The sequence below is a fragment of the Hemiscyllium ocellatum genome, unplaced genomic scaffold, assembly GCF_020745735.1.
Source record: "Hemiscyllium ocellatum isolate sHemOce1 unplaced genomic scaffold, sHemOce1.pat.X.cur. scaffold_736_pat_ctg1, whole genome shotgun sequence".
Classification (NCBI taxonomy): Eukaryota; Metazoa; Chordata; class Chondrichthyes; order Orectolobiformes; family Hemiscylliidae; genus Hemiscyllium; species Hemiscyllium ocellatum.
In genome coordinates, this window is record NW_026869206.1 from 86,716 (window position 1) to 230,894 (window position 144,179).

At 48.1% G+C, this 144,179-nt stretch overlaps 1 protein-coding gene across 1 annotated transcript; it reads right to left on the reverse strand.

Moving 5' to 3' along the window:
- Nucleotides 1–17,950: 17,950 nt before the first annotated feature.
- On the reverse strand, nucleotides 17,951–114,210 carry LOC132814202 (calsequestrin-1-like). Its single transcript, XM_060823416.1, has 11 exons — nucleotides 113,723–114,210; nucleotides 100,225–100,309; nucleotides 99,171–99,271; nucleotides 95,272–95,383; nucleotides 63,273–63,346; nucleotides 33,010–33,140; nucleotides 31,839–31,884; nucleotides 30,232–30,286; nucleotides 23,145–23,245; nucleotides 22,166–22,240; nucleotides 17,951–18,395 (listed from the first exon to the last, which is right to left on the reverse strand). The coding sequence occupies exons 1-11, from the start codon at nucleotides 113,951–113,953 to the stop codon at nucleotides 18,162–18,164; spliced, it is 1,245 nt and encodes a 414-aa protein (XP_060679399.1). The 5' UTR covers nucleotides 113,954–114,210; the 3' UTR covers nucleotides 17,951–18,161.
- Between the last annotated feature and the right edge of the window lie 29,969 nt (nucleotides 114,211–144,179).

Consider the following 144,179-nt stretch of genomic DNA (forward strand, 5'->3'; position numbering starts at 1 on the left):
GAAAACCTTTGCTATAAATTCTGTGTTACGATCGAGCCCTCCACTATCACCTGATGAAGGAGCGTCGCTCCGAACGCTAGTGTGCTTCCAGTTAAACCTGTTGGACTATAACCTGGGGTTGTGGGATTTTTAACGATATTCCTGAGGGTTATTATCAGAAAGGTAGAATCCTAAGGTGGAAATGGAGACCACGGCAGGTTAGTGCAGCAGAGAAATGGACCGAAGTGCACCAGGTTGTGTTGCCGATAACATACAGATAGGAAATGTCAGGGGTAGCACATGAACTACCTGTAGGAGGTCACTCAGGGGCACAAAAGACTCAGGCTAAGGTACAAAAACATTTTTGTTGGCCTGGAATGGGGTTAACCTTTGCCGTACGTAAAATGGTACCACATAGAACATAGAAAAATACAGCGCAGTACAGGCCCTTTGGCCCTCGATCTGATCCAAGCCCACCTAACCTACACTAGCCCACTACCCTCCATATGCCTATCCAATGCCCGTTTAAATGCCCATAAAGAGGAAGAGTCCACCACTGCTACTGGCAGGGCATTCCATGAACTCACGACTCGCTGAGTAAAGAATCTACCCCGAACATCTGTCCTATACCTACCACCCCTTAATTTAAAGCTATGCCCCCTCGTAATATCTGACTCCATACGTGGAAAAAGGTTCTTACTGTCAACCCAACCTCTCACCCCTAATCATCTTGTACACCTCTATCAAGTCACCCCTAAACCTTCTTTTCTCCAATGAAAACAGCCCCAAGTGCCTCAGCCTTTTCTCATACGATCTTCCTACTATACCAGGCAACATCCTGGTAAACCTCCTCTGCACCCATTCCAGTGCCTCCACATCCTACCTATAGTATGGCGACCAAAACTGCACACAATACTCCAGATGTGGCCACACCAGAGTCTTATACAACTGCAACATGACCTCAGGACTCCGGAACTCAATTCCTCTACCAAGAAAAGCCAGTACGCCATATGCCTTCCTCACAGCACCATTTACCTGGGTGGCAACTTCCAGAGATCTGTGTACATGGACACCAAGATCCCTTTGCTCATCCACACTACCAAGTATCCGACCATTAGCCCAGTACTCCATCTTCTTGTTACTCTTACCAAAGTGAATCACTTCACACTTACCTACATTGAACTCCATTTGCCACCTTTCTACCCAGCTCTGCAGTTTATCTATATCCCGTTGTAACCTACCACATCCTTCCTCACTGTCCACAACTCCACCGACTTTCGTATCATTTGCAAACTTGCTCACCCAACCTTCTAGCCCCTCCTCCAGGTCATTTATAAAAATGACAAACAGCAATGGTCCCAAAACAGATCCTTGCGGAACACCACTAGTAACTGCACTCCAAGATGAACCTTTACCATCAACTACTACCCTCTGTCTTCTTCCAGCCAGCCAATTCCTAATCCAAACCTCCAACGCACCCTCAATGCCATACCTCTGTAGTTTTTGCAGTAGCCTACCATGGGGAACCTTATCAAACGCCTTACTAACATCCATATACACGGGCGGTATTAAAACCAGGATCTTTGTTGCCAATTCCCACATTGGAAGAACCCTTTATGTGGGTTATAATTGATTGTGTCGGCCATCTCCTGAGAACTAAAAATGGGAACCGTTACCTGTTAACCATCGTGGATGTGTGCACCAGATTTCCGGAGGAAATTCCATTCCGGAGTATCAAGGCAAAACGGGTAGTGTAGGAGTTAGTACCTTTCTTCACATGGTATGGGCTACCCAGAGAGGTTCAGTCAGACCAAGGCTCTAATTTTACTGCTCGGCTGTCTGTGGAAGTCATGGATAGCTTAGGCATACAGCACTATAAATCCAGTGCATATCATCCTGAATTCTAGGGAGCGTTGAAAAGGTGGCATCAGACCATGTTAAGAGCGTACTGTCTGCATTACCTGAATGATTAGCAAAAAAAGTATCCCATACGTATTGTTTGCCATGAGGGATGCCCCAAATGAATCTCATTTCACTCCCTTCGAGTTAAGGGCAGCACGGTGGCACAGTGGTTAGCACTGCTGCCTCACAGCACCAGGGACCCGGGTTCAGTTCCCGCCTCAGGTGACTGACTGTGCGGAGTTTGCACATTCTCCCCGTGTCTGCCTGGGTTTCCTCCGGGTGCTCCGGTTTCCTCCCACAGTCCAAAGATGTGTGGGGTCAGATGAATTGGCCATGCTAAATTTGCCCGTAGTGTTAGGTAAGGGGTATGGGTGGGTTGCGCTTCGGCGGGTCAGTGTGGACTTGTTGGGCCGAAGGGCCTGTTTCCACACTGTAAGTAATCTAATCTTAATATTCGGGCATGAAGTGAGAGGCCCTTTGAAATTTGACAGGACCAAATTCGGAGATGTCACACTTGGATTATGTGTCAGACGTGAGGGCGAGACTAAATCGAGTAGGTGAGTTAGCTAAACAGCACCTAAAGAGGGCACAGTGTAGAATGAAGCAGGTGGCAGATAAAAGCTCTGAGACTCTGACACTTTTCCAAGGGGATAACGTGTCAGTACTGTTACCAGTGATAGGAGATCCCTTCAAAGCCAGGGTTAGTGGTCCCTGTCAAATTGAGAGTCAGGTGAACTGTCTAATAAAGATGCCAGATAGGGGAAAAAAAAGGTAGCGGGTATGTCATGTGAACGTGCTGAAACCGTATTATACGAGAGAGAAAGAACTGACGAAACAGGTGTTAGTTACTGCCCCTTTCTTGATGAAGGGCTTTTGCCCGAAATGTCGATTTTCCAGCTCCTCCGATGTTGCCTGTGCTTTCCAGCACCACTCTGATCTTGACTCTAATCTCCAGCATCTGCTGTCCTCACTTTCGCTTAGTTACTGCCCTGTAGAGTGAGGACTCAAATCCCAATGATGTGGAATTTGCTTAAAACAGATTTAAAATGAAGGAGTCCTTGAGGAGTGGGATAGGTTGGGATGCTATCTGTCTCAGGAGCATAGAATGCGTTTGAAAGATTTGTTACTGCAGTACAAGGACATATGTAAGAATCAGACGGAGAGCACTAATGCTGTTCTACATAAAGCAGACGTAGGGAATGCTGTTCCAATAAAACAATACCCCTATCAGCTCAATCCTTTCAAAGCCAGGCAGGTCCAGATGGAGGTGAAGGCCATGCTCGATGAGAACATCATCGAACCAAGCCAGAGCGAGAGGGGTTCGCCAACTGTCCTAGAGCCCAAACATGACGGGACTCAACAATTCTGCATGGATTATTGGAAGGTCAACACCATTATAAAATCCTATCCAACTCCGAGATTAAAGGACTACATCAAGAAAGTCAGGCAAGCCAGTTACATCACCAAGTTGGTCTTAATGCGTGGTTACTGACAGGTACCTTTATCAGAGACGGCGAAAGAAATTTCTGCATTTGTAACCCCAAAATGGGCGATATCAGTTTAAAGTGATGCTCTTTGGAATGAAGAACGTACCCACCACATTCCAAAGACTCACGAACAGAGTTGTGGCTGGGTTAACAAACTCTGCAGTCTATTTGGATGATGTAGTGATCTCTAGTAAGTCCTGGAAAGACCACATGGTACAGTTGGCCGAGCTCTTTGAATGGTTAAGAGAAGCAAAGCTGGTGACAATCTTAAATAAAACTGAATTTGCAAAAGCAGAGGTGACGTTCTTAGGACATTACGTTGGTCATGGAAGGTTGACCCTACGGAATGCAAAGACAAAGACCATCGAGGAATTTCCACGACCACCCTCGAAGAAAGAGGTGCTCCGATTATTAGGATTCAGCGGATTGTGTTCCAAACTTTAGCAGCGTAGTGGCACTGTTAATTGATTTGCTGAGGAAGGACACAACATTTCGGTGGACAGAACCATGCCGGGGGGCATTCGACCATTTGGAATCAATATTAACCACCAAACCAATTTTAGCGACACCAAGTGTCTCAAAGCCTTTTAAAGTCTCCATCGATGCGAGTGACATCGGAGTTGGAGCTGTACTCCTACAGGAAGATGAGGAATGGGATTGAACTGTGAAACGGAAATCACTAAGAAGAAGAAAAGATGACAGAGGACCAGAAGATTTGACATTTTGAGAACTTAAATCTTTGGTAAATCTTAATCGTGGGGGGTAGTGGGGGTGGGGGGGAAGGAGGCAGTTTATTGGACTACTATTGTAGAAGGGAAAGGCAAAGGATAGGTTAGAGGAAGGAGTTGTAAATAGTTGTTAGCTAATTATTCTCTGTTATGCTTTAAGAAATAAAGTTGTTAATTTTTACATTAAATAGGTCCTGGCCTCTCGAATTTTCACAGATCACTGCACGGGATAAATCTTTTCTGCGTTGCTGGTTTACACTAAGCAGGAGGGTTTTACCCAGTGTCGTAGCAGCTGCCAGAGGGAAGTGATGGAGGCTCGTACAATAATAACATTTGAAAGGCATCTTGGAGGGATTATGGGCCAAGTGCTTGCAAATGGGTCTAGATTGGTTTGGGGATATCTCGTCGGCATGGACGCATTGGGCCGAAGGGTCTGTTCCTGTACCGTATTACTCGATGATAAAACCTACGGTTTGTGGCAGTCCCAGTTACTGATTTGCCTGCTCCCACCACTTCACAAAATTAGAAATGAAATGTTTGCGCCTGGCCAGTAGAAGACTGGAAGAAATAAAACGGGACTCCCCACTCAGCACGCGTTACATCCTGTCATCAACTGACATAACCCACTTCTTATCACCTTACGCTACTTTGAACTACATTCTGACACACTGAACACAGACCGGGTGACTGCTCTGTCTGTGCTAGAATGGCACCCAAACCCCCCTCCCACCCCCCCCCCCCCCCAGGTATTTGGCATCCCAACAGACCCACCTTTTGCCCCCATGCTAACATTTCCCTCCTGGGTCTACTTCAACGCTCCAATGGTGAACAACATCTCAGTTCCCACTTTGGCTTTTCACGGTCTCACGGACTCAATATTGAGCTCTAGAACTTCAGGGGATGACCTCTGACCTCTGACCTCCATTTTGATTCCAACCCCACTCCCACCTCCTCCCCATCCCCCAACCAGTGTCATATTTGCAAGCACTTGCTTTCATTTGTTCTTTATTATCTTATTTCCTTCTCATCACCCCCACCATTAACACCTACTTTCCATCTCTCTCACTCCTCCTGATCTCATTTATTCTTTATTATCTCCTTCTAATCATCCCCAAAATTAACACTTATTTTCCACGTCTGTCACTCCTTACTCTCAGTTATTCTCTATTATCTTATTTCCTTCTAATCACCCCCACCATTAACACCTACTTTCCATCTCTATCACTTCTCTTGCTCTCATTTATTCTTTATTATCTTATTTTCTTCTGTGGGAAAAGATTTGCTCACCCACGATAGACCCACAAAAGCAAAATTGGCCAAACTGTACCAGAACACCTAGAATCCCCGAGCAGCTCACAAACTGAATCAGACAACTCCCATGGACATGACAGAGCACCACAGATACCTCAAAGCCCCAAGGGCAGTTCCCCAACCCAGCAATACCAAAGCCACACAAAGAGCAGGTCCGACAGAGAAGGCACCCCAGCAAGGCCATGCTCCAGGAACAGGACAATGGAAACACCTCACCACACCCGAGGAGACATTAACACCTACCGGTGAAGAGGAATGCAACCATCGGTACTATCAGGACGTTGCGTTGTGTGAAGGAACAGGGCATTCGTCCGAGAAACTGTTTTCCAATTAGCATCCTTGCAACTAAATTACTCCATTTCCAGATACACTGTAGTTTCCTTAATCGTCAACTAACCTAGTCCCCCTGCCTGCATCCCTCCCAAACCCTTTCCTAATCATGTCCTTATCCAAATGTCTTTTAAACGTTGTAGCTGTACCCACACCCACCCCTTCCTCAGGAGGTCCACTCCACACGCACACCACCCTCTGTGTGAAAAAGTTGCCCAAGTCCTTTTTTTTTTAAAACCTCTCTCTGCTCATCTTACAAATGCGCCCCCTGGTCTTTAAATCCCCCCACCTTGGGGAAAAGACCCTTGCCATTCACCCTATCTATGCCTCTCATGATTTTCTAAACCTCTGTCAGGTCACCTGTCAATCTCCTAAGCTCCAGTGAAAAAAGTCCCAGCCTATCCAGTCTATTTTTATAACTCCCAAAGTTAAAAATCCCACAACACCAGGTTAGAGTCCAACAGGTTTAATTGGAAGCACACTCGCTTTCGGAGCGACGCTCCTTCATCAGGTGGTTGTGGAGGGCTCGATTGTAAGACACAGAATTTATAGCAAAAGTTTACAGTGTGATGTACCTGAAATTAGACAGTGAAAAATACCTTGATTGTTTGTTGATTCTTTCATCTGTTCGAATGCCATGATAGTTTCACTTCTCTCTTGTGTAAGTCACAAAACTTATTTTTAAAAGTTACATTCTCAGGTTAACTGTAACAATTGGTGTCAGCCCAGATAATGTTGAAGGTATTAGCCCCCTGTGTAAATATTATGTCACTGACAGAGAACATGCGATTTTTAACGTTGTACACCTCAGTCCAACACCGACAGCTCCAAATCATTTATAACCCAAGCCTTCCATCCCCAGCAACCTCCCGGTAAATCCCTTCTGAACCCTCTCCGGTTTAATAACCCCCTTCCTGTAACAGGGCGACCGGAACTGGGCACAGTGCTCCAGACAGGACCTCACCAATGTCCTGTACAACCCCAACATGGCGTCCCCAACTCCTGTACTCCAAGGACTGAGCAATGAAGGCGAGCGTGCTAAACGCCTTCTTAACCCCCCGCCGTCTACATGTGACACAGAGTTCACAGAATGATGTCCCTGAACCCCTAGGATAGAAATGAGGAGGATTTGTTTGAGGTTTGTCTGTCTTGGGAACTATGTGCCTCAGAAGGTGTTGGAGGCAGGAGTTATTTAAGATCAAGGTGGATGGATTCTTGGTACTGAAGGGAGGCACAGACACACACACTCACTCACTCCCACTCACACACAAGTGCTCTCGCTCATGCACACACGGACACACACATACAAACACTTACACTCTCACACACACGCTCTCTCAAACACACACATTCACACTCTCACATACACATATACACGTAAACATTCACACTCTCTCGTGCACACTCACACACACATTCACACTCTCTCTCATGGACAAATACACACACACACTCTTTCACATACACACACATTCTTTCTCTCTCTCAAACACACACTCATAGACACACACACACACACACACACACACACACACACACACTCTCATAATGACACACTCAATGACGGATACAGACTGCTCCCTGCTGTTCTACAACAGGCACCCTCCCCTAGCTCAACATACACACGCTCTCTCTCTCTCTCTCACACACACACACACCATGACACACCCTCTCACACTCACAGACACCCTCCCTGTCTCAATACTCTCACATGCACACACTCTGACACACACTCACATACGCATGCACACTCTCTCATAGACTCCCACACACGTATATATACACACACACTCATGCACATACACTCTCTCACGCACAGACTCTTACACACACTCTCTCTCACACACACTCACTCACGCAAGCACGCAGACTCACACTCACATGCTCTCTCTCTCTCACACTCACTCTCATTCACAGATTCTCACATGCAGTCACTCACACTCTCTCACAGACACACACACACAGACACACAGACACACACACACACGCGCACGCAAAGACACCATCTCGCACACTCATATACTCTGTCTCTCACACACACACACGGGCATGCACACACGCTCTCTCTCACACAAACACATACACTTGCACACACACACTCTCATAAACACTCACAGAGACACATACACACACACACAATGACACACTCTCAATGACAGATGTTCTACAACAGACACCCTCTCCTATCTCCTCCATACTCTCTCTCTCACACACACACACACGGGCACATACACACACTCTCACACATTCTCTCATGCACTTACACACACAGACACAGTTTCTCACACACACACTCACATGCTCTCTCTCTCACACATACACAGACACACACTCACTCGCACACACACTCAGACTCACACTCACACACACACACACACATGGGCGGACACACATACACGCACACACCCACTCATATACACTCTCTTTCTCTTCTCTCACACACTCACTCACACAAGCATGCACACTCTCACACACGCAGACACACACAAACTCTCACACACACCCACTCTCATAATGACACACTCTCAATGATGGATGCAGGAACTCCCTGCTGTTCTACAACAGACACCCTCCCCTATCTCAATACTCTCCCCCTCTCCCCCCCCCCCCACACACAGACTCTCACGTACACACACACACACACACGCACTCACATAAGCAAACACACATGCACACACTCTTAAACACACACATACACACACACACACACAGACTCTCACGTGCACACAGACACGCACTCACACACACGCTCTCTCTCACACACATTCAGACACACAACACATACACACGCACACACCGACACATACTCATACACACACAGACACAGACACACTCACACACATATACAAACAGACACACACACACACCCATGTACAAACACATACCTACATACACACATACACAGACATATACAGACACACAAGTACAGACACATACACACACGTACAAACACAATGTACAAACACACCCATACACAGATAAACACACACATACAGACACACCCCTTCATACAGACACATACACACACGCCTGTACAGACACACACACTCACACTCAAATGTGCACTGGCACACACTCTCATATACACTTGTGCGTGCGCGCGCACACACACACATACACGTACACTAACGTACACACACAGGCACGCATAACCATGCACAGACACAATCACGCACATAGACTCATACACAGACTCTGAGAATGCCATACATACATTGACACACACATACCAACACACACAGATACATACAAATAAACACTGATATAGACAGACACACTCAAGCGCATATGTGTACTGGCATGATCAAAGACAGCCACTCACACCCATTGTTACAGACACTAACACACACACACTGACACACCCACCCACAGACACACACATACACTGACACTAATACAGACACACACACACACACACACACACACACAAAGTGCACTGACATTCACTTGGACACACACACACAGGGCATTGCCAACATGAGTTTGTTAAAAGAATGTTAAAACTGTTAGACAGAGCTTCTTAAGGATGTCACTCAGAAAAAAAAAGGAAGCTAGGGAAGTGATTGCTGGGCCTCTTGCTGAGATATCTGTATCATCGATAATCACAGGTGAGGTGCCGGAAGACTGGAGGTTGGCAAACGTGGTGCCACTGTTTAAGAAGGGCAGTAAAGACAAGCCAGGGAACTATAGACCGGTGAGCCTGACCTCGGTGGTGGGCAAGTTGTTGGAGGGAATCCTGAGGGACAGGATGTACATGTATTTGGAAAGGCAAGGACTGATTCGGGATAGTCAACATGGCTTTGTGCGTGGGAAATCATGTCTCACAAACTTGATTGAGTTTTTTTGAAGAAGTAACAAAGAGGATTGATGAGGGCAGAACAGTAGATGTGATCTATATGGACTTCAGTAAGGCGTTTGACAAGGTTCCCCATGGGAGACTGGTTAGCAAGGTTAGATCTCATGGAATACAGGGAGAACTAGCCATTTGGATACAGAACTAGCTCAAAGATAGAAGACAGAGGGTGGTGTTGGAGGGTTGTTTTTCAGACTGGAGGCCTGTGATCAGTGGAGTGCCACAAGATCGGTGCTGGGTCCTCTACTTTTGTCATTTATATAAATGATTTGGATGTGAATATAGAAGGTATAGTTAATAAGTTTGCAGATGACACCAAAATTGGAGGTGTAGTGGACAGCGAAGAGGGTTACCTCAGATTACAACAGGATCTGGACCAGATGGGCCAATGGGCTGAGAAGTGGCAGATGGAGTTTAATTCAGATAAATGAGAGGTGCTGCATTTTGGGAAAGCATATCTTAGCAGGACTTATCCACTTAATGGTAAGGTCCTAGGGAGTGTTGCTGAACAAAGAGACCTTGGAGTGCAGGTTCATAGCTCCTTGAAAGTGGAGTCGCAGGTAGATAGGATAGTGAAGGCAGTGTTTGGTATGCTTTTCTTTATTGGTCAGAGTATTGAGTACAGGAGTTGGGAGGTCATGTTGCGGCTGTACAGGACATTGGTTAGGCCACTGTTGGAATATTGCGTGCAATTCTGGTCTCCTTCCTATCGGAAAGATGTTGTGAAACTTGAAAGGGTTCAGAAAAGATTTACAAGGATGTTGCCAGGGTTGGAGGATTTGAGCTATAGAGAGAGGCTGGACAGGCTGGGGCTGTTTTCCCTGGAGCGTCGGAGGCTGAGGGGTGATGTTATAGAGGTTTATAAAATCATGAGGGACATGGATAGGGTAAATAGACAAAGTCTTTTCCCTGGGGTGGGGGAGTCCAGAACTAGAGGGGCATAGGTTTAGGGTGAGAGGGGAAAGATATAAAAGAGACCTAAGGGGCAACTTTTTCCCCCAGAGGGTGGTACGTGTATGGAATGAGCTGCCAGAGGAAGTGGTGGAGGCTGGTACAATTATAGCATTTAAGAGGCATCTGGATGGGTATATGAATAGGAAGGGTTTGGGGGGATATGGGCCGGGTGCTGGCAGGTGGGACTAGATTGGGTTGGGATATCTGGCCGGCATGGACGGGTTGGGCCGAAGGGTCTGTTTCCGTGCTGTACATCTCGATGACTGTAATTGTTTCGAACTCAACATCAGTCCAATCTGGTCCCTTCTTCATGTTTCCGAGCTGCTGTCTACAGGCTTCTAGTACCATTTCACAGGATCTCAAAATAGTCTGCTTGACCTCTTCATCACGGTGGCACAGTGGGTTAGCACTGCTGCCTCACAGCATCAGAGACCCGGGTTCAATACCCGCCTTAGGCCACTGACTGTTTGTGTGGAGTTTGTACATTCTCCCAGTGTCTGCGTGGGTTTCCTCCGGGTACTCTGGTTTCCTCCCAGAGTCCGGAAAATTTGCAGGTTAGGGTGGATTAGCCCTGCTAAATTACCCATAGTGTTCAGGGATGTGTAGGTTAGGGTGGATTGGCCGTGCTAAATTAACCATAGTGCTCAGGGATGTGTAGGTTCGGGTGGATTGGCCGTGCTAAATTACCCATAGTGTTCAGGGATGTGTAGGTTAGGGTGGATTGGCCATGCTAAATTACCCATAGTGCTCAGGGATGTGCAGGTTAGGGTGGATTGGCCATGCTAAATTACCCATAGTGCCCAGGGGTATGCAGGTTAGGGTGGACTGGCCATGCTAAATTACCCATAATGTTCAGGATGTGCAGGTTAGGATGGATTGGCCATGCTAAATTACCCATGGTGTTCAGGGATATGCAGGTTAGGGTGGAGTGGCCATGCTAAATTACCCATAGTGTTCAGGGTTGTGCATGTTAGTGTGGATTGGCCATGCTAAATTACCCCATAGTGCCCAGGGATGTGTAGGTTAGAATGGATTGGCCATGCTAAATTACCCTATGGTGTTCAGGGATGTGCAGGTTAGGGTGGATTGGCCATGCTAAATTACCCATAGTGTTCAGGGATATGCAGGTTCGGGTGGATTGGCCATGCTAAATTACCCATAGTGCTCAGGGATGTGCAGGTTAGGGTGGATTGGCCGTGCTAAATTACCCATAGTGCTCAGGGATGTGTAGGTTAGGGTGGATTGGCCGTGCTAAATTACCCATCGTGTTCAGGGATGTGCAGGTTAGGGTGGATTGGCCATGCTAAATTACCCATAGTGCTCAGGGATGTGTAGGTTCGGGTGGATTGGCCGCGCTAAATTACCCATCGTGTTCAGGGATGTGCAGGTTAGGGTGGATTGGTCGTGCTAAATTACCCATAGTGTTGAGGGATGTGCAGGTTAGGGTGGATTGGCCATGCTAAATTACCCATAGTGCCCAGGGATGTGTAGGTTAGGGTGGATTGGCCGTGCTAAATTACCCATAGTGCTCAGGGATGTGCAGGTTAGGGTGGATTGGCCATACTAAATTACCCATAGTGCTCAGGGATGTGCAGGTTAGGGTGGATTGGCCACACTAAATTACCCATAGTGCTCAGGGATGTGCAGGTTAGGGTGGATTGGCCATACTAAATTACCCATAGTGCTCAGGGATGTGCAGGTTAGGGTGGACTGGCCGTGATAAATTACCCATAGTGCTCAGGGATGTGCAGGTTAGGGTGGATTGGCCATACTAAATTACCCATAGTGCTCAGGGATGTGCAGGTTAGGGTGGATTGGCCATACTAAATTACCCATAGTGTTCAGGGATGTGCAGGTTAGGGTGGATTGGCCATACTAAATTACCCCATAGTGGTCAGGGATGTGTAGGTTAGGGTGGATTGGCCGTGCTAAATTACCCATAGTGCTCAGGGATGTGTAGGTTCGGGTGGATTGGCCATGCTAAATTACCCTTCGTGTTCAGGGATGTGCAGGTTAGGGTGGATTGGCCATACTAAATTACCCATAGTGCTCAGGGATGTGCAGGTTAGGGTGGATTGGCCATACTAAATTACCCATAGTGCTCAGGGATGTGCAGGTTAGGGCGGATTGGCCATACTAAATTACCCATAGTGCTCAAGGATGTGCAGGTTAGGGTGGATTGGCCGTGCTAAATTACCCATAGTGTTCAGGGATGTGTAGGTTCGGGTGGATTGGCCGTGCTAAATTACCCATAGTGTTCAGGGATGTGCAGGTTAGGGTGGATTGGCCATGCTAAATTACCCATAGTGCCCAGGGATGTGTAGGTTAGGGTGGATTGGCCATGCTAAATTACCCATAGTGCCCAGGGATGTGTAGGTTAGGGTGGATTGGCTGTGCTAAATTACCCATATTGCTCAGGGATGTGTAGGTTAGGGTGGACTGGCCATGCTAAATTACCCAAAGTGCTCAGGGATGTGCAGGTTAGGGTGGATTGGCCATGCTAAATTACCCATAGTGCTCAGGGATGTGCAGGTTAGGGTGGATTGGCCGTGATAAATTACCCATAGTGCTCAGGGATGTGCAGGTCAGTGTGGATTGGCCATGCTAAATTACCCATAGTGCTCAGGGATGTGCAGGTTAGGGTGGATTGGCCATGCTAAATTACCCATAGTGCCCAGGGATGTGTAGGTTAGGGTGGATTGGCCGTGATAAATTACCCATAGTGTTCAGGGATGTGTAGGTTAGGGTGGATTGGCCATGCTAAATTACCCATAGTGCTCAGGGATGTGTAGGTTAGGGTGGATTGGCCATGCTAAATTACCCATAGTGTTCAGGGATGTGTAGGTTAGGGTGGATTGGCCATGCTAAATTACCCATAGTGTTCAGGGATGTGTAGGTTAGGGTGGATTGGCCATGCTAAATTACCCATAGTGCTCAGGGCTGTGCAGGTTAGGGTGGATTGGCCATGCTAAATTACCCATAGTGCTCAGGGATGTGCAGGTTAGGGTGGATTGGCCATGCTAAATTACCCATAGTGTTCAGGGATGTGCAGGTTAGGGTGGATTGGCCATGCTAAATTACCCATAGTGTTCAGGGATGTGCAGGTTAGGGTGGATTGGCCGTGATAAATTACCCATAGTGTTAGGTGTAGGAGAATGGGTCAGTGTGCCTTGCCCTTCAGAGTGGTCTCTGTTGACCTGTTGGGCCAAAGAGCCTGTTTCTTCACTGTACGTAATCCAACAACTGTGTGACCCTTTGTCTGCCGACTGACTTAGTCTGAAGTGGACTAGCATTACCAAGGGGTGTGGGGGAGATGATCTAGAATTGGGCTGAATGGCCTTCCCTTTGGTGGGGACAGCCACGTGGCTCGAAGCACAAAGATCACGTGGTGGGGGCAGAGGGCGGGAATCCACCGACATCCGGGAACCCACCAACATCCGGGAACCTACTGACATCCGGGCCTCGGGAAGCCGAGCACGGAGATGAAACCCGGATGGGAGGGAGAGAAAGAGAGCAGAAAAATGGGAGTCTTCCACCAGAAGACGCCCGCCCTGTCGCTCAGAGGATCCTTTCTCCTTCCACACCGTCAGACATAAGACGCTCCAACTCCACCCCCATCACCACCTCGGCAGAGACTCCGTCTCCCTTGTTGCGCGTCCTCCCTGTGTGCTGCCACCTCCGGCCGGAGGCCATGTTGTGCCCATGCGCCCCAACCCCTAATATCAGCTGTTAAAAATCCCACACCAGGTTATAGTCCAACAGGTTGAATTGGAAGCACTAGCTTTCGGAGCGCTGCCCCTTCATTAGGTGGGGCAGGATCATAAGACACAAAGTTTGTCGCAAAAGATCATGGTGTCATGCAACTGAAATGATGTACTGAACAAATTGATGCTCAGTCTTCCATCTTTTAGAATGGTATTGCAGGTTTCAGTTCATTAATATGTAAATCCCTGAACTACTTTTAAGTCACGTTCCCGAGGTGACCTAAGGTCTTATCTGAAAAGGTGACCTCTCAGCTCAGATGGTGCATTGAAGCTGTGAGCTCAGAGTCTGTCTGTCCCCCAGTCCTGAATCAGACCGGGTCTGTTTCCAAAGGGGGACCGATAAAATATTACGTGATTGGCTGCCTGCAGATTTCTGATGAAGGGCTTGTGCCCGAAATGTCGATCCTCCTGCTCCCTCAGATGCTGCCTGACCTGCTGTGCTTTTCCAGCGCCCACCCTCTTCGACTTTGACCCCCAGCATCTGCAGCCCTCACGTTCGCCTGCCTGCAGATGATGCGTTTTTCGAGCAAAATAAAATGTATCTGCAAATATAACTCTGCGAATGCAAATTCACCCCATCGACCTGTGTGTGTGTGTTGTGTGTGTGTGTGTGCGTGTGTGTGTGTGTGTGTGTGTGTGCGTGCGTGTGTGTGAGTGTGAGTATTAGTGTGAATGCACTTGAGAGAGTGTGTGCAAGCTTGGTAAAGTGTGTGGGTGAGTGTGATGGAGTGTGAGAGTTGGGTGTGAGTGTGGGAGTTGTACGTGTGTGTGTATAAGAGAGTGTGTGTATGCGAGAGGATCTGCGTGAGTGTGAGAGTATGTAGGTGTGTAAGTGTGTAAGATGGCAACTTTTTCCCCCAGAGGGTGGTACGTGTATGGAATGAGCTGCCAGAGGAAGTGGTGGAGGCTGGTACAATTACAGCATTTAAGAGGCATCTGGATGGGTATATGAATAGGAAGGGTTTGGGGGGATATGGGCCGGGTGCTGGCAGATGGGACTAAATTGATTTAGGATATCGGGTCAGCATGTAGGAGTTGGACCGAAGGGTCTATTTCCATACTGCACGGCTTTATGACTCTATGACTGTAAAAGCCTATTATCCAAATGGTGAGAGTTTGTATAGCTGTGTGATGCAGTGTGGTCTAGGCACATGGATCACAGGAGATTCCTGATAAAGGGTTATGCCTGAAACGTTGACTCTCCCGCCTCTCAGATGCTGCATGAGCGGCTATGCTTTTCCAGTGCCACACTTTGGCACACTGCACGGTGGCACCGTGGGTTAGCACTGCTGCCTCACCGCGCCAGAGACCCGGGTTCAAATCCCACCTCGGGCAACGTTTTCCCTGTGTCTGCCTGGGTTTCCTCCGGGTACTCCAGTTTCCTCCCACTGTCCAATAAAAAACATGTGCAGGTGAGCTGAATTGCCCGTAGTTTTAGGTGAAGGGGTAAATGTAGGGGAATGGGTCCGGCTGGGTTGCTCTTCGGAGGGTCGGTGTGGACTTGTTGGGCCGAAGGGCCTGGTTCCACTCTGACTCTCCAGCAGTTGCACCCTTACTGTCTCACAGAAGGTTAGTCTGCAGGTCATCAGAATGGTGCAGTGGAGATTATGTTCAGTTATACCAGGCATTAGTGAGACTACGTGTGGATAGAACATAGAACATTACAGTGCAGTACAGGCCCTTCAGCCCTCGATGTTGCACTGACCTGTGGAACTGATCTGAAGCCCATCTAACCCACACTATTCCATTTTCATCCATATGTCTATCCAATGACCATTTAAGTGCCCTTTAAAGTTGGCGAGTGTACTGCTGTTGCTGGCAGTGCATTCCATGCCCTTTCTAGTGTCTGAGTAAAGACACTACCTCTGACATCTGTCCTGTATCTATCACCCCTCAGTTTAAAGCAATGTCCCCTCGTGCTAGCCATCACCATCTGAGGAAAAAGGCTCTCCCTGTCCACCCGATCTAACCCTCTGATTATCTTCTATGTCTCTATTAAGTCACCTCTCGGACCTCCTCCTCTCTAACGGAAACAGTCCCAAGTCCCCCAGCCTTTCCTCACAAGACCGTCCCTCCACACCAGGCAGCATCCTGGGAAATGAACCCTCTGAACCCTTTCCACATCCTTCCTATAATACAGTGACCAGGACTGTACTCTGTACAGCTTCTCCTCCAACTGCGGCCGCACCAGAGTTTTGTCCAGCTGCGAAATGACCCCGTGGCTCCTAAACTCAATCCCTTTACCAATAGAAGCTAACACACCGTACACCTTCTCAACAACCCTGTCAACCTGGGCGGCAACTTTCAGGGATCTGTGTACATGGATACCGAGATCTCTCTGCTCAACTACACTGCCAAGAATCTTACCATTAGCCCAGCACTCTTTACTCCTGTTGTATAATACTGTACAGTGTACAGTAACTGCACTTACAATTAATACATTGGAAGCTGTGCAAACAAAATTCATACCAGGATCGAGTGGATTGTCGTATTGTCTATTGCCTATATTGTCTATAGGCTAGGGACGTATTGTCTGGAGTTCAGAAGGTATGGAGGACACAGGGGACTTCACAGGGTGTGGATGTGATGGAGCTGAGGGTCTGAATTTAAGAACGGGGAGGGGGTGGATCACATTTAAAAACAGAGATGAGAAACCATTTTTCTTTCTTTGAGGGTTGAGAGTCTTTGGGATTCCCTTCCTAACAAGGCAGGATCTTCCCATATTTTGAAGGCAGAGCCAGACAGATTCTCCATTAGGGCGCGGGGGAGTGAAAGATTATCGGGAAGGTGCAGGAATGCAGGGGTTGAGGTTTGAGCTCTCGGGAGAGCCTGGGGTTTCAGCGTCGGAGGCTGAGGGGTGACCTTATAGAGGTTTATAAAATCATGAGGGGCATGGATAGGGTCTTTTCCCTGGGGTAGGGGAGTGGGGGGAATTCAAGACGAGGTAGCACATTTTTAAGGTGAGAGGAGAGATTCTTTTTTCCACAGAGGGTGCGGAATGAACTTCCTGGTGGGTGTGGACATTTGGGGAACGACGTGAACAGGGAAGGGTTTGGGAGGGATGTGGGCCAGGAGCAGGCAGGCGGTTTGGGATCATGGTCGGCATGGACTCGTTGGGCCGAAGGGTCTGTTTCTGCGCTGTCTGACTATGCGGTGTGCCTCATGCGTATTCACTACTTTCCCTCCTTTTCCATGAGCTTTCCTCACAAGTCTGTTGTGTGGCCCAGTGTCAATAAAGGGGTGTCGTGGGTGGCACAGTGGTTAGCACTGCTGCCTCACAGCGCCTGAGACCCGGGTTCAATTCCCGACTCAGGCGACTGACTGTGTGGAGTTTGCATGTTCTCCCCGTGTCTGCGTGGGTTTCCTCCGGGTGCTCCGGTTTCCTCCCACAGCCCAAAGATATGCGGGTCGGGTAAATTGGCCATGCTAAATTACCCGTAGTGTTAGGTAAGGGGTAAATGTAGGGGTATGGGTGGGTGGCGGGTCGGTGTGGACTTGTTGGGCCGAAGGGCCTGTTTCCACACTGTAAGTAATCTAATCTAATCTAACATTTGTGATTTCAGTGCCATTTCCAACAGGTCGGATCTATCTCTGGCTTGACACGGCAGTGCCTGCGAGACACAATAGGCAAGGCAGTTTGCATTTGGTTCACTTTTGTTCTCTGTATTTTTTTTTCCCCATTCCAGCAAGATTGTATATTGATTTTTTTTCAATAGAAAATGTTAAAGTTATATAGATTTACAGATAGAAAAAAAAGGAGACACTATAGATCGGAGCCAGGTTTTTGTTGTTGGCAATAAATAGGTTGACGATTGTTGGCATCGCGTTGAGGATTGGTGACGTGGGTGTTAAATTACTCGTCGTCGTCATCATCATCATCATCATCGTCATCATCGTCATCGTCGTCGTCGTCATCATCGTCATCATCGTCGTCATCATCGTCATCATCGTCGTCATCATCGTCATCATCATCATCATCATCATCTTCGGTGTTTACCTCACCAGAAAGAACATCCTCAATCCAATCCTCCAACTCATCAGGACTCGGCAAGTCATCTTCGTCCATGTCGAGCCAGACACTGTCTGCCTGCGGGGCGAAGACAAGGGGATCGTCATCCCAAAAACAAACGAGGAATTCAATGTCTAATATCTCTGAATCTTCAAGCCTGAATTTAATTCCTCAGCCCTCAGTAGAAACATCCAATTTTGAATTCAAGTCCTAATTCCAGATTCTAAATTCTCAATCCTGAAGTCGATTCCTCATTCCTCTTTAAATCTTCAAACCTGAATTAAATTCTTCATCCTTGAGTTGAAATTTTCAACCTGATTTCAAATCCTAATTTCAGATTCTAAATCTTCAATCTCAAATTCCTTTCTGAATCTCACGTGCATGTCTTAAATTCTGAATTCAGTTTCTTATCATTCAGTCTACTCACTTCTTGGTCAACTCTTAAGCTTTCAATGTAAATCTTCAATTTCAGTGTGAATTTCTCACCACTGATTCTAAATTTGTAAACCTGAGCTCAATTTCAAAGTTCAGATGCTCAGTCTTCAATTCTGAATTCCGTTCCTAATTTCTAACTCCAAGTCTTCAATTTGGAATATAATTCCTGTTCCAGATTCTAAATCCTTAAACCTGAATTCAGTCTCTAATCCAGAATTCAATATGATTTCTGATCGCTGAAATTAGCTTAATCCTGGAATCAATCTCTGATCCTAGATCCATCCTGATTTCAATGATAAGATTAGATTCTAAATCACTCTTCAATTCCTTCTTGTGTCTCTGACTTCAACACAATCATGAATTCACCCTCTAATCCTGCATTATTTCAGATGAATTGAATTGAATATCAATCCTTGATTCTAAACCTCCAAACATAAATTCAATCGCTAATTCTAGATTCTGACTTTGCTCCTGACCTTGCCAATTCTTAATGAAGTCTCGATCAAATCTCTAACCCCTGATTTCCAGACCAAAACTGAATTCAACACTGAGTGCCTGATTTCAAATTAAACTGAATCCGGGCTCTAATCACTGAATCGAGATCAGTCGTGCTTGCATTTGCAAAGGAGTTGATTTTTTTCGGCATTCTGTGTAAACATTGACGTTCAAAAGCAGATGGGTGGCGGAACTTAATCTCGCAGGGAGATAGTCAGAGGGGTCTGTTAGCTGTTTTTCACTGGGTCATTCAGAATAGTTCAAAGGTCAGCAAAAATTAATCCTGGGATGATGTTTCGTTGGTAAAATACAGGATTGGTCAGTATTTGTTCGGAATGCTGATTTTTAGCTATTCTGCAGGAACTCAGAAGAAATACTGGAGACGGTGTTGGCAGAAACTATGAGGAGCCTTGAGAACCCCTTGGACCACTGTCACTTCAGTGTAGTTGAGAGAGTGGGTCTGTTGAAAAGCCCGTAAGCTGCTGCACACTTGGAGCACTGTGTCCAATTCTGGTCACCCTGTTACTGGAAGGGATGTTATTAAATTGAAGAGGGTGCAGAAAAAGATTTACCAGGATGTTACCGAGACTGAAGGGTTTGAGCTATAAGGAGAGGTGGGGCGGGCTGAGACGTCTTTTCCCTGGAGCACGGGAGGTTGAGGTGTGACGTTATAGAGGTTTCTAAAATCACGAGGGGCATTAAGTGAATAGCCGAGAGTTGTTTTACCCGGGGTGGGGGAGTTCGAAACTGGAAGGTGAGAGGGGAAAGATTTAAAAGGGACCTGGGAGTCAATGATTTCACGCAGAGGGTGATGTGTATATGGAATGAGCTGCCAGAAGAAGTGTTAAATGCAGGATATGGTTACAATATTTAGAAGGCATCTGGATGGGGGTATGAATAGGATAGGTTTAGAGGGACACGAGGCAAATGCTGGCAAATGAGACTAGATTAGTTAGGAGCCTGGTCAGCAAGGATTGGTTGGACTGAAGGGTTTGTTTCCATGCTGTACGACTCTATCTGCTTGCTACAACTGAACACGATTGGACCTCAGAAAAGCCCAGGGAATAGCTCCAGCCCGGTGAAGCTAGCTGTCGGTGAAAAGCTGGAGTGATGATGATGAATCAGAGCTGGAGTGTAGTGTTAGAGTCACCAGGAGTGGAAACAGGAGGGCGATCATCCACGCAGATCAGCAAATGTGATCCCACATTCGAGTATGAATGAGTCTCGATGATCAGCGGTGTGATTGACTTCTGGGGGGAGTTACTGAGAAAGTTGTGGGGATCTATCTTGCTCGCATTTGTTATGTGATGTGTGGTCCAGGGTTTCCAACACTGTGATTTGGCCACCTTTACTACATGCTAGTTCTGAGTGTTCGAATTAGTTTGTAGATGTATTGTAAGTTGTATCACCCTTTCCCAACATTGTAAAGTACATTAATATTACTTGTTGTTCTGAACTCATGAACTGTGTGGCTTTATTTTCCTAACTGGTCCTACAGGATCTCATCTTTTGTCTATCAAATAAAAATAAAGGTTACTGATTCATAACCAGATCGTACCTTACAGTTGGTAGTCAGATCTGGCATTGTCGATTAGTCCCGAATTCAGTCCTTAATTCTTCATTCAAGATCAAATCTGTTTCAAATTTTTAATTCTTGAATTCAATCCAATTCTGTCTCTAATCCTTAAATCCCAATTACTTCCACAATTAAATTGCTAATCAAAGATAGCAGATCAACCTTGAATTCAATCTCTAAGCCCTGCAACCAGATTAAGAGTAAATTGAAATTGCAAATTCCTGAATCTGGATAATTCCTGATTTTAATCTCCAATTCCTGAATCGAGATCAAACCTGAATTCAATCTCTAATCCTTGATTCCATATCAATCCTGAATTCAATTTCAAATTCTTAATTCCAGATCATTCCTGAATTCAATGTTTGATACCTAAATATAATCTCTGGTCTCTGAATCATGATCAATTCTGAATTTAATCTCTTATCCCTGAATATAAATCATTCCTGAAAACAATTACTAATCCTTGAACCCAATTAGTCTGAATTCAACCTGAACCCTGATTCCAAAACAATTCTGAATTTGATTTTTAAAACCTTTAATCAACATCTGAACATCCAAGCCATGTATCTAGATCAATCATGAATTTCTGAATTGAAATTTGTCATGAATTCAATCTCAAATTTCTGAATTGACATCTGTCAGGAATTCAATCTCAAATTTCTGAATTGACATCGGTCATGAATTCAACCTCAAATTTCTGAATTGAACTCTGTTATGAATTCAATCTCAAATTTCTGAATTGACATCTGTCATGAATTCGATCTCAAATTTCTGAATTGAAATGTCATGAATTCAATCTCAAATTTCTGAATTGACATCTGTCAGGAATTCAATCTCAAATTTCTGAATTGAAATCTGTCATGAATTCGATCTCAAATTTCTGAATTGACATCTGTCATGAATTCAATCTCAAATTTTTGAATTGACATCTGTCATGAATTCAACCTCAAATTTCTGAATTGAACTCTGTTATGAATTCAATCTCAAATTTCTGAATTGACATTTGTCATGAATTCGATCTCAAATTTCTGAATTGAAATGTCATGAATTCAATCTCAAATTTCTGAATTGACATCTGTCAGGAATTCAATCTCAAATTTCTGAATTGAAATCTGTCATGAATTCGATCTCAAATTTCTGAATTGACATCTGTCATGAATTCAATCTCAAATTTCTGAATTGACATTTGTCATGAATTCGATCTCAAATTTCTGAATTGAAATCTGTCATGAATTCAATCTCGAATTCCTGAATCCCAATCAAGCTTGAAGTTAATCTTTAATCCCTGAATCCACTTTAGCTCTGATTTCAACCTCCAGTCTCCAAACTGGGAAATACTTACATCTGTGACATTGACCACCCCAATCTGGGGCTCAGAGAGATCGATATCAAATGTCTTCTCCCAGTAAGGGTTCAACTGAAAAAGAAGAAATGGAAGCTGTTCAGTCCACAGATCTGATCGTTGCTTGCTTTGTGGAATTCTGATCACAAGCTTGTGACTGTGGGGTGGAGAGGGGGTATGGGAGGAAGAGGAGGATACAGACTCCAGAGACACTGAGCTGTCCGAAACCCCGAGTCACCACACTTCTTCAGTGGGACAGTCCGGGAGTGTATCGCTGGATGTAACCAAAACTCTTCCCTCCCCAGCATGGAACAGTTCAGGGTCTACCCTAAGTGGGGAAGCCATGGGTTATTCCATTGCAAGTACATCACTCCCTCTCGTTGGGTGGGACATTCCAGGGCCAGACCACAAAACATACAGAACAACGGACACTGAATCTGTGAATGACAGAATCTAGGGTTATTTTATTTGACAATGTATTCACCTGCCAGCCCTCCACAAGTGGGATAGTCCCATGGGGCAAGGGTACGATGCCATTCGGGAATGGAAGAGTCCAGTGTTATATCACTGGACAGCTGAGGCCTACGGACCACAGGCACCCAATCGCACCCCGCCCCCCCATCCTTACCTGGACGCTTCAGGTAAGGGGGACACCGACTGGCAGTACAGAGATACACCTCGGCCTGACATCCTGGCACATCTTCTTGGCTTGACAACGCACGATGGCGTGGCATGGGGAAGACCAATGAGGAGACCGGGGGGGTGGGGGGGGGGAGGTTGGTGGAGGGGTGAGGAAGGGGGCAAGGGGAGGATGGGGAATTGGCCAACAAGAGGTGGTGGGGTGGGGGAGGGGGGAATTGGGGGATGAAGGGGTGGTTGGAGCTGAGTCACAAAGTATGGCCTGTGTACGGGGCGGTAATGGGGTGGGGGAGTAGGGGAGGGGAACGTGCATGGTTTGGGGGGGAGGGGGGCTTGTTACCAGTGGGAAGTCCTCCGGATCGATCCAGATGATGCTCAGGTCTGGGTTGTCGGTATTGTCCTCAGCCACCTCCTTCACGACCTCGAGGAACTCGTAGCCATCTGGGGACGGGGCGGGAGGCCAAAGCAAGGCAGAGAGAGAGAGAGTTGGCATTAGATGATATTGGCAGGTGCGCTGGAGCACAGAAATACAGGAGGACAGTGTCGCCATCTAAGGCAAGGCAGTACCGAGGTACAACCGAGATAAATAAAGGCAAAAAACTGGAAGAAAGACCTAGGGGTGGGTGGGGTGAGGAAACACCTCCCCACTCCAACAGACACCCCTGCTCTATCCATCCAAACCACACTCCCCATCTCGTTCCCAATGACCCAGACCCAAAACACAACTCATCAGCCTGGTCTCCCACAGTTAGACCACACTCGGAGCACCGTGCACAGTTCTGGTCTCCGTATCCCTCAGTTAGACCACACTCGGAGCACCGTGCACAGTTCTGGTCTCTGTATCCCTCAGTTAGACCACACTCGGAGCACCGTGCACAGTTCTGGTCTCTGTATCCCTCAGTTAGACCACACTTGGAGCACCGTGCACAGTTCTGGTCTCTGTATCCCTCAGTTAGACCACACTCGGAGCACCGTGCACAGTTCTGGTCTCTGTATCCCTCAGTTAGACCACACTTGGAGCACCGTGCACAGTTCTGGTCCGCGTATTCCTCAGTTAGACCACACTCGGAGCACCGTGCACAGTTCTGGTCTCTGTATCCCTCAGTTAGACCACACTCGGAGCACCGTGCACAGTTCTGGTCTCTGTATCCCTCAGTTAGACCACACTCGGAGCACCATGCACAGTTCTGGTCTCTGTATCCCTCAGTTAGACCACACTCGGAGCACCGTGCACAGTTCTGGTCTCTGTATCCCTCAGTTAGACCACACTTGGAACACCGTGCACAGTTCTGGTCTCTGTATCCCTCAGTTAGACCACACTCGGAGCACCGTGCACAGTTCTGGTCTCTGTATCCCTCAGTTAGACCACACTTGGAGCACCGTGCACAGTTCTGGTCTCCGTATCCCTCAGTTAGACCACACTTGGAGCACCGTGCACAATCCCATCGGGTTCAGGAGGAGGAGGTTGGGATGTAGACTGCTAAAAGGGCCAACATCAGACATGGGTTGTGTGAGGGAAGCCCGCAGCAGTTTGGGAGCTGGCCGGGGAGGTGTCTGTGAAATGGGATCCCTTGCTGTCGATTGGAACACAAGGAACTGATTGGCTGCTTTGAGCACCCACCCCCACCCAGTGCTCACGTTCATATCGACCTGACATGTAGAATCCATAAGGCCCTGATTCTCAAAGCGCCCTCCGTGTGACTCTCGGGTAAACCCAAGCAGCAGGTGGCTGGGTGTCTCTCCCGGAGGGTCAGAGCCTGCAGAGACTCTGTCCGGTCGCTGAGAGTTGACCTCTTCCCGCTCCCTCCCCTCTCTACAACACGCCACTGCAATGTGGTTTGGAGTGGGCCTGCTTTTCAATATGGCCGCTCCCTCGCCCTTCTCAGCTCCAGGGAACGTCAATCAACGTCGCACAGTCTCCCCAGCTCGGAGCATCCCGCCATTCCAGGGATTGGCAGGGACAGCCTCTGCTGAGTTGAAGCCATATGTCGGCCAATCAGATCGTCAGGACTGCTCCGCCCTGAGGAGGCAGAACAGGACGGCGTCGGCCATGACGCTGAATTAAACTAATCTCTTCTGACCGCCCCCTAGTCCCTATCCCTCCAATCCTTGCATGTTCATGAGCTGATCTAAAAGCCCCTTTAACACCGCTGTCATATCTGTCCCCAGCAACCCCCACACCCCCTTAGCAACGCGTTCCACCCTCCTCCCACTCTCTGTGTAAAACAACTTGCCCCTCACTCTCGAACATTCCATGGCTAATCCGATGATCCTCAACCCCACTTTCCTGCCTTTTCCCTGCGATTCCCCTTCCTGACTAAAAATCCCTCTCGGTCTTGACTGACCCAGCCTCGACTGCCCTCTGCGGGAAAGAATTCCCCCAGACTCCCTTTCCCCTCGGAGAGAGGAGGAATCCCTCCCCACCTCTGTCGCCGATGGGCCACCCCATGAGATGATTCCCCTCTGGGCCCTAGACTCCCCTCCCCCAAACACACCAGGGGGAAACAGCCTCACCCCACCTCCCCCCTTGTCCAGTCCCCCGCTCGCACATTTCAAGAAGGTCGTCTCCCATTCTCCTCAACTCCAGGGAGTACGGGCCCAACCTACTCCCCTCCATCGGGCAGTCCCTCCATCCCCCTGGGATTGGTCTTCTCCAATCTCCCTCCAATACATCCAGGCCTAACAGATTCATGGAGTCAGTCAGCACAGAAACAGACCCTTCGGCCTAACTAATCCACGCCGACCAGAATCCCCAAGCTCACCTAGCCCCACCTGGCCCATATCCCTCCCCAACTCTTTCCTGTTCATCTCCTTATCCAAATGTCTTTTAGACACTGTCACTGTGCCCACATCCTTTGTACAGTCATTCCACACACACACACACACCACCCTCTGTGCCCCCTCGCGTCTTTTATAAAGCTCTCTCCTCTCACCTTAAGAATGTGCTACCTCATCTTGAATTCCCCCCCAGCCCAGGGGAAAAGACTTTGCCTATTTACCCTATCCATGCCCCTCATGATTTTATAAACCTCCATAAGGTCACCCCTCAGCCTCCGACGCTCCAGGGAAAACAAAGTCTCAGCTTAACCGGCCTCCCCTTAAAACTCTCCACACCTAGCAACCTCCCGGTAAATCCCTTCTGAACCCCTCTCCGGTTTAATAATCACCTTCCTGTAACAGGGCGCCCGGAACTGGACACAGTGCTCCAGACGGGACCTCACCAATGTCCTGTACAACCCCAACATGGCGTCCCCAACTCCTGCACTCCAAGGACTGAGCAATGCAGGCACGCCTTCTTAACCGCCCTGTCATGTCTACATTCCTGAAGAAGGGCTCATGCCCGAAACTTCGATTCTCCTGCTCCTTGGATGCTGCCTGACCTGCTGCGATTTTCCAGCAACACATTTTCAGCTCTAATACATGTGACACAAACTTCAAAGAATTATGTCCCTGAACCCCTTGGTCTCCTTTCTTTTTAACTTAACTTTTCACAGGATGGGGTCTTCTCTGGCTAGACTCAGCCATTATTGCCCGTCCCTAATTACCCAGAGGGCAGTTGCTATGGGTCTGGAGTCACGTGTAGGCCCAGACCAGGTGAGGTTGGCAGTTTCCTTCCCTGGGGGTTTTTTCAGTGCGCTAAATAATAATTTCATTATCACTATTTGGAGATGCCAGTGTTGGAGTGGGGTGTACAAAGTTAAAAATCCCACAACACCAGGGTTATAGTCCAATGGGTTTAATTGGAAGCACTAGCTATCGGAGCGCTGCCCCTTCATCAGGTGATTGTGGGATTTTTAACCTCATTATCACTGTTACTCAGATTGACGTCTGATTCGGGAACGAAGGGTTGAATTCTCGATCCTCCCTGGGGCTTTCGACCCCAGCTCCTACAGAATCGTAAGCTGGGCATCTCGCTCAGTGACAGGACGAGGAGGTTAAGGGGAGGCGGTATTATCGCTGTCCCAGAGACGCAGGTGGGGGACCCGGGTTTGAATCCCACCGAGGCAGGTGGCGGCATTTGGATTCAGGAAATGTCTGGAACGAAGGATCGAGGGATGACCGTGAATCCATGCTCAGGGAAAACCCATCCGGTGCATGACTGGTCCCTGAGGGAAGGACTCTGCCATCCCCTGTAGACAGACAGGCAAGCACGCCCAGGCAGCGTCAAGGAGGTGGAGAGGTCGATGTTTCGGGCGTGACCCTTCTTGAGGTTAGATTAGATCCCCTACAGTGTGGAAACAGGCCCTTCGGCTCAACAAGTCCACACCGACCCGCCGAAGCATAACACACCCATACCCCTACAATTACCCCTTATCTAACACTATGGGGTAATTTAGCATGGTCAATCCACCCTAACCTGCACATCCCTGGGCACTATGGGTAATTTAGCATGGCCAATCCACCCTAACCTGCACATCCCTGGGCACTATGGGTAATTTAGCATGGTCAATCCACCCTAACCTACACATCCCTGGGCACTATGGGTAATTTAGCATGGCCAATCCACCCTAACCTGCACATCCCTGGGCACTATGGGTAATTTAGCATGGCCAATCCACCCTAACCTACACATCCCTGAGCACTATGGGTAATTTAGCATGGCCAATCCACCCTAACCTACACATCCCTGAGCACTATGGGTAATTTAGCATGGCCAATCCACCCTAACCTGCACATCTGGGCACGATGGGTAATTTAGCACGGCCAATCCACCCTAACCTACACATCCCTGAGCACTATGGGAAATTTAGCATGGCCAATCCACCCTAACCTACATATCCCTGAGCACGATGGGTAATTTAGCATGGCCAATCCACCCTAACCTACACATCCCTGAACACCATGAGTAATTTAGCACGGCCAATCCACCCTAACCTGCACAACCCTGGGCACTATGGGTAATTTAGCATGGTCAATCCACCCTAACCTACACATCCCTGGGCACTATGGGTAATTTAGCATGGCCAATCCACCCTAACCTGCACATCCCTGGGCACTATGGGTAATTTAGCATGGCCAATCCACCCTAACCTACACATCCCTGAGCACTATGGGTAATTTAGCATGGCCAATCCACCCTAACCTACACATCCCTGAGCACTATGGGTAATTTAGCATGGCCAATCCACCCTAACCTGCACATCTGGGCACTATGGGTAATTTAGCACGGCCAATCCACCCTAACCTACACATCCCTGAGCACGATGGGTAATTTAGCATGGCCAATCCACCCTAACCTACACATCCCTGAACACCATGAGTAATTTAGCACAGCCAATCCACCCTAACCTGCACAACCCTGGGCACTATGGGTAATTTAGCATGGCCAATCGACCCTAACCAGCACATCCCTGGGCACTATGGGTAATTTAGCATGGCCAATCCACCCTAACCTGCACATCCCTGAGCACTATGGGTAATTTAGCATGGCCAATCCACCCTAACCTGCACATCCCTGAGCACTATGGGTAATTTAGCATGGCCAATCCACCCTAACCTGCACATCTGGGCACTATGGGTAATTTAGCATGGCCAATCCACCCTAACCTACACATCCCTGAGCACTATGGGTAATTTAGCATGGCCAATCCACCCTAACCTACACATCCCTGAGCACTATGGGTAATTTAGCATGGCCAACCCACCCTAACCTGCACATCCCTGAACACCAAGAGTAATTTAGCATGGCCAATCCACCCTAACCTGCACAACCCTGGGCACTATGGGTAATTTAGCATGGCCAATTCACCCTAACCTGCACATCCCTGGGCACTATGGGTAATTTAGCATGGCCAATCCACCCTAACCTGCACATCCCTGAGCACTATGGGTAATTTAGCATGGCCAATCTACCCTAACCTGCACATTCCTGAGCACTATGGGTAATTTAGCATGGCCAATCCACCCTAACCTACACATCCCGGAGCACTATGTGTAATTTAGCATGGCCAATCCACCCTAACCTGCACATCCCTGAGCACTATGGGTAATTTAGCATGGCCAATTCACCCTAACCTGCACATCCCTGGGCACTATGGGTAATTTAGCATGGCCAATCCACCCTAACCTACACATCCCTGAGCACTATGGGTAATTTAGCATGGCCAATCCACCCTAACCTGCACATCCCTGAGCACTATGGGTAATTTAGCATGGCCAATCCACCCTAACCTACACATCCCTGAGCACTATGGGTAATTTAGCATGGCCAATCCACCCTAACCTACACATCCCTGAGCACTATGGGTAATTTAGCATGGCCAACCCACCCTAACCTGCACATCCCTGAACACCATGAGTAATTCAGCATGGCCAATCCACCCTAACCTACACATCCCTGAGCACTATGGGCAATTTAGCATGGCCAATTCACCTGACCTGCACATCTTTGGACTGTGGGAGGAAACCGGAGCACCCGGAGGAAACCCACACAGACACGGGGAGAACGTGCAAACTCCACCCAATCAGTTGCCTGAGGTGGGAATTGAACCCGGGTCTCTGGCGCTGGGAGGCAGCAGTGCTAACCCACTGTGCCACCACGCCACCCACAGGTGAGGGGGAGCTGCAGATAAAGGGTGGTGGCGAAGTGAAAGCAGGTTGAGGGTATGGCCTGGGGTTGGTCAATGGAGCTGGTTGGTGACAGGGATGGTGGGGGGGTGGGGGAGAGGGGGTGGAGGGGCACGGGAAGGGGAATGGCAAAGGGAGGTTAGCTGAAAGCGGAGAACCCGGTGTTGAGTCCTCTGGGCAGCTCAGGCCGAAGGTGAGGCCTTTGTTCCTCCAGTGTGTGGTTCGGGTCCATTGTGGTCACGTGGGAAAGGGAGAGGGGAAGGGGGATTGAAATGGGCGGAGAACGGGAGGTTCAGTCAGCCCCTCCCACCCCGTGCGGACCTGGGGGTGATGCTCACCGACACGTTCCCGAATTTACCCTCGCTCTCCCCCAACGTGGAGAATGGTCACCTTGCCGTCTCCACCTCCTGACGCTGCCTGGCCTGCTGTGTTCTTCCAGCCCCCTCTGGTCTGCACGGGCTGTTTTGTTTTTGGTTTCCTCTTGGCCGATTTAAACAAAAAAGAACTGACCCCTCCCCGCCAAACCCCGCGAGAGGGCGAATCTGAGCATTCAATCCCCCAGGGCATAGGGTACGCCCGGACGCTGAGTAAAGTTACAGAGGAGCTCGCTGGTTAATGAGTGATGGGTGTTAGGATCGGCCGCAATGGCAGGGCAACGTCGAGGGGCCGAATGGCTTCCTCCTGCTTTGGGATCTGGCGCTCCCACCACTCCTGAACGTGGCCCACCCCAGCGCAGTCCGGGCTGAGGATTGCGCCGGCAACATAGTGGAATAGCTGTGATTCGAACGCACCCCCCCTGCCTCACCACCGTACGGCCCACCCCTCGGTGTCCGCACACTCCCAGTCTCTGGGAAACTCACCTGCATCATCTTCCTCTGCAAAGACCACAATGTGTATCCCGTTTATATCGTCCTCCTGGAGAGAGAGAGAGAGAGAGAGAGAGAGAGAGAGAGACACGGGGAGAGAAGGAGAGAGAGGAGAGGGGGAGAGGGGGAGAGAGGGAAAGAGGGAGATGTGGGGAGAGAGAGAGGGGGAGGGGGGAAGAGACAGGAGGAGAGAGAGAAAAATGGGGGAGAGAGGGGGTAGGGGGGAGAGAGAGAGTGTGGGAGAAGGGGAGAGACAGGAGGAGAGAGAGAGAGAGAAAAACGGGGGAGAGAGGGAGAGAGAGAGGAGGGGGAGAGGGGGAAAGAGGGAGAGAGGGAGCGATGGGGAGAGAGAGAGGGGGGGAGGGGGGAAGAGACAGGAGGAGAGAGAGAAAAATGGGGGAGAGAGGGGGTAGGGGGGAGAGAGAGAGTGTGGGAGAAGGGGAGAGACAGGAGGAGAGAGAGAGAGAGAAAAACGGGGGAGAGAGGGAGAGAGAGAGGAGGGGGAGAGGGGGAAAGAGGGAGAGAGGGAGCGATGGGGAGAGAGAGAGGGGGGGGAGGGGGGAAGAGACAGGAGGAGAGAGAGAAAAATGGGGGAGAGAGGGGGTAGGGGGAGAGAGAGAGTGTGGGAGGGGGGGAGAGACAGGAGGAGAGAAAGAGAGAAAAACAGGGGAGAGAGGGAGAGAGAGAGAAGGGGGGAGAGGGGGAAAGAGGGAGAGAGGGAGCGATGGGGAGAGAGAGGGGGAGAGGGGGGTGGGAAGAGACAGGAGGAGAGAGAGAGAGAAACGGGGGGGGGGAAGGGAGAGGGAGAGAGGGGGAGAGGTGGGAGAGAGAGCGGGAGAGAGGGGGGAAAAGGAGGAGAGAGAGAGAGAAAAACAAGGGAGAGAGGGAGAGAGGTGGAGGGGAGAGAGAGAGACAGGGTGAGACGAGGAGAGAGTGAGAGAGGGGGAGAGAGAGAGAGGTGGGGGAGAGCGGGGTTGGGGAGTGGGGAGAGAGAAAGAGAGAGACAGGGAAAGCAAGGTTGGGAGAAAGAAGGAGAGAGAGAGAGACAGCGAGTGAGAGCAAGACAGAAAGAGAGAGACAGGGAGACAGAGAGAGGGGGACAGACAGAGAATCAAACAGATGGAGAGAGAGAGAGAGAGAGAGTGACAGAGAAAGAGAGAGTGACAGAGAAAGAGAGAGACAAAGGAAGACACAGAAAGAGAGAAACAGGGAGAGATGGAGAGACAGAGAGAGAAAGAGAGAGACAGAATGAAAAGAAATGTCAGTGAGATTTCAGTGAGGTTAGTAGAATAATTGCAGTATGCTGTCTCCCTGTATTGACCCGCGGAGAGTTCCTGACACTGACCCGGCTCCCTCAGAGCCTGCTCTCAGAGTGAACAGTACCTCTGACCAGCCGGTCTACATCTGTCAGCCAGGGCTCCCTGATTGGACCGGGATAACAGCCCCACTCAGGGGACTCCTGTACCCGGAGGTGCCCCTGGCTGACCTCGCGGCAATCGCGAGAGTTAGACAAAGGGTCAACTAGCCCGCAGGTCATGGACAGTGAAGGCAGAGCAAAGGGACAAGCAGAAAGGTGAGGGGCAGGAGATGCTGACACTTACCCAGGTTTCATACATGCTGTCAGGCTTCAACTTCCTGAGAGTGGCTCTGAAATGATACACAACATCAGCTCAAACACAGTCAGATGCACAGCACAGCTCCCACACCACGTTCCCCCATCAAACACTCCCAGGACAGGGACAGCACGGGGTTAGATACAGAGTAAAGCTCCCTCTACACTGTCCCCATCAAACACTCCCAGGACAGGGACAGGATGGGGTTAGATACAGAGTAAAGCTCCCTCTACACTGTCCCCCATCAAACACTCCCAGGACAGGGACAGAACGGGGTTAGATACAGAGTAAAGCGCCCTCTACACTGTCCCCATCAAACACTCCCAGGACTGGGACAGCACGGGGTTAGATACAGAGTAAAGCTCCCTCTACACTGTCCCCCATCAAACACTCCCAGGACAGGGACAGCACAGGGTTAGATACAGAGTAAAGCTCCCTCTACACTGTCCCCCATCAAACACTCCCAGGACAGGGACAGCACGGGTTAGATACAGAGTAAAGCTCCCTCTACACTGTCCCCCATCAAACACTCCCAGGACAGGGACAGCACGGGGTTAGATACAGAGTAAAGCTCCCTCTACACTGTCCCCATCAAACACTCCCAGGACAGGGACAGGATGGGGTTAGATACAGAGTAAAGCTCCCTCTACACTGTCCCCCATCAAACACTCCCAGGACAGGGACAGCACGGGGTTAGATACAGAGTAAAGCTCCCTCTACACTGTCCCCATCAAACACTCCCAGGACAGGGACAGAACGGGGTTAGATACAGAGTAAAGCGCCCTCTACACTGTCCCCATCAAACACTCCCAGGACTGGGACAGCACGGGGTTAGATACAGAGTAAAGCTCCCTCTACACTGTCCCCCATCAAACACTCCCAGGACAGGGACAGCACGGGGTTAGATACAGAGTAAAGCTCCCTCTACACTGTCCCCCATCAAACACTCCCAGGACAGGGACAGCACGGGTTAGATACAGAGTAAAGCTCCCTCTACACTGTCCCCCATCAAACACTCCCAGGACAGGGACAGCACGGGGTTAGATACAGAGTAAAGCTCCCTCTACACTGTCCCCCATCAAACACTCCCAGGACAGGGACAGCACGGGGTGAGGTACAGCGTAAAGCTCCCTCTCTCTCTTCTAGCTGGTTTATTTACCTTTTATGTTTGTTCACATAATCTACAATTTCTTTCTCTGTTTGTGTTTTTCCTGGTAATGTGTCAGATTCATCCATAAATGGCTCGTAGAAATCAATTTGGTTCAATTTGAGATCGAGATCATTTGCGACCTGTGGAACAGAGAGATCCAGGTAAATCACAGGGCGATGCTGGCTCACAGAAAGGGTGGACAGTGATGATTGGCTCAGTCCCTTAAAAGGAGAAAGTGAGGACTGCAGATGCTGGAGATCAGAGCTGAAAATGTGTTGCTGGAAAAGCGCAGCAGGTCAGGCACCATCCAAAGAGCAGGAGAGTCAACGTTTTGGGCATAAGCCCTTCTTCAGCCCTTGCTCATTCCTGAGGAAGGGCTCATGCCCGAAACGTCGACTCTCCTGCTCCTTGGATGCTGCCTGACCTGCTGCGCTTTTCCAGCAACACATTTTCAGCTCAGTCCATTAAAACCTTGTTTAACTTTCACAACGGAAACTGGCCAAAACTTCATTCTGCCATTATACCTCAGTTCAACGTTAGTATGTCATCATACGCATCACCGAAATCAAATCTCGATTCAACCAACAACCATTATTCATCTCTGAGTAAACCATGTCATCGTTCCATTCACTTTCATCACTCCCTCAATTCAATACCATCACCACACTCTCAATTCAACATTTCACTGCTCCCTCAATTCAATACAATCATCACTCCCTCAATTCAATACAATCATCGCTCCCTCAATTCAATACAATCACCGCTCCCTCAATTCAACATTTCACCGCTCCCTCAATTCAATACAATCACTGCTCTCTCAATTGAATACAATCATCGCTCCCGCAATTCAATACATTCACTGCGCTTTCAATTAAATATAAGCAAAACTCCCTCAATTCAATACAATTATGACTCCCTCAATTTCATACAATTACTGCTCCCTCAATTCAATACAATCATCGATCTCACAATTCAATGCATTCACCGCTCCCTCAATTCAATACAATCACCGCTCCCTCAATTTAGTACAATCACCACCCCCTCAATTCAATACAATCACCGCTCCCTCAATTCAATACAATCACCACTCTCCCAATTCAATACAATCACCGCTCCCTCAATTCACTACAATCACAGCTCCCTCAATTCAATACTGTCACCACTCACACAATTCAATACAAACACAGCTCCCTCAATTCCATACAATTACCGCTCCCTCAATTCAGTACAATCACTGCTCTCTCAATTCAATACAATCACCGCTCCCTCAATTCAATACAATCACCGCTCCCTCAATTCAATACAATCACCGCTCCCTCAATTCAATACAAACACAGCTCCCTCAATTCAATACAATCACCGCTCCCTCAATTCAATACAATCACCGCTCCCTCAATACAATACAATCACCGCCCCTTCAATTCAGTACAATCACCGCTCCCACAATTCAGTACAATCCCAAATCCCTCAATTCAATACAACCACCACTCCCTCAATTCAATATATTCACCACTCCCTCAATTCATGACAGTCACCACACACTCAATTCAATACAATCATCGCTCCCTTAATTCAACACAATCACTGCTCCCTCAATTCCATACAATCACTGCTCCCTCAACTTAATACAATTACTGCTCCCTCATTTTAAAACAATCACCACTCCCTCAATTCAATACAATCACCGCTCTCTCAATTCAATGCAATCACAGCTCCCTCAATTCAATACAATCACCGCTTCTTAAATTCCATAAAATCACTGCTCCCTCAATTCAATACAATCATCGCACTCTGAATTCCATACAATCACCACTCTCTCAATTCAATACAATCACCGCCCCCACAATTCAATAAAATCCCCAATCCGTCAATGCAACACAATCACCGTTCCCTCAATGCAACACAATCACCGTTCCCTCAATTCAATACAATCACCGCTCCCTCTATTTAATACAACCACCACTCCCTAAATTCAATACAATCACTGCTCCGTCAATTCCATACAATCACCACTCTCCCAATTCAATACAATCACCGCTCCCTCAATTTATTACAATCATTGCTCCCTCAATTCAATATAATCATCGCACCCTCAATTCAATACAATCACTGCGCTCTCAATTCAATAGAATCATCGCTCCCTTAATTCAATACAATCATTGCTCTCTCAATTCCATACAATCACCACTCAGTCAATTCCAAAGAATCACTGCTCTCTCAATGCAATACAATCATCGCTCCCTCTATTTAATACAACCACCGCTCACTCAATTCAATACGATCACCACACCCTCAATTCAATACAATCACTGCTCCCTCAATTCAATACGATCACCACACCCTCAATTCAATACAATCAACGCTCCCTCAATTCAATACAATCGCCGCTCCCTCAATTCCATACAATCACCACTCAGTCAATTCCATACAATCACTGCTCTCTCAATTCAATACAATCACTGCTCCCTCAATTCAATACAATCATCGCTCCCTCAATTCAATACAATCACCGCTCCCTTTATTTAATACAACCACCTCTCCCTCAATTTAATATGATCACCACATACAAATTCGATAAAATCACTGCTCCCCCAATTCAATACAATCACCACTCACTCAATTCCATAAATCACCACTCCTTCAATTCAATACAATCACTGCTCCCTCAATTCAATACAGTCACCGCTCCCTCCATTCCATAAAATCACTGCTCCCTCAATTCAATACAATCACCACTCACTCAATTCAATACAATCACTGCTCCCTCAATTCAATACAATCACCGCTCACTCAATTCCATACAACCACCTATCACTCAATTCAATACGATCACCACTCCCTCAATTCAGTACAATCACTGCTCCCTAAATTCAATACAATCATCGCTCCCTCAATTCAATACAATCATCGCTCTCCCAATTCAATACAACCACCGCTCCCTCAATTCAATACAATCACTTCTCCCTCAATTCAATACAATCACAGCTCCCTCTATTCTATACAATCATCACCTCTTCAATTCAATACAATCACCGCTCCCTCAATTCAGTACAATCACCGCTCCCTCAATTCCATACAATCACCGCCCCCTCAATTCAATACAATCCCCAATCCCTCAATTCAATACAACCACCACTCTCTCAGTTCAATATATTCACCGCTCCCTCAATTCATGACAGCCACCACACCCTCAATTCAATACAATCATCGCTCCCTTAATTCAACACAATCACTGCTCCCTCAATTCCATACAATCACTGCTCCCTCAACTTAATACAATCACTGCTCCCTCATTTTAAAACAATCACCACTCCGTCAATTCCACGCTATCACCACTCCCTCAATTTAATAAAATCCCCAATCCCTCAATTCAATACAATCACTGCTCCCTCAATTCAATACAATCACAGCTCCCTCAATTTAATACAATCACCGCTCCCTGAATTCAATACAATCACCGCTCCCTCAATTCAATACGATAAGCACTCCCTCAATTCAATACAATCACCACTCTCCCAATTCAATACAATCACCGCTCCCTTAATTCAATACAATCACCGCTCACTCAATTTAATACAATCATTGCCCCCTCAATTCCGTATAATCACTGCTCCCTCAATTCACTACAATCACTGCTCCCTCAATTCAATACAATCACGCTCCCTCAATTCAATACAATCATCCCTACCTCAATTCAATACAATCATCACTCCCTCAATTCAATAAAATCACCACTCCCTCAATTCAATACAATCACCGCTCCCTCAATTCAATACAATCACTGCTTCCTCAATTCAATACAGTCACCGCTCACCCAATTCAATACAATCACCACGCCCTAAATTCCATAAAATCACTGCTCCCTCAATTCAATACAATCACCACTCACTCAATTCAATACAACCATCGCTCTCTCAATTCCATACAATCACCACTCTCTCAATTCAATACAATCATCACTCTCTCAATTCAATACAATCACTACTCCCTCAATTCCATACAATCACCGCTCGCTCAATTCAATACAATCACCACTCAGTGAATTCCATATTATCACTGCTCTCGCAATTCCATACAATCATCGCTCCATCAGTTCAATACAATCAAGGCTCTCTCGATTCAATGCAACCATCGCTCCCTCAATTCAATATAATCAACAATCCCTCAATTCAATACAATCACCGCGCTCTCAATTGAATACAATCACCGCTCCCTCAATTCAATACATTCACTGCGATTTGAATTCAATATAATCAACACTCCCTCAATTCAATACAATTATCACTCCCTCAATTCCATACAATTACCGCTCCCTCAATTCAATACAATCACCGTGACCTCAATTCAATACATTCACCGCCTCCTCAATTCAGTACAATCACTGCTCTTTCAATTCAATACAATCACCGCCCCCTCAATTCAATACAATCACAGCTCTTTCAATTCAATACAATCATCGCTCCCTCAATTCAATACAATCACCGCCCCCTCAATTCAGTACAATCACAGCACCCTCAATTCAATACAATCACCGCCCCCTCAATTCAATATATTCACCGCTCCCTCAATTCATGGCAGTCACCACGCCCTCAATTCAATTCAATTATTGCTCCGTCAATTCCATACAATCACCACTGTCTCAATTCAATACAATCACTGCCCCCTAAATTCAATAAAATCCCCCATCCCTCAATTCAATACAACCACCACTCCCTCAATTCAATACAATCACCATTCCATCAATTCAATACAATCATTGCTCAGTCAATTCAATAAAATCATCGCTCCCTCAATTCAGTACAATCACCGCTCACTCAATTCAATACAATCACCGTTCCATCAATTCAATACAATCATTGCTCGGTCAATTCAATAAAATCATCGCTCCCTCAATTCAGTACAATCACCACTCACTCAATTCAATACAATCATCGCTCCCTCAATTCAATACAATCACTGCCCCATAATTTGCATACAATCACTGCTCTCTCAATTCAATACAATTATCGCTCCCTCAATTCAGTACAATAACAGATCCCTGAACTCAACACAATCACCGCTCCCTCAGTTCAATAAAATCACAGCTCTCTATTCAATTCAATACAAACATCGCTCCCTCAATTCAATACATTCACCGCGTTCTCAATTCAATATAATCGACACTCCCTCAATTCAATACAATTATCCCTCCCTCAATTCCATACAATCACCGGTCCCTCAATTCCATACAATCACCGTTCCCTCAAATCAATACAATCACCAATTGCTCAATTCAATACAATCACCTCTCCCTCAATTCAATACAATCACCACCCCTTCAATTCAATACAATCATTCCTCTCTCAATTCAATACAATCACTGTCCCCTCAATTCAATACAATCACCGCTCTCTCAATTCAATACAATCACAGCTCTCTATACAATTCAATACAATCATCGCTCCCTAAATTCAATACTTTCACCACCCACTCAATTCAATACAATCACTGCTCCCTCAATTCATTATAATCACTGCTCCCTGAATTCAATACAATCACCGCTCCCTCAATTCAATGCAATCACAGTCCTCTCAATTTAATACAATCACGGCTCCATCAATTCAATACAATCACAGATCCCTCAATTCAATACAATCACAGATCCCTCAATTCAATAAAATCACACCTCTCGATTCAATACCATACAATCATCACTCCCTCAATTCAATACAATCACGACTCTCTCAATTCCATACAATCACCATTGCCTCAATTCAATACAATCACCCCTTCCACAATTCCATAAAATCACCGCACCCGCAATTCAGTACAATCACTGCTCCCTCAAATGAATACATTCACCACCCCCTCAATTCAATACAATCACCACTCCCTCAATTCAATACAATCACCACTCCCTCAATTCAAAATAATCACCGCTCTCTCAACTCAATGCAATCACCGCTCTCTCAATTCAATACAATCGCAGCTCCCTCAATTCAGCACAATCACCGCGCTCTCAATTCAATGCAATCTTCGCTCCCTCAATTCAATACAATCACCGCTCCTTCAATTCAATACAATCATCGCTCCCTAAATTCAATACTTTCACCACCCACTCAATTCAATACAATCACAGCTCCCTCAATTCAATAAAATCACTGCTCCGTCAATTCAATACAATCATCGCTCCCTCAATTCAAAATAATCACCGCTCTCTCAACTCAATACAATCACTGCCCTCTCTCAATTCAAAATAATCACCGCTCCTTCAATTCAATACAATCATCGCTCTCTCAATTCAATACAATCGCAGCTCCCTCAATTCAACACAATCACCGCGCTCTCAATTCAATACATTCACTGCTCCCTCAATTTAATACAATCACGGCTCTGTATTCAATTCAATACAATCATCACTCCCTCAATTCAATACAATCACTGCCCCCTCAATTCAACACAATCACCGCGCTCTCAATTCAATGCAATCATCGCTCCCTCAATTCAATACAATAACCGCTCTCTCAATTCAATACAATCACCGCTCCCTCAAATCAAAACAATCACAAATCCCTCAAATCCATACAATCACCGGTCCTTCAATTCAATACAATCACTGCTGCCTGAATTCAATACATTCACACCTCCCTCAATTCAATACAATCACCCCCTTCTCAATTCAATACAATCACAGCTCCATCAATTCAATACAATCACCCCCTTCTCAATTCAATACAATCACGGATCCATCAATTCAATGCAATCACCGCTCCCTCAATTCAATACAATCACTGCTCCCTCAATTCAATACAATCACGGATCTCTCAATTCAATACAATCACTGCTCCCTTAATTCAATGCAATCACCGCGCTCTCAATTCAATACAATCACAGCTCCCTCAATTCAATACTATCAACCCCCCAATTCAATACAATCACAGCTCCCTAAATTCAATACAACCATCGCTCCCTAAATTCAATACAATCACAGCTCCTCAATTCAATACAATAATAGCTCTGTCAGTTCCATACAATCACCGGCCCCTCAATTCCATACAATCACCGCTCTCTCAATTCAATACAACCACCACTCTCTCAATTCAATACATTCACTGCTCCCTCAATTCAATACAATCACCGCTCTCTCAATTCAATACAATCACCACTCTCTCAATTCAATACATTCACTGCTCCCTCAATTTAATACAATCACGACTCTGTATTCAATTCAATACAATCATCACTCCCTCAATTCAATACAATCACTGCCCCCTCAATTCAACACAATCACCGTGCTCTCAATTCAATGCAATCATCGCTCCCTCAATTCAATACAATAACCACTCTCTCAATTCAATACAATCACCGCACCCTCAAATCAATACAATCACAAATCCCTCAATTCCATACAATCACCGGTCCTTCAATTCAATACAATCACTGCTGCCTGAATTCAATACATTCACACCTCCCTCAATTCAATACAACCACCGGTCCCTCAATTCATTACAATCACAGCTCCCTCAATTCAATACAATCACCACCCCCTCAATTTAATGCAATCACCATCCCCTCAATTCAATACAATCATCGCTCCCTAAATTCAATACTTTCACCACCCACTCAATTCAATACAATCACCGCTCCCTCAATTCAATGCAATCACCGTCCTCTCAATTTAATACAATCACGGCTCCATCAATTCAATACAATCACAGATCCCTCAATTCAATACAATCACAGATCCCTCAATTCAATACAATCACACCTCTCGATTCAATACCATACATTCATCACTCCCTCAATTCAATACAATCACGACTCTCTCAATTCCATACAATCACGGCTCTCTCAATTCCATACAATCACCATTGCCTCAATTCAATACAATCACCCCTCCCACAATTCCATAAAATCACCGCGCCCGCAATTCAGTACAATCACGGCTCCCTCAATTCAATACAACCACCGGTCCCTCAATTCAATACAATCACAGCTCCCTCAATTCAATTCAATTATTGCTCCGTCAATTCCATACAATCACCACTTCCTCAATTCAATACTATCACTGCCCCCTAAATTCAATAAAATCCCCCATTCCTCAATTCAATACAACCACCACTCCCTCAATTCAATACAATCACCGTTCCATCAATTCAATACAATCATTGCTCCATCAATTCAATACAATCACTGCCCCATAATTTGCATACAATCACTGCTCTCTCAATTCAATACAATTATCGCTCCCTCAATTCAATACAATCACCACCTCCTCAATTCAAGACAATCATCGCTCCCTCAATTTAATACAAACATTGCTCCCTCAATTCAATACAACCACCGGTCCCTCAATTCAATACAATCACAGCTCCCTCAATTCAATTCAATTATTGCTCCGTCAATTCCATACAATCACCACTTCCTCAATTCAATACAATCACTGCCCCATAAATTCAATACAATCATCGCTCCCTCAATTCAATACAATCACCGCTCCTTCAATACAATACAATCACAGCTCCCTCAATTCAATACAATCATCACTCCCTCAATTCAATACAATCACCAGCCCCTCAATTCAATACAATCACAGCTCCCTCAATTCAATACAATCACTGCTCCCTCAATTCAATACAATCACAGCTCCCTCAATTCAATAAAATCACCGCTCCCTCAATTCAATATAATCACCGCTCTCTCAACTCAATGCAATCACCGCTCTCTCAACTCAATGCAATCACCGCTCTCTCAATTCAATACAATCGCAGCTCCCTCAATTCAACACAATCACCGCGCTCTCAATTCAATGCAATCATCGCTCCCTCAATTCAATACAATCACCGCTCTCTCAATTCAATACATTCACTGCACCCTCAATTTAATACAATCACGGCTCTGTATTCAATTCAATACAATCATCACTCCCTCAATTCAATACAATCACTGGCCCCTCAATTCAACACAATTGCCAAGCTCTCAAGTCAATGCAATCTTTGCTCCCTGAATTCAATACAGTCACCGCTCCTTCAATTCAATACAATCATCACTCCCTCAATTCAATACAATCACAGCTCCCTCAATTCAATAAAATCACCACTCCCTCAATTCAATACAATCACCGCTCCCTCAATTCAAAATAATCACAGCTCCTTCAATTCAATACAATCATCGCTCTCTCAATTCAATACAATCATCGTTCTCTCAATTCAATACAATCGCAGCTCCCTCAATTCAACACAATCACCGCGCTCTCAATTCAATGCAATCATCGCTCCCTCAATTCAATACAATCACCACCCCCTGAATTCAATGCAATCACCATCCCCTCAATTCAATACAATCATTCCTCCCCAATTCAATACAATCACTGCTCCCTCAATTCAATACAATCATCGCTCTCTCAATTCAATACAATCACCGTCCTCTATTCAATTCAATACAACCATCGCTCCCTCAATTTAATACATTCACCGCTCCCGCAATTCAATAAAATCACCACTCCCTCCATTCAATATAATCACTGCTCCCTCAATTCAAAACAATTATCGCTCTCTCAATTCAATACAATCACTGTCCTCTCAATTCAATACAATCAACGCCCTATCAATTCAATACAATCATGGCCCCATCAATTCAATACAATCACCGCCCTCTCAATTCAATACAATCACGGCTCCCTCAATTCAATACAATCACAGCTCCCTCAATTCAAAATAATCACCGCTCCCACAATTCAAAACAATCACAGCTCCCTCAATTCAACACAATCACCGCCCTCTCAATTCAATGCAATCATTGCTCCCTCAATTCAATACAATCACCGCTCTCTCAATTCAATACATTCACTGCTTCCTCAATTTAATACAATCACAGCTCTGTATTCAATTCAATACAATCATCACTCCCTCAATTCAATACAATCACTGACCCCTGAATTCAACACAATCACCGCACTCTCAATTCAATGCAATCATCGCTCCCTCAATTCAATACAATAACCGCTCTCTCAATTCAATACAATCACCGCTCGCTCAAATCAATACAATCACAAATCCCTCAATTCCATACAATCACAGCTCCCTCAATTCAATACAATCACCACCCCCTCAATTCAATGCAATCACCATCCCCTCAATTCAATACAATCAATCCTCCTCCAATTCAATACAATCACAGCCCCCTCAATTCAATGCAATCACCATCCCCTCAATTCAATACAATCATTCCTCCCTCAATTCAGTACAATCACAGCCCCCTCAATTCAATACATTCACCGCTTCCGCAATTCAATAAAATCACCACTCCCTCAATTCAATACAATCATCGCTCTCTCAATTCAATACAATCACCGTCCTCTCAATTCAATACAATCACGGCCCCATCAATTCAATACAATCACCGCCCTCTCAATTCAATACAATCACGGCTCCATCAATTCAATACAATCACCGCCCTCTCAATTCAATACAATCACGGCTCTGTATTCAATTCAATACAATCATCACTCCCTCAATTCAATACAATCACTGCCCCCTCAATTCAACACAATCACCGCGCTCTCAATTCAATGCAATCATCGCTCCCTCAATTCAATACAATAACCGCTCTCTCAATTCAATACAATCACCGCTCGCTCAAATCAATACAATCACAAATCCCTCAATTCCATACAATCACAGCTCCCTCAATTCAATACAATCACCACCCCCTCAATTCAATGCAATCACCATCCCCTCAATTCAATACAATCAATCCTCCTCCAATTCAATACAATCACAGCCCCCTCAATTCAATGCAATCACCATCCCCTCAATTCAATACAATCATTCCTCCCTCAATTCAGTACAATCACAGCCCCCTCAATTCAATACATTCACCGCTTCCGCAATTCAATAAAATCACCACTCCCTCAATTCAATACAATCATCGCTCTCTCAATTCAATACAATCACCGTCCTCTCAATTCAATACAATCACGGCCCCATCAATTCAATACAATCACCGCCCTCTCAATTCAATACAATCACGGCTCCATCAATTCAATACAATCACCGCCCTCTCAATTCAATACAATCACTGTTCCCTCAATTCAATACAATCACGGCTCTGTATTCAATTCAATACAATCATCACTCCCTCAATTCAATACAATCACTGCCCCCTCAATTCAACACAATCACCGCGCTCTCAATTCAATGCAATCATCGCTCCCTCAATTCAATACAATAACCGTTCTCTCAATTCAATACAATCACCGCTCGCTCAAATCAATACAATCACAAATCCCTCAATTCCATACAATCACAGCTCCCTCAATTCAATACAATCACCATCCCCTCAATTCAATGCAATCACCATCCCCTCAATTCAATACAATCAATCCTCCTCCAATTCAATACAATCACAGCCCCCTCAATTCAATGCAATCACCATCCCCTCAATTCAATACAATCATTCCTCCCTCAATTCAGTACAATCACAGACCCCTCAATTCAATACAATCATCGCTCCCTCAATTCAATACATTCACCGCTTCCGCAATTCAATAAAATCACCACTCCCTCAATTCAATACAATCACCGCGCTCTCAATTCAATGCAATCATCGCTCCCTCAATTCAATAAAATCACCACTCTCTCAATTCAATACATTCACTGCACCCTCAATTTAATACAATCACGGCTCTGTATTCAATTCAATACAATCATCACTCCCTCAATTCAATACAATCACTGCCCCCTCAATTCAACACAATCACCGCGCTCTCAATTCAATGCAACCATCGCTCCCTCAATTCAATACAATCACCGCTCCCTCAAATCAATACAATCACAAATCCCTCAAATCCATACAATCACCGGTCCTTCAATTCAATACAATCACTGCTGCCTGAATTCAATACATTCACACCTCCCTCAATTCAATACAAACACCAATCCCTCAATTCAGTACAATCATCGCTCCCTCAATTCAATACAACCACCAGTCCCTCAATTCAATACAATCACAGCTCCATCAATTCAATACAATCACCATCCCCACAATTCAATGAAATCACCATCCCCTCAATTCAATACAATCATTCCTCTCTCAATTCAATACAATCACCGCCCTCTCAATTCAATACAATCACTGCTCCCTCAATTCAATACAATCACGGCTCTCTCAATTCAAAATAATCACCGCTCCCTCAATTCAATACAATCACAGCTCCCTCAATTCAACACAATCACCGCGCTCCCAATTCAATGCAATCATCGCTCCCTCAATTCAATACAATCACCGCTCTCTCAATTCAATACATTCACTGCTCCCTCAATTTAATACAATCACAGCTCTGTATTCAATTCAATACAATCATCACTCCCTCAATTCAATACAATCACTGCTGCCTGAATTCAACACAATCACCGAGCTCTCAATTCAATGCAATCATCTCTCACTCAAATCAATACAATCACAAATCCCTCAATTCCATACAATCACCGGTCCCTCAATTCAATACAATCACTGCTGCCTGAATTCAATACATTCACACCTCCCTCAATTCAATACAATCACCAATCCCTCAATTCAATACAATCACCGCTCCCTCAATTCAATACAACCACCGGTCCCTCAATTCAATACAATCACCGCTCCCTCAATTCAATACAATCACCGCTCCCTCAATTCAATACAATCACCACCCCCTGAATTCAATGCAATCACCATCCCCTCAATTCAATACAATCATTCCTCCCCAATTCAATACAATCACTGCTCCCTCAATTCAATACAATCATCGCTCTCTCAATTCAATACAATCACCGTCCTCTATTCAATTCAATACAACCATCGCTCCCTCAATTTAATACATTCACCGCTCCCGCAATTCAATAAAATCACCACTCCCTCCATTCAATATAATCACTGCTCCCTCAATTCAAAACAATTATCGCTCTCTCAATTCAATACAATCACTGTCCTCTCAATTCAATACAATCAACGCCCTATCAATTCAATACAATCATGGCCCCATCAATTCAATACAATCACCGCCCTCTCAATTCAAAATAATCACCGCTCCCACAATTCAAAACAATCACAGCTCCCTCAATTCAACACAATCACTGCGCTCTCAATTCAATGCAATCATTGCTCCCTCAATTGAATACAATCACCGCTCTCTCAATTCAATACATTCACTGCTCCCTCAATTTAATACAATCACAGCTCTGTATTCAATTCAATACAATCATCACTCCCTCAATTCAATACAATCACTGACCCCTCAATTCAACACAATCACCGCACTCTCAATTCAATGCAATCATCGCTCCCTCAATTCAATACAATAACCGCTCTCTCAATTCAATACAATCACCGCTCGCTCAAATCAATACAATCACAAATCCCTCAATTCCATACAATCACAGCTCCCTCAATTCAATACAATCACCACCCCCTCAATTCAATGCAATCACCATCCCCCAATTCAATACAATCAATCCTCCTCCAATTCAATACAATCACAGCCCCCTCAATTCAATGCAATCACCATCCCCTCAATTCAATACAATCATTCCTCCCTCAATTCAGTACAATCACAGCCCCCTCAATTCAATACATTCACCGCTTCCGCAATTCAATAAAATCACCACTCCCTCAATTCAATACAATCATCGCTCTCTCAATTCAATACAATCACCGTCCTCTCAATTCAATACAATCACGGCCCCATCAATTCAATACAATCACCGCCCTCTCAATTCAATACAATCACGGCTCCATCAATTCAATACAATCACCGCCCTCTCAATTCAATACAATCACTGTTCCCTCAATTCAATACAATCACGGCTCTGTATTCAATTCAATACAATCATCACTCCCTCAATTCAATACAATCACTGCCCCCTCAATTCAACACAATCACCGCGCTCTCAATTCAATGCAATCATCGCTCCCTCAATTCAATACAATAACCGTTCTCTCAATTCAATACAATCACCGCTCGCTCAAATCAATACAATCACAAATCCCTCAATTCCATACAATCACAGCTCCCTCAATTCAATACAATCACCACCCCCTCAATTCAATGCAATCACCATCCCCTCAATTCAATACAATCAATCCTCCTCCAATTCAATACAATCACAGCCCCCTCAATTCAATGCAATCACCATCCCCTCAATTCAATACAATCATTCCTCCCTCAATTCAGTACAATCACAGACCCCTCAATTCAATACAATCATCGCTCCCTCAATTCAATACATTCACCGCTTCCGCAATTCAATAAAATCACCACTCCCTCAATTCAATACAATCACCGCGCTCTCAATTCAATGCAATCATCGCTCCCTCAATTCAATAAAATCACCACTCTCTCAATTCAATACATTCACTGCACCCTCAATTTAATACAATCACGGCTCTGTATTCAATTCAATACAATCATCACTCCCTCAATTCAATACAATCACTGCCCCCTCAATTCAACACAATCACCGCGCTCTCAATTCAATGCAACCATCGCTCCCTCAATTCAATACAATAACCGCTCTCTCAATTCAATACAATCACCGCTCCCTCAAATCAATACAATCACAAATCCCTCAAATCCATACAATCACCGGTCCTTCAATTCAATACAATCACTGCTGCCTGAATTCAATACATTCACACCTCCCTCAATTCAATACAAACACCAATCCCTCAATTCAGTACAATCATCGCTCCCTCAATTCAATACAACCACCAGTCCCTCAATTCAATACAATCACAGCTCCATCAATTCAATACAATCACCATCCCCACAATTCAATGAAATCACCATCCCCTCAATTCAATACAATCATTCCTCTCTCAATTCAATACAATCACCGCCCTCTCAATTCAATACAATCACTGCTCCCTCAATTCAATACAATCACGGCTCTCTCAATTCAAAATAATCACCGCTCCCTCAATTCAATACAATCACAGCTCCCTCAATTCAACACAATCACCGCGCTCCCAATTCAATGCAATCATCGCTCCCTCAATTCAATACAATCACCGCTCTCTCAATTCAATACATTCACTGCTCCCTCAATTTAATACAATCACAGCTCTGTATTCAATTCAACACAATCATCACTCCCTCAATTCAATACAATCACTGCTGCCTGAATTCAACACAATCACCGAGCTCTCAATTCAATGCAATCATCTCTCACTCAAATCAATACAATCACAAATCCCTCAATTCCATACAATCACCGGTCCCTCAATTCAATACAATCACTGCTGCCTGAATTCAATACATTCACACCTCCCTCAATTCAATACAATCACCAATCCCTCAATTCAATACAATCACCGCTCCCTCAATTCAATACAACCACCGGTCCCTCAATTCAATACAATCACCGCTCCCTCAATTCAATACAATCACCGCTCCCTCAATTCAATACAATCACCACCCCCTGAATTCAATGCAATCACCATCCCCTCAATTCAATACAATCATTCCTCCCCAATTCAATACAATCACTGCTCCCTCAATTCAATACAATCATCGCTCTCTCAATTCAATACAATCACCGTCCTCTATTCAATTCAATACAACCATCGCTCCCTCAATTTAATACATTCACCGCTCCCGCAATTCAATAAAATCACCACTCCCTCCATTCAATATAATCACTGCTCCCTCAATTCAAAACAATTATCGCTCTCTCAATTCAATACAATCACTGTCCTCTCAATTCAATACAATCAACGCCCTATCAATTCAATACAATCATGGCCCCATCAATTCAATACAATCACCGCCCTCTCAATTCAATACAATCACGGCTCCCTCAATTCAATACAATCACAGCTCCCTCAATTCAAAATAATCACCGCTCCCACAATTCAAAACAATCACAGCTCCCTCAATTCAACACAATCACCGCCCTCTCAATTCAATGCAATCATTGCTCCCTCAATTCAATACAATCACCGCTCTCTCAATTCAATACATTCACTGCTTCCTCAATTTAATACAATCACAGCTCTGTATTCAATTCAATACAATCATCACTCCCTCAATTCAATACAATCACTGACCCCTGAATTCAACACAATCACCGCACTCTCAATTCAATGCAATCATCGCTCCCTCAATTCAATACAATCACCGCTCTCTCAATTCAATACATTCACTGCTCCCTCAATTTAATACAATCACAGCTCTGTATTCAATTCAATACAATCATCACTCCCTCAATTCAATACAATCACTGCTGCCTGAATTCAACACAATCACCGAGCTCTCAATTCAATGCAATCATCTCTCACTCAAATCAATACAATCACAAATCCCTCAATTCCATACAATCACCGGTCCCTCAATTCAATACAATCACTGCTGCCTGAATTCAATACATTCACACCTCCCTCAATTCAATACAATCACCAATCCCTCAATTCAATACAATCACCGCTCCCTCAATTCAATACAACCACCGGTCCCTCAATTCAATACAATCACCGCTCCCTCAATTCAATACAATCACCGCTCCCTCAATTCAATACAATCACCACCCCCTGAATTCAATGCAATCACCATCCCCTCAATTCAATACAATCATTCCTCCCCAATTCAATACAATCACTGCTCCCTCAATTCAATACAATCATCGCTCTCTCAATTCAATACAATCACCGTCCTCTATTCAATTCAATACAACCATCGCTCCCTCAATTTAATACATTCACCGCTCCCGCAATTCAATAAAATCACCACTCCCTCCATTCAATATAATCACTGCTCCCTCAATTCAAAACAATTATCGCTCTCTCAATTCAATACAATCACTGTCCTCTCAATTCAATACAATCAACGCCCTATCAATTCAATACAATCATGGCCCCATCAATTCAATACAATCACCGCCCTCTCAATTCAATACAATCACGGCTCCCTCAATTCAATACAATCACAGCTCCCTCAATTCAAAATAATCACCGCTCCCACAATTCAAAACAATCACAGCTCCCTCAATTCAACACAATCACCGCCCTCTCAATTCAATGCAATCATTGCTCCCTCAATTCAATACAATCACCGCTCTCTCAATTCAATACATTCACTGCTTCCTCAATTTAATACAATCACAGCTCTGTATTCAATTCAATACAATCATCACTCCCTCAATTCAATACAATCACTGACCCCTGAATTCAACACAATCACCGCACTCTCAATTCAATGCAATCATCGCTCCCTCAATTCAATACAATAACCGCTCTCTCAATTCAATACAATCACCGCTCGCTCAAATCAATACAATCACAAATCCCTCAATTCCATACAATCACAGCTCCCTCAATTCAATACAATCACCACCCCCTCAATTCAATGCAATCACCATCCCCTCAATTCAATACAATCAATCCTCCTCCAATTCAATACAATCACAGCCCCCTCAATTCAATGCAATCACCATCCCCTCAATTCAATACAATCATTCCTCCCTCAATTCAGTACAATCACAGCCCCCTCAATTCAATACATTCACCGCTTCCGCAATTCAATAAAATCACCACTCCCTCAATTCAATACAATCATCGCTCTCTCAATTCAATACAATCACCGTCCTCTCAATTCAATACAATCACGGCCCCATCAATTCAATACAATCACCGCCCTCTCAATTCAATACAATCACGGCTCCATCAATTCAATACAATCACCGCCCTCTCAATTCAATACAATCACGGCTCTGTATTCAATTCAATACAATCATCACTCCCTCAATTCAATACAATCACTGCCCCCTCAATTCAACACAATCACCGCGCTCTCAATTCAATGCAATCATCGCTCCCTCAATTCAATACAATAACCGCTCTCTCAATTCAATACAATCACCGCTCGCTCAAATCAATACAATCACAAATCCCTCAATTCCATACAATCACAGCTCCCTCAATTCAATACAATCACCACCCCCTCAATTCAATGCAATCACCATCCCCTCAATTCAATACAATCAATCCTCCTCCAATTCAATACAATCACAGCCCCCTCAATTCAATGCAATCACCATCCCCTCAATTCAATACAATCATTCCTCCCTCAATTCAGTACAATCACAGCCCCCTCAATTCAATACATTCACCGCTTCCGCAATTCAATAAAATCACCACTCCCTCAATTCAATACAATCATCGCTCTCTCAATTCAATACAATCACCGTCCTCTCAATTCAATACAATCACGGCCCCATCAATTCAATACAATCACCGCCCTCTCAATTCAATACAATCACGGCTCCATCAATTCAATACAATCACCGCCCTCTCAATTCAATACAATCACTGTTCCCTCAATTCAATACAATCACGGCTCTGTATTCAATTCAATACAATCATCACTCCCTCAATTCAATACAATCACTGCCCCCTCAATTCAACACAATCACCGCGCTCTCAATTCAATGCAATCATCGCTCCCTCAATTCAATACAATAACCGCTCTCTCAATTCAATACAATCACCGCTCGCTCAAATCAATACAATCACAAATCCCTCAATTCCATACAATCACAGCTCCCTCAATTCAATACAATCACCACCCCCTCAATTCAATGCAATCACCATCCCCTCAATTCAATACAATCAATCCTCCTCCAATTCAATACAATCACAGCCCCCTCAATTCAATGCAATCACCATCCCCTCAATTCAATACAATCATTCCTCCCTCAATTCAGTACAATCACAGACCCCTCAATTCAATACAATCATCGCTCCCTCAATTCAATACATTCACCGCTTCCGCAATTCAATAAAATCACCACTCCCTCAATTCAATACAATCACCGTGCTCTCAATTCAATGCAATCATCGCTCCCTCAATTCAATAAAATCACCACTCTCTCAATTCAATACATTCACTGCACCCTCAATTTAATACAATCACGGCTCTGTATTCAATTCAATACAATCATCACTCCCTCAATTCAATACAATCACTGCCCCCTCAATTCAACACAATCACCGCGCTCTCAATTCAATGCAACCATCGCTCCCTCAATTCAATACAATAACCGCTCTCTCAATTCAATACAATCACCGCTCCCTCAAATCAATACAATCACAAATCCCTCAAATCCATACAATCACCGGTCCTTCAATTCAATACAATCACTGCTGCCTGAATTCAATACATTCACACCTCCCTCAATTCAATACAAACACCAATCCCTCAATTCAATACAATCATCGCTCCCTCAATTCAATACAACCACCAGTCCCTCAATTCAATACAATCACAGCTCCATCAATTCAATACAATCACCATCCCCACAATTCAATGAAATCACCATCCCCTCAATTCAATACAATCATTCCTCTCTCAATTCAATACAATCACCGCCCTCTCAATTCAATACAATCACTGCTCCCTCAATTCAATACAATCACGGCTCTCTCAATTCAAAATAATCACCGCTCCCTCAATTCAATACAATCACAGCTCCCTCAATTCAACACAATCACCGCGCTCCCAATTCAATGCAATCATCGCTCCCTCAATTCAATACAATCACCGCTCTCTCAATTCAATACATTCACTGCTCCCTCAATTTAATACAATCACAGCTCTGTATTCAATTCAATACAATCATCACTCCCTCAATTCAATACAATCACTGCTGCCTGAATTCAACACAATCACCGAGCTCTCAATTCAATGCAATCATCTCTCACTCAAATCAATACAATCACAAATCCCTCAATTCCATACAATCACCGGTCCCTCAATTCAATACAATCACTGCTGCCTGAATTCAATACATTCACACCTCCCTCAATTCAATACAAACACCAATCCCTCAATTCAACACAATCATCGCTCCCTCAATTCAATACAACCACCAGTCCCTCAATTCAATACAATCACAGCTCCATCAATTCAATACAATCACCACCCCCACAATTCAATGAAATCACCATCCCCTCAATTCAATACAATCATTCCTCTCTCAATTCAATACAATCACCGCCCTCTCAATTCAATACAATCACTGCTCCCTCAATTCAATACAATCACGGCTCTCTCAATTCAAAATAATCACCGCTCCCTCAATTCAATACAATCACAGCTCCCTCAATTCAACACAATCACCGCGCTCCCAATTCAATGCAATCATCGCTCCCTCAATTCAATACAATCACCAATCCCTCAATTCAATACAATCACCGCTCCCTCAATTCAATACAACCACCGGTCCCTCAATTCAATACAATCACCGCTCCCTCAATTCAATACAATCACCGCTCCCTCAATTCAATACAATCACCACCCCCTGAATTCAATGCAATCACCATCCCCTCAATTCAATACAATCATTCCTCCCCAATTCAATACAATCACTGCTCCCTCAATTCAATACAATCATCGCTCTCTCAATTCAATACAATCACCGTCCTCTATTCAATTCAATACAACCATCGCTCCCTCAATTTAATACATTCACCGCTCCCGCAATTCAATAAAATCACCACTCCCTCCATTCAATATAATCACTGCTCCCTCAATTCAAAACAATTATCGCTCTCTCAATTCAATACAATCACTGTCCTCTCAATTCAATACAATCAACGCCCTATCAATTCAATACAATCATGGCCCCATCAATTCAATACAATCACCGCCCTCTCAATTCAATACAATCACGGCTCCCTCAATTCAATACAATCACAGCTCCCTCAATTCAAAACAATCACCGCTCCCTCAATTCAACACAATCACCGCGCTCTCAATTCAATGCAATCATTGCTCCCTCAATTCAATACAATCACCGCTCTCTCAATTCAATACATTCACTGCTCCCTCAATTTAATACAATCACAGCTCTGTATTCAATTCAATACAATCATCACTCCCTCAATTCAATACAATCACTGACCCCTCAATTCAACACAATCACCGCACTCTCAATTCAATGCAATCATCGCTCCCTCAATTCAATACAATAACCGCTCTCTCAATTCAATACAATCACCGCTCGCTCAAATCAATACAATCACAAATCCCTCAATTCCATACAATCACAGCTCCCTCAATTCAATACAATCACCACCCCCTCAATTCAATGCAATCACCATCCCCTCAATTCAATACAATCAATCCTCCTCCAATTCAATACAATCACAGCCCCCTCAATTCAATGCAATCACCATCCCCTCAATTCAATACAATCATTCCTCCCTCAATTCAGTACAATCACAGCCCCCTCAATTCAATACATTCACCGCTTCCGCAATTCAATAAAATCACCACTCCCTCAATTCAATACAATCATCGCTCTCTCAATTCAATACAATCACCGTCCTCTCAATTCAATACAATCACGGCCCCATCAATTCAATACAATCACCGCCCTCTCAATTCAATACAATCACGGCTCCATCAATTCAATACAATCACCGCCCTCTCAATTCAATACAATCACTGTTCCCTCAATTCAATACAATCATCACTCCCTCAATTCAATACAATCACTGCCCCCTCAATTCAACACAATCACCGCGCTCTCAATTCAATGCAATCATCGCTCCCTCAATTCAATACAATAACCGCTCTCTCAATTCAATACAATCACCGCTCGCTCAAATCAATACAATCACAAATCCCTCAATTCCATACAATCACAGCTCCCTCAATTCAATACAATCACCACCCCCTCAATTCAATGCAATCACCATCCCCTCAATTCAATACAATCAATCCTCCTCCAATTCAATACAATCACAGCCCCCTCAATTCAATGCAATCACCATCTCCTCAATTCAATACAATCATTCCTCCCTCAATTCAGTACAATCACAGCCCCCTCAATTCAATACAATCATCGCTCCCTCAATTCAATACATTCACCGCTTCCGCAATTCAATAAAATCACCACTCCCTCAATTCAATACAATCATCGCTCTCTCAATTCAATACAATCACCGTCCTCTCAATTCAATACAATCACGGCCCCATCAATTCAATACAATCACCGCCCTCTCAATTCAATATAATCACGGCCCCATCAATTCAATACAATCACCACCCTCTCAATTCAATACAATCACTGTTCCCTCAATTCAATACAATCACGGCTCTGTATTCAATTCAATACAATCATCACTCCCTCAATTCAATACAATCACTGCCCCCTCAATTCAACACAATCACCGCGCTCTCAATTCAATGAAATCATCGCTCCCTCAATTCAATACAATAACCGCTCTCTCAATTCAATACAATCACAAATCCCTCAATTCCATATAATCACCGGTCCCTCAATTCAATACAATCACTGCTCCCTCAAATAAATACAATCACAAATCCCTCAATTCCATACAATCACCGGTCCCTCAATTCAATAAATCTCCACTCCCTCAAATCAATACAATCACCAATTGCTCAATTCAATACAATCACCACTCCCGCAATTCAATACATTCACACCTCCCTCAATTCAATACAATCACCCCCTTCTCAATTCAATACAATCACGGCTCCATCAATTCAATACAATCACCCCCTTCTCAATTCAATACAATCACGGATCCATCAATTCAATGCAATCACCGCTCCCTCAATTCAATACAATCAATGCTCCCTCAATTCAATACAATCACGGCTCTCTCAATTCAATACAATCACTGCTCCCTTAATTCAATGCAATCACCGCTCTCTCAATTCAATACAATCACAGCTCCCTCAATTCAATACTATCAACCCCCCAATTCAATACAATCACAGCTCCCTAAATTCAATACAATCATCGCTCCCTAAATTCAATACAATCACAGCTCCTCAATTCAATACAATAATAGCTCTGTCAGTTCCATACAATCACCGGCCCCTCAATTCCATACAATCACCGCTCTCTCAATTCAATACAACCACCAGTCCCTCAATTCAATATAATCACAGCTCCCTCAATTCAATATAATCACTGCTCCCTCAATTCAATACAATCACCGCTCTCTCAATTCAATACAATCATCACTCCCTCAATTCAACATAATCACTGCTCCCTCAATTCAAAATGATCACCGCTCTCTCAACTCAATACAATCACTGCCCTCTCTCAATTTAAAATAATCACCACTCCATCAATTCAATACAATCTCCGCTCCCTCAATTCAAAAAATCACAGCTCCCTCAATTCAACACCATCACCGCGCTCTCAAATCTATGCAATCATCTCTCCCTCAATTCAATACAATAACCGCTATCTCAATTCAATACAATCACAAATCCCTCAATTCCATACAATCACCGGTCCCTCAATTCAATACAATCACCACTCCCTCAAATCAATACAATCACAAATCCCTCAATTCAATACAATCACCGCTCCCTCAAATCAATACAATCACCAATTGCTCAATTCCATATAATCACCATTGCCTCAATTCAATACAATCACCGCTCCCTGAATTCAATACATTCACACCTCCCTCAATTCAATACAATCACCAATCCCTCAATTCAATACAATCACCGCTCTCTCAATTCAATACAATCACACCTCTCTATTCAATACCATACAATCATCACTCCCACAATTCAATAGAATCACGACTCTCACAATTCCATACAATCACGGCTCTCTCAATTCCGTACAATCACCACTGTCTCAATTCAATACAATCACCCCTCCCACAATTCCATAAAATCACCGCTCCCTCAATTCAATACAATCATCGCTCCCTCAATTTAATACAATCACCGCTCCCTCAATTCAATACTATCACCGCGCTCTCAATTCAATACAATCACCGCTACCTCAAATCAATACAATCACCAATCGCTCAATTCCATACAATCACCGCGCTCTCAATTCAATACAATCACCGCTACCTCAAATCAATACAATCACCAATCGCTCAATTCCATACAATCACCGCTCCCTCAATTCAATACATTCACCCCTCCCTCAATTCACTACAATCACTGCTCCCTCAATTCAATACATTCACACCTCCCTCAATTCACTACAATCACTGCTCCCTCAATTCAATACAATCACGGCTCCTTCAATTCAATATAATCACTGCTCCCTCAAATGAATACATTCACCACCTCCTCAATTCAATACAATCACCGCTCCCTCAATTCGGTACAATCACAGCTCCCACAATTCAGTACAATCCCAAATCCCTCAATTCAATACAACCACCACTCCCTCAATTCAATACAATCACCGCTCCCTCAATTCAAAACAATCATCGCTCTCCCAATTCAATACAATCACAGCTCACTCAATTCAATACAATCACCACTCCCTCAATTCAATACAATCACTGCTCCCTCAATTCACTACAATCACTGCTCCCTCAATTCAATACAACCACCACTCCCGCAATTCAATATAATCACCGCTCCCTCAATTCCATACAATCATTGCTCTCCCAATTCCATACAATCACCGCCCCCTCAATTCAATAAAATCCCCAATCCCTCAATTCGATACAATCACACCTCTCTATTCAATACCATACAATCACGGCTCTCTCAATTCAATACAATCACCCCTCCCACAATTCCATAAAATCACCGCTCCCTCAATTTAATACAATCACAGCTCCCTCAATTCAATACAATCACCGCGCTCTCAATTCAATACATTCATACCTCCCTCAATTCAATACAATCACCGCTACCTGAAGTCAATACAATCACTGCTCCCTCAATTCAATACAATCACCCCCTTCTCAATTCAATACAATCACGGATCCATCAATTTAATGCAATCACCGCTCCCTCAATTCAATACAATCACTGCTCCCTCAATTCAATACAATCACGGCTCTCTCAATTCAATACAATCACTGCTCCCTTAATTCAATGCAATCACCGCGCTCTCAATTCAATACAATCACAGCTCCCTCAATTCAATACTATCAACCCCCCAATTCAATACAATCACAGCTCCCTAAATTCAATACAATCATCGCTCCCTAAATTCAATACAATCACAGCTCCTCAATTCAATACAATAATAGCTCTGTCAGTTCCATACAATCACCGGCCCCTCAATTCCATACAATCACCGCTCTCTCAATTCAATACAACCACCAGTCCCTCAATTCAATATAATCACAGCTCCCTCAATTCAATATAATCACTGCTCCCTCAATTCAATACAATCACCGCTCTCTCAATTCAATACAATCATCACTCCCTCAATTCAACATAATCACTGCTCCCTCAATTCAAAATGATCACCGCTCTCTCAACTCAATACAATCACTGCCCTCTCTCAATTTAAAATAATCACCACTCCATCAATTCAATACAATCTCCGCTCCCTCAATTCAAAAAATCACAGCTCCCTCAATTCAACACAATCACCGCGCTTTCAAATCTATGCAATCATCGCTTCCTCAATTCAATACAATAACCGCTATCTCAATTCAATACAATCACAAATCCCTCAATTCCATACAATCACCGGTCCCTCAATTCAATACAATCACCACTCCCTCAAATCAATACAATCACAAATCCCTCAATTCAATACAATCACCGCTCCCTCAAATCAATACAATCACCAATTGCTCAATTCCATATAATCACCATTGCCTCAATTCAATACAATCACCGCTCCCTGAATTCAATACATTCACACCTCCCTCAATTCAATACAATCACCAATCCCTCAATTCAATACAATCACCGCTCTCTCAATTCAATACAATCACACCTCTCTATTCAATACCATACAATCATCACTCCCACAATTCAATAGAATCACGACTCTCACAATTCCATACAATCACGGCTCTCTCAATTCCGTACAATCACCACTGTCTCAATTCAATACAATCACCCCTCCCACAATTCCATAAAATCACCGCTCCCTCAATTCAATACAATCATCGCTCCCTCAATTTAATACAATCACCGCTCCCTCAATTCAATACAATCACCAATCGCTCAATTCCATACAATCACCACGCTCTCAATTCAATACAATCACCGCTCCCTCAAATCAATACAATCACCAATCGCTCAATTCCATACAATCACCACTCCCTCAATTCAATACATTCACCCCTCCCTCAATTCACTACAATCACTGCTCCCTCAATTCAATACTGTCACAGCTCCCTCAATTCCATACAATCAACGCTCCCTCAATTCAATACATTCACACCTCCCTCAATTCACTACAATCACTGCTCCCTCAATTCAATACAATCACGGCTCCTTCAATTCAATATAATCACTGCTCCCTCAAATGAATACATTCACCACCCCCTCAATTCAATACAATCACCGCTCCCTCAATTCAATACAATCACAGCTCCCACAATTCAGTACAATCCCAAATCCCTCATTTCAATACAACCACCACTTCCTCAATTCAATAGAATCACCGCTCCCTCAATTCAAAACAATCATCGCTCTCCCAATTCAATACAATCACTGCTCCTTCAATTCAATACAATCACAGCTCACTCAATTCAATACAATCACTGCTCCCTCAATTCACTACAATCACTGCTCCCTCAATTCAATACAATCACTGCTCCCTCAATTCACTACAATCACTGCTCCCTCAATTTAATATAAACACAGCTCTCTCAATTCCATACAATCACTGCTCTCTCAATTCAATACAATCACCGCTCCCTCAATTCAGTACAATCACCGCTCCCTCAATTCAGTACAATCCCAAATCCCTCAATTCAATACAACCACCACTCCCGCAATTCAATATAATCACCGCTCCCTCAATTCCATACAATCATTGCTCTCCCAATTCCATACAATCACCGCCCCCTCAATTCAATAAAATCCCCAATCCCTCAATTCAATACAATCACAGCCCCCTCAATTCAATACAATCACCGGCTCTATTCAATTCAATACAATCATCACTCCCTCAATTCAATACAACCACCGGTCCCTCAATTCAATACAATCACCACCCCCTCAATTCAATACAATCACCATCCCTCAATTCAATACAATCATTCCTCCCTCAATTCAATACAATCACCACCCCCTCAATTCAATACAATCACCATCCCTCAATTCAATACAATCATTCCTCCCTCAATTCAATACAATCACCACCCCCTCAATTCAATACAATCACCATCCCTCAATTCAATACAATCATTCCTCCCTCAATTCAATACAATCACAGCCCCCTCAATTCAATACAATCACGGCTCCATCAATTCAGTACAATCACGGCTCCATCAATTCAATACAATCACCCCCTTCTCAATTCAATACAATCACGGCTCTCTCAATTCAATACAATCACCAACCCTCAATTCAATACAATCATTCCTCCCTCAATTCAATACAATCACAGCCCCCTCAATTCAATACAATCACCGCTCCCGCAATTCAATAAAATCACCACTCCCTCCATTCAATACAATCACTGCTCCCTCAATTTAATACAATCATGGCTCCCTCAATTCAATACAATCACCACTCCCTCAATTCAATACAATCATCGCTCTCTCAATTCAATACAATCACCATCCTCTCAATTCAATACTATCACGGATCCATCAATTCAATGCAATCACCGCTCCCTCAATTCAATACAATCACTGCTCCCTCAATTCAATACAATCACGGCTCTCTCAATTCAATACAATCACTGCTCCCTTAATTCAATGCAATCACCGCACTCTCAATTCAATACAATCACAGCTCCCTCAATTCAATACTATCAACCCCCCAATTCAATACAATCACAGCTCCCTAAATTCAATACAATCATCGCTCCCTAAATTCAATACAATCACAGCTCCTCAATTCAATACAATAATAGCTCCGTCAGTTCCATACAATCACCGGCCCCTCAATTCCATACAATCACTGCTCTCTCAATTCAATACAACCACCAGTCCCTCAATTCAATACAATCACAGCTCCCTCAATTCAATACAATCACTGCTCCCTCAATTCAATATAATCACAGCTCCCTCAATTCAATATAATCACTGCTCCCTCAATTCAATACAATCACCGCTCTCTCAATTCAATACAATCATCACTCCCTCAATTCAACATAATCGCTGCTTCCTCAATTCAAAATGATCACCGCTCTCTCAACTCAATACAATCACTGCCCTCTCTCAATTTAAAATAATCACCACTCCATCAATTCAATACAATCTCCGCTCCCTCAATTCAAAAAATCACAGCTCCCTCAATTCAACACAATCACCGCGCTTTCAAATCTATGCAATCATCGCTCCCTCAATTCAATACAATCACCGCTCTCTCAATTCAATACAATCACAAATCACTCAATTCCATACAATCACCGGTCCCTCAATTCAATACAATCACCACTCCCTCAAATCAATACAATCACAAATCCCTCAATTCAATACAATCACGGCTCCCTCAAATCAATACAATCACCAATCGCTCAATTCCATATAATCACCATTGCCTCAATTCCATACAATCACCGTTCCCTCAATTCAATATAATCATCGCTCCCTTAATTCAATACATTCACACCTCCCTCAATTCAATATAATCATCGCTCCCTTAATTCAATACATTCACACCTCCCTCAATTCAATACAATCACCAACTCCTCAATTCAATACAATCACGGCTCCTTCAATTCAATACAATCACTGCTCCCTCAATTCACTACAATCACTGCTCCCTCAATTCAATACAATCACAGCTCCCTCAAATAAATACAATCACCAATCGCTCGATTCCATACAATCACCATTCCCTCAATTTAATATAATCACCGCTCCCTCAATTCAATACATTCACACCTCCCTCAATTCAATAAAATCCCCAATCCCTCAATTCAATAAAATCACCGCTCCCTCAATTCAATGCAATCCTCACCCCCTCAATTCCGTACAATCCCTGCTCGGTTGAATTGACCTGAATGATTGCTGCGCTGATGTCAAACTGACAGTGCTCCCTGTTGAACAGAGTTGCCCTGGTTGCTGAGTGCCCATTCCATTTAACCTTTGTCATGAGCTATCAGTCTGTCACCTGGCTTAAATTGTACTTTCCCCGTTCTGAATTCCCACCCACACCCCCATGTCCCTGCATGCAGGGTGTAACGTGCAGTAGGTCAGCACGCTCTCGCCCTGATGCTGAGACACATCATTTGTGCCTGTCATCTGGTGATGTTGCTGGTTGAAGGACATGTGTTGCGCCGTCATGTCCTGTGGAGCTCTGTCTAACCCTTCCTTACAGTCACAGCCACACCGTTGTCTATATCCTACTCCTCCCCTTTAACGTTGCATTCGCTGCATGGAACCCCCGAAGCCTGACATTGGCCATGCTAAATTACCCATAGTGCTCAGGGATGTGTAGGTTAGGGTGGATTGGCCATGCTAAATTACCCATAGTGCCCAGGGATGTGTAGGTTAGGGTGGATTGGCCATGCTAAATTACCCATAGTGCTCAGGGATGTGTAGGTTAGGGTGGATTGGCCATGCTAAATTACCCATAGTGCTCAGGGATGTGTAGGTTAGGATGGATTGGCCATGCTAAATTACCCATAGTGTTCAGGGATGTGTAGGTTAGGGTGGATTGGCCATGCTAAATTACCCATAGTGCTCAGGGATGTGTAGGTTAGGGTGGATTGGCCATGCTAAATTACCCATAGTGCTCAGGGATGTGCAGGTTAGGGTGGATTGGCCATGCTAAATTACCCATAGTGTTCAGGGATGTGTAGGTTAGGATGGATTGGTCATGCTAAATTACCCATAGTGTTCAGGGATGTGCAGGTTAGGGTGGATTGGCCGTGCTAAATTACCCATAGTGCTCAGGGATGAGCAGATTAGACTGGGTTGGCCGTGCTAAATTACCCATAGTGTTCAGGGATGTGCAGATTAGAGTGGGTTGGCCATGCTAAATTACCCATAGTGCTCAGGGATGTGCAGGTTAGGGTGGATTGGCCATGCTAAATTACCCATAGTGCTCAGGGATGTGTAGGTTAGGGTGGATTGGCCATGCTAAATTACCCCATAGTGCTCAGGGATGTGCAGAATTGAGTGGGTTGGCCATGCTAAATTATCCATAGTGTCCATTAACCAAGGGTGAAAGGGTTGGAGATGAAATGGTTGTGGGCTGGATGCTCTTCGGAGGGGCAGTGCGTACTTGATGGGCTGAGTGGTTGCACTCAAAATGGATGCTGTGAAAGTTAGCCCATCCCTGCATCATCTCCTGAGCCACGCACAGGCAGAGAGTCTCCCCATCAACCCCGGTCACCTATCCTAGCGCGAGACACTCTACTCACTCGCTTGTTAAATGTTGCGTAGAAAGCGATGTAGGGCTGGAACTCCTCAGCCGCTTCCTCAAAGGCTTTAAAGTCTGTTGGGAGAGCAAAGAAACAAGAAATCAGGCTTATATCCAGTTCCTCCATGTCTGGAGCACTCTGCACAAGTTCCATATCCCTCGGTTCGAACGCTCCTTAGTGGAGATCTCAATCTGAATGCGATCATGTGTAAATATAGCGACTATATTGCATGCAATTCTAATCTCCTTGCTATAAGAAGGATGTTGTGAAACTTGAAAGGGGTTCAGAAAAGATTTACAAGGATGTGACCAGGGTTGGAGGGTTTGAGCTACAGGGAGAGGCTGAACAGGCTGGGGCTGTTTTCCCTGGAGCGTCAGAGGCTGAGGGGTGACCTTATAGAGGTTTATAAAATCATGAGGGGCACGGATAGGGTAAATAGACAAAGTATTTTCCCCTGGGGTGAGGGAGTCCAGAACTAGAGGGACATAGGTTTAGGGTGAGAGGGGAAAGATATAAACGAGAGCTAAGGGGCAACTTTTTTCCCCAGAGGGTGGTACGTGTGTGGAATGAGCTGCCAGAGGAAGTGGTGGAGGCTGGTACAATTACAGCATTTAAGAGGCATCTTGATGGGGATATGAATAGGAAGGGTTTGGAGGGATATGGGCCGGGTGCTGGCAGGTGGGATTAGATTGGGTTGGGATATCTGGTCGGCATGGACAGGTTGGACCGAAAGGTCTGTTTCCATCCTGTACATGGCTCTGTGACATACTCCCCCCTCTGCGGGAAAAAGTTGCCCCTTATATACAGAATAACAGATACCCTGGGAGTGAGTTACAGACTGGAATCTAATTGAGGGGTTCAGGGTGATTTTGATATAGAATAACCAAAATCTCGGGATCCATCTGGTTTTGGAGCCAACACTATTGGTGATCTTCAGACTAGGTTCGGTCAACTCTGAATTTCTCTGGGCATAAGCTCTGGGTATGCTTTCCTTTATTGGTCAGAGTGTTGAGTACAGGAGTTGGGAGGTCATGTTGCGGCTGTACAGGACATTGGTTAGGCCGCTGTTGGAATATTGCGTGCAATTCTGGTCTCCTTCCTATCGGAAAGATGTTGTGAAATTTGAAAGGGTTCAGAAAAGATTTACAAGGATGTTGCCAGGGTTGGAGGGTCTGAGCTACAGGGAGAGGCTGAACAGGCTGGGGCTGTTTTCCCTGGAGCGTCGGAGGCTGAGGGGTGACCTTATAGAGGTTTATAAAATCATGAGGGGCACAGCTAGGGTAAATAGGCAAAGTCTTTTCCCTGGGGTGGGGGAGTGCAGAACTAGAGGGGCATAGGTTTAGGGTGAGGGGGAAAGATATAAAAGAGACCTAAGGGGCAACTTTATCCCCCAGAGGGTGGGACGTGTATGGAATGAGCTGCCAGAGGAAGTGGTGGAGGCTGGTACAATTACAGCATTTAAGAGGCATCTGGATGGGGATATGAATAGGAAGGGTTTGGGGGGATATGGGCCGGGTGCTGGCAGGTGGGACCAGATTGGGTTGGGATATCTGGGTCGGCATGGACGGGTTGGGCCGAAGGGTCTGTGTCCTGTGCTGTACGTGACTCTGCACTTCCCATGTGAGTGAGAGTCAGCGGAGTCAAGCATGGACACAGACCCTTCGGCCCAACTCATCCATGCCAACCAGGCCTCCCGAATGGACCTAGCCCCACTTGCCGGCGTGCACGGATTCTGAGGCAGCCACAAAGACAGGCTGTGGGGGGGAGGAGGCGGAACTGGAACGGGAGGTGGGGAAGAGTGAAAGGGTCCATTTTTGGACGGAAGGCGTTTATAAAAAGAGGCGGGGAACCCGAATGGCGAGAGCCGTGAGATTCAGAGGTGCGTGGTTAGTTCACAGCAAGACTTCAGAATGGTGCAGTGTAATGCAAAGGAAACCGAACACAGGAGGACAGAGATTGTGTCTCAGTTGTACAGGGCAATGGTGAGAGTACACTGTGTACAGTGCTGGGCAGGAGCACACTGGAAGCCATTCAGAGAACTAATACCAGGATTGAGCAGTCTGCGTTGGGAGGAGAGACTAGATAGGCCGGGGATGTGTCGTCCCGAGGGGTCAGAGGGGAGAAAATTCAGACAGAGGGGAGTTCACAGGGTGGACGTGGGTGTGATATTGGGAGAGCTGAAGGTCTGAGTTGAAAAACAAGGCCAGGGGAGGGGGAGGGGCACATTCAAAACATTTGTTTCACTGAGACATTGGAAACACCTTCCTCAGTAGGCAGTGAAGGCAGAACTGCTGAAAGGAGACGGCCCGGTGGCTCAGTGGTTAGCACTGCTGCCTCCCAGCACCAGGGGCCCGGGTTCGAGTCCACCCTCAGGGCAATTGTCGGTGTGGAGTTTGCACGTTCTGCCCGTGTCTGCGTGGGTTTCCTCCCACAGTAACAAAGTTGTGTAGGTTAGGGTGGATTGGCCATGCTAAATTACCCATAGTGCTCAGGGATGTGTAGGTTAGGGTGGATTGGCCATGCTAAATTACCCATAGTGCTCAGGGATGTGTAGGTTAGGGTGGATTGGCCATGCTAAATTACCCCATAGTGTTCAGGGATGTGCAGGTTAGGGTGGATTGGCCATGCTAAATTACCCATAGTGCTCAGGGATGTGTAGGTTAGGGTGGATTGGCCATGCTAAATTACCCATAGTGCTCAGGGATGTGTAGGTTAGGGTGGATTGGCCATGCTAAATTACCCATAGTGCCCAGGGATGTGCAGGTTAGGGTGGATTGGCCATGCTAAATTACCCATAGTGCTCAGGGATGTGTAGGTTAGGGTGGATTGGCCATGCTAAATTACCCATAGTGCTCAGGGATGTGTAGGTTAGGGTGGATTAGCCATGCTAAATTACCCACAGTATTTGGAGCATTAGTCAGTGGTAAATATAGGGTAGGGGAATGGGTCTGGATGGGTTACTCTTCAGAGGGTCGGTGTGGACTTGTGGGGCTGAAGGGCCAGTTTCCACACTGTTGGGAATATAATTTAAAAATATCGTTTAAGGCAGAGGGTAGACAGATGCATGGAAGGTGAATGATTGCACCCATCGTGACTCCATTCATTGGAAGGATGGTGGGGAGTGTGTCATCTTGTAAAAACATATAAGCCTCTCAAGGGGATCAACAAGAGAGAATCGGGGAGATTGTTTCCATTGGGGGTGGGGTAGGGGGTGAAACTCGAACGAGGGGGCATAGCCTCGACAGGTGGGGGGTTGAGACGGGGTCTGACGAGAAAACCATTTACCCTAAAGGGTTGTGATTCTGTGGAATCCCCTGCCCAGTGGAAGCTGCCTCGGTGAATGGTTTGAAGGCCACGATAGATTTGACAACAGGAAAGGAAATAGGGTTTACAGTGAGGGTGCGGCAAAGTGGAACACACTCCCCAAAAAGGTCAGCCATGATCCTATTCGATGATAGAGCAGGCTGGAAGGGTCTGTTTGCGAGCGGAGGCTGGAAGGGTCTGTTTGTGAGCGGAGGCTGGAAGGGTGTTTTTGTGAGCGGAGGCTGGAAGGGTCTGTTTGTGAGCGGAGGCTGGAAGGGTGTTTTTGTGATCGGAGGGAGGATGGAAAGGCACGGGGGGTGTTACACTGTGAGGAGGCAAGACCTTTATTATAATGGTCCCACTCGGGACTTTGATTTCCGAAGGCAACAGTTTCGAGGGATGATCGTTGGAGGAGGAGGGGGCTAGGGGGAGGTAACTGGAGGGAGCGATATTAGAGGGAGTGATCTTGGAGGGAGTGATACTGGAGGGAGTAATATTGGAGGAAGTCATATTGGAGGGAGTGATATTAGAGGGAGTGATATTGGAGGGAGTGATACTCGAGGGAGTGATGTTGTAGGAAGTGATATTTGAGGATCAATACTGGAGGGAGTGATACTGAAGGGAGTGATAATGGAGGGAGCGATACAGGAGGGAGTGAGATTGGAGGGAGCGAAACTGAACTGAGGGATATTGGAGGGAGCAACACTGGAGAGAGCAATATTGGAGGGAGTGATATTAGAGGGAGTGATATTTCAGGGAGTGATATTTGAGGGAGTGATATTTTAGGCAGGGATACTGGAGGGAGCGATACTGGAGGGAGTGATACTGGATGGAGTGATAGTGGAGGGAGCAATATTGCCGGGAGCGATATTGGAGAGAGCGATATTGGAGGGAGTGAAATTGGAGGGAGTGATGTTGTAGGAAGTGATATTTGAGGATCAATACTGGAGGGAGTGATACAGGAGGGAGTGAGATTGGAGGGAGCGAAACTGAATTGAGGAATATTGGAGGGAGCAACACTGGAGAGATGGATATTGGAGGGAGTGATATTGGAGGGATCGATATTGGAGGGAGCGATACTGGATGGAGGGATATTGGAGGGAGTGATATTGGAGAGAGCGACACTAGAGGGAGTGATACTGGAGTGAGTGATAATGGAGGGAGCGATATTGGAGAGAGTGATATTTGAGGGAGTGATATTTGAGGCAGGGATACTGGAGGGAGTGATATTTGAGGCAGGGATACTGGAGGGAGTGATACTGGATGGAGTGATAGTGGAGGGAGCAATATTAGACGGAGCGATATTGGAGAGAGTGATATTGGAGGGAGTGATATTGGAGGGAGCGACACTAGAGGGAGCGATACTGGAGTGAGTGATACTGGAGGGAGCAATATTGGAGGGAGCGATATTGGAGGGAGTGATACTCGAGGGAGTGATACTGGAGGGAGCGAGATTGGAGTGAGCGAAACTGGAGGGAGTGATATTGGAGGGAGTGATATTTGAGGATCGATACTGGATGGAGGGATATTGGAGTGAGTGATATTGGAGGGAGTGATATTGGAGGGAGTGATACTGGAAGGAGTGATATTGGAGGGAGTGATTTTTGAGGGAGTGATATTTGAGAATCAATGCTGGAGGGAGTGATATTGGAGAGAGAGATACTGGAGGGAGTGATACTGGAGGGAGCGATATTGGAGGGAGTGATATGGGAGGGAGTGATATTTGAGGGAGTGATATTTGAGGATCGATGCTGGAGGGAGCGATACTGGAGGGAGCGATACTGGAGGGAGCGATATTGGAGGGAGTGATATCGGAGGGAGTGATACAGGACAGAGTGATATTGGAGGGAGCGATACTAGAGGGAGCGATACTGGAGTGAGTGATACTGGAAGGAGCGATATTGGAAAGAGTGATACTGGAGGGAGTGATAGTTGAGTGAGTGATATTTGAGGATCGATGCTGGAGGGAGCGATACTGGAGGGAGTGATACTGGAGGGAGTGATACTGGAGGGAGTGATAGTGGAGGGAGCAATATTGGACCGATCGATATTGGAGGGAGTGATTTTGGTGTGAGTGATATTGGAGGGAGTGATATTTGAGGATCGATACTGGATGGAGGGATATTAGAGGGAGTGATATTGGAGGGAGCGACACTAGAGGGAGCGATACTGGAGTGAGTGATACTGGAGGGAGCGATATTGGAAGGAGTGATATTGGAGGGAGTGATATTTGAGGATCGATGCTGGAGGGAGCGATACTGGAGGGAGTGATATTAGAGGGAGTGATATTTGAGGGAGTGATATTTGAGTGAGAGATATTTGAGGATCGATGCTGGAGGGAGCGATACTGGAGGGAGTGATATTAGAGGGAGTGATATTTGAGGGAGCGATACTGGAGGGAGTGATACTGGATGGAGTGATAGTGGAGGGAGCAATATTGGAGGGAGTGATATGGGATGGAGTGATACACGAGGGAGTGATACTGGAGGAAATGACACTGGAGGGAGTGATATTGGAGGGAGTGATACACGAGGGTGCGATACTGGAGGGAGTGATATTTAACGGAGTGATACTGGAGTGAGCGAAACTGGAGGGAGTGATATTGGAGGGAGTGATATTGGAGGGAGTGATATTTGAGGATCGATACTGGATGGAGGGATATTGGAGGGAGTGATATTGGAGGGGGCGATACTAGAGGGAGCGATACTGGAGTGAGTGATACTGGAGGGAGCGATATTGGAGGGAGTGATATTGGAGGGAGCGATATTGTAGGGAGTGATACTCGAGGGAGTGATACTGGAGGGAGTGATATTGGAGGGAGTGATAATGGAGTGAGCGATACTGGAGGGAGCGAGATTGGAGTTAGCGAAACTGGAGGGAGTGATATTGGAGGATCGATACTGGATGGAGGGATATTGGAGGGAGTGATATTGGAGGGAGCGATACTAGAGGGAGCGGTACTGGAGTGAGTGATACTGAAGGGAATGATATGAGAGGGAGTGATATTGGAGGGAGTGATATTGGAGGGAGTGATAATGGAGGGAGTGATACTGGAGGGAGCAATATTGGAGGGAGTGATACTGTAGGGAGTGATATTGGAGGGAGTGATAATGGAGGGAGTGATACTGGAGTGAGCAAAACTGGAGGGAGTGATATTGGAGGGAGTGATACACGAGGGAGTGATATTTGAGGATCGATACTGGATGGAGAGATATTGGAGGGAGTGATATTGGAGGGAGCGACACTAGAGGGAGCGATACTGGAGTGAGTGATACTGGAGTGAGCGATATTGGAGGGAGTGATAATGGAGGGAGTGATACAGGTGGGAGCGAGATTGGAGTGAGCGAAACTGGAGGGAGCAATATTGGAGGGAGTGATACTGTAGGGAGCGATATTTGAGGGAGTGATATTTGAGGGAGGGATACTGGAGGGAGCGATACTGGAGGGAGTGATACTGGATGGAGTGATAGTGGAGGGAGCAATATTAGACGGAGCGATATTGGAGGGAGTGATACTGGAGGGAGCGATATTGGAGGGAGTGAGACTGGAGGGAGTGATACTGGAGGGAGCGAGATTGGTGTGAGTGAAACTGGAGGGAGTGATATTGGAGGGAGGGATATTGGAGGGAGTGATATTGGAGGGGGCGACACTAGAGGGAGCGATACTGGAGTGAGTGATACTGGAGGGAGCGATATTGGAGGGAGTGATATTGGAGGGAGTGATATTGGAGGGAGAGATACTGGAGGGAATGATACTGGAGGGCGTGATATTGGAGGGAGTGATATAGGAGGGAGTGAGACTGGAGAGAGTGATACTGGAGGGAGCGAGATTGGAGTGAGCGAAACTGGAGGGAGTGATATTGGAGGGAGTGATATTGGAGGGAGTGATATTTGAGGATCAATACTGGATGGAGGGATATTGGAGGGAGTGATATTGGAGGGAGCGACACTAGAGGGAGCGATACTGGAGTGAGTGATGCTGGAGGGAGCGATATTGGTGGGAGTGATATTGGAGGGATGGATAGTGGAGGGAGTGATATTGGAGGGAGCGACACTAGAGGGAGCGATACTAGAGGGAATGATACTGGAGGGAGCGATATTGGAGGGAGTGATATTGGAGGGAGTGATATTGGAGGGAGTGATACTGGAGGGAATGATACTGGAGGGAGTGATATTGGAGGGAGTGAGACTGGAGAGACTGATACTGGAGGGAGCGAGATTGGAGTGAGCGAAACTGGAGGGAGTGATATTGGAGGGAGTGATATTTGAGGATCGATACCGGATGGAGGGATATTGGAGGGAGTGATAATGGAGGGAGCGACACTAGAGGGAGTGATACTGGAGTGAGTGATACTGGAGGGAGCGATATTGGAGGGAATGATATTGGAGGGAGTGATATTTGAGGGAGGGATACTGGAGGGAGTGATACTGCAGGGAGTGATACTGGAGGGAGTGATACTGGAGGGAGCAATATTAGATGGAGCGATATTGGAGAGAGTGATATTGGAGGGAGTGATATTGGAGGGAATGATACTGGAAGGAGTGATATTGGAGGGAGTGATACTGGAGCGAGCGATATTGGAGGGAGTGATACTGGAGGGAGTTTTTTGAGGGAGTGATTTTTGAGGGAGTGATATTTGAGGATCAATGCTGGAGGGAGCGATACTGGAGGGAGTGAGATTAGAGGGAGTGATATTGGTAGGAGTGATACAGGAAGGAGCGATACTGGAGGGAGTGATACCGGAGGGAGTGATATTTGAGGGAGTGATATTTGAGTGAGTGATATTTGAGTATCGATGCTGGAGGGAGCGATACTGGAGGGAGTGAGATTAGAGGGAGTGATATTTGAGGGAGCGATACTGGAGGGAGCGATATTGGAGGGAGTGATATTGGAGGGAGTGATATTTGAGGGAGTGATATTTGAGGCAGGGATACTGGAGGGAGTGATAGTGGAGGGAGCAATATTAGACGGAGCGATATTGGAGGGAGTGATATTGGAGGGAGTGATATTGGAGGGAGCAATATTAGACGGAGCGATATTGGAGGGAGTGATATTGGAGGGAGTGATATTGGAGGGCGTGATATTGGAAGGAGTGATACAGGAAGGAGCGATATTGGAGGGAGTGATATCGGAGGGAGTGATATTTGAGGATCGATGCTGGAGGGAGCGATATTGGAGGGAGTGATACTGGAGGGAGTGATAGTGGAGGGAGCAATATTGGACCGGTCAATATTGGAGGGAGTGATTTTGGTGTGAGTGATATTGGAGGGAGTGACATTTGAGGATCGATACTGGATGGAGGGATACTGGAGGGAGTGATACTGGAGGGAGTGATACAGGAGAGAGCGATATTGGAGGGAGTGATACTGGAGGGAGCGATATTGGAGGGAGTGATATTGGAGGGAGTGATATTTGAGGGAGTGATATTTGAGGCAGGGATACTGGAGGGAGTGATAGTGGAGGGAGCAATATTAGACGGAGCGATATTGGAGGGAGTGATATTGGAGGGAGTGATTCACGAGGGAGTGATACTGGAGGAAATGACACTGGAGGGAGTGATATTGGAGAGAGAGATACTGGAGGGAGCGATACTGGAGCGAGCGATATTGGAGGGAGTGATACTGAAAGGAGTGATATTGGAAGGAGCGACACTAGAGGGAGCGATACTGGAGTGAGTGATACTGGAGGGAGCGATATTGGAGGGAGTGATATTGCAGGGAGTAATATTGGAGGGAGCGATATTGGAGAGAGAGATACTGGAGGGAGTGATACTGGTGGGAGTGATACTGGAGGGAATGATACTGGAGGGAGTGATATTGGAGGGAGTGATATTGGAGGGAGCAATATGGGAGGGAGTGATATTAGAGGGAGTCATATTGGAGGGAGTGATATTGGAGGGAGTGATACTCAAGGGAGTGATACTGGTGGGAATGATACTGGAGGGAGTGATATTGGAGGGAGTGATATTGGAGGGAGTGATAATGGAGGGAGTGATACTGGAGGGAGCGATACTGGAGTGAGTGATATTGGAGGGAGTGATATTGGAGGGAGGGATACTGGAGGGAGTGATACTGGAGGGAGTGATACTGAAGGGAGCGATATTGGAGGGAGTGATACTGAAAGGAGTGATATTGGAGGGAGTGAAATTGGAGGGAGTGATACTGACGGGAGCAATATTGGAGGGAGCAATATTGGAGGGAGTGATACTCAAGGGAGTGATACTGGAGGGATTATACTGGAGGGAGTGATATTGGAGGGAGTGATAATGGAGTGAGTGATACTGGAGGGAGCGATATTGGAGTGAGCGAAACTGGAGTGAGTGATATTGGAGGGAGTGATATTTGAGGATCGATACTGGATGGAGGGATATTGGAGGGAGTGATATTGGAGGGAGTGATATTTGAGGATCGATACTGGATGGAGGGAAATGGGAGGGAGTGATATTGGAAGGAGCGACACTAGAGGGAGCGATACTGGAGTGAGTGATACTGGAGGGAGCGATATTGGAGGGAGTGATATTGCAGGGAGTAATATTGGAGGGAGCGATATTGGAGGGAGTGATACTCGAGGGAGTGATACTGGAGGGAGTGATATTGGAGGGAGTGATATTGGAGGGAGCAATATGGGAGGGAGTGATATTAGAGCGAGTGATACTCGAGGGAGTGATACTGGAAGGAATGATACTGGAGGGAGTGATATTGGAGGGAGCGATATTGGAGGGAGCAATATTGGAGGGAGTGATACTCGAGGGAGTGATACTGGAAGGAATGATACTGGAGGGAGTGATATTGGAGGGAGTGATATTTGAGGGAGTGATATTTGAGGATCGATACTGGATGGAGGGATATTGGAGGGAGTGATATTGGGGGGGGCGACACTAGAGGGAGCGATACTGGAGGGAGTGATACTGGAGGGAGCAATATTGGAGGGAGCAATATTGGAGGGAGTGATACTCGAGGGAGTGATACTGGAGGGAGTGATATTGGAGAGAGAGATACTGGAGGGAGCGATACTGGAGCGAGCGATATTGGAGGGAGTGATATTGGAGGGAGTGATATTGGAGAGAGAGATACTGGAGGGAGCGATACTGGAGCGAGCGATATTGGAGGGAGTGATACTGAAAGGAGTGATATTGGAGGGAGCGATATTGGGGGGAGTGATATTGGAGGGAGTGATACTCAAGGGAGTGATACTGGAGGGAGTGATACTGGAGGGAGTGATACTGGAGGGAATGATACTGGAGGGTGTGATATTGGAGGGAGTGATATTGGAGGGAGTGATAATGGAGGGAGTGATACTGGAGGGAGCGAGATTGGAGTGAGCGAAACTGGATGGAGGGATATTGGAGGGAGTGATATAGGAGGGAGCGACACTAGAGGGAGTGATACTGGAGGGAGTGATACTGGAGTGAGCGATATTGGAGGGAGTGATATTGGAGGGAGTGATACAGGTGGGAGCGATATTGGAGGGAGTGATACTGGAGGGAGCAAAAATGGAGGGAGTGATATTGGAGGGAGTGATGTTGGAGGGAGTGATATTTGAGGATCGATACTGGATGGAGGGATATTGGAGGGAGTGATATTGGAGGGAGCGACACTAGAGGGAGCAATACTGGAGGGAGTGATACTCGAGGGAGTGATAATGGAGGGAGTGATATTGGAGGGAGTGATAGTGGAGGAAGTGATACTGGAGAGAGCGATATTTGAGGGAGTGATATTTGAGGGAGGGATACTGGAGGGAGGGATACTGGAGGGAGCAATATTGGAGGGAGTGATATTGGAGGGAGCAATATTGGACGGAGCGATATTGGAGGGAGTGATACTGGAAGGAGTGATATTGGAGGGAGTGATATTGGTGTGAGTGATATTGGAGGGAACGATAATGGAGGGAGTGACACTGGATGGAGCGATATTGGAGGGAGTGATATTGGAGGGAGGGACACTAGAGGGAGCGATACTGGAGGGAGTGATATTGGAGGGAGTGAGATTGGAGTGAGCGAAACTGGAGGGAGTGATATTGGAGGGAGTGATACTGGAAGGAGTGATATTGGAGGGAGAGATTTTGGTGTGAGTGATATTGGAGGGAACGATAATGGAGGGAGTGATACTGGATGGAGGGATATTGGAGGGAGTGATACTGGAGGGAGTGATACTGGAGGGAGCGATATTGGAGGGAGTGATATTGAAGGGGGGTATATTGGAGGGAGTGATACTGGAGGGAATGATACTGGAGGGAGTGATATTGGAGGGAGTGATATTGGAGGGAGTGAGACTGCAGGGAGTGATATTAGAGGGAGTGAGATTGGAGTGAGCGAAACTGGAGGGAGTGATATTGGAGGGAGTGATATTGGAGGGAGTGATATTTGAGGATCGATACTGGATGGAGGGATATTGGAGGGAGTGATATTGGAGGGAGCAACACTAGACGGAGCGATACTGGAGTGAGTGATACTGGAGGGAGCGATATTGGAGGGAGTGATATTGGAGGGAGTGATAGTGGAGGGAGTGATATTGGAGGGAGTGATATTTGTGGATCGACGCTGGAGGGAGCGATACTGGAGGGAGTGATATTAGAGGGAGTGATATTTGAGGGAGTGATATTGGAGGGAGTGATATTTGAGGGAGCGATACTGGAGGGAGTGATACTGGATGGAGTGATAGTGGAGGGAGCAATATTGGACGGATCGATATTGGAGGGAGTGATATTGGAGGGAGCGACACTAGAGGGAGCGATACTGGAGGGAGTGATACTGAAGGGAGCAATATTGGAGGGAGTGATATTGGAGGGAGTGATACACGAGGGTGCGTTACTGGAGGGAGTGATATTTAACGGAGTGATACTGGAGTGAGCGAAACTGGAGGGAGTGATATTGGAGGGAGTGATATTGGAGGGAGTGACATTTGAGGATCGATACTGGATGGAGGTATATTGGAGGGAGTGATATTGGAGGGAGCGACACTAGAGGGAGCGATACTGGAGTGAGTGATACTGGAGGGAGCGATATTGGAGGGAGTGATATTGCAGGGAGTAATATAGGAGGGAGTGATACTGAAGGGAGCAATATGGGAGGGAGTGATATTAAAGGGAGTGATATTGGAGGGAGTGATACTGAAGGGAGCAATATTGGAGGGAGCAATATTGGAGGGAGTGATACTCGAGGGAGTGATACTGGAGGGAATGATACTGGAGGGATTGATATTTGAGGGAGTGATATTTGAGGATCGATACTGGATGGAGGGATATTGGAGGGAGTGATATTGGAGGGGGCGACACTAGAGGGAGCGATACTGGAGGGAGCGATACTGGAGGGAGTGATACTGGAGGGAGTGATATTGGAGGGAGTGATACTGGAGGGAGTGATACTGAAGGGAGCAATATTGGAGAGAGTGATACTGGAGGGAGTGATATTGGAGGGAGTGATACTGAAGGGAGCAATATTGGAGAGAGTGATACTGGAGGGAGTGATACTCGAGGGAGTGATATTGGAGGGAGTGATATTGGAGGGAGTGATACTGACGGGAGTGATAATGGAGGGAGTGATACTGGAGGGAGCGATACTGGAGTGAGTGATATTGGAGGGAGTGATATCGGAGAGAGAGATACTGGAGGGAGCGATACTGGAGCGAGCGATATCGGAGGGAGTGATATTGGAGGGAGGGATACTGGAGGGAGTGATCCTGAAGGGAGCGATATTGGAGGGAGTGATACTGAAAGGAGTGATATTGGAGGGAGCGATATTGGAGGGAGTGATATTGGAGGGAGTGATACTGACGGGAGCAATATTGGAGGGAGCAATATTGGAGGGAATGATACTGGAGGGAGTGATATTGGAGGGAGTGATATTGGAGGGAGTGATAATGGAGGGAGTGATACTGGAGGGAGCGAGATTGGAGTGAGCGAAACTGGAGGGAGAGATATTGGAGGGAGTGATATTTGAGGATCGATACTGGATGGAGGGTGATTGGAGGGAGTGATATTGGAGGGTGCGACACGAGAGGGAGCCATACTGGAGGGAGTGATACTGGAGTGAGCGATATTGGAGGGAGTGACATTGGAGGGAGTGATACTAAAGGGAGTGATATTAGAGGGAGTGATAATGGAGGGAGTGATACTGGAGGGTGCGAGATTGGAGTGAGCGAACTGGAGGGAGTGATATTGGAGGGAGTGATATTGGAGGGAGAGATATTGGAGGGAGCGACACTAGAGGGAGTGATACTGGAGTGAGTGATACTGGAGGGAGCGATATTGGAGGGAGTGATATTGGAGGGAGTGATACAGGTGGGAGCGATATTGGAGAGAGTGATACTGCAGGGAGTGATATTGGAGGGAGTGATATTGAAGGGAGCGACGCTAGAGGGAGCGATACTGGAGGGAGTGATATTGGAGGGAGTGATATTGGAGGGTGTGATACTCGAGGGAGCGATATTTGAGGGAGTGATATTTGAGGGATGGATACTGGAGGGAGCGATACTGGAGGGAGTGATACTGGAGGGAGTGATACTGGATGGAGAGATAGTGGAGGGAGCAATATTAGACAGAGCGATACTGGAGGGAATGATATTTGAGGGAGCGATATTGGAGGGAGTGATACTGGAGGGAGAGAGATTGGAGGGAGCGAAACTGGAGGGAGTGATATTGGAGGAAATGATACTGGAGGGAGTGATATTGGAGGGAACGATAATGGAGGGAGTGATACTGGATGGAGCGATATTGGAGGGAGTGATATTGGAGGGAGCGACACTAGAGGTAGCGATACTGGAGGGAGTGATACTGGAGGGGGGGATATTGGAGGGAGTGATACTGGAGGGAATGATACTGGAGGGAGTGATATTGGAGGGTTTGATATTGGAGGGAGTGAGACTGGAGGAGTGATACTGGAGGGAGCGAGATTGGAGTGAGCGAAACTGGAGGGAGTGATATTGGAGGGAGTGATACTGGAAGGAGTGATATTTGAGGGTGTGATATTGGAGGGAGAGATTTTGGTGTGAGTGATATTGGAGGGAACGATAATGGAGGGAGTGATACTGGATGGAGGGATATTGGCGGGAGTGATATTGGAGGGAGTGAGACTGGAGGGAGTGATACTGGAGGGAGCGAGATTGGAGTGAGCGAAACTGGAGGGAGTGATATTGGAGGGAGTGATATTGGAGGGAGTGATATTTGAGGATCGATACTGGATGGAGGGATATTGGAGGGAGTGATATTGGAGGGAGCGACACTAGAGGGAGCGATACTGGAGTGAGTGATATTGGAGGGAGTGATACTCGAGGGAGTGTTAATGGAGGCAGTGATATTGGAGGGAGTGATACTGGAGGGAGCGATATTTGATGGAGCGATATTTGAGGGAGTGATACTGGAGGGAGTGATACTGGATGGAGTGATAGTGGAGGGAGCAATATTGGACGGAGCGATACTGGAGGGAGCGATATTGGAGGGAGTGATACTGAAAGGAGTGATATTGGAGGGAGCAATATTGGAGGGAGTGATATTCAAGGGAGTGATACTGGAGGGAATGATACTGGAGGGTGTGATATTGGAGGGAGTGATATTGGAGGGAGTGATAATGGAGGGAGTGATACTGGAGGGAGCGAGATTGGAGTGAGCGAAACTGGAGGGAGTGATATTGGAGGGAGTGATATTGGAGGGAGTGATATTTGAGGATCGATACTGGATGGAGGGATATTGGAGGGAGTGATATAGGAGGGAGCGACACTAGAGGGAGTGATACTGGAGGGAGTGATACTGGAGTGAGCGATATTGGAGGGAGTAATATTGGGGGGAGTGATGTTGGAGGGAGTGATATTTGAGGAACGATACTGGATGGAGGGATATTGGAGGGAGTGATATTGGAGGGAGCGACACTAGAGGGAGCAATACTGGAGGGAGTGATATTGGAGGGAGTGATACTCGAGGGAGTGATAATGGAGGGAGTGATATTGGAGGGAGTGATAGTGGAGGAAGTGATACTGGAGAGAGCGATATTTGAGGGAGTGATATTTGAGGGAGGGATACTGGAGGGAGCGATACTGGAGGGAGTGATACTGGAAGGAGTGATATTGGAGGGAGTGATATTTGAGGGAGTGATATTGGTGTGAGTGATATTGGAGGGAACGATAATGGAGGGAGTGACACTGGAGGGAGTGATACTGGAGGGAGTGATTTTGGAGGGGGGATATTGGAGGGAGTGATACTGGATGGAATGATACTGGAGGGAGTGATATTGGAGGGAGTGATATTGGAGGGAGTGAGACTGGAGGAGTGATACTAGAGGGAGCGAGATTGGAGTGAGCGAGACTGGAGGGAGTGATATTGGAGGGAGTGATACTGGAAGGAGTGATATTGGAGGGAGTGATATTGGAGGGAACGATAATGGAGGGAGTGATACTGGATGGAGGGATATTGGAGGGAGTGATATTGGAGGGAGCGACACTAGAGGGAGCGATACTGGAGGGAGTGATACTGGAGGGAGTGAGACTGCAGGGAGTGATACTGGAGGGAGCGAGATTGGAGTGAGCGAAACTGGAGGGAGTGATATTGGAGGGAGTGATATTAGAGGGAGTGATATTTGAGGATCGATACTGGATGGATGGATATTGGAGGGAGTGATATTGGAGGGAGCGACACTAGAGGGAGCGATACTGGAGTGAGTGATATTAGAGGGAGTGATATTTGAGGGAGTGATATTTGAGTGAGAGATATTTGAGGATCGATGCTGGAGGGAGCGATACTGGAGGGAGTGATATTAGAGGGAGTGATATTGGAGGGAGTGATATTGGAGTGAGTGATATTTGAGGTAGCGATACTGGAGGGAGTGATACTGAATGGAGTGATATTGGAGGGAGCAATATTGGACGGATCGATATTGGAGGGAGTGATACTGGAGGGAGCGATATTGGAGGGAGTGATATTGGAGGGAGTGATACTGAAGGGAGCAATATTGGAGGGAGCAATATTGGAGGGAGTGATTCACGAGGGAGTGATATTGGAGGGAGTGATACACGAGGGTGCGATACTGGAGGGAGTGATATTTAACGGAGTGATACTGGAGTGAGTGATACTGGAGGGAGCGATATTGGAGGGAGTGATATTGCAGGGAGTAATATTGGAGGGAGCGATATTGGAGAGAGAGATACTGGAGGGAGTGATACTGGAGGGAGCAATATGGGAGGGAGTGATATTAGAGGGAGTGATATTGGAGGGAGTGATACTGGAGGGAATGATACTGGAGGGAGTGATATTGGAGGGAGTGATATTGGTGTGAGTGATATTGGAGGGAACGATAATGGAGGGAGTGACACTGGAGGGAGCGATACTGGAGGGAGTGATACTGGAGGGAGCGATATTGGAGGGAGTGATTTTGGAGGGGGGATATTGGAGGGAGTGATACTGGATGGAATGATACTGGAGGGAGTGATATTGGAGGGAGTGATATTGGAGGGAGTGAGACTGGAGGAGTGATACTAGAGGGAGCAAGATTGGAGTGAGCGAAACTGGAGGGATTGATATTGGAGGGAGTGATACTGGAAGGAGTGATATTGGAGGGAGTGATATTGGAGGGAACAATAATGGAGGGAGTGATACTGGATGGAGGGATATTGGAGGGAGTGATATTGGAGGGAGCGACACTAGAGGGAGCGATACTGGAGGGAGTGATACTGGAGGGAGCGATATTGGAGGGAGTGATATTGAAGGGGGGTATATTGGAGGGAGTGATACTGGAGGGAATGATACTGGAGGGAGTGATATTGGAGGGAGTGATATTGGAGGGAGTGAGACTGCAGGGAGTGATACTGGAGGGAGCGAGATTGGAGTGAGCGAAACTGGAGGGAGTGATATTGGAGGGAGTGATATTGGAGGGAGTGATATTTGAGGATAGATACTGGATGGATGGATATTGGAGGGAGTGATATTGGAGGGAGCGACACTAGAGGGAGCGATACTGGAGTGAGTGATATTAGAGGGAGTGATATTTGAGGGAGTGATATTTGAGTGAGAGATATTTGAGGATCGATGCTGGAGGGAGCGATACTGGAGGGAGTGATATTAGAGGGAGTGATATTGGAGGGAGTGATATTGGAGGGAGTGATATTTGAGGTAGCGATACTGGAGGGAGTGATACTGGATGGAGTGATAGTGGAGGGAGCAATATTGGACGGATCGATATTGGAGGGAGTGATACTGGATGGAGCGATATTGGAGGGAGTGATATTGGAAGGAGCGACACTAGAGGGAGCGATACTGGAGGGAGTGATACTGGAGGGAGCGATATTGGAGGGAGTGATATTGGAGGGGGGATATTGGAGGGAGTGATACTGGAGGGAATGATACTGGAGGGAGTGATATTGGAGGGAGTGATATTGGAGGGAGTGAGACTGGAGGAGTGATACTGGAGGGAGCGAGATTGGAGTGAGCGAAACTGGAGGGAGTGATATTGGAGGGAGTGATACTGGAAGGAGTGATATTTGAGGGAGTGATATTGGAGGGAGAGATTTTGGTGTGAGTGATATTGGAGGGAACGATAATGGAGGGAGCGATACTGGATGGAGGGATATTGGAGGGAGTGATAGTGGAGGGAGCGACACTAGAGGGAGCGATACTGGAGGGAGGGATACTGGAGGGAGCGATTTTGGAGGGAGTGATATTGGAGGGAGTGATACTGGAGGGAATGATACTGGAGGGAGTGATATTGGAGGGAGTGATATTGGTGTGAGTGATATTGGAGGGAACGATAATGGAGGGAGTGACACTGGAGGGAGCGATACTGGAGGGAGTGATACTGGAGGGAGCGATATTGGAGGGAGTGATTTTGGAGGGGGGATATTGGAGGGAGTGATACTGGATGGAATGATACTGGAGGGAGTGATATTGGAGGGAGTGATATTGGAGGGAGTGAGACTGGAGGAGTGATACTAGAGGGAGCAAGATTGGAGTGAGCGAAACTGGAGGGATTGATATTGGAGGGAGTGATACTGGAAGGAGTGATATTGGAGGGAGTGATATTGGAGGGAACAATAATGGAGGGAGTGATACTGGATGGAGGGATATTGGAGGGAGTGATATTGGAGGGAGCGACACTAGAGGGAGCGATACTGGAGGGAGTGATACTGGAGGGAGCGATATTGGAGGGAGTGATATTGGAGGGGGGATATTGGAGGGAGTGATACTGGAGGGAATGATACTGGAGGGAGTGATATTGGAGGGAGTGATATTGGAGGGAGTGAGACTGGAGGAGTGATACTGGAGGGAGCGAGATTGGAGTGAGCGAAACTGGAGGGAGTGATATTGGAGGGAGTGATACTGGAAGGAGTGATATTTGAGGGAGTGATATTGGAGGGAGAGATTTTGGTGTGAGTGATATTGGAGGGAACGATAATGGAGGGAGCGATACTGGATGGAGGGATATTGGAGGGAGTGATAGTGGAGGGAGCGACACTAGAGGGAGCGATACTGGAGGGAGGGATACTGGAGGGAGCGATTTTGGAGGGAGTGATATTGAAGGGGGGTATATTGGAGGGAGTGATACTGGAGGGAATGATACTGGAGGGAGTGATATTGGAGGGAGTGATACTGGAGGGAGTGATACTGGAGGGAGCGAGATTGGAGTGAGCGAAACTGGAGGGAGTGATATTGGAGGGAGTGATATTGGAGGGAGTGATATTTGAGGATCGATGCTGGAGGGAACGATACTGGAGGGAGAGATACTGGAGGGAGTGATACTGGAGGGAGTGATATTGGAGGGAAGTGACACTGGAGGGAGCGACACTGGAGGGAGTGATATTGGAGGGATCGATATTGGAGGAAGCGATACTGGAGGGAGAGATATTGGAGGGAGTGATACAGGAGGGAGTGATACAGGAGGGAGTGATACTGGAGGGAGTGATATTGGAGAGAGTGATACTTGAGGGAGTGATACTGGAGGGAGCGATACTGAAGGGAGCGATACTGGAGGGAGCGATATTGGAGGGGGCAACACTGGAGAGAGTGACTTTGGAGGGAGTGACATTGGAGGGAATGATACTGGAGGGAGTGATATTGGAGGGAGTGATACTGGAGGGAGTGATACTGGAGGGAGCGAGATTGGAGTGAGCGAAACTGGAGGGAATGATATTGGAGGGAGTGATATTGGAGGGAGTGATATTTGAGGATCGATGCTGGAGGGAGCGATACTGGAGGGAGTGATACTGGAAGGAGTGATATTTGAGGATCGATGCTGGAGGGAGCAATACTGGAGGGAGTGATACTGGATGGAGTGATAGTGGAGGGAGCAATATTGGATGGAGCGATATTGGAGGGAGTGATACTGGAAGGAGTGATATTTGAGGGCGCGATATTGGAGGGAGTGATATTTGAGATCGATGCTGGAGGGAGCGATACTGGAGGGAGTGATAATAGAGGGAGTGATATTTGAGGGAGCGATACTGGAGGGAGTGATATTGGAGGGAGCGATAATGGAGGGAGTGATATTGGAGGGAGTGATACTGGAGGGAGTGATACTGGAGGGAGCGATACTGGAGGGAGTGATAGTGGATGGAGTGATAGTGGATGGAGTGATACTGGAGGGAGTGATACTGCAGGGAGTGATATTGGAGGGCGCGATACTGGAGGGAGTGATACTGGAGGGAGCGATATTTGAGAGAGTGATATTTGAGGATCGATACTGGATGGATGGATATTGGAGGGAGTGATATTGGAGGGAGCGACACTAGAGGGAGCGATACTGGAGTGAGTGATATTAGAGGGAGTGATATTTGAGGGAGTGATATTTGAGTGAGAGATATTTGAGGATCGATGCTGGAGGGAGCGATACTGGAGGGAGTGATATTAGAGGGAGTGATATTGGAGGGAGTGATATTGGAGGGAGTGATATTTGAGGTAGCGATACTGGAGGGAGTGATACTGGATGGAGTGATAGTGGAGGGAGCAATATTGGACGGATCGATATTGGAGGGAGTGATACTGGATGGAGCGATATTGGAGGGAGTGATATTGGAAGGAGCGACACTAGAGGGAGCGATACTGGAGGGAGTGATACTGGAGGGAGCGATATTGGAGGGAGTGATATTGGAGGGGGGATATTGGAGGGAGTGATACTGGAGGGAATGATACTGGAGGGAGTGATATTGGAGGGAGTGATATTGGAGGGAGTGAGACTGGAGGAGTGATACTGGAGGGAGCGAGATTGGAGTGAGCGAAACTGGAGGGAGTGATATTGGAGGGAGTGATACTGGAAGGAGTGATATTTGAGGGAGTAATATTGGAGGGAGAGATTTTGGTGTGAGTGATATTGGAGGGAACGATAATGGAGGGAGCGATACTGGATGGAGGGATATTGGAGGGAGTGATAGTGGAGGGAGCGACACTAGAGGGAGCGATACTGGAGGGAGGGATACTGGAGAGAGCGATTTTGGAGGGAGTGATATTGGAGGGAGTGATACTGGAGGGAATGATACTGGAGGGAGTGATATTGGAGGGAGTGATATTGGTGTGAGTGATATTGGAGGGAACGATAATGGAGGGAGTGACACTGGAGGGAGCGATACTGGAGGGAGTGATACTGGAGGGAGCGATATTGGAGGGAGTGATTTTGGAGGGGGGATATTGGAGGGAGTGATACTGGATGGAATGATACTGGAGGGAGTGATATTGGAGGGAGTGATATTGGAGGGAGTGAGACTGGAGGAGTGATACTAGAGGGAGCAAGATTGGAGTGAGCGAAACTGGAGGGATTGATATTGGAGGGAGTGATACTGGAAGGAGTGATATTGGAGGGAGTGATATTGGAGGGAACAATAATGGAGGGAGTGATACTGGATGGAGGGATATTGGAGGGAGTGATATTGGAGGGAGCGACACTAGAGGGAGCGATACTGGAGGGAGTGATACTGGAGGGAGCGATATTGGAGGGAGTGATATTGGAGGGGGGATATTGGAGGGAGTGATACTGGAGGGAATGATACTGGAGGGAGTGATATTGGAGGGAGTGATATTGGAGGGAGTGAGACTGGAGGAGTGATACTGGAGGGAGCGAGATTGGAGTGAGCGAAACTGGAGGGAGTGATATTGGAGGGAGTGATACTGGAAGGAGTGATATTTGAGGGAGTGATATTGGAGGGAGAGATTTTGGTGTGAGTGATATTGGAGGGAACGATAATGGAGGGAGCGATACTGGATGGAGGGATATTGGAGGGAGTGATAGTGGAGGGAGCGACACTAGAGGGAGCGATACTGGAGGGAGGGATACTGGAGGGAGCGATTTTGGAGGGAGTGATATTGAAGGGGGGTATATTGGAGGGAGTGATACTGGAGGGAATGATACTGGAGGGAGTGATATTGGAGGGAGTGATACTGGAGGGAGTGATACTGGAGGGAGCGAGATTGGAGTGAGCGAAACTGGAGGGAGTGATATTGGAGGGAGTGATATTGGAGGGAGTGATATTTGAGGATCGATGCTGGAGGGAACGATACTGGAGGGAGAGATACTGGAGGGAGTGATACTGGAGGGAGTGATATTGGAGGGAAGTGACACTGGAGGGAGCGACACTGGAGGGAGTGATATTGGAGGGATCGATATTGGAGGGAGCGATACTGGAGGGAGAGATATTGGAGGGAGTGATACAGGAGGGAGTGATACAGGAGGGAGTGATACTGGAGGGAGTGATATTGGAGAGAGTGATACTTGAGGGAGTGATACTGGAGGGAGCGATACTGAAGGGAGCGATACTGGAGGGAGCGATATTGGAGGGGGCAACACTGGAGAGAGTGACTTTGGAGGGAGTGACATTGGAGGGAATGATACTGGAGGGAGTGATATTGGAGGGAGTGATACTGGAGGGAGTGATACTGGAGGGAGCGAGATTGGAGTGAGCGAAACTGGAGGGAGTGATATTGGAGGGAGTGATATTGGAGGGAGTGATATTTGAGGATCGATGCTGGAGGGAGCGATACTGGAGGGAGTGATACTGGAAGGAGTGATATTTGAGGATCGATGCTGGAGGGAGCAATACTGGAGGGAGTGATACTGGATGGAGTGATAGTGGAGGGAGCAATATTGGATGGAGCGATATTGGAGGGAGTGATACTGGAAGGAGTGATATTTGAGGGCGCGATATTGGAGGGAGTGATATTTGAGATCGATGCTGGAGGGAGCGATACTGGAGGGAGTGATAATAGAGGGAGTGATATTTGAGGGAGCGATACTGGAGGGAGTGATATTGGAGGGAGCGATAATGGAGGGAGTGATATTGGAGGGAGTGATACTGGAGGGAGCGATACTGGAGGGAGTGATAGTGGATGGAGTGATAGTGGATGGAGTGATACTGGAGGGAGTGATACTGCAGGGAGTGATATTGGAGGGCGCGATACTGGAGGGAGTGATACTGGAGGGAGCGATATTTGAGAGAGTGATATTGGAGGGAGTGATACTGGAGGGAGTGATATTTGAGGGAGAGAGATTGGAGGGAGCGATATTGGAGGGAGCGAAACTGGAGGGAGTGATATTGGAGGGAGAAATATTGGAGGGAATGATATTGGAGGGAGTGATATTTGAGGATCGATGCTGGAGGGAGCGATACTGGAGGGAGTGATATTTGAGGGAGTGATACTGGATGGAGTGATAGTGGATGGAGTGATAGTGGATGGAGTGATACTGGAGGGAGTGATATTAGAGGGAGTGATATTTGAGGGAGCGATACTGGAAGGAGTGATATTGGAGGGAGTGATATTGGAGGGAGCGATATACGAGGGAGCGATACTGGAGGGAGTGATACTGGAGGTAGCGATATTGGAGGGAGTGATACTGGAGGGAGTAATATTTGAGGGGGCGATACTGGAGGGAGTGATATTGGAGGGAGTGATATTGGAGGGTGTGATATTGGAGGTGGCGATGCTGCAGGGAGTGATATGGGAGGGAGTGATATTGGAGGGAGTGATACTGGATGGAGTGATACTGGAAGGAGTGATATTGGAGGTAGCGATAATGGAGGGAATGATACTGAAAAGAGCGATATTGCAGGGAGTGATATTGGAGGGAACAATATTGGAGCGAGTGATATGGGTGGGAGTAATACTGGAGGGAGTGATATAGGAGAGAGTGATATTGGAGGGAGCAGTATTGCTGGGAGCGATACTGAAGGGAGCGATATTGGAGGGACCGATATGGGACGAAGTGATATTTGAGGATCAATACTGGAGGGAGCGATACTGGAGGGAGAGATACTGGAGGGAGTGATACTGGAGGGAGTGATATTGGAGGGAAGTGACACTGGAGGGAGCGACACTGGAGGGAGTGATATTGGAGGGATCGATATTGGAGGGAGCGATACTGGAGGGAGAGATATTGGAGGGAGTGATACAGGAGGGAGTGATACAGGAGGGAGTGATACTGGAGGGAGTGATATTGGAGGGAGTGATATTGGAGAGAGTGATACTTGAGGGAGTGATACTGGAGGGAGCGATACTGAAGGGAGCGATACTGGAGGGAGCGATATTGGAGGGGGCAACACTGGAGAGAGTGACTTTGGAGGGAGTGACATTGGAGGGAATGATACTGGAGGGAGTGATATTGGAGGGAGTGATACTGGAGGGAGTGATACTGGAGGGAGCGAGATTGGAGTGAGCGAAACTGGAGGGAGTGATATTGGAGGGAGTGATATTAGAGGGAGTGATATTTGAGGGAGCGATACTGGAGGGAGTGATACTGGATGGAGTGATATTGGAAGGAGTGATATTGGAGTGAGTGATGTTGGAGGGAGTGATATTTGAGGATCGATACTGGATGGAGGGATATTGGAGGGAGTGATATTGGAGGGAGCGACACTAGAGGGAGCGATACTGGAGGGAGTGATATTGGAGGGAGTGATACAGGAGGGAGCGATATTGGAGGGAGTGATACCGGAGGGAGCGATATTGGAGGGAGTGATTTTGGAGGGAGTGATTTTGGAGGGAGCGATACTGGAGTGAGTGATGCTGGAGGGAGCGATATTGGAGGGAGTGATATTGGAGGGAGTGATACAGGAGGGAGCGATATTGGAGGGAGTGATATTTGAGGATCGATACTGGAGGGAGTGATACAGGATGGAGCGATAATGGAGGGTGTGATATTGGTGGGAGTGATACTGGAGGGAGTGATACTGGAGGGAGTGATATTTGAGGGAGAGAGATTGGAGGGAGCAATATTGGAGGGAGCGATATTGGAGGGAGGAATATTGGAGGGACTGATATTGAGGGAGTGATACAGGAGGGAGTGATACTGGAGGGAGTGATATTAGAGGGAGTGATATTTGAGGGAGCGATACTGGAGGGAGTGAAACTGGAAGGAGTGATATTGGACGGAGCGATACACGAGGGAGCGATACTGGAGGGAGTGATACTGGAAGGAGTGATATTTGAGGATCGATGCTGGAGGGAGGGAGTGATATTAGAGGGAGTGATATTGGAGGGAGCGAAACTGGAGGGAGTGATATTGGAGGGTGTGATATTTGAGGATCGATACTGGATGGAGGGATATTGGAGGGAGTGAGATTGGAGGGAGCGACACTAGAGGGAGCGATACTGGAGTGAGTGATGCTGGAGGGAGCAATATTGGAGGGAGTGATATTGGAAGGAGTGATACAGGAAGGAGCAATATTGGAGGGAGTGATATTGGAGTGAGTGATATTGGAGGGAGCGAAACTGGAGGGAGCGATATTGGAGGGAGTGATATTTGAGGGAGCGATATTGGAGGGAGCGATAATGGAGGGAGTGATATTGGTGGGAGTGATATTGGAGGGAGTGATACTGGAGGCAGTGATAGTGAAGGGAGCGATACACGAGGGAGCGATACTGGAGGGAGTGATACTGCAGGGAGTGATATTGGAGGGGCGATACTGGAGGGAGAGATATTTGAGGGAGTGATATTTGAGGATCGATGCTGGAGGGAGCGATACTGGAGGGAGTGATACTGCAGGGAGTGATATTTGAGGGAGCGATACTGGAGTGTGTGAAACTGGATGGAGTGATAGTGGAGGGAGCAATATTGGGACGGAGCGATGTTGGAGGGAGTGATACTGGAAGGAGTGATATTGGAGGGAGTGATATTGGAGAGAGTGATATTTGAGGATCGATTCTGGACGGAGGGATATTGGAGGGAGTAGTACTGGATGGAGTGATATTGGAGGTGGCGATGCTGCAGGGAGTGATATGGGAGGGAGTGATATTGGAGGGAGTGATACTGGATGGAGTGATACTGGAAGGAGTGATATTGGAGGGAGTGATAATGGAGGGAACAATATTGGAGGGAGTGATATGGGTGGGAGTAATACTGGAGGGAGTGATATAGGAGAGAGTGATATTGGAGGGAGCAGTATTGCCGGGAGCGATACTGAAGGGAGCGATATTGGAGGGAAGCGACACTGGAGGGAGTGATATTGGAGGGAGAGATATTGGAGGGAGTGATGCAGGAGGGAGAGATATTGGAGGGAGTGATATTGGAGGGAGTGATATTGGAGAGAGTGATACTTGAGGGAGTGATACTGGAGGGAGAGATATTGGAGGGAGTGATGCAGGAGGGAGTGATACTGGAGGGAGTGATATTGGAGGGAGTGATATTGGAGAGAGTGATACAGGAGGGAGTGATACTGGAGGGAGCGATACTGAAGGGAGCGAGATTGGAGTGAGCGAAACTGGAGGGAGTGATATTGGAGGGAGTGATATTGGAGAGAGTGATACTTGAGGGAGTGATACTGGAGGGAGAGATATTGGAGGGAGTGATGCAGGAGGGAGTGATACTGGAGGGAGTGATATTGGAGGGAGTGATATTGGAGAGAGTGATACTTGAGGGAGTGATACTGGAGGGAGCGATACTGAAGGGAGCGAGATTGGAGTGAGCAAAACTGGAGGGAGTGATATTGGAGGGAGTGATATTTGAGGATCGATACTGGATGGAGGGATATTGGAGGGAGTGATATTGGAGGGAGCGACACTAGAGGGAGTGATATTGGAGGGAGTGATACTGGAGGGAGCGATATTGGAGGGAGTGATATTGGAGGGAGTGATACAGGAGGGAGCGATATTGGAGGGAGTGATATTGAGGGAGTGATACTGAAGGGAGCAATATTGGAGGGAGCAACACTGGAGGGAGTGCTATTGGCGGGAGTGATATTTGAGGATCGATACTGGACGGAGGGATAGTGGATGGAGTGATACTGGAGGGAGCGACACTAGAGGGAGCGATATTGGAGGGAATGATATTGGAGGGAGAAATATGGCAGGGAGTCATATTAGAGGGAGTGATTTTGGAGGGATCGATATTGGAGGGAATGATATTGGAGGGAGTGATATTGGAGGGAGTGATATTGGAGGGAGTGATAATGGAGGGAGTGATACTGGAGGGAGCGAGATTGGAGTGAGCGAAACTGGAGGGAGCGCTACTGGACGGAGTGATATTGGAGGGAGTGATATTTGAGGATCGATATTGGATGGAGGGATATTGGAGGGAGTGATATTGTAGGGAGCGACACTAGAGGGAGTGATACTGGAGTGAGTGATACTGGAGGGAGCAATATTGGAGGGAATGATATTGGAGGGAGTGATATTGAGGGAGTGATACTGAAGGGAGCAATATTGGAGGGAGTGATATCGGAGGGAGCGATACTGGAGGGAGTGATATTAGAGGGAGTGATATTTGAGGGAGTGATACTGGAGGGAGCAATATTGGAAGGAGTGATATCGGAGGGAGCGATACTGGAGGGAGTGATATTAGAGGGAGTGATATTTGAGGGAGTGATACTGGAGGGAGTGATATTGGCGGGTGTGATATTTGAGGATCGATACTGGATGGAGGGATATTGGAGGGAGTGAGATTGGAGGGAGCGACACTAGAGGGAGCGATACTGGAGTGAGTGATGCTGGAGGGAGCAATATTGGAGGGAGTGATATTGGAAGGAGTGATACAGGAAGGAGCAATATTGGAGTGAGTGATATTGGAGGGAGCGAAACTGGAGGGAGCGATATTGGAGGGAGTGATATTTGAGGGAGCGATATTGGAGGGAGTGATATGGGTGGGAGTAATACTGGAGGGAGTGATATAGGAGAGAGTGATACTGGATGGAGTGATACTGGAAGGAGTGATATTGGAGGGAGTGATAATGGAGGGAACAATATTGGAGGGAGTGATATGGGTGGGAGTAATACTGGAGGGAGTGATATAGGAGAGAGTGATATTGGAGGGAGCAGTATTGCCGGGAGCGATACTGAAGGGAGCGATATTGGAGGGAAGCGACACTGGAGGGAGTGATATTGGAGGGAGAGATATTGGAGGGAGTGATGCAGGAGGGAGAGATATTGGAGGGAGTGATATTGGAGAGAGTGATACTTGAGGGAGTGATACTGGAGGGAGAGATATTGGAGGGAGTGATGCAGGAGGGAGTGATACTGGAGGGAGTGATATTGGAGGGAGTGATATTGGAGAGAGTGATACTTGAGGGAGTGATACTGGAGGGAGCGATACTGAAGGGAGCGAGATTGGAGTGAGCGAAACTGGAGGCAGTGATATTGGAGGGAGTGATATTGGAGAGAGTGATACTTGAGGGAGTGATACTGGAGGGAGAGATATTGGAGGGAGTGATGCAGGAGGGAGTGATACTGGATGGAGGGATATTGGTGGGAGTGATATTGGAGAGAGTGATACTTGAGGGAGTGATTCTGGAGGGAGCGATACTGAAGGGAGCGAGATTGGAGTGAGCGAAACTGGAGGGAGTGATATTGGAGGGAGTGATATTGGAGAGCGTGATACTTGAGGGAGTGATACTGGAGGGAGAGATATTGGAGGGAGTGATGCAGGAGGGAGTGATACTGGAGGGAGTGATATTGGAGGGAGTGATATTGGAGAGAGTGATACTTGAGGGAGTGATACTGGAGGGAGCGATACTGAAGGGAGCGAGATTGGAGTGAGCGAAACTGGAGGGAGTGATATTGGAGGGAGTGATATTTGAGGATCGATACTGGATGGAGGGATATTGGAGGGAGTGATATTGGAGGGAGCGACACTAGAGGGAGTGATATTGGAGGGAGTGATACTGGAGGGAGCGATATTGGAGGGAGTGATATTGGAGGGAGTGATAGTGGAGGGAGTGATACAGGAGGGAGCGATATTGGAGGGAGTGATATTGAGGGAGTGATACTGAAGGGAGCAATATTGGAGGGAGCAACACTGGAGGGAGTGCTATTGGCGGGAGTGATATTTGAGGATCGATACTGGACGGAGGGATAGTGGATGGAGTGATACTGGAGGGAGCGACACTAGAGGGAGCGATATTGGAGGGAATGATATTATGGGAGAAATATGGCAGGGAGTCATATTAGAGGGAGTGATTTTGGAGGGATCGATATTGGAGGGAATGATACTGGAGGGAGTGATATTGGAGGGAGTGATATTGGAGGGAGTGATAATGGAGGGAGTGATACTGGAGGGAGCGAGATTGGAGTGAGCGAAACTGGAGGGAGCGCTACTGGAGGGAGTGATATTGGAGGGAGTGATATTGGAGGGAGTGATATTTGAGGATCAATACTGGATGGAGGGATATTGGAGGGAGTGATATTGTAGGGAGCGACACTAGAGGGAGTGATACTGGAGTGAGTGATACTGGAGGGAGCAATATTGGAGGGAATGATATTGGAGGGAGTGATATTGAGGGAGTGATACTGAAGGGAGCAATATTGGAGGGAGTGATATCGGAGGGAGCAATACTGGAGGGAGTGATATTAGAGGGAGTGATATTTGAGGGAGTGATACTGGAGGGAGCAATATTGGAGGGAGTGATATCGGAGGGAGCGATACTGGAGGGAGTGATATTAGAGGGAGTGATATTTGAGGGAGTGATACTGGAGGGAGTGATATTGGAGGGAGTGATATTGGAGGGTGTGATATTTGAGGATCGATACTGGATGGAGGGATATTGGAGGGAGTGAGATTGGAGGGAGCGACACTAGAGGGAGCGATACTGGAGTGAGTGATGCTGGAGGGAGCAATATTGGAGGGAGTGATATTGGAAGGAGTGATACAGGAAGGAGCAATATTGGAGGGAGTGATATTGGAGTGAGTGATATTGGAGGGAGCGAAACTGGAGGGAGCGATATTGGAGGGAGTGATATTTGAGGGAGCGATATTGGAGGGAGCGATAATGGAGGGAGTGATATTGGTGGGAGTGATATTGGAGGGAGTGATACTGGAGGCAGTGATACTGAAGGGAGCGATACACGCGGGAGCGATACTGGAGGGAGTGATACTGCAGGGAGTGATATTGGAGGGGCATACTGGAGGGAGTGATACTGGAGGGAGAGATATTTGAGGGAGTGATATTTGAGGATCGATGCTGGAGGGAGCGATACTGGAGGGAGTGATATTAGAGGGAGTGATATTTGAGGGAGCGATACTGGAGGGAGTGAAACTGGATGGAGTGATAGTGGAGGGAGCAATATTGGGACGGAGTGATGTTGGAGGGAGTGATACTGGAAGGAGTGATATTGGAGGGAGTGATATTGGAGGGAGCGACACTAGAGGGAGTGATACTGGAGTGAGTGATACTGGAGGGAGCAATATTGGAGGGAATGATATTGGAGGGAGTGATATTGAGGGAGTGATACTGAAGGGAGCAATATTGGAGGGAGTGATATCGGAGGGAGCGATACTGGAGGGAGTAATGTGGAAGCGAGCAATATGGGAGGGAGTGATATTGAGGGAGTGATACTGAAGGGAGCAACACTGGAGGGAGTGGTATTGGAGGGAGTGATACTGGAGCGAGTGATATTGGAGGGAGCGATACTGGAGGGAGCAATATTGGAGGGAGTGATATCGGAGGGAGCGATACTGGAGGGAGTAATGTGGAAGGGAGCAATATGGGAGGGAGTGATATTGGAGGGAGTGATACTGGAGGGAGAGATATTGGAGGGTGCGTTATTGTTGTGAGTGATATAAGAGGGAGTGATACAGGAGGGAGTGATACTGGAGGGAGTGATTTTGGAGGGGGCGATAATGGAGGGAATGAGATTGGAGGGAATGATATTAGAGGGAGTGATATTGGAGTGAGCGACAGTGGAGGGAGCAACACTGGAGGGATTGACATTGGAGGGAGCGATATTGGAGGGAGTGATACTGGAGTGAGTGATATTGGAGGGAGTGATACTGGATGGAGTGATACTGGAGGGAGCAACACTAGAGGGAGCGATACTGGAGGGAATGATATTGGAGGGATCGATATTGGAGGGAGTGATACTGGAGGGAGAGATATTGGAGGGAGCGTTATTGTTGTGAGTGATATTGGAGGGAGTGATACAGGAGGGAGTGATACTGGAGGGAGTGATATTGGAGGGAGTGATACTCGAGGGAGTGATACTGGAGGGAGCGATACTGAAGGGAGCGATATTGGAGGGAGCGATATTGGAGAGAGCAACACTGGAGAGAGTGACGTTGGAGGGAGCGACATTGGAGGGAGTGATACTGGAGGAAATGATACTGGAGGGAGTGATATTGGAGGGAGTGATACTGGAGGGAGTGATACTGGAGGGAGCGAGATTGGAGTGAGCGAAACTGGAGGTAGTGATATTGGAGGATCGATACTGGATGGAGGGATATTGGAGGGAGTGATAGTGTAGGGAGCGACACTAGAGGGAGTGATACTGGAGTGAGTGATACTGGAGGGAGCGATATTGGAGGGAGTGATATTGGAGGGAGTGATATGGGAGGGAGCGATATTGGAGGGAGTGATATTGGAGGGAGTGATATTGGAGGGAGTGATATTGGTGGGAGCAACACTGGAGGGAGTGATACTCGAGAGAGTGATACTTGAGAGAGTGATATTGGAGTGAGCGATACTGAAGGGAGCGATATTGGAGGGAGCGATATTGGAAGGAGCAACACTGGAGAGTGACATTGGAGGGAGTGATACTGGAGGGAGTGATACTGGAGGGAGCGACACTGGAGGGAGTGATATTTGAGGATCGATACTAGATAAAGGGATTTTGGAGGGAGTGATATTGGAGGGAGCGACACTAGAGGGAGTGATATTGGAGGGAGTGATACTGGAGGGAGTGATATTGAGGGAGTGATACTGGAGGGAGTGATACTGGAGGGAGTGATATTGGAGGGAGTGATATTGGAGGGAGCGATACTGGAGGGAGTGATACTGGAGGGAGTGATATTGGAGGGAGTGATAGTGGAGGGAGCGATATTGGAGGGAGCGATACTGGAGGGAGTGATACTGGAGGGAGTGATATTTGAGGGAGTGATATTTGAGGGAGCGATACTGGAGGGAGTGATACTGGATGGAGTGATAGTGGAGGAGCAATATTGGACAGAGCGATATTGGAGGGAGTGATATTGGAGGGAGTAATATTGGAGGGAGTGATATTGGAGAGAGTGATACTGGAGGGGGCCATATTGGAGGGAGTGATACTGGAGGGAGTGATATTGGAGGGAGTGATATTGGAGGGGAGTGGTACTGGAGGGAGTGATACTGGAGGGAGTGATATTGGAGGGGAGTGGATGTTCGTGGAGGGAATTGGGGAAAAGCGTAGGTGAGGGAGCCTGCACCCTCACTCCCTGCCCCCACCCCCACCCCTCCCCACCCCCAGCACGTGTCATCACCTCGGCCAAGGGGAAGGTGAGAGTGTAGGGTGGCAGGTGGAAGGTTCTAGAAGCTGGATTCACATGGTGGGGCCTTACGTTCCGAGTCTTCGTTCTTGAAGTAACCGACCAGCTTGAACTCATCATCATTATCCTCGAAGACTTCAACCTCACCCTCGTCATCGATCATCTCCACCGGGTCTTCTAGAAGCTGCAGGGACCAGGGAGAGAGAGAGAGAGAGAGAGGAGGTGTGAGAGACAGAGGGAAAGAGAGAGAGAGAAAGACGAGGGAGAGAGAGAGAAAGAGGAGGGAGAGAGAGAGAGAGAGATGGTGGTGAGAGAGAGAGGGAGAGAGACAGAGGGAATGGGGGGATGAGGGAGAGAGAGAGTGATGGTGGTGAGGGAGAGAGAGAGAGGGAGAGACAGAGGGGGAGAGAGAGACAGGGAGGGAGAGATAGTGTGTGTGTGTGAGAGAGAGAGGGTGAGAGCGAGAGTGGGTGAGAGAGAGGTAGAGTGAGAGAGAGAGAGGGTGAGAGTGAGAGAGTAGAGAAAAAAGGCGGAGAGGGTGTGAGAGAGGGAGAGTGTGAGAGTGAGAGAGAGAGAGGGTGTGTGAGAGAGAGGGGAGAGGGTGAAAGTGAGAGAGAGTGTGAGAGTGTGTGTGTGAGAGAGAGAGAGAGTGTGAGAGTGAGAGAGAGTGTGAGAGTGAGAGAGAGAGTGTGTGAGAGAGAGGGAGAGGGTGAGAGTGAGAGAGAGTGTGAGAGTGTGTGTGTGAGAGAGTGAGCGAGTGAGACAAAGACTAGACTGCCTAAATCTTCAGACAAGTCACAGAGAGAGAGAGGGAGACGGAGACAGAGAGAGAGAGAGAGAGACGGAGTGTGTGTGTGTGAAAGAGAGAGAAAGGGAGCTAAACTGAGCAGCCTGTCTGAAATGTTTGCGATTGGCTGGTACTTGGCAGCATGGACTATAAACTGGCTAAAAGATTGGAAACACAGCATTGGTCTCGATGGACACATTTCACAGGCTGGAGAGGAATTGTAGGTGGTATTCCCCAACAAATCCGAGTTGGGATCCTTGCTTCCTTGGTGTTAGACAAACAGTTTGGGGACTCCGTGTTGAGGGCAAGATCCCTAAATTTGCAGATGGCGCTTGGCTCGGGAGGATAGTGGGTTGTGAGCGATTTCAGCGAGACAGTGACAAATTGGCCAAGTGGGCAGACGCATGACGATGCAGGGGGGAACGTGGGGGGGAGGCAGTTTGGCAGCTGAGACACAGAGAGAGACAGTACAGGCTCAATCATACAACTTTGAGGAGAGTACAGAAAGAGAGGGAACTCAGAATGCTGAGGGTGGTTGAGTCTCTGATGGCAAATTGGAACAGTTGCTGTACAGGACATTGGTTAGGCCACTGTTGGAATATTGCGTGCAATTCTGGTCTCCTTCCTATCGGAAAGATGTTGCGAAACTTGAAAGGGTTCAGAAAAGATTTACAAGGATGTTGCCAGAGTTGGAGGGTCTGAGCGACAGGGAGAGGCTGAACAGGCTGGGGCTGTTTTCCCTGGAGCGTCGGAGGCTGAGGGGTGACCTTATAGAGGTTTATAAAATCATGAGGGACATGGATAGGATAAATAGACAATGTCTTTTCCCTGGGGTGGGGGAATCCAGAACTAGAGGGGCATAGGTTTAGGGTGAGAGGGGAAAGATATAAAAGAGACCTAAGGGGCAACTTTTTCCCCCAGAGGGTGGTACGTGTATGGAATGAGCTGCCAGAGGAAGTGGTGGAGGCTGGTACAATTACAGCATTTAAGAGGCATCTGGATGGGTATATGAATAGGAAGGGTTTGGGGGGATATGGGCCGGGTGCTGGCAGGTGGGACTAGACTGGGTTGGGATATCTGGTCAGCATGGACGGGTTGGGCCGAAGGGTCTGTTTCCGTGTTGTACATCTCTATGAGTCTATAACTAATTCGACACCTCGCCAAACCATTGGTCAGAAACCATTGTGTTTGCTTCTGGGCTCCTGAGTAAAGGAAGGACGTTGAAGGTCTGGGAGAGAGTGCAAAGGAGATTTCCCCAGAATAATCTCAGATAAAAGGCAAGATGAGAAAGAGATTGGGCCCTACTCTCCACAGGTCAGGGAAGGGGACCTAACCGAGGCATTCAAAACGAGGAACGGTTTTGATGGGGGATGAAGGGTATTATGTTGCCCGGGGAGGGTGGGGGGAGTGGGAATCCCAACTTCTATATGGTCAGACAGAGAGCTCAGAGTGCACCGAGGAAAAACTACCTTCCTCAGAGAGTTGTCGGGGTTGGGAACGCGCGGCCTGAGGGACTGGAGGCCAGAGGACGTTTCATAAGGGTAACCAGAGGGACATTGAAAGGAGACGGACTGAGAGGCTGCTGGGATAGGGCTGGGGAAGCTCTTTCAGGGGCTGGTCCACACACGATGGGTTGACTGGCCACCTTCTGGACTGCAACATTCGATGGCACAAACCGACCAGACGGTGGAGGGGAGTCAGGGAGAACGAGGGCAGGGGAAGAAGAGATAGATAGAGATAGAGAGATAGAGAGAGAGAGAGAGAGAGAGAGAGACAGAGACAGAGAGAGAGACAGAGGAGACATACACTAAATGCACTGTCTGAATATTCTCAGGAGCCAGAGGGAGAAAGGGATTGCGAGAAAGAGAAAGAGAGAGAAAGAAAGAGAGAGATGAAGACACAAAGAGGAAGAGGCACAGACTGACCAGATGGTGTGAATGTGACAGGGACAGAAGAACAGTGCTCCAAGTGTAGTCTGAGGGATACGGAGACCAGAACTGTGCACGGTGCTCCGAGTGTGGTCTAACTGAGGGATACGGAGACCAGAACTGTGCACGGTGCTGCAAGTGTGGTCTAACTGAGGGATACAGAGACCAGAACTGTGCACGGTGCTCCGAGTGTGGTCTAACTGAGGGATACGGAGACCAGAACTGTGCACGGTGCTCCGAGTGTGGTCTAACTGAGGGATACAGAGACCAGAACTGTGCACGGTGCTCCGGGTGTGGTCTAACTGAGGGATACAGAGACCAGAACTGTGCACGGTGCTCCGAGTGTGGTCTAACTGAGGGATACGGAGACCAGAACTGTGCACGGTGCTCCGAGTGTGGTCTAACTGAGGGATACGGAGACCAGAACTGTGCACGGTGCTGCAAGTGTGGTCTAACTGAGGGATACAGAGACCAGAACTGTGCACGGTGCTCCGAGTGTGGTCTAACTGAGGGATACGGAGACCAGAACTGTGCACGGTGCTCCGAGTGTGGTCTAACTGAGGGATACAGAGACCAGAACTGTGCACGGTGCTCCGAGTGTGGTCTAACTGAGGGATACGGAGACCAGAACTGTGCACGGTGCTCCGAGTGTGGTCTAACTGAGGGATACGGAGACCAGAACTGTGCACGGTGCTCCGAGTGTGGTCTAACTGAGGGATACGGAGACCAGAACTGTGCACGGTGCTCCGAGTGTGGTCTAACTGAGGGATACGGAGACCAGAACTGTGCACGGTGCTGCAAGTGTGGTCTAACTGAGGGATACAGAGACCAGAACTGTGCACGGTGCTCCGAGTGTGGTCTAACTGAGGGATACAGAGACCAGAACTGTGCACGGTGCTCCGGGTGTGGTCTAACTGAGAACTAAGGAAGGTGCTGCCTGAGGGTCTTTGGGGAATTTCTGCAGGGCATCTTGTAGCTGGTCCACACTGCTGCTACTGAGCATCGGTGGGGGGAGGGAGGGAGGGTATGTTTGTGGGTGGGGGTCCAATCCGGGGGGGGAGCTGCCCCCATCCAGGGGCAAGTGGGGAGTATTCCCTAACCCTCCTGACCTGGGCCTTGTAGGTGGCGGGACAGGGTTTGGGTGCAGTGTCAGGAGGGGAGTTACTCAGAGCGGTATCCCTGATGTCTGACCCACTCACTGTCTCCCCTCCCTCCCTCGGTTTCACCCTCCCTCCAGTCTCCCCTCCCTCACTCACATCTAACAGGAACTCCACGATGGTGTCAGCAGACATCTCTCCATCGTACTCGATGACATTGTCCTCCTTAAAGACGTAGATACTGCCTTCCTCGGTCAAACCTGGAACAGCAGAGTGTGGAGGGCAGGTGAGTGAGGGAGGGAGGGAGGGAATGAGGGATTGAGGGAGCAGCTCCCTCCCTCCCTCCCTCGCACAGCCATGGACTCCCCCTCTCCCTCACTCGTCACACCCTCCTGTTATACTCAGAGAGAGTGGGCCGCAGGGTGCTGCTCTTCCTCAGAGCACGCCGTTCTGCCCATCTACTTCTGCTGGCTACTGTCCCTCTGAAGCTGCTCTCCTTCCGGATGCACACACCTCGAAGGAGCCCTCACCTTCCACCATAGGGTCACCTCCTCAGCCCTTGGCACTCCTCAACTCCCCCTCCCTCACTCGCACTCCCCCTCACAGCCTTCCCTCCCTCACTCCCTCCTCTCCCACTCCCTCCCCTCCCTCACTCGCACTCCCCCTCACAGCCTTCCCTCCCTCACTCCCTCCTCTCCCACTCCCTCCCCTCCCTCACTCGCACTCCCCCTCACAGCCTTCCTTCCCTCACTCCCTCCTCTCCCACTCCCTCCCCTCCCTCACTCGCACTCCCCCTCACAGCCTTCCCTTCCTCACTCCCTCCTCTTCTTCACTCCCTCCCTTACCTCACTCCTTCCCTCCCACTCTCTCCTCTCCCTCACTCACTTCACTCTCCTCCCTCACTCCCTTCCCCTCCAACTCCCTCCCACTCACTCCCTCCTCCCTCACTCCCTCCCTGCCCTTATTCCCTCCCCTCCCCAACACCCTCCCCTCCCACTCCCTCCCATCCCTCACTCCCTCCATCACTCCCTCCCCTCCCACTCCCTCCCTCCTTCATTCCCATCCCTCACTCCCTCCCTCACTCCCTCCCCTCCCTCTCTCCCCTCCCATTCTCTCCCTTCCTCCCTCCCTCACTCCCTCCCCTCCCACTCACTCCCTCCCCTCCCATTCTGTCCCTCCCTCCCTCCTGCTGTGAGTTGCCTCAGGGACCCACCGAGTTTCTTAGCGACAGCTTCGTCCTCCTCTGCATCGACCAATCCGAAGCCGATATTCTCCTCCTCGAGTACCTGTGCTGCAAGCTGAGGGGAATGAGGGACCGAGGGATGGAGGGAGAGACCGGGAGAGGGAGAGACAGACGGACAGAGTGACGTTCACCATCACAGGTCTCCAAACCCTGCTGCTCCTCCCTGAGCTCAATATCAACCCAACACGGAGATAACACGGATATACCACAGAGCCAACACGGATATACCACAGAGACAACACGGAAATACCACAGAGACAACACAGAGACAACACGGATATAACATGGAGACAACACGGAGACAACACGGATATACCACTGTGACAACACTGAGATAACACGGATATACCACGGAGATAACACGGATATACCATGGAGACAACACAGATATACCACTGTGACAACACTGAGATAACACGGAGACAACACGGATATACCACTGTGACAACACTGAGATAACACGGAGACAACACGGATATACCACGGAGATACCACGGAGACAACACTGAGATAACACGGAGACAACACGGATATACCACGGAGATACCACGGAGACAACACTGAGATAACACGGAGACAACACGGATATACCACGGAGAGAACACGGAGACAAGGAGATAACACGGTGATAACGCGGAGGCAACACGGGTATACTATGGAGACAACAGGACTATGCCACAGAGACAACACAGTGATAACATGGAGACAACACGGGTATACCACGGAGACAACATGGTGATAACATGGAGACAACACGGATATACCATGGAGACAACACAGAGATAACACGGAGATAAAATGGAGACAACACGGAGACAACATAGATATACCACGGAGACAACACGGATATAACACGGAGACAAGGACATAACACGGTGATAACACGGAGACAAATGGATATACCACAGAGACAACACAGATACACCACAGTGACAACACGGTGACAACATGGAGACAACACGGATATACCATGGAGACAACACGGAGGCAACACAGAGATAACACGGAGACAACACAGGACAACACAGAGACAACATGGAGACAACACGGAGACAACTCGGAGACAACATGGAGATACCACGGATATACCATGGAGACAACACAGAGATAAAATGGAGACAACACGGAGACAACACGGATATAACATGGAGATAAAATGGAGACGACGCGGAGACGACGCAGAGACACACAAGCCCTCACACACACACACTCACACACAGACACACACTCACTTTCTAACACCCACTCTCTAACACACTCACTCTCACACACACAAAGACACAAACACACACAGACACACTCACACCATCACACACACGCTCTCACACACACACCCCTCACACACACGCAGACACAGACACACACATACAGGCACACACACACTCACGCACAAGCACTCACACACATACACTCACACACGCATTCACTCTCACATACACTCTCACACATACTCATACAAACACACACACACACACTCTCACACACACACACTCAGACACACACACACGCACACACACACACACACAAAAACACTCACGCCCTCGCAAACACACACACACACACACACACACACAGACACACACACACACACACACAGGTACGCACACACACTCACACACATCCAGACACAGACACACACACAAACACATACTCACACACACAGACCCAGACACACACATACAGACACACACACACACCCTAACACACGCACACTCACACTGACACACTCTCAGACACAGACACAAACACACACTCACTCACACACACTCACACACACACTCACACACACACTCAGGCTCACACACACACACTCACACACACAGACACAGACTCACACACAGACACTCACTCACTCACACACACACTGTCACACACAGACACACACTCACTCTTTCACACACACACATACACACACACATGCACACACAAACTCATCTCACACACACAGACATACACAGACACAAACACACACAGACACACTCACACCATCACACACACATTCCCCTCTCACACACACAGACACACACGCACTCACGCACACACACACTCACAGACACGCACTCACACACACACTCTCACACACACTCACTCTCTCTCACACACACACACAGGTACTCACACACACACACCCAGATGCACACACAGCTAAGGACACATACACACACACACACACACACACACAGTGAATCATACACACTCTCACCTACACACACACCTCACCCTAACCCTATCACACACCTCACACACACACAGTGACACATACACACTCTCACCTACACACACACCTCACCCTAACCCTATCACACACCTCACACACACACAGTGACACATACACACTCTCACCTACGCACACACCTCACCCTAACCCTATCACACACCTCACACACACCAGCACACACACAGTGACACATACACACTCTCACCTACACACACACCTCACCCTAACCCTATCACACACCTCACACACACACTCACACACACAGTGACACATACACACTCTCACCTACACACACACCTCACCCTAACCCTATCACACACCTCACACACACTCAAACACACAGTGACACATACACACTCTCACCTACACACACACCTCACCCTAACCCTATCACACATCTCACACACACACAGTGACACATACACACTCTCACCTACACACGCACTCACTCAAATACACAATCTTAAACTCCAACCTAAACCCTTTACCCTAACCCTAACCCAAACCCAAACATTAACCCTAACCCTAACCCTATCGCTAACTCAGCCCTGGCCCTAACCCTAACACTAACATTAATCCTAACCCTAAACCTAACCATAACGCTAACCCTAACACGAAGCCTATACCAAATCCTAACCCTAAGCTTCACCCTAACCCTATCGCTAATCTTAACCTTAACCCTACCCCTAACCTAAATCTGAACCCTAACCCTAACTCTAATCTTAGCTTTAACCGAGCCCTAACCCTAACCCTAACCCTAACCCTAACCCTAACCCTAACCTTAAACCTTAACCTTATCCCTAACCTTAACCCTAACCCTAACCCTAACCCAAAAATGAACCCTAATCCTAACTCAAATCTTAACCTTAACCCGAACCCTAACCCTTACCCTGGCCTTAACCTTAACCCTAACCATAACCCTAACCTTAAACCTTAACCTTAACCCTAACCCTAATGCTAATTTTAACCTTAAACCTAGACCTAACCCTAACCGTAACCCTAACCCTAACCCTAACCCTAACCTTAAACCTTAACCTTATCCCTAACCTTAACCCTAACCCTAACCCTAACCCAAAAATGAACCCTAATCCTAACTCAAATCTTAACCTTAACCCGAACCCTAACCCTTACCCTGGCCTTAACCTTAACCCTAACCATAACCCTAACCTTAAACCTTAACCTTAACCCTAACCCTAATGCTAATTTTAACCTTAAACCTAGACCTAACCCTAACCGTAACCCTAACCCTAACCCTAACCCTAGCCCTAACCCTAACCCTAACCCTAACCCTAACCCTAGCCCTAGCCCTAACCCTAACCCTATCCCATCACAGTTCCCCCCTCCACCCCCTCAGGGATATATGATGGTGGTTTTTGGTTTTGCTCTTGGTGCTGTCGACAGCATGGCCCGCGGTGTGTCAGCCATTACTGGGGCCAAGGGAAGTGGGGACATCCCCTGGGATTCCACGGCAGAGAACCAGATGAAGGAAGGTTGGGGATAATCATCAAACCCACCTCAAACCTCCAAAACTACAAATGCATCACTCCTCAAACTCCCAGGGTCAGTACTGAGGGAGTGCCGCACTGTCGGAGGGTCAGTACAGAGGGAGGGCCGCACTGTCGGAGGGTCAGTACTGAGGGAGCCCAGCACTGTCAGAGGGTCAGTACTGTGGGAGGGCCGCACTGTCGGAGGGTCAGTGCTGAGGGAGGGCCGCACTGTCGGAGGGTCAGTACTGAGGGAGGGCCGCACTGTCGGAGGGTCAGTACAGAGGGAGGGCCGCACTGTCGGAGGGTCAGTACTGAGGCAGTGCCGCACTGTCAGAGGGTCAGTGCTGAGGGAGGGCCGCACTGTCGGAGGGTCAGGACTGAGGGAGTAACCCTATTCCCTGACCTTAACCTTAACCTTATCCCTAACCCTAACCCTAACCAACTAATACATGTACCCTAACCCTATCATAATACACCATACCCTAACCCGAACTGTAACCCTAACCCTAATACTAACCCTATCATAATACATGATACCCTAACCCAAACTGTAACTCTGAAACAATCCGCAATAACCCTAACCTTAACTAACCGATACATGGAACTCCACTCAATAAGCATAAACCTAACCCTAACCTATAATAATACTAACACTAACCTTAACCAGTAAAAATACACAATAGCTCTAACCATAACCCAACATCGAAAATACATAATAACCCTAACCCTAACCACATTAATCCTAACCAGAGTCGAAACGACCAATACATGAAGCTACAAGAATTCACAATAATCCTAACCCTAACCCTAACACTAACCTTAATCCTAACCTTAACTCTAACCCTAACCCTAATCGTAACCCTAACCATAACTCTAACCCTAACACTAACCCTAACCCTAACCCTAACCCTAACCCAAACCTTAAAACAATCCACACTAACCCTAACCACAACGCAAACACTAAAACAATCAGCAATAACCCTAACCCTAACCCTAACCCTAACCCTAACCGTAAAACAATCCACAATAGCCCTGACACTAACCCTAACCCTAACCACATTAATCCTAACACTAACCGACCAATATATGTACCTATGAGAATGCACAATCACCCTAACCCTAGTCCTAACCATAATACAAACCACCATAACCCTGATCCCAACCCTAACCCTAACCCTAAAACAATCCACAATAACCCTGACCCTAACCCTAACCCTAACCCTAACACCCACCCTCACGCCATTGCAGGTAATCCTAACCCTGACCAGATTAATCCTAAACAGAACCCTTCCCGACCAATGCACGCACCTATGATAACCCTAACCCTAACAATAACCCGAACCCCAACCCTAAACCTATCCTAAAACCATACCCTAATCCTGACAGCAAACCTAAGCCTAACCTCAAAACAATCCACGATAACCCTGACCCCAACCCTAACCCTAAAACAATCCACGATAACCCTGACCCCAACCCTAACCCTAAAACAATCCACCATAACCCTGACCCCAACCTTAACCCTAAAACAATCCACGATAACCCTGACCCTAACCCTAAACCTAACCCTAACCCTAATCCTCACCCCAACCTTGCCCTTACCCTAACCCTAATCTAACCCTAACCCTAACTTTGGTGATAGCGATCACAATTCTGTTATGTTTACTTTAGTGATAGAAAGGGATAGGTGTATACCACTGGGCAAGAGTTACAGCTGGGGGCAAGGCAAATACAATGCGATTAGGCAAGGTTTAGGAAGCATAGGATGGGGAAGGAAACTGCAGGGGATGGGCACATTAGAAATGTGGAGCTTATTCAAGGAAAAGCTCCTGTGTGTCCTAGATAAGTATGTACCTGTCAGGGAGGGAGGAAGCTGTAGAGCGCAGGAGCCATGGTTTATGAAGGAAGTGGAATCTCTGGTCAAGAGGAAGGAGAAGGCTTAAGTTAGGATGAGATGTGAAGGCTCAGGTAGGGCACTTGAGGGTTACATGGTAGACAGGAAAGACCTAAAGAGAGAGCTCGACAGAGCCAGGCAGAGACATGAGAAGTTGTTGGCGGATAGGATCATGGTAAACCCTAAGGCTTTCTATAGGTATTTAAGGAATAAAAGAATGACGAGAGTAAGATTAGGGCCAATCAAGGATAGGAGTGGGAAGTTGTGTGTGGAGTCAGAGGAGATAGGGGAAGCACTGAATGAATATTTTTCGACAGTATTCGCTCTAGAAAATGACAGTGTTGTCGAGGAGAATACTGAGATACAGGCTACTAGACTAGTTGGGATTGAGGTTCACAAGGAAGAGGTATTAGAAATCCTGCAGAATGTGAAAATAGATAAGTCTACTGGGCCTGATGGGATTTATCCTAGGATTCTCTGGGAAGCCAGGAAGGAGATTGCCGAGCCTATGGCATTGATCTTTAAATCGTCATTGTCTACAGGAATAGTGCCAGAAGACTGGAGGATAGCAAATGTGGTTCTCCTGTTCAAGAAGGGGAGTAGAGACAGCCCAGGTAATTATAGACCAGTGAGCCTTACTTCAGTTGTTGGAAAGGTTATAAGAGGTAGGATTTATAATCATCTAGAAAAGAATAATTTGATTAGGGATAGTCTGCATGGTTTTGTGAAGGGTAGGTCGTGCCTCACAAATCTTATTGAGTTCTTTGAGAAGGTGACCAAACAGGTAGATGAGAGTAAACCGGTTGATGTGGTGTATATAGATTTCAGCAAGGTGTTCGATAAGGTTCCCCACAGTAGGCTATTGGACAAAATGCAGAGGAATGGGATTGTGGGAGATTTAGCAGTTTGGATCAGTAATTGGCTTGCTGAAAGAAGACAGAGTGTGGTGGTTGATGGGAAATGTTCATCCTGGAGTCTAGTTACCAGTGATGTACTGCAAGGGTTGGTGTTGGGTCCACTGCTGTTTGTCATTTTTATAAACGACCTGGATGAGGGTGTAGAAGGGTGGGTTAGTAAATTTGCAGATGACACTAAGGTCAGTGGAGTTGTGGATAGTGACGAAGGATGTTGTAGTTACAGAGAGACATAGATAAGCTGCAGAGCTGGGCAGAGAGGTGGCAAATGGAGTTTAATGCGGACAAGTGTGAGGTGATTCACTTTGGTCAGAGTAACCAGAATGCAAAGTACTGGAATAATGGTAAGATTTTTGGTAGTGTAGATGAGCAGAGAGACCTCGGTGTCCAGGTGCACAGATCCTTGAAAGTTGCCACCCAGGTTGACAGGTTGTTAAGAAGGCATACAGTGTTTTAGCTTTTATTAATAGAGGGATCGAGTTCCGGAACCATGGGGTTATGCTGCAGCTGTACAAAACTCTGGTGCGGCTGCACTTGGAGTATTGTGTATAGTTCTGGTCACCACATTATAAGACGGATGTGGAAGCTTTGGAAAGGGTGCAGAGCAGATTTACTCGGATGTTGCCTGGTATGGAGGGAAGGTCTTACGAGGAAAGGCTGAGGGACTTGAGGCTGTTTTTGTTAGAGAGAAGAAGGTTGAGCAGTGACTTAATAGAGACATATAAGATAATCAGAGGGTTAGATAGGGTGGACAGGGAGAGCCTTTTTCCAAGTATGGGGATGGCAAACACGAGGGGACATAGCTTTAAATTGAGGGGGTGATAGATATAGGACAGATGTCAGAGGTAGTTTCTTTATCAGAGAGTAGTAAGGGTATGGAATGCTTTGCCTGCAACGGTAGTAGAATCGCCAAGTTTAAGTACATTTAAGTCGTCATTGGACAGGCATATGGACGTACATGGCATAGTGTAGGTGGGATGGGCTTCAGATTGGTATGAAAGATAGGCACAACATCGAGGGTCGAAGGGCCTGTACTGCGCTGTAATGTTCTATGCTCTATGTTCTAACCCTAACCTACCAGTAGATTTTGGAGGTGCTGAAGTAACAGGGTTGTTGCCATGGGTGACCTCAACTTCCCTCATATTGATTGGAACCTCCCTCATCCAAACAGTTTGGATGGAGCGGTTTTTGTCAGGTGTGTCCAGGAAGGGTTCCTGACTCAATATGTAGATAAGGGCTGAAAATGTGTTGCTGGAAAAGCGCAGCAGGTCAGGCAGCATCCAAGGAGCAGGAGAATCGACGTTTCGGGCATAAGCCCTTCTTCAGGATGTAGATAAGCCAACTAGAGGGGAGGCCATTTTGGATTTGGAACTTGGCAACGAACCAGGTCAGGTGTCAGTTCTCTCGATAGGAGAGCATTTCGGGGATAGTGATCGCAACTCCCTGACCTTTATTATGCTCATGGAGGGGGACAGGAGCAGGCGGTATGGGCAAGTATTTAATTGGGGGGAGGGGGAATTAGAGTGCTGTTAGGGAGGAACTGGGGTGCCTAAGTTGGGAACAGATGTCCTCAGGGAAATGCACAGTAGAAATGTGAAGATTGTTTAGGGAGTACTTGCTGATAGCGCGGGACAGGCTTGTCTCACTGAAGTGAGGAAGGGATGGTAGGGTGAAGGAACCCTGGATGACAAGGGATGTGAAACAGTTAGTGAAGAGGAAGAAGGAAGCTTGTTAAGGTTGAGGAAGCAAGGACCAGACAGGGCTCTAGGGGGTGGCAAGGTAGCCAGGCAGGAACTGAAGAATGGACTTAGGAGAGATAGAAGGGGACACGACAAAGCTCTAGTGGGTTGGATTAAGGAAAACCCAAAGGAACTCTACACTTACGTGAGGAATAAGAGGATGGCTAGAGTGAGGGTAGGGCCGATCAGGGGTACTGGAGGGAACTTGTACCTGGAGTTGGAGGAGATGGGGAGGTCCTTAATGAACACTTTGCTTCTGCATTCACGACTGAGAGGGACCTCTGACGTTACCCAGGACAGTGTGCAACACACTGATACACTTGAACAGGTTGAGGTGGTGAAGGCAGCGCTTGGTATGCTTTCCTTTATTGGTCAGAGTATTGAGTACAGGAGCTGGGAGGTCATGTTGCGGCTGTACAGGACATTGGTGAGACCTAAGGGGCAACTTTTTCACACAGAGGGTGGTACGTGTATGGAATGAGCTGCCAGAGGAAGTGGTGGAGGCTGGTACAATGACAACATTTAAGAGGCATCTGGATGGATATATGAATAGGAAGGGTTTGGGGGGATATGGGCCGGGTGCTGGCAGGTGGGAATAGATTGGGTTGGGATATCTGGTCGGGTTGGACCGAAGAGTCTGTTTCCGTGCTGTGCATCTCTATGACTCTATGCTGGAAATTTTGAAAAAAACGTAAGTATAGATAATTCCCCTGGGCCAGACAAAATATACCCAAGGTGTATACAGGAAGCAAGGGAAGAGATTGCTACGCCTTTGGCTCTGATCTTTGCGTCCTCACTGTCCACTGGATTAGTACCAGATGATTGGAGGGTGGCAAATGTTATTCCCTTGGTCAAGAAAGGGAATAGGGATAATCCTGGGAATTACAGACCAGCCAGTCTTTCGGCAATGGAGGGCGAATTATTGGAGAGGATTCTGAGAGACAGGATTTATGATTATTCAGAAAAGCATTAGAAATAGTCAGCATGGCTTTGTGAGAGGCAGGTCATGCCTCACAAACCTTATTGAATTCTTGGAGGATGTGATGAAAGTGGAGCAGTGGGTGTGATGTACATGGATTTTCGCAAAGGCATTTGACAAGGTTCCCCATGGTAGGCTGATTCAGAACGCAAAGAGGCTTGGGATACCGGGTAATTGGCCGCCTGAATACAGAATTGTCAGGCCCGTAGAAGACAGAGGGTGGTGGTAGATGGCAAGTATTCAGCCCGGAGCTTGGTGACCAGTGACGCTCCGCAGGGATCTGTGCCGGGACTTCTGCCCTCTGCGATGTTTATAAATGAGGAAGCGGGAGGGTGGGTTAGCAAGTCCGCTGCTGACTGGAAGGTTGGCGAGGTTGCGGACGGTGGGGAGGGCAGTCGCAATTTGCCATCGGACGAGATGCAGAGCTGGGCTGAGAAGTGGCAGATGGCATTGAGTCTGGAAAAGGGGGAAGTGATTAATATTGGGAGGTCAGATTTGAACGCAGGTTATAGGGTTAAAGGCATGAAGGAACAGACGGATCTTGGAGTCCATATCCATAGATCGCTCGAAGTTGCCACCCAAGTTGATCGAGCTGTTCAGAAGGTGTATGGTCTGCTGGCTTCCATGAGCAGAGGGATTGAGTTTAAAAGCCGCGAGGTTATGCTGCAGCTCTGTCGAGCCCTGGTCAGACCACACGTGGAATATTGTGTTCGGTTCTGGTCACCCCATTCCAGGAAGGATGTGGAAACGTTTAGAGAGGGTGGGGAGGAGATTTACCAGGATGCTGCCTGGACTGGAGGGTATGTCTAATGAAGAAAGGTTGGGGGAGCTAGAGCTTTTCTCATTGGAGTGAAGATGGACGAGAGGTGACTTGACAGAGGTGTACAAGATGATGAGAGGCATAGATAGAGTGAATAACCAGAGATTTTATCCCAGGGTGGAAATGGCTATCACGAGGGGACATAAGTTTAAGGTGATTGGAGGACGGTTTAGGGGGAGAGGTCAGAGGTAGGTTCTTTACACAGTGGGTGGTGGGTGTGTGGAACGCACTGCCAGCAGTAGTAGTGGATTTAGAGACGTTAGGGACATCGAAGCAACTCTTGGATAGGTCCTTGGATGACAGTAAAATGTAGGGTGTGTAGGTTAGCCTGGTCTGAGAGTAGGATAAAAGGTCGACACAAGATGGAGGGCCTGTACAGCACTGTCCTGTTCTATGTTCTCCGTTCTACAATCTAATACATGTACCTCTAACAATGCACAGTAACCCTAGCCCTAACTGTAACCTTAATCCATACCTCGGCCTAATCCCTATCATAGCCTTAACTCTAATCCTAAACCAAAACCTAACTTTAACGCTAACTCTAACCTTAACCCTCACTCTAAAACTAACCCTTACCCTATACCCTAACACTAAACTTAAACCAAACCCATACCTTAGCCTGAACCTTAACCCTAATCCTAACCTAAACCTAACTCTAACTCTAAACTGAACCCTAACCATTACTCTAACCCGAACCTTAACCCTAACACAAACCCTACATTGAACATTAAGCCTACAGCTAGTGCTAACCTTTCCCCAAACACTTACCTTACCCAAACCTAACGCTAACCCTACTGCTAACACAAATCTTAACTCTAACCTCAACCATTACCTTAACTTAACCTTAACCCTAACCTGAAAACTAACAAAACCTTAGCCTTAGCTTTCAGCTTAACCCTAACCTTAACCCTAACTTTAACCTTAATCCAGACCCTAACCCTAACCTTAGGCTTAGGCCTTACCATAGTCCTAACCTTAACCATAACTCAAACTTTAACACTAACCTTAACCATAATCCTAACCCTTTTGCTAACAATAACCCTCACCCCAACCTTAAACTTAATCCTAACTCTAGCCCTATTGTACCTCTAACCATAACCTTAACCTGAACATTAATGCTAACCCTTCTCCTTATCCTTAACCTTAACCTGAACCCTAAATCTCAACTTAACCCAAACCTTATCCTTAACCCAAGCCCACACCCTAACTTTCTTCCTAACCCGAACTCTCGCACTAACCTTCAATTTAACCCGAACCTTAACCATAATCCTAACTCTAAAACTAACCTGAGCTTTAACTCTAACCCGAACCTTAACATTAACCTTAACCTGAACACTTAACCCTAACCTGAACCCTAAATCTTAACCATTCAATGTCTAAAATGTCCTTTCAGGTGTGAGGGGTAGGTGTGTTACACAGAGTGTGGTGGGGACAGATACGTTAGGGGAGATGAAGGGGCTTTTAGATAGGCAGATGAATACACAAGGGATGGCATGGGGTGGACAGGGACGAAGGGAATGGTTTTATTTGGAATCATGCTCAGCACAGAACTGTTGATCGAGTTGCTCAGAAGGCGAATGGTGTGTTGGCTTTCATTAGCAATCGGGTGATGTTCTGTTCCACACGCACACACCCCCCCCACATACACTCACACACACACACACACACATACACACACACTCTCACACACACACACACACACACACTCACACACACACTCACAAACACACACCCTCACACACACCCTATACACACTCACACACACACTTTCTCACACACACACACAAACACACAAACACACATACACACTCCCCGTCTCTCTCACACACACACACACACACACACACACACACACACACACACACACACACACACACACACACACAATCATAACCCTTGAGGTATATACACACCTACCGACACATATACACCTAAAGATTTATAACCCAATAGATATACACACCTACTAACACACACACACACCTCCAGACTGATAATCCAACAGATATGCACTCCTACTAATGCACACAACTACAGATTTATAATCTTTTAGATTATACACTAACTGACAGACACACACCTACAGATTTATATCCCAATAGATAAATACACCTCCTAACACACACATATACAGATTTATATCCCTGTAGATACACACACGTACAGATTTATATCCCTATAGATACACACACCTACAGATTTATATCCCTATAGATATATACATCTACTAGCACACACACCTACAGATACACACCCCCCCCAACGCACACACCTACAGATACAGATGCACACCAATGCACACACCAACAGATATACACACACTCCTAAAGCACACACTTACAGATATGCACACACCTACAGATACACACACACACACCTAACACACACCTACAGATATACATGCACACACTAACACGCACACCTACAGATACACACACACCAACACTCGCACCTATGGATATATGCACACTCCTAACACACACATCTACAGATACACTCACACACACACCAACGCACACACCTACAGATACACACACACCTAACACACACCTACAGATACACATGCACACACTAACACGCACACCTACAGATACACACACACCAACACTCGCACCTATGGATATATGCACACTCCTAACACACACATCTACAGATACACTCACACTCACCAATGCACACACCTACAGATGCATACACACACCTAACACACACACCTACAGATCCACACACAACCCTAATGCACACCCACAGATACACACACCCCCAGTGCCCACACCCACGGATACACACACACCTACAGATACACACACACTCCTACACACACACACACGCACACACAGATACACATCAACATTGTGACAAACATTCACATGCACATGCAATCACACACACACACCCACACACACTCACTCACACACACACACTCCCACACACACTCACAGACACACACACGCTCCCACACACACTCACTCACACACATACTCCCACACACACACACACACTCACACAGACTCACTCACACACACACACACTCCCACGCACACTCACACTCACACACACACACACATACTCTCTCAGACACACAGACACACACCAGCATGTAGACACACATGCACAGCTAGCCCCGCTCACCCTACACCCTCGCACCTCGCACCCCACACCCCACCCCCTCCGTGACCCACCCTGCCCTCTCTGGGCTCCGGGACCACCCGAAACGCCTCTCACTCCCCCTCCCAATCCCACAGGAGAGTTGGGGGGAGGGGGTGGGGGAGCTGTTTCCGAAACACACCGAGAACGGAGACCCTCAGCTCCCACCAACCCTCGCTCCCTGCCCCTCCAAACCCCGCTGTCGGGGAGAGCGGGGGGGGGGGCGGCAGTGTGTCCGGGGAGGGGTGGCGGGGTGGTGGACATGGCACCCACCTCCAGCGTCAGCTCCTCCCACTCGAACTGCTTCTGGGACACCTTGTCATCTTCGATGGGCTCGTGGTAGTACAGGCACAGGACGTCAAACTTCTTCAGCACTGGCTTGTAGTTCTTGGGCGTGAGGTGGATGACCCGGTCCACCCCGTCATACTCCGGGATGTCGATGCCTTCCTCTGCCCAGGAAGGTGCCAGGGACAGGGCCACCAGCAGCAGCCAGGCGTGCCACATCTCAAGGGTTGGTGGAAAGGAGAGGGTAGAGAGAGAGAGAGGGCCGGTAGCTTTCCAAGCAGTTGCCCAAGGAAGGAGCGCTGTATCCCGAGGCGAGAGAGGGGGAGGAACGACGAGAGAGAGAGAGAGAAAGAAGGACGGAGGGCTGGCAGAGGAAAACTTGTGAGCTGCGACGTTGGCAAAGATGAAGATCTATGTTGGGCAGCTCCAGCCTCTCCGCCCACACCCGCCCGCGGCACTGAGAGGTGTCCAGCAGGATTACACACCCATATTAAGGAATACTGGACGCCGTCTCAACGGCAGCTCTATTCTTAGAAAGCTATGAGGCAAGCAGAGACAGGGATCGGGGTGGGGGCTGGGGGGGGGGGGGGGTGTGGAGTTAGGGGGTGGGGGGAGGGAGAGCGGAGCATGGGGCCACGTTGGCTCACACCCCTTTCCCAATTCCGCCCCCCCCCCTCACGAGACAGCGAGCAACAAGGGGGCGCGGCAGAGCAGGGGGAGTTAGCCAGATGTTAGCCCCACCGAGGCCGTGGTGGAGGGAGAGGGGGAAGAGAGCCGACGCGGGCAGTGGGGTGTGTGAGGGGGGTGGGGGGGTCACCAGGCGGGAAAAGTTGGGGAGGGGTTTAGTGGGAGCGTCAGCGGGAGAGGGCCGAAGGGCCAGGGTTGGAGGTGCCAATCCGATAGGCGGGCGCGACGGAAGGAAGGGTCGACAGATGAAGGGAGAGAGAGAGAGAGAGAGAGAGAGATACACCGAGAGATAGATCGGGGAGGCAGAGAGAGTTAGAGAGAGAGAAACGCAGGGAGATTAAAGAGAGAGAGGGATACAGAGAGAGAGAGAGATACACAGAGAGAGAGAGAGAGAGAGAGAGTTTAAGTGGTCACCCCATGGAGAGAGAGAGATGTGAACGGATGGATACTTCCATAAATAGGTAGATAGATAGATAGTTTTATAGATAGATAGATAGAGATAGAAAGACTTTGATAGGTAGATAGACAGATAGATAGATAGATAGATTGACAGATAGATAGATAGATAGATAGATAGACAGACAGACAGAGATAGAAAGACTTAGATAGATAGTTAAGTAGACAGCCAGACAGATAGATAATTAGATAGATAGATAGATAGATAGATAGATAGATAGATAGATAGATAGATAGATAGATAGATGGAGAGATGAAACTGTCAGCAGCTGGGAAGTGTTTGGGAAGTTTGTGAGCAGACAGCAGGACAGTTTGCTTCTCCCGCTGGAAGGTGTAATCCTGCCCGGATGTATTTTCGGGGCAGGGTTTCAGTTTCTGTTGATGCTGCTGTTTCGCCAGGGTCACCGCAAAGTGCTGGGGCTTAACATGTAACATCACACAGGCACAGGCACCCAGAGAGAGAGAGGCTGTCTGCTCAGGGCCGGGGGGAGGGGGAGTCAGGGACTGGGGGTGGGGGGAGAGTCAGGGACCGGGGGGGAGAGTCAGGGACCGGGGGGGGGAGAGAGTCAGGGACCGGGGGGGGGGGAGAGAGTCAGGGACCGGGGCGGGAGAGTCAGGGACCATGGGGGAGAGTCAGGGACAATGGGGGGTAGGGGGAGAGAGCAGGAGTGGGGGGAAAGAGAGAGAGAGAGAGAGAGAAGGAGTGGGGGGAAGAGAGAGAGAGAGAGAGAGAGAAGGAGTGGGGGGAAAGAGAGAGAGAGCGAGAAGGAGTGGGGGGAAAGAGAGAGAGAGAGAGAGCAGGAGTGGGGGGAAAGAGAGAGAGAGAGAGAGAGAAGGAGTGGGGGGAAAGAGAGAGAGAGAGAGAGCAGGAGTGGGGGGAAAGAGAGAGAGAGCAGGAGTGGGGGGAAAGAGAGAGAGAGCAGGAATGGGGGAAAGAGAGAGAGAGAGAGCAGGAGTGGGGGGTTAGAGAGAGAGAGAGCAGGAGTGGGGGGAAAGAGAGAGAGAGAGCAGGAGTGGGGGGAAAGAGAGAGAGAGCAGGAATGGGGGGAAAGAGAGAGAGAGAGCAGGAGTGGGGGGAAAGAGAGAGAGAGAGAGAGAAGGAGTGGGGGGAAGAGAGAGAGAGCGAGAAGGAGTGGGGGGAAAGAGAGAGAGAGAGAGAGCAGGAGTGGGGGGAAAGAGAGAGAGAGCAGGAGTGGGGGGAAAGAGAGAGAGAGCAGGAATGGGGGAAAGAGAGAGAGAGAGAGCAGGAGTGGGGGGTTAGAGAGAGAGAGAGCAGGAGTGGGGGGAAAGAGAGAGAGAGCAGGAGTGGGGGAGGAGAGAGAGAGCAGGAGTGGGGGGAAAGAGAGAGAGAGAGCAGGAGTGGGGGGAAAGAGAGAGAGAGCAGGAGTGGGGGGAAAGAGAGAGAGAGCAGGAGTGGGGGAGGAGAGAGAGAGCAGGAGTGGGGGGAAAGAGAGAGAGAGAGCAGGAGTGGGGGGAAAGAGAGAGAGAGCAGGAGTGGGGGGAAAGAGAGAGAGAGCAGGAGTGGGGGGAAAGAGAGAGAGAGCAGGAATGGGGGCAAAGAGAGAGAGAGCAGGAGTGGGGGGAAAGAGAGAGAGAGCAGGAGTGGGGGAAAGAGAGAGAGAGAGCAGGAGTGGGGGGAAAGAGAGAGAGAGAGCAGGAGTGGGGGGTTAGAGAGAGAGAGAGAGCAGGAGTGGGGGGAAAGAGAGAGAGAGAGCAGGAGTGGGGGAGGAGAGAGAGAGCAGGAGTGGGGGGAAAGAGAGAGAGAGAGCAGGAGTGGGGGGTTAGAGAGAGAGAGAGCAGGAGTGGGGGAAAGAGAGAGAGAGAGCAGGAGTGGGGGGAAAGAGAGAGAGAGAGAGCAGGAGTGGGGGGAAAGAGAGAGAGAGAGCAGGAGTGGGGGAGGAGAGAGAGAGAGCAGGAGTGGGGGAAAGAGAGAGAGAGCAGGAGTGGGGGGAAAGAGAGAGAGAGAGCAGGAGTGGGGGGAAAGAGAGAGAGAGAGCAGGAGTGGGGGGTTAGAGAGAGAGAGCAGGAGTGGGGGGAAAGAGAGAGAGAGAGAGCAGGAGTTGGGGGAAAGAGAGAGAGAGCAGGAGTGGGGGGAAAGAGAGAGAGAGAGAGCAGGAGTGGGGGGTTAGAGAGAGAGAGCAGGAGTGGGGGGCGAGAGAGAGAGAGAGAGCAGGAGTGGGGGAAAGAGAGAGAGAGAGCAGGAGTGGGGGAAAGAGAGAGAGAGAGCAGGAGTGGGGGGTGAGAGAGAGAGAGAGCAGGAGTGGGGGGAAAGAGAGAGAGAGAGCAGGAGGGAGGGGAAAAGGGAGAGAGAGAGAGCAGGAGTGGGGGTTAGAGAGAGAGAGAGAGGAAAGGGGTGTGAGAGAGAAAGCAAAAAGGAGGAGGGAGTGAGAAAGACTGGGTGAGAGAGGAGTAAAAGGGAGGTTTAGAGAGGGAGAGAGGAGTGAGACAGAGCGGGTGGGAGAGTGAAAGAGAGAGGGAGAGAGAGAGAGATATAGCACGAGAATGGAGTGAAAGAGAGGGAGCGTGAGAGAGGGAGTGAGGTGTGAGGGAGGGGAGGGAGAGTGAGAGGGAGAGGGAGAGTGAGAGCGAGAAAGGGAGAGAGCAGGGGCGATAGCGAGAAAGGGGGAGGGGGAGGAAGGTAGACAGAGAAAGGGAGAGAGACAGAGAGAAGGAGGAAGAGAGAGACGGGGAGGAGAGACGGATGGGGAGAGACAGAGAGGAGGAGACAGGGGAGAGAGAAGGAGAGGGAGACAGAGAGAGAGAGAGAGAGGGGAATGTGAATCACACCTCCACACACAGGCCCAGATATGGACTGGAGATGGTGTTCAGTGCAGGAGGAGGGGAAAGGCAGGCGCTGAGCGATGAGATCAGGGAATCAAACCATTCCTGTGCTCAGCACTGTCAGACGAGACAGTGGGTGATGGAGACAAGCTGAGGGGAGCGCAGAAATCCTTCCGTAAGTCCATTCCCACACAAGATTGGCTGATGCGACGTCACTCGATACAGGCTGGGGGAGATCGAATTCTCCCAGCCATGACCCAGAGGTGTAACCTGAAACTCTGTGAGGGAACCAAATCTGTCCCAATTATATATAGATTAGGAAAGATTACATTACTGCTAACAGCTCATTCCTTGAGGCCGCGAGATACAAATAAACTATCATCAACAGTGCAGATGCTGCAATTCAAGTCAGGAAAACTGCTAACGACCACTCGACACACAATCCCAATGGACCCAAACCCTTTCCCATTCACTCCCACCGCACACAATCCCAATGGACCCAAACCCCTTCCCATTCATTCCCACCGCACACAATCCCAATGGTCCCAAACCCCTTCCCGTTCACTCCCACAGCACACAATCCCAATGGACCCAAACCCCTTCCCATTCACTCCCACAGCACACAATCCCAATGGTCCCAAACCCCTTCCCGTTCACTCCCACAGCACACAATCCCAATGGACCCAAACCCCTTCCCATTCACTCCCACAGCACACAATCCCAATGGTCCCAAACCCCTTCCCGTTCACTCCCACAGCACACAATCCCAATGGACCCAAACCCCTTCCCATTCACTCCCACAGCACACAATCCCAATGGTCCCAAACCCCTTCCCGTTCACTCCCACAGCACACAATCCCAATGGACCCAAACCCCTTCCCATTCACTCCCACAGCACACAATCCCAATGGACCCAAACCCCTTCCCGTTCACTCCCACAGCACACAATCCCAATGGACCCAAACCCCTTCCCATTCACTCCCACAGCACACAATCCCAATGGTCCCAAACCCCTTCCCGTTCACTCCCACAGCACACAATCCCAATGGACCCAAACCCCTTCCCATTCACTCCCACAGCACACAATCCCAATGGACCCAAACCCCTTCCCGTTCACTCCCACTCAACATAATCACAACAGATCCATATACTTCAGAGGGTCAGTACTGAGGGAGCCCCGCAATGTCGGAGGGTCGCTACTGAGGGAGCGCCGCACTGTCAGAGGGTCAGTACTGAGGGAGGGCCGCACTGTCGGAGGGTCAGTACTGAGGGAGGGCCGCACTGTCGGAGGGTCAGTACTGAGGGAGTGCTGCACTGTCAGAGGGTCAGTACTGAGGGAGTGCCGCACTGTCAGAGGGTCAGTACTGAGGGAGTGCCGCACTGTTGGAGGGTCAGTACTGAGGGAGGGCTGCACTGTCGGAGGGTCAGTACTGAGGGAGCCCCGCACTGTCGGAGGGTCAGTACTGAGGGAACGCCGCACTGTCGGAGGGTTAGTACTGAGGGAGGGTTGCACCGTCGGAGGGTCAGTACTGAGAGAGCCCCGCACTGTCGGAGGGTCAGTACTGAGGGAACGCCGCACAGTCGGAGGGTCAGTACTGAGGGAGCCCCGCACTGTCGGAGGGTCAGTACTGAGGGAGCCCCGCACTGTCGGAGGGTCAGTACTGAGGGAGAGCCGCACTGTCGGAGGGTCAGTACTGAGGGAGTGCCGCACTGTTGGAGGGTCAGGACTGAGGGAGTGCCGCACTGTCGGAGGGTCAGTACTGAGGGAGGGCCGCACTGTCGGAGGGTTAGTACTGAGGGAGTGCTGCACTGTCGGAGGGTCAGTACTGAGGGAGTCCCGCACTGTCGGAGGGTCAGTACTGAGGGAGGGCCGCACTGTCGGAGGGTTTGTACGGAGGGAGTGCCGCACTGTCAGAGGGTCAGTACTGAGGGAGTGCCGCACTGTCGGAGGGTCAGTACTGAGGGAGTGCCGCACAGTCGGAGGGTCAGTGCTGAGGGAGAGCCGCACTGTCGGAGGGTCAGTACTGAGGGAGCGCCACACTGTCTGAGGGTCAGTACTGAGGGAGTGCTGCACTGTCGGAGGGTCAGTACTGAGGGAGGGCTGCACTGTCGGAGGGTCAGTACTGAGGAAGCGCCGCACTGTCGGAGGGTCAGTACTGAGGGAGGGCCGCACTGTCGGAGGGTCAGTACTGAGGGAGCGCCGCACTGTCGGTGGGTCAGTACTGAGGGAGGGCCGCAATGTCGGAGGGTCAGTACTGAGGGAGTGCCGCACTGTCAGAGGGTCAGTACTGAGGGATGGGCCGCACTGTCGGAGGGTCAGTACTGAGGGATGGGCACTGTATGGACATAGTATTTATTGAAGTTGATCTTGCTTTAAATAAAAGAGAGTGGAAGAGATTTTTGTGTGATTGAAATACAAATTACTGTGTGTCCGTGTCCGTGTGTGTGTGTGTGTGTGTGAATGTGTGTTTATATGTATGTCTGGTGTGTGTGTGTCACCCCTCAGCCCCCGACGCTCCAGGGAAAACAGCCCCAGCCTGTTCAGCCTCTCCCTGTAACTCAGACCCTCCAACCCTGGCAACATCCTTGTAAATCTTTTCTGAACCCTTTCAAGTTTCACAACATCTTTCCGATAGGAAGGAGACCAGAATTGCACGCAATATTCCAACAGTGGCCGAACCAATGTCCTGTACAGCCGCAACATGACCTCCCAACCCCTGTACTCAATACTCTGACCAATAAAGGAAAGCATACCAAACGCTGCCTTCACTATCCTATCTACCTGCGACTCCACTTTCAAGGAGCTATGAACCTGCACTCCAAGGTCTCTTTGTTCAGCAACACTCCCTAGGACCTTACCATTAAGTGTATAAGTCCTGCTAAGATTTGCTTTCCCAAAATGCAGCACCTCACATTTATCTGAATTAAACTCCATCTGTCACTTCTCAGCCCATTGGCCCATCTGGTCCAGATCCTGTTGTAATCTGAGGTAACCCTCTTCGCTGTCCACCACACCTCCAATTTTGGGGTCATCTGCAAACTTACTAACTCTTACGTTCACCCCCTTCTGATGAGGAAACGGAGACATTCCTACCGGCTTACCGATGAGGAATGGATGGTTGGGGTGGATTTTGTGAGAACATACTGAGGGGAACACACAACCCGTTGCTGTGGGAGGTCCGGAAAACACTGACATTAGACACAGCCAGGATGGTATCAAGGTGAATGCGTTCTGTGCGGCGTGTTGTGCGTGGTTGCCGGTCTAACAGTCACGACGTGTCATGAGGTCAGTTCTAAATCAGTTTCTGAAGAATTATGTCATCAAATGCCAGTGGATTGAGTTGGACTGCTCCCAATCCCTAAGGAATATTCCCTTCCAAACACCTCTGACAGCCCCTAACAGATTCAAGAACAGCTTCTTCCTGGCATTATTCAACTGCCAGTTGGACTTCTCTAGCTCCAAATAGCGTTGATCACGCACCTTCTGTGCAGAGGTTAGATTAGATTACAGTGTGGAAACAGGCCCTTCGGCCCAACAAATCCACACCGACCCGCCGAAGCGCAACCCACCCATACCCCTACATTTACCCCTTACCTAACACTACGGACAATTTAGCATGGCCAATTCACCTGACCCGCACATCTTTGGACTGTGGGAGGAAACCGGAGCACCCGGAGGAAACCCAAGCAGACATGGGGAGAATGAGCAAACTCCCACACAGTCAGTCGCCTGAGGCTGGAATCGAACCCGGGTCTCTGGCGCTGTGAGGCAGCAGTGTTAACCCACCGTGCCACCGTGCCGCCCACGGTATCCTTGTATACTTGGCTCTGTCAACGCGCCCTGCGATCTGCAGCTCCTCGTTTGCTTGATCTGTCGCACCACATCGCTTTTCACTGTCTGGAGGCACGGGAGGGGGCTGGGGGGAGGCGACTATACATCAAACCAAATCGGAAACCAAAAGGAGGACATCCGCGGGTCCTCACACCGGCTTCTCTCAGCGCCTCGACAGATCGGGGCAGGAACGCGACCCTGGAAACGAAACGCAAGCCCTCCCGCGTGGGGAGGGAGCGGTCTGCTCAGGGTGACAGCCGCACGGCTGCGGGTTCTCGGGGACAGTTTGGGAAAAGGACCGTTGCAATCCGCTGCCCAGGAACCGCCGCCCCGGGGAGCTTTGGAAAGGTCCCATCGTGCTCGAGACGAATCCGCAAGGTGGGGGCGCCGGCGTTGGGACTGGGCTGGACAAAGTTAAAAAATCACGCAACACCAGGTTACACTCCAACAGGTTTATTTGGAAGCACGCTGGCTTTCAGAGCGACGCTCCTTCACCAGACCAAATCATGAGGTTTATTTGGAAGTCAGTTCTGAGAAGATTTGTAGCTCAGTTTGAGGTTCTAGATGTAGGTTAGCTTGCTAGTACTTCCGAATAAGCCAGTCGGACTATATCCTGGCATTGTGTGACTTTTTTTTAAACGTGTTCAATTGAAGTAAAGGCGTACATAACACAAACAGGGTTAGGACAAAGGCTTGTTCGGGTTTTTTGAGAGATCTCTGATTCAGCCCTGATTGGAAATGAACTCAGTACTCCGGACTGAGCGTGACCTGGGCTGGTGTGAGACCTGAACGAACGGTGACACACACCGCTGCAAATAAAAGAATGGCCTGGCAGCCATCTTGTTACGAGCGCAGTGCTTTTGAAGCTAAGATGGCCGCTTCCTTCAAAATGGAGGTGGGCAAGGGGACAGCTACCATTTGACATCATCCGTCCCACATTCGTTCGCTGAAAGAAATCAGCTCATTGGCCGACACAGAGGAAGCTAAGCCCGACTGACAATATAAGCGGCATCAATAAATAGTTTGAAGGTGGGTGCAGAAAGATTTAATGAGAAGTGCCATTTTTTGACACTGGGAGTGATTCATCTGTGGAATGATGTGGATATAGTTACAACACTCCAAAAGACGTTTGGACAAAGCCATGATTAATGACTTAAGAGGGTAATGGGCGGGACGGTGGCTCAGTGGTCAGCACCGCTACCCCACGGTGTCAGGGACCCGGGTCCAATCCCAGCCTCGGGGCCACTGTCTGTGTGGAGATTGCACATTCTCCCCGCGTTTGCGTGGGTTTCCTCTGGGTGCTCCAGTTTCCTCCCACAGTCCAAAGGTTAGGGTGGATTGGCCATGCTAAATTACCCATAGTGCCCAGGAATGTGCAGGTTAGGGGGGATTGGCCATGCTAAATTACCCATAGTGTTCAGGGATGTGTAGGTTAGGGTGGATTGGCCATGCTAGATTACCCATAGTTTTCAGGGATGTGCAGGTTAGGGTGGATTGGCCATGCTAAATTACCCATAGTGCCCAGGAATGTGCAGGTTAGGGGGGATTGGCCATGCTAAATTACCCATAGTCCCCAGGGATGTGTAGGTTAGGGTGGATTGGCCATGCTAGATTACCCATAGTTTTCAGGGATGTGCAGGTTAGGGTGGATTGGCCATGCTAAATTACCCATAGTGCCCAGGAATGTGCAGGTTAGGGGGGATTGGCCATGCTAAATTACCCATAGTGTTCAGGGATGTGTAGGTTAGGGTGGATTGGCCATGCTAGATTACCCATAGTTTTCAGGGATGTGCAGGTTAGGGTGGATTGGCCATGCTAAATTACCCATAGTGCTCAAAAATGTGTAGGTTAGGTTGGATTCGCCATGCTAAATTATCCACAGTGCTGAGGGCAGTGCAGGTTAGAGAGGATTTCCATGTTAAATTACACATAGTGCCCGGGGATGTGCAGGTTAGGGTGGGTTGGTCATCCTAAATTACCCATAGTGAGCAGAGATGTGCAGGTTAGGGTGAATTGGTCATGCAAAATTACCTATAGTGCCCATGGATGTGCAGGTGAGGGTGGCTTGGCCATGCTAAATTACCGATAGCGCCCAGGGATGTGCAGGTTAGGGAGGATTGGTCGTTCTAAATTACCCATAGTGATGAGGGATGTGCAGGTTAGGGTGGAGTGGCAATGCTAAATTACCCATAGTGCTCAGGGATGTGCAGGTTAGGGTGGATTGGCCATGCTAAATTACCCATAGTCCCCAGGGATGTGCAGGTTAGGGTGGATCGCCGGTGCTAAATTACCCTTAGTGCACAGGAATGTGCAAGTTAGGGTGGGTTGGCTGTGCTAAATTACCGATAGTGACCAGGGATGCGTAGGTTAGGGTGAATTGGCCATGCTAAATTACCCATAGTGTTCAGGGATGTGCAGGTTAGGGTGGATTGGCCATGCTAAATTACCCATAGTGCCCAGGGATGTGTAGGTTAGGGTGGATTGGCCATGCTAAATTACCCATAGTGCCCAGGGATGTGCAGGTTAGGGTGGATTGGCCGTGCTAAATTACCCTATAGTGTTCAAGGATGTGCAGGTTAGGGTGGATTGGCCATGCTAAATTACCCATAGTGACCAGAGATGTGCAGGTTAGGGTGGACTGGTCATGCTAAATTACCCATAGTGCCCAGGAATGTGCAGGTTAGGGTGGCTTGGCCATGCTAAATTACCCAAAGTGCTCAGGGATGTGCAGATTAGGGAGGATTGGCCGTTCTAAATTACCCATAGTGCCCAGGGAAGTGCAGGTTAGAGTGGCTTGGCCATGCTAACTTACCCAAAGTGCTCAGGGATGTGCAGGTTAGGGAGGAGTGGCCATGCTAAATTACCCATAGTCCCCAGGGATGTGCTGGTTAGGGTGGATTGCCGGTGCTAAATTACCCATAGTGCACAGGAATGTGCAGGTTAGGGTGGGTTGGCTGTGCTAAATTACTGATAGTGACCAGAGATGCGTAGGTTAGGGTGAATTGGCCATGCTAAATTACCCATAGTGTTCAGGGATGTGCAGGTTAGGGTGGATTGACCATGCTAAATTACCCATAGTGCTCAGGGATGTGTAGGTTAGGGTGGATTGACCATGCTAAATTACCCATAGAGCCCAGGGATGTGCAGGTTAGAGTGGATTGGCTGTGCTAAATTACCCATAGTGCCCAGGAATGTGCAGGTTAGGGTGGATTGGCCATGCGAAATTACCCACAGTGCTCAGGGATGTGCAGGTTAGTGTGGATTTCCATGTTAAATTACCCATAGTGCCCAGGGATGTGCAAGTTAGGATGTGTAGGCTGTGCGAAATAACCCATAGTGCCCAGGGATGTGTAGGCTAGGATGGATTGGCCATGCTAAATTACCCAAAGTGTTCAGGGATGTGTAGGTTAGGGTGGATTTGCCGTGGTAAATTACCCGTAGTATTCAGGGATGTGTAAGTTAGGATGGATTGGTCATGCTAAATCACCCATAGTGCCCAGGGATGTGCAGGTTAGGGTGGATTGGCCATGCTAAATTACCCCATTGTGTTCAGGGATGTGCAGGTTAGGGTGGGTTGGCCATGCTAAATTACCCATAGTGACCAGAGATGTGCAGGTTAGGGTGGACTGGTCATGCTAAATTACCCATAGTGCCAAGGGATGTGCAGGTTAGGGTGGCTTGGCCATGCTAAATTACCCATAGTGCCCAGGGATGTGCAGGTTAGGGAGGATTGGCTGTTCTAAATTACCCATAGTGACCAGGGATGTGCAGGTTAGGGTGGCTTGGCCCTGCTAAATTACCCAAAGTGCTCAGGGATGTGTAGGTTAGGGAGGATTGGCAATGCTAAATTACCCATAGTGTTGAGGATGTGCAGGTTAGGGTGGATTGGCCATGCTGAATTATCCATAGTGGTGAGGGCGGTGCAGGTTAGAGAGGATTTCCATGTTAAATTACACATAGTGCCCGGGGATGTGCAGGTTAGGGTGAATTGGTCATGCTAAATTACCCATAGTGCCCATGGATGTGCAGGTTAGGGTGGCTTGGCTATGCTAAATTACCCATAGCGCCCAGGGATGTGTAGGTTAGGGAGGATTGGCCGTTCTAAATTACCCAAAGTGCCCAGGGAAGTGCAGGTTAGGGAGGATTGGCGATGCTAAATTACCCATAGTGATGAGGGATGGGCAGGTTAGGGTGGAGTGGCCATGCTAAATTACCCATAGTCCCCAGGGATGTGCAGGTTAGGGTGGATCGCCGGTGCTAAATTACCCTTAGTGCACAGGAATGTGCAAGTAAGGGTGGGTTGGCTGTGCTAAATTACCGGTAGTGACCAGGGATGCGTAGGTTAGGGTGAATTGGCCATGCTAAGTTACCTTTAGTGCCCAGGGATACGCAGGTTAGGGTGAATTGGCCATGCTAAATTACCCATAGTGTTCAGGGATGTGCAGGTTAGGGTGGATTGGCCATGCTAAATTACCCATAGTGCCCAGGGATGTGTAGGTTAGGGTGGATTGGCCATGCTAAATTACCCATAGTGTTCAGGGATGTGCAGGTTAGGGTGGATTGGCCATGCTAAATTACCCATAGTGCCCAGGGATGTACAGGTTAGGGTGGATTGGCCATGCTAAATTACCCATAGTGTTCAGGGATGTGTAGGTTAGGGTGGATTGGCCATGCTAAATTACCCATAGTGCCCAGGGATGTGCAGGTTATGGTGGATTGGCCATGCTAAATTACCTATAGTGCCCAGGGATGTGAAGGTTCGGGTGGATTGGCCATGCTAAACTACCCATAGTGCACGGTGATGTGCAGGTTATGGTGAATTGGCCATGCTAAATTACCCATAGTGCTCAGGAATGTGTAGTTTAGAGTGGATTGGCCATGCTAAACTATCCATAGTGCTGAAGGCAGTTGAGGTTAGAGTGGATAGGCTGTGCTAAATGACCCATAGTGCCCAGGGATGTGCAAGTTAGGGTGGATTGGCCAGGCGAAATTACCCATAGTGTTCAGGGATGTGCAGGTTAGGGTGGTTGGCCATGTTAAATTGCCCATAGTGCCCGGGGATGTGCAGGTTCGGGTGAATTGGCCATGCGAAATTACCCATAGTGCCCTGGAATGTGCAGGTTAGAGTGGATTGGCCATGCTAAATTACCCCATAGTGCCGAGGGATGTGTAGGTTAGGGTGGATTGGCCATGCTAAATTACTCATCGTGTTCAGAGATGTGCAGGTTAGGGTGGATTGGCCATGCTAAATTACCCATAGTGTTCAGGGATGTGCAGGTTAGGGTGGATTGGCCATGCTAAATTACCCATAGTGTTCAGGGATGTGCAGGTTCGGGTGGATTGGCCATGCTAAATTTCCCATAGTGTTCAGGGATGTGCAGGTTAGGTTGGATTGGCCATGCTAAATTACCTGTTGTGTTAAGGGATGTGCAGGTTAGGGTGGATAAGCCATGCTAAATTACCCGTAGTGTTCAGGGATGTGCAGCTTGGGTGGATTGGCCATGCTAAATTACCCATAGTGCTCAGGATGTGCAGGATAGGGTAGCTTGGCCATGCTAAATTACTCATAGTGCTCAGGGTTGTTCAAGTTAGGGTGGATTGGCCATGCTAAATTACCCATAGTGTCCCGAGATGTGAAGGTGATGGTGGATTGGCCATGCTAAATTACCCATAGTGTTGAGGGATGTGCAGTTAGGGCGGATTGGCCATACTAAATTAACCATAGTGTTCAGGGATGTGTCGGTTAGGGATGATTGGCCATGCTAAATTACCCATAGTGCCCAGGGATGTGCAGGATAGGGTGGATTGGCTGTGCTAAATTACCCACAGTGCCCAGGGATGTGCAGGTTCGGGTGGTTGTCTGAGCTAAATTACCCATAGTTCCCTAGCACGTGCAGGTTAGGGTCGATTGGCCGTGCTAAATTACCCACAGTGCCCAGGGATGTGTAGGTTCGGCTGGATTGGCCATGCTAAATTACCCATCATGTTCAGGGATGTGCAGGTTAGGATGGATTAGCAATGCTAAGTTACCCATAGTGTTCACGATGAGAGGATAGGGTGGATTGGACATCCTAAATTACCTATAGTGCCCGGGGATGTGAAGGCTATGGTGGATTGGCCATGCTAAATTACCCATAGTGTTCACAGATGTGTAGGTTAGGGTGGATTGGCCATGCTAAATTATCCCATAGGCCCCAGGGATGTGCAGGTTCGGGTGGATTGGCCATGCTAAATTACCCATAGTGTTCGGGGATGTGCAGGTTAGGGTGGAATGGCCATGCTAAATTACACATCGTGTTCAAGGATGTGTAGGTTAGAGTGGATTGGCCATGCTAAATTACCCATAGTGCCCAGGGATGTGTCGGTTAGGGCAGATTGGCCATGCTAAATTAACCATAGTGCCCAAGGTTGTGCAGGTTAGGGTGGATTGGCCATGCTAAATTACCCATAGTGCCCAGGGATGTGCAGGTTAGGGTGGATTGGCCATGCTAAATTACCCATAGTGCTCAGGGGTGTGTAGGTTAGGGTGGATTGGCCATGCTATATTACCCATAGTGCTCAGTGATGTGTAGGTTAGGGTGGCTTGGCCATGCTAAATTCCCCATAGTGTTCAGGGATGTCCAGGTGAGGATGGATTGACCATGCTAAATTACCCATAGTGTTCAGGGATGTGCAGTTAGGGCGGATTGGCCATACTAAATTACCCATAGTGTTCAGGGATGTGTAGGTTAGGGTGCATTGGCTGTGCTAAATTACCCATAGTGCTCAGGGATGTGCAGGTTAGGGTGGATTGACCATGCTACTTTACCCATAGTGCCAGAGATGTGCAGGTTAGGGAGAATTGGCCATGCTAAATCACCCATAGTGTTCAGGGAGGTGTAAGTTAGCGTGGATTGGCCATGCTAAATTACCCCATAGTGTCCAGGGATGTGCAGGTTAGGGTGGATTGGCCATGCTAATTTACCCATAGTGCGCAGGGATGTGTCGTTTAGGGCAGATTGGCCATTCTAAATTACCCATAGTGCCCAGCGATGTGCAGGTTAGGGTGGATTTGCCATGCTAAATTACCCATAGTGCTCAGGGTTGTTCAGGTTAGGGTGGATTGGCCATGCTAAATTACCCATAGTGCTCAGGGATGTGTAGGTTAGGGTGGATTGGTCATGCTAAATTACCCATAGTGTTCAGGGATGTGCAGGTTAGGGTGGATTGGCCATGCTAAATTACCCATAGTGCCCAGGGATGTACAGGTTAGGGTGGATTGGCCATGCTAAATTACCCATAGTGTTCAGGGATGTGTAGGTTAGGGTGGATTGGCCATGCTAAATTACCCATAGTGCCCAGGGATGTGCAGGTTAGGGTGGATTGGCCATGCTAAATTACCTATAGTGCCCAGGGATGTGAAGGTTCGGGTGGATTGGCCATGCTAAACTACCCATAGCGCACGGTGATGTGCAGGTTATGGTGAATTGGCCATGCTAAATTACCCGTAGTGTTCAGGGATGTGCAGCTTGGGTGGATTGGCCATGCTAAATTACCCATAGTGCTCAGGATGTGCAGGATAGGGTAGCTTGGCCATGCTAAATTACTCATAGTGCTCAGGGTTGTTCAAGTTAGGGTGGATTGGCCATGCTAAATTACCCATAGTGTCCCGAGATGTGAAGGTGATGGTGGATTGGCCATGCTAAATTACCCATAGTGTTGAGGGATGTGCAGTTAGGGCGGATTGGCCATACTAAATTAACCATAGTGTTCAGGGATGTGTCGGTTAGGGATGATTGGCCATGCTAAATTACCCATAGTGCCCAGGGATGTGCAGGATAGGGTGGATTGGCTGTGCTAAATTACCCACAGTGCCCAGGGATGTGCAGGTTCGGGTGGTTGTCTGAGCTAAATTACCCATAGTTCCCTAGCACGTGCAGGTTAGGGTCGATTGGCCGTGCTAAATTACCCATAGTGCTCAGGGATGTGCAGGTTAGGGTGGATTGGCCATGCTAAATTACCCATAGTGCCCAGGGATGTGCAGGTTAGGGTGGATTGGCCATGCTAAATTACCTATAGTGCCCAGGGATGTGAAGGTTCGGGTGGATTGGCCATGCTAAATTACCCATAGTGCCCAGGGATGTGCAGGTTAGGGTGGATTGGCCATGCTAAACTACCCATAGTGCACGGTGATGTGCAGGTTATGGTGAATTGGCCATGCTAAATTACCCCATAGTGTTCAGGGATGGGTAGGTTGGGGTGGATTGGCCATGCTAAATTACCCATAGTGGTCAGGGATGTGCAAGTTAGGGTGGATTGGCCATGCTAAATTACCCCATAGTGCCCAGGGATGTGTAGTTTAGGGTGGATTGGCCATGCTAAATTACCCCATAGTGTTCAGGGATGTGTAGGTTAGGGTGGATTGGCCATGCTAAATTACCCCATAGTGTTCAGGGATGTGTAGGTTAGGGTGGGTTGGCCATGCTAAATTACCCATAGTGTTCAGGGATGTGTAGGTTAGGGTGGATTGGCCATGCTAAATTACCCCATAGTGCTCAGGGATGTGCAGGTTAGGGTGGATTGGCCATGCTAAATTACCCCATAGTGCTCAGGGATGTGCAGGTTAGGGTGGATTGGCCATGCTTAATTACCCCATAGTGTTCAGGGATGTGTAGGTTAGGGTGGGTTGGCCATGCTAAATTACCCCATAGTGCCCAGGGATGTGCAGGTTAGGGTGGATTGGCCATGCTAAATTACCCGTAGTGTTCAGGGATGTGCAGCTTGGGTGGATTGGCCATGCTAAATTACCCATAGTGCTCAGGATGTGCAGGATAGGGTAGCTTGGCCATGCTAAATTACTCATAGTGCTCAGGGTTGTTCAAGTTAGGGTGGATTGGCCATGCTAAATTACCCATAGTGTCCCGAGATGTGAAGGTGATGGTGGATTGGCCATGCTAAATTACCCATAGTGTTGAGGGATGTGCAGTTAGGGCGGATTGGCCATACTAAATTAACCATAGTGTTCAGGGATGTGTCGGTTAGGGATGATTGGCCATGCTAAATTACCCATAGTGCCCAGGGATGTGCAGGATAGGGTGGATTGGCTGTGCTAAATTACCCACAGTGCCCAGGGATGTGCAGGTTCGGGTGGTTGTCTGAGCTAAATTACCCATAGTTCCCTGGCACGTGCAGGTTAGGGTCGATTGGCCGTGCTAAATTACCCATAGTGCCCAGGGATTAGATTAGATTAGATTAGACTTACAGTGTGGAAACAGGCCCTTCGGCCCAACAAGTCCACACCGACCCGCCAAAGCGAAACCCCACCCATACCCCTACATTACCCCTTACCTAACACTACGGGCAATTTAGCATGGCCAATTCACCTGACCCGCACATCTTTGGACTGTGGGAGGAAACCGGAGCACCCGGAGGAAACCCACGCAGACACGGGGAGAACGTGCAAACTCCACACAGTCAGTCGCCTGAGTCGGGAATTGAACCCGGGTCTTCAGGCGCTGTGAGGCAGCAGTGCTAACCACTGTGCCACCGTGCCGCCCTTGACTGTGCCACCGTGCCGCCCTTCCACTGTGCCACCGTGCCGCCCTTAAGGGTTGTGTAGGTTCGGCTGGATTGGCCATGCTAAATTACCCATCATGTTCAGGGATGTGCAGGTTAGGATGGATTAGCAATGCTAAGCTACCCATAGTGTTCACGATGAGAGGATAGGGTGGATTGGACATCCTAAATTACCTATAGTGCCCGGGGATGTGAAGGCTATGGTGGATTGGCCATGCTAAATTACCCATAGTGTTCACAGATGTGTAGGTTAGGGTGGATTGGCCATGCTAAATTATCCCATAGGCCCCAGGGATGTGCAGGTTCGGGTGGATTGGCCATGCTAAATTACCCATAGTGTTCGGGGATGTGCAGGTTAGGGTGGAATGGCCATGCTAAATTACACATCGTGTTCAGGGATGTGTCGGTTAGAGTGGATTGGCAATGCTAAATTACCCATAGTGCCCAGGGATGTGTCGGTTAGGGCAGATTGGCCATGCTAAATTAACCATAGTGCCCAAGGTTGTGCAGGTTAGGGTGGATTGGCCATGCTAAATTACCCATAGTGCCCAGGGATGTGCAGGTTAGGGTGGATTGGCCATGCTAAATTACCCATAGTGCTCAGGGATGTGTAGGTTAGGGTGGATTGGCCATGCTATATTACCCATAGTGCTCAGTGATGTGTAGGTTAGGGTGGCTTGGCCATGCTAAATTCCCCATAGTGTTCAGGGATGTCCAGGTGAGGGTGGATTGACCATGCTAAATTACCCATAGTGTTCAGGGATGTGCAGTTAGGGCGGATTGGCCATACTAAATTACCCATAGTGTTCAGGGATGTGTAGGTTAGGGTGCATTGGCTGTGCTAAATTACCCATAGTGCTCAGGGATGTGCAGGTTAGGGTGGATTGACCATGCTACTTTACCCATAGTGCCCAGAGATGTGCAGGTTAGGGAGAATTGGCCATGCTAAATCACCCATAGTGTTCAGGGAGGTGGAAGTTAGCGTGGATTGGCCATGCTAAATTACCCCATAGTGTCCAGGGATGTGCAGGTTAGGGTGGATTGGCCATGCTAATTTACCCATAGTGCGCAGGGATGTGTCGTTTAGGGCAGATTGGCCATTCTAAATTACCCATAGTGCCCAGGGATGTGCAGGTTCGGGTGGATTTGCCATGCTAAATTACCCATAGTGCTCAGGGTTGTTCAGGTTAGGGTGGATTGGCCATGCTAAATTACCCATAGTGCTCAGGGATGTGTAGGTTAGGGTGGATTGGTCATGCTAAATTACCCATATTGCCCAGGGATGTGCAGGTCAGCGTAGATTGGCCATGCTAAATAACCCATAGTGCTCAGGGATGTGCAGGTTAGGGTGGATTGGCCATGCTAAATTACCCATAGTGCACAGGGATGTGCAGGTTAGGGTGGATTGGCCATGCTAAATTACCCATAGTGCTCAGAGATGTGCAGGTTAGGGTGGATTGGCCATGCTAAATTACCCATAGTGCCAGGGATTGCAGGTGAGGGTGGAATTGGCCATGCTAAATTACCCATAGTGCACAGGAATGTGCAGGTTAGGCTGGATTGGCCATGCTTATTTACTCATAGTGTTCTGCGATGTACAGGTCATTGTAGATTGGCCATGCTACATTACCCACAGTGCCCAGGGATGTGCAGGTTAGGATAGATTGGCCATGCTACATTACCCATAGTGTTCAGGGATGTGCAGGTCAGGGATGATTGGCCATGCTAAATTACCCCATAGTGCTCAGGGATGTGTAGGTTAGGGTTGAGTGTGCATGCTAAATTACCCATAGTGCCCAGAGATGTGCAGGTTGGTTTGAGTTGGCTGTGCTAAATTACCCATGGTGCCCAGGGATATGTAGGTTAGGGTGGATTGGCCATGCTAAATTACTCATAGTGCTGAAGGATGTGCAGGTTGGTGTGAATTGGCCATGCTAAATTACCCATAGTGCTCAGGGATGTGCAGGTTTGGGTGGATTGGCCATGCTAAATTACCCATAGTGCTCAGGGATGTGCAGGTTAGGGTGGATTGGCCATGCTAAATAACCCATAGTGCTCAGGAATGTGCAGGTTAGGGTGGATTGGCTATGCTAAATTACCCCATAGTGTTCAGGGATGTGCAGGTTAGGGTGGATTGGCCATGCTAAATTACCCATAGTGACCAGAGATGTGCTGGTTAGGGTGGACTGGTCATGCTAAATTACCCATAGTGCCCAGGGATGTGCAGGTTAGGGTGGCTTGGCCATGCTAAATTACCCATAGAGCCCAGGGATGTGCAGGTTAGGGAGGATTGGCCGTTCTAAATTACCCGTAGTGCCCAGGGATGTGCAGGTTAGGGTGGCTTGGCCATGCTAAATTACCCAAAGTGCTCAGGGATGTGCAGGTTAGGGAGGATTGGCAATGCTAAATTATCCATAGCGCCCGGGGATGTGCAGGTTAGGGTGGGTTGGTCATCCTAAATTCGCCATAGTGAGCAGAGATGTGCAGGTTAGGGTGAATTGGTCATGCTAAATTACCCATAGTGCCCATGGATGTGCAGGTTAGGGTGGCTTGGCCATGCTAAATTACCCATAGCGCCCAGGGATGTGCAGGTTAGGGTGGCTTGGCCATGCTAAATTACCCATAGCGCCCAGGGATGTGTAGGTTAGGGAGGATTGGCCGTTCTAAATTACCCAAAGTGCCCAGGGAAGTGCAGGTTAGGGAGGATTGGCAAAGCTAAATTACCCATAGTGATGAGGGATGGGCAGGTTAGGGTGGAGTGGCCATGCTAAATTACCCATAGTCCCCAGGGATGTGCAGGTTAGGGAGGATTGGCAATGCTAAATTACCCATAGCGCCCGGGGATGTGCAGGTTAGGGTGGGTTGGTCATGCTAAATTACCCATAGTGCCCATGGATGTGCAGGTTAGGGTGGCTTGGCCATTCTAAATTACCCATAGCGCCCAGGGATGTGCAGGTTAGGGTGGCTTGGCCATGCTAAATTACCCATAGCGCCCAGGGATGTGTAGGTTAGGGAGGATTGGCCGTTCTAAATTACCCAAAGTGCCCAGGGAAGTGCAGGTTAGGGAGGATTGGCAATGCTAAATTACCCATAGTGATGAGGGATGGGCAGGTTAGGGTGGAGTGGCCATGCTAAATTACCCATAGTCCCCAGGGATGTGCAGGTTAGGGTGGATCGCCGGTGCTAAATTACCCTTAGTGCACAGGAATGTGCAAGTTAGGGTGGGTTGGCTGTGCTAAATTACCGATAGTGACCAGGGATGCGTAGGTTAGGGTGAATTGGCCATGCTAAATTACCCATAGTGTTCAGGGATGTGGAGGTTAGGGTGGATTGGCCATGCTAAATTACCCATAGTGTTCAGGGATGTGCAGGTTAGGGTGGATTGGCCATGCTCAATTACCCATAGTGCCCAGGGATGTGTAGGTTAGGGTGGATTGGCCATGCTAAACTACCCATAGTGCACGGTGATGTGCAGGTTATGGTGAATTGGCCATGCTAAATTACCCATAGTGCTCAGGAATGTGTAGGTTAGGGTGGATTGGCCATGCTAAACTATCCATAGTGCTGAAGGCAGTTGAGGTTAGAGTGGATAGGCTGTGCTAAATGACCCATAGTGCCCAGGGATGTGCAAGTTAGGGTGGATTGGCCAGGCGAAATTACCCATAGTGCTCAGGGATGTGCAGGTTCGGGTGAATTGGCCATGCTAAATTATCCATAGTGCCCTGGAATATGCAGGTTAGAGTGGATTGGCCATGCTAAATTACCCATCGTGCCCACGGATGTGCAGGTAGGGTGGGTTGGCCATGCGAAATTACCCACAGTGCTCAGGGATGTGCAGGTTAGGGTGGATTGGCCAGGCGAAATTACCCGTAGTGCTCAGGGATGTGTAGGTTAGGGTGGATTGGCCATGCTAAATTATCCATAGTGCCCTGGAATGTGCAGGTTAGAGTGGATTGGCCATGCTAAATTACCCATCGTGCCCACGGATGTGCAGGTAGGGTGGATTGGCCATGCGAAATTACCCACAGTGCTCAGGGATGTGCAGGTTAGGGTGGATTTCCATGTTAAATTACCCATAGTGCCCGGGGATGTGCAGGTTAGGGTGGACTGGCCATGCTAAATTACCCAAAGTGCCCAGGGATGTGTAGGTTCGGGTGAATTGGCCATGCTAAATTACCTACAGTGTTGAGGGATGTGCAGGTTAGGGTGGATTGGCCATGCTAAATTACCCATAGTGTTCAGGGATGTGCAGGTTAGGGTGGATTGGCCATGCTAAATTACCCATAGTGTTCAGGGATGTGTAGGTTAGAGTGGATTGGCCATGCTAACATACCCATAGTGCCCAGGGATGTGCAGGTTAGAGTGGATTGGCCTTGCTAAATTACCCAGAGTGCCCGGAGATGTGCAGGTTAGGGTGGACTGGCCATGCTAAATTACCCAAAGTGCCCAGGGATGTGTAGGTTCGGGTGAATTGGCCATGCTAAATTACCTACAGTGTTGAGGGATGTGCAGGTTAGGGTGGATTGGCCATGCTAAATTACCCATAGTGTTCAGGGATGTGCAGGTTAGGGTGGATTGGCCATGCTAAATTACCCATAGTGTTCAGGGATGTGTAGGTTAGAGTGGATTGGCCATGCTAACATACCCATAGTGCCCAGGGATGTGCAGGTTAGAGTGGATTGGCTGTGCTAAATTACCTATAGTGCCCAGGGATGTGAAGGTTCGGGTGGATTGGCAATGCTAAATTACCCATAGTGCACGGTGATGTGCAGGTTATGGTGAATTGGCCATGCTAAATTACCCATAGTGCTCAGGAATGTGTAGGTTAGGGTGGATTGGCCATGCTAAACTATCCATAGTGCTGAAGGCAGTTGAGGTTAGAGTGGATAGGCTGTGCTAAATGACCCATAGTGCCCAGGGATGTGCAAGTTAGGGTGGATTGGCCAGGCGGAATTACCCATAGTGCTCAGGGATGTGCAGGTTCGGGTGAATTGGCCATGCTAAATTACCCATAGTGCTCAGGGATGTGCAGGTTCGAGTGGATTGGCTGTGCTAAATTACCCATCGTGCCCAGGGATGTGCAGGTAGGGTGGATTGGCCATGCAAAATTACCCACAGTGCTCAGGGATGTGCAGGTTAGTGTGGATTTCCATGTTAAATTACCCATCGTGCCCGGGGATGTGCAGGTTAGGGTGGATCGACGTTGCTAAATTACCCAGAGTGCCCGGAGATGTGCAGGCTAGGGTGGACTGGCCATGATAAATTACCCATAGTGCTCAGGGATGTGTATGTTAGGGTGCATTGGCCATGCTAAATTACCCAAAGTGTTCAGGGATGTGCAGGTTAGGGTGGATTGGCCATGCTAAATTACCCCATAGTGCCGAGGGATGTGCAGGTTTGGGTAGATTGGCCATGCTAAATTATCCACAGTGTTGAGGGATGTGTAGGTTCGGGTGGATAAGCCATGCTAAAGTACCCGTAGTGTTCAGGGATGTGCAGGTTAGGGTGGATTGGCCATGCTAAATTAGCCATAGTGCCCAGGGATGTGAAGGCTATGGTGGATTGGCCATGCTAAATTACCCATAGTGTTCAGGGATGTGCAGGTTAGGGTGGATTGGCCATGCTAAATTACCCATAGTGTTCAGGGATGTGCAGGTTAGGTTGGATTGGCCATGCTAAATTACCCATAGTGCCCAGGGATGTGTAGGTTAGGTTGGATTGGCCATGCTAAATTACCCATAGTGCCCAGGGATGTGTAGGTTAGGTTGGATTGGCCATGCTAAATTACCCATAGTGTTCAGGGATGTGAAGGTGATGGTGGATTGGCCATGCTAAATTACCCATAGTGTTGAGGGATGTGTCGTTAGGGCGGATTGGCCATACTAAATTAACCATAGTGTTCAGGGATGTGTCGGTTAGGGATGATTGGCCATGCTAAATTACCCATAGTGCCCAGGGATGTGCAGGTTCGGGTGGTTGTCTGAGCTAAATTACCCATAGTTCCCTGGCACGTGCAGGTTAGGGTCGATTGGCCATGCTAAATTACCCATAGTGCCCAGGGAATAGTAGGTTCGGGTGGATTGGCCATGCTAAATTACCCATCATGTTCAGGGATGTGCAGGTTAGGATGGATTAGCAATGCTAAGTTACCCATAGTGTTAACGATGAGAGGATAGGGTGGATTGGACATCCTAAATTACCCATAGTGCCCAGGGATGTGCAGGTTAGGGTGGATTGGCCATGCTAAATTACCCATAGTGCCCGGGGATGTGAAGGCTATGGTGGATTGGCCATGCTAAATTACCCATAGTGTTCACAGATGTGTAGGTTAGGGTGGATTGGCCATGCTAAATTATCCCATCAGCCCCAGGGATGTGCAGGTTAGGGTGGATTGACCATGCTACTTTACCCATAGTGCCCAGAGATGTGCAGGTTTGGGAGAATTGGCCATGCTAAATCGCCCATAGTGTTCAGGGAGGTGTAAGTTAGCGTGGATTGGCCATGCTAAATTACCCATATTGCCCAGGGTTGTGCAGGTCAGGGTGGATTGGCCATGCTAAATTACCCATAGTGCGCAGGGATGTACGGGTTAGGTGCATAAATCAGGTGTAATTTTAGAGGAACAGGGTAGGAGAACTGGGTGGGTTACTCTTCGGATTGTCAATATGGACCTGGTGGGACAAACGGCCTGTTTCCACACTGGCGGGATTTTCGGATTCTGTGAGAAATAGGTGCAGGAGCTGGCCATTGGACCCCTTGAGCCCGCTGCGCCATTCACGGGAGATCTGTGCGGGGACTCAGCCCCAGCTGCTCACCATCACCCTTCATTCCCGAACTGTTCCTGAACCAGTCTTTGCCTTAAAACGAGGCAGCCTGGAACGGGCAGGAAAATTCCACAGATTCACAACCCTTTGGGTGAAGGATGTCCGTCCTCAACTGTGTCCGAAATTTGCTTCCTTGTCCCTCAGTTCGAGGCTGTGCCCTCCCTCCCCCTCCCCTTTCATTTCCATGTCACCATCCTCCCGCCTTTCCGTCTTATCCAGATTTGGAGAGGTGTTGGCCGAGCGCAGACAGGTGGGTCTGTCTCTCCGGATGCTCGGGGAGGAAAGCTGTCTTCTCCAGCCGGAGCAGAGGAGCAGGATGTCGAGTTCCCAAAGGCCTCGTCTCAGGGATCAGACTGCCGTCCTTGCAGCCCTGAGCCAGACTGGTATATTCTGTGCCCCGCACCCATCTCCTGTCGACATTTTCAGATCCACCTGTCCCCCCCAAGTGTTCGGACAATCCCGCAGGAGCCGGGAGGGGTGGGGGTCTTCAAACGAACACTCCCTGGCTCAGAGGTCCCCCTCGGTGTTCCAGTGCACGGTTCTCTGAGAGTGGAGTCCCAGGTGGACAGGGCTGTGAAGAAGGCGTTTGTCACACTGGCCCTCAGTCAGGGCATTGAGTATAGAGGTTGGGACGTTATATTGTAGTACTGTTGGTGAGGCCACACTTGGGAGTATTGTGTTCAGTTTAGGTCAGCTTGCTATCAGAAGGATGTCATTGAACTGGAAAGAGTGTGGAAGAGTTATAAGGAGAGGTTGAACAAGCCAGGAATGTTTTCTTCAGTGCAGGAGACTCGGTGGGGGGGGGGGGAGGGTACATGATAGAGCGAAAGGTCAGGAGAGGCATGGATAGGGCGAACGCATTCAGTCTTTTTTTTCCCAGGGTTCGGGAATCGAGGACTAGAGGGGAACAGTTTCAGGTTCGAGGGGAAAGAATAGAAGGGAACCTGAAGGGTACCTCTGTTTTACACAGAGGGTGGGATGAATAGGGAATGAGCTGCCAGTGGATGAGGCAGGTACAGCACGGAAACAGACCCTTCGGCCCAGCCCGTCCAGATATCCCAACCCAATCTAGTCCCACCTGCCAGCACCCGGCCCATATCCCCCCAAACCCTTCCTATTCATATACCCATCCAGATGCCTCTTAAATGCTGTAATTGTACCAGCCTCCACCACTTCCTCTGGCAGCTCATTCCATACACGTACCACCCTCTGGGGGAAAAAGTTGCTCCTTAGGCCCCTTTTATATCTATCCCCTCTCACCCTAAACCTATGCCCCTCTTGTTCTGGACTCCCCCACCCCAGGGAAAAGACTTTGTCTATTTACCCTATCCATGCCCCTCATGATTTTATAAACCTCTATAAGGTCACCCCTCAGCCTCCGACGCTCCAGGGAAAACAGCCCCAGCCTGTTCAGCCTCTCCCTGTAGCTCAGACCCTCCAACCCTGGCAACCTCCTTGTAAATCTTTTCCGAACCCCTTTCAAGTTTCGCAACGTCTTTAAGAACATGGGCCTCGTGCAGGGGAAATGGGGTCAGCGTGGATGGACAAATGGGCCGGAACGGACCGGTTTGGGCTGAAGGGCCTGTCTCTGTGCTGCAGGACTCTGTGGCTGCGGGTAGGGACGCTACCACCCGAGCCTGAGTCGTCACAATGGCGTATTTCCTTTAGTAAACCGGGGTGTCGATTCTGAACGGCTGCCGGATAAACGGGCAGAAAAACGGCATCCAAATCAGCAGCTTGCCAACGTTCGCCAGCTGTTTTGCCACTGAGTCAGTTTACGGTCTTGAGCTCAGAGACCCATGCCCGTTGAGACGGAAGGGATTGTAGGTGGATCCCTCAGCGTTGGGATGATCTGCCCATGAATTAACAGCAGAGAAGGGACGGTCCTTTGGAGCTCTAGTAAGTTGCAGCAGTGCAGAGCGACCTTAGAAGTCCTTGTGCATGAATATAGGTGGCAGGTAATTACGAAGGCAAATGGAATATTGCCCCTCCATTGCTAAAGGGGCTGAGTTTAAATGCAGAGAGATGATGTCGCAGCTGTATAAGGTGCTGGGGAGACCGCCTGGATAGATTACACAGTGACGAACCTCAGCTACAACTCGATTCACGCGTCTCTGGAACCAATCTGGCCGCACGATCGGTGTAAAGAAAGTGGATCTCCCTTCGGCCTTTGATGTTAATAGACCCGCGCGCAGATTTGGTCTCCTTACTTGGGGAAGGATGCACTGGCGCTGGAGGAGGGGAGGTCACAGACGGCGTTCACTGAGTTGATTCCAGAGATTGAGGAGTACGGTCATAGAGATGTACAGCATGAAAACACTCGTGCTTCTCGTGATTTTATAAACCTCTGTAAGGTCACCCCGTATTCCAACATTTTGCATTCAGGACAATCTATTTGCAACGCATGCGTTATTGCTTTCTGTTAGCGTTACATCAAACAATTATCACATGAAGCACTTGGACTGATTAGTCCTGTATTCCGAATTTTGATGGTTAGTTCATTTTGAAAGGTTAACGGACAATCTACACCAGTGCATCCTTCTTGTCACGCTGGACGTGAATTTCGAAGTGTCGATTAGCTAACAGCAATCTCAAAGCCTCTTTCTCTAGGGAAGAGCAGTTTTCTGAAATCTATTTGGCCCCTCTACTTGCCACCTATCCCCTTGATCACACCTGCAACCCCGCCACCTCCTCCCCCCCCCACAACATCCCAATTACCAGCATCAATTGCCATTTTGAAAGGTCTGGAAATATTGACCAACGCCGGCTCACTCCTTAAGATTGCCTTCAGCTTCTAGAATGTTCCACGAGCCGGAGCACTCTCACCTTTCTTGGTGACGCCTGTGTCTGTTCTGAGTAAATCTCTTTTCCGAGTTCACTCCCGGCGATCTTCAACCTGACCCAAGAGCTGTGGACCGCCGCCTCGTCTGGGTAGATTACACAGTGACAAACCTCAGCTACAACTCGATTCACGCGTCTCCGGAACCAATCTGGCGGCACGATCGGTGTAAAGAAAGTGGATCTCCCTTCGGCCTTGGATGCTAATAGATCTCCCAGAGCCTCTTCAACTGATCAAAAGTTTGAGTGGAGTTGCGGACAGACAATCCTACCAATTCCCTTCATGAGATTGGATATAAATCGGCTTTTGTGATGGAGTTTGCCGATTGTAAGTTGACCCGTCCACTGCTTCTTCACCACCTCGATCAACGTTTGACATCTTCCCTGTGTGTTGGCGTCTGTCTTTCTAAAACTATGATAGTGACGCACGAAGCTGGAATAGACTGTCCGAGATCTGCTCCCCCTCATTTTGAGGCTACACATTCCCCCCCTCATTCTAGTTTCACCCCGCACCCCACACCCTCCCTAAATGGGAACATCCTCCCCACTTCTCTCATATCTGCTCCCTTCATCATTTTATATGTTTCTATGCAATCCCACCACCATCCCCCACCCAGCATTCCTCAATTCCAGTGAATATAATCTGCAAAGTTCGGAAACAATGCAACAGTATATAAGACAATAATTCCTCAATAATTTGAGGAAATCACTTCCAAACGCCTAAAATATCTCAAGAAAAAAAGGAGCAGCTGCGACAGCCAGAAATTTTTTCCGTCCTCCACCTTGGATTACACAGAATCCATTGCCTCTGGGGTCAGGGAGTCCAGAACGAGAGGGGAAAGATATAAAAGACAACTAAGGGGCAACTTTTTTCACGCAGAGGGTGGTACATGTATGGAATGAGCTGCCAGAGGATGTGGTGGAGGCTGGTACAATTGCAACATTTAAGAGGCATCTGGATGGGTATATGAATAGGAAGGGTTTGGGGGGATATGGGCCGGGTGCTGGCAGGTGGGACTAGATTGGGTTGGGATATCTGGTCGGCATGGACGGGTTGGGCAGAAGGGTCTGTTTCCGTGCTGTACATCTCTATGGGTGAAACGCTAAGACCGCGTTTCATTGTTCTGAGATGGAAAGACCACGCCTGTTTTTATTTTTATTTTTCACTGCGATTGGTGCTTTGTAAAGTTGGATACGGAAAGAGTAAAGGATTTGGAAATAACTGTGTCCAGCCGCTGAAGTGCTGACAGATACATCGATTGGCGTACGGGCGATCGGTTACAGATCACGCAGGATCGTCTTCTGCAGGGACGCCAGTGTCCCCAGAGAAGGAATCGGACCTCAAGCTGCTCTGCAGCGGTCTCCCTGTTCTCTGCAGTGCAAACTCACGCCCAAGCTGAGGAACCGCAGGTTAACCCGTCCGTGGTGCAGTCACTGCAAGCTGCTCTGCAGCAGTCTCCCTGTTCTCTGCAGTGCAAACTCACGCCCAAGCTGAGGAACCGCAGGTTAACCCGTCCGTGGTGCAGTTGCTGCAAGTTGCTTGCAGCGGTCTCCCTGTTCTCTGCAGTGCAAACTCACGCCCAAGCTGAGGAACCACAGGTTAACCCGTCCGTGGTGCAGTCGCTGCAAGCTGTGAGTTTCTGGTGATGGATCAGGGACGTTTTGATGAGGGAACAGGCCACCCTTGGCAGTTGCGCAAAACCAGTCGGGACAGGGAGATCAGGAAGAAACTTTCACGCGAAAAGGAAACCGACTCAACAGCTACAGAGACAGAGTCTGCTGAACAAGCTTACCAGCTCAATAAACATGTGTGTTTTCTCTCCTACCTGTACATAAGTAGGAGGGGGGTGTGAAAGGGGGTGTTTGAAAAGGGGGATGAGAACTTTAATTTTGGAGATCGATAAGCCAATGGCAGACGACTGCTCAGGTATGGTTAAATTCCATGTGTACGTAATAAACGGCGACCCTTGATCAGGAAAGAAATCTCTTCAGGGTTTCACGCCAACACATGTTAGAAGGGTCGTGGCATTTAGTCAACTTATGTTAAAGACATTATTCTTTTCTGGAATCATCATGAACAGTAAGGAAGCATGAGCAGTAGGCGACCACATCACCTTTCGATGCCCGTGCACCATATAACCTCAAACAAATTTCTTATTAATCGATTGCAATTACGCTGGCAAATGGGGATGGGTTGGTGGAGTTGGCAACCTGTCAGATTGGCAAAGCTATAAAGAAACTCGAAGGAGCATTGATAGGCAAAATGCCAGGGAGACCTGCACACTGTCAGAGGGTCAGTGCTGAGGGAGGGCCCCACTGTCGGAGGGTCAGTATTGAGGGAGTTCCGCACTATCGGAGTGTCAGTACTGAGGGAGTGCCGCACTGGCGGAGGGTCTGTGCTGAAGGAGTGCCGCACTGTCGGAGGGTCAGTGCTGAGGGAGTGCCACACTGTCGGAGGGTCAGTGCTGAGTGAGCGCCGCACTGTCGGAGGGTCGGTACTGAGGGAGGGCCGCACTGTCGGAGGGTCAGTACTGAGGGAGCACCGCACTGTCGGAGGGTCAGTACTGAGGGAGCGCCGCACTGTCGGAGGGTCGGTACTGAGGGAGGGCCGCACTGTCGGAGGGTCAGTACTGAGGGAGCCCCGCACTGTCGGAGAGTCAGTACTGAGGGAGTGCCGCACTGGCGGAGGGTCTGTGCTGAAGGAGTGCCGCACTGTCGGAGGGTCAGTGCTGAGGGAGTGCCACACTGTCGGAGGGTCAGTGCTGAGTGAGCGCCGCACTGTCGGAGGGTCGGTACTGAGGGAGGGCCGCACTGTCGGAGGGTCAGTACTGAGGGAGCCCCGCACTGTCGGAGGGTCGGTACTGAGGGAGGGCCGCACTGTCGGAGGGTCAGTACTGAGGGAGCGCCGCACTGTCGGAGGGTCAGTACTGAGGGAGAGGCGCACTGTCGGACGAAGAATGCTGAGGTAGTGCCGCACTGTCGGAGGGTCAGTGCTGAGGGAGTGCCGCACTGTGGGAGGGTCAGTACTGAGGGAGAGCCGCACTGTCGGAGGGTCAGTACTGAGGGAGGGCCGCACTGTCGGAGGGTCGGTACTGAGGGAGCACCGCACTGTCGGAGGGTCAGTACTGAGGGAGGGCCGCACTGTCGGAGGGTCACTACTGAGGGAGCCCCGCACTGTCGGAGGGTCAGTACTGAGGGAGCGCCGCACTGTCGGAGGGTCAGTACTGAGGGAGGGCCGCACTGTCGGAGGGTCAGTACTGAGGGAGCCCCGCACTGTCGGAGGGTCAGTACTGAGGGAGCGCCGCACTGTCGGAGGGTCGGTACTGAGGGAGGGCCGCACTGTCGGAGGGTCAGTACTGAGGGAGGGCCGCACTGTCGGAGGGTCAGTACTGAGGGAGGGCCGCACCGTCGGAGGGTCAGTACTGAGGAAGGGCCGCAATGTCGGAGGGTCAGTACTGAGGGAGCACCGCAC

What these genes read in the sequence shown, in the direction of transcription:
- LOC132814202 (XM_060823416.1), bottom strand. Translation starts at nt 113,953, where the DNA reads ATGTGGCACGCCTGGCTGCTGCTGGTGGCCCTGTCCCTGGCACCTTCC. An exon ending in GGGAGGAGCTGACGCTGGAG is followed by an intron (nt 100,310 to 113,722) that starts GTGGGTGCCATG and finishes CATTCCCCTCAG; the next exon opens with CTTGCAGCACAGGTACTCGA. An exon ending in TGCAGAGGAAGATGATGCAG is followed by an intron (nt 23,246 to 30,231) that starts GTGAGTTTCCCA and finishes CCCCGTCCCCAG; the next exon opens with ATGGCTACGAGTTCCTCGAG.